We start from the raw sequence: 144,179 nt of genomic DNA, 5'->3' as shown, positions 1-144,179 counted from the left end.
GAATCTGTAACTAGTGACACAGGAATGGTTCAAAACATAGACAGTAGGAAGAGTCAGTCTTCTTGCACTTAAGTCGGCATTGTGCCTTTTCTATTTAAGTCCGATGCAATTGCTGTGTTTCATCGTCAATAAGAAGGTCCAAGGGATACATAAAACCTGGAGTGAAGCATCGGAATCTATAACTAGTGACACAGGAATGGTTCAAAACATAGGCAGTAGGAAGAGTCAGTCTTCTTGCACTTAAGTCGGCATTGTGCCTTTTGTATTTAATTCCGATGCAATTTCTATGTGTTTCATCGTCAATAAGAAGGTGCAAGGCATATAATAAACCTGGAGTGAAGCATCGGAATCTATAACTAGTTACACAGGAATGGTTCAAACATAGACAGTAAGAAGAGTCAGTCTCCTTGTACTTAAGGCTTTATTGTGCCTTTTGTATTTAATTCCGATGCAATTTCAGTGTTTCATCGGCAATAAGAAGTTCCAAGGGATACAGTAAACCTGAAGTGAAGCATCGGAATCTATAACTACTGTCACAGGAATCGTTCAAAACATAGACAGTAAGTAGAGTCAGTATTCTTGTACTTAAGTCGGCATTGTGCCTTTTGAATTTAATTCCGTTGCAATTTCTGTGTTTCATCTTCAATAAGAAGGTCGAAGGGAAACAGTAAACCTGAAGTGAAGCATCAGAGTCTATAGCTAGTGTCACAGGACTGGTTCAAAACATAGTCAGTAAGAAGAGTCAGTCTTCTTGTACATAAGTCGGCATTGTGCCTTTTGTATTTAATTCCGATGCAATTTCTGTGTTCATCGTCAATAAGAAGGTCCAAGGGATACAGCAAACCTGGAGTGAAGCATCGGAATCTATAACTAGTGTCACAGGAATGGTTCGAAGTATCGACAGTAAGAAGAGTCAGTCTTCTTGTACTTAATTCGGCATTGTGCCTTTAGTATTTAATTCCGATGCAATTTCAGTGTTTCATCGTCAATTAGAAGGTCAGAGGGATACAGTAAAGCTGAAGTGAAGCACCGGAATCTAAAACTAGTGTCACATGAATGGTTCAAATCATAGTCAGTAAGAAGAGTCAGACCTCTTGTACTTAAGTCGCCATTGTGCCATTTGTATTTATTTCCGATTCAATTTCTGTGTTTCATCGTCAATAAGAAGGTCCAAGGGATACAGTAAACCTGGAGTGAAGCATCGGAATCTATAACTAGTGTCGCAAGAATGGTTCAAAACATAGACAGTAAGAAGAGTCAGTCTTCTTGTACTTAATTCGGCATTGTGCCTTTTGTATTTAATTCCGATGCAATTTCTGTGTTTCATCGTCAATAAGAAGGTCGGAGGGATACAGTAAACCTGAAGTGAAGCATCGGAATCTATAACTAGTGTCACAGGAATGGCTCAAAACATAGTCAGTAAGAAGAGTCAGTCTTCTTGTACTTAAGTCGGCATTGTGCCTTTTGTATTTAATTCCGATGCAATTTCTATGTGTTTCATCGTCAATAAGAAGGTCCAAGGGATAAAGTAAACCTGGAGTGAAACATCGGAATCTATGACTAGTGACACAGGAGTGGTTCAAAGCATAGACAGTAGGAAGAGTCAGTCTTCTTGCACTTAAGTCGGCATTGTGCCTTTTCTATTTAATTCCGTGGCAATTGCTGTGTTTCATCGTCAATAAGAAGGTCCAAGGGATACAGTAAACCTGAAGTGAAGCATCGGAATCTATAACTAGTGTCACAGGAATAGTTCAAACATAGACAGTGGGAAGAGTCAGTCTTCTTGTACTTAATTCGGCATTGTGCCTTTTGTATTTAATTCCGATGCAATTTCTGTGTTTCATCGTCAATAAGAAGGTCAGAGGGATACAGTAAACCTGATGTGATGCATCGGAATCTATAACTAGTGTCACAGGAATGGCTCAAATCATAGTCAGTAAGAAGAGTCAGTCTTCTTGTACTTAAGTCGGTATTGTGCCTTAATGTATTTAATTCCGATGCAATTTCAGTGTTTCATCGTCAATAAGAAGCTCCAAGGGATACAGTAAACCTGAAGTGAAGCATCGGAATCTGTAACTAGTGTCACAGGGATGGTTCAAAACATAGACAGTAAGAAGAGTCAGTATGCTTGTACTTAAGTCGGCATTGTGCTTTTTGCATTTTATTTCGATGCAATTTCTGTGTTTAATCTTCAATATGAAGGTCCAAGGGATACAGTAAACCTGAAGTGAAGCATCAGAGTCTGTAGCTAGTGTCACAGGAATGGTTCAAAACATAGTCAGTAAGAAGAGTCAGTCTTCTTGTACATAAGTCGGCATTGTGCCCTTTGTATTTAATTCCGATGCAATTTCTGTGTTTCATGGTCAATAAGAAGGTACAACGGATACAGTAAACCTGAAGTGAAGCATCGGAAACTATAACTAGTGTAACAGGAATGGTTCAAAACATAGACAGTGTGAAAAGTCAGTCGTCTTGTACTTAAGTCGGCACTGTGACTTTTGTATTCAATTCGGATGTAATTTCTGTGATCCATCGTCAATAAGAAGGTCAGAGGGATACAGTAAACCTGAACTGAAGCACCGGAATCTATAACTAGTGTCACAGGAATGGTTCAAAACATAGACTGTAGGAAGAGTCAGTCTACTTGTACTGAAGTCGGCAATGAGCATTTTCTATTTCATTCCTATGCAATTTCTGTGTTTCATCGCCAATAAGAGGGTCCAAGGGATATAGTAAACCTGGAGTGAAGCAGCGGAATCTGTAACTTGTGTCACAGGAGTTGTTCAAAACATAGACAGTAAGTAGCGTCGGTGTTCTTGTACTTAAGTCGGCATTGTGCCTTTTTTATTTAATTCCGATGCAATTTCTGTGTTTCATCGTCATTAAGAAGGTCCAAGGGATACAGTAAACCTGGAGTGAGGCATCGGAATCTATAACTAGTGTCACAGGAATGGTTCAAAACATCGACAGTAAGAAGAGTCAGTCTTCTTGCACTTAATGCGGCATTGTGCCTTTAGTATTTAATTCCGATGCTATTTCTGTGTTTCATCGTCAATAAGAAGGTCAGAGGGATACAGTAAATCTGAAGTCAAGCATCGAAATCTGTAACTAGTGTCACAGGAATGGTTCAAAATATAGTCAGTAAGAAGAGTCAGTCTTCTTGTACTTAAATCAGCATTGTGCCTTTTGTATTTAATTCCGATGCAATTTCTGTGTTTCATCGTCATTAAAAAGGTCCAAGAGATGCTGTAAACCTGAAGTGAAACATCAGAATCTATAACTAGTGACACAGGAATGGTTCAAAACATAGTCAGTAAGAAGAGTCAGTCTTCTTGTACTTAAGTCTTCATTGTGCCTTTTGTATTTAATTCCGATGCAATTTCAGTGTTTCGTCGGCAATAAGAAGTTCCAAGAGATACAGTAAACCTGAAGTGAAGCATCGGAATCTATAACTACTGTCACAGGAATGGTTCAAAACATAGACAGTAAGTAGAGTCAGTCTTCTTGTACTTAAGTCTGCATTGTGCCTTTTGTATTTAATTCCGATGCAATTTCTGTGTTTCATCTTCAATAAGAAGGTCCAAGGGAAACAGTAAACCTGAAGTGAAGCATCAGAGTCTATAGCTAGTGTCACAGGAATGGTTCAAAACATAGACAGTAAGTAGAGTCAGTCTTCTTGTACTTAAGTCTGCATTGTGCCTTTTGTATTTAATTCCGATGCTATTTCTGTGTTTCATCGTCAATAAGAAGGTCCAAGGGATACAGTAAACCTGAAGTGAAGCATCGAAATCTATAACTAGTGTAACAGGAATGGTTCAAAACATAGACAGTGGGAAGAGTCAGTCTTCTTATACATAAGTCGGCATTGTGCCTTTTCTATTTCATTCCTATGCAATTATTGTGCTTCATCGTCAATAAGAAGGTCCAAGGCATATGGTAAACCTGGAGTGAAGCATCGGAATCTATAACTAGTGACACAGGAATGGTTCAAACATAGGCAGTAAGAAGAGTCAGTCTTCTTGTACTTAAGTCTTCATTGTGCCTTTTGTATTTAATTCCGATGCAATTTCAGTGTTTCGTCGGCAATAAGAAGTTCCAAGAGATACAGTAAACCTGAAGTGAAGCATCGGAATCTGTAACTACTGTCACAGGAATGGTTCAAAACATAGACAGTAAGTAGAGTCAGTCTCCTTGTACTTAAGTCTGCATTGTGCCTTTTGTATTTAATTCCGATGCAATTTCTGCGTTTCATCTTCAATAAGAAGGTCCAAGGGAAACAGTAAACCTGAAGTGAAGCATCAGAGTCTATAGCTAGTGTCACAGGAATGGTTCAAAACATAGTCAGTAAGAAGAGTCAGTCTTCTTGTACATAAGTCGGCATTGTGCCTTTTGTATTTAATTCCGATGCAATTTCTGTGTTCATCGTCAATAAGAAGTTCCAAGTGATACAGTAAACCTGGAGTAAAGCATCAGAATCTATAACTAGTGTCACAGGAATGGTTCGAAGAATCGACAGTAAGAAGAGTCAGTCTTCTTGCACTTAATGCGGCATTGTGCCTTTAGTATTAAATTCCGATGCTATTTCTGTGTTTCATCGTCAATAAGAAGGTCAGAGGGATACAGTAAATCTGAAGTCAAGCATCGAAATCTATAACTAGTGTCACAGGAATGGTTCAAAATATAATCAGTAAGAAGAGTCAGTCTTCTTATACTTAAATCAGCATTGTGCCTTTTGTATTTAATTCCGATGCAATTTCTGTGTTTCATCGTCAATAAGAAGGCCCAAGAGATGCTGTAAACCTGAAGTGAAACATCAGAATCTATAACTAGTGTCACAGGAATGGTTCAAAACATAGTCAGTAAGAAGAGTCAGTCTTCTTGTACTTAAGTCGTCATTGTGCCTTTTGTATTTATTTCCGATGCAATTTCTGTGATTCATCGTCAATAAGAAGGTCCAAGGGATACAGAAAACCTGAAGTGAGGCACCGGAATCTATAACTAGTGTCACATGAATGGTTCAAATCATAGTCAGTAGGAAGAGTCAGACTTCTTGTACTTAAGTCGTCATTGTGACTTTAGTATTTAATTCCGATGCAATTTCTGTGTTTCATCGTCAATACGAAGGACTAAGGGATACAGTAAACCTGGAGTGAAGCATCGGAATCAATAACTAGTGTCACATGAATGATTCAAAACATAGACAGTATGAGGAGTCAGTCTTCTTGTACATAATTCGGCATTGTGCCTTTTGTATTTAATTCCGATGCAATTTCTATGTTTCATCGTCAATAAGAAGGTCCAAGGGTTACAAAGAACCTGGAGTGAACCATCGGAATCTATAACTAGTGTCACAGGAATGAATCAAAACATGGTCAGTAAGAAGAGTCAGTCTTCTTGTACTTCAGTCGGACTGTGCCTTTTGTATTTAATTCCGATGCTATTTCTGTGTTTCATCGTCAATAAGAAGGTCCAAGGGATACAGTAAACCTGAAGTGAAGCATCGACATCTATAACTAGTGTAACAGGAATGGTTCAAAACATAGACAGTGGGAAGAGTCAGTCTTCTTGTACTTAGGTCTTCATTGTGCCTTTTGTGTTTAATTCCAATGCAATTTCAGTGTTTCGTCGGCAATAAGAAGTTCCAAGAGATACAGTAAACCTGAAGTGAAGCATCTGAATCTATAACTACTGTCACAGGAATGGTTCAAAACATAGACAGTAAGTAGAGTCAGTCTTCTTGTACTTAATTCGGCATTTTGCCTTTTGTATTTAATTCCGATGCAATTTCTGTGTTACATCTTCAATAAGAAGGTCCAAGGGAAACAGTAAACCTGAAGTGAAGCATCAGAGTCTATAACTAGTGACACAGGGATGGTTCAAATCATAGACAGTAAGAAGAGTCAGTATTCTTGTACTTAAGTCGGCATTGTGCCTTTTGTGTTTAACTCCGATGCAATTTCTGTGTTTCATAGTCAATAAGAAGGTCCAAGGGATACAGTAAACCTGACGTGAAGCACCGGAATCTATAACTAGTGTCACAGGAATGATTCAAAACATAGTCAGTAAGAAGAGTCAGTCTTCTTGTACTTAAGTCGGCATTGTGCCTTTTGTATTTAATTCCGATGCAATTTCTGTGTTTCATCGTCAATAAGGAGGTCCGTGGGATACAGTAAACCTGGAGTGAAGCATCGGAATCTATAACTAGTGTCACAGGAATGGTTCAAAAATAATCAGTAAGAAGTGTCAGTCTTCTTATACTTATGTCGGCATTGTGCCTTTTGTATTTAATTCCGATGCAATTTTTGTGTTTCATCGTTAATAAGAAGGTCCACGGGATACAGTAAACCGGGAGGGAACCATCGGAATCTGTAACTAGTGTCACAAAAATGGTTCAAACATAGTCAGTAAGAAGAGTCAGTCTTCTTGTCCTTAAGTCGGCACTGTGCCTTTTGAATTTAATTCCGATGCAATTTCTGTGTTTCATCGTCAATAACAAGGTCCAAGGGATAAAGTAAACCTGGAGTGAAGCATCGGAATCTGTAACTAGTGTCAGAGGAATGAATCAAAGCATAGTCTTTAAGAAGAGTCAGTCTTCTTGTACTAAAGTCGGTATTGTGCCTTAATGTATTTAATTCCGATGCAATTTTAGTGTTTCATGGTCAATACGAAGGTCCAACGGATACAGTAAACCTGAAGTGAAGCATCGGAATGTATAACTAGTGTAACAGGGATGGTTCAAAACATAGACAGTGTGAAAAGTCAGTCGTCTTGTACTTAAGTCGGCATTGTGACTTTTGTATTCAATTCCGATGTAATTTCTGTGTTTCATCGTCAATAAGAAGGTCAGAGGGACACAGTAAACCTGAACTGAAGCACCGGAATCTATAACTAGTGTCACAGGAATGGTTCAAAACATAGACAGTAGGAAGAGTCAGTCTTCTTGTACTTAAGTCGGCATTGTGCCTTTTCTATTTAATTCCTATGCAATTTCTGTGTTTCATTGTCAATAAGAAGGTCCAAGAGATGCTGTAAACCTGAGGTGAAACATCAGAATCTATAACTAGTGTCACAGGAATGGTTCAAAGCATAGTCAGTAAGAAGAGTCAGTCTTCTTGTACTTAAGTCGGCATTGTGCCTTTTGTATTTATTTCCGATGCAATTTCTGTCTTTCATCGTCAATAAGAAGGTCCAAGGGATACAGCAAACCTGAAGTGAGGCACCGGAATCTATAACTAGTGTCACATGAATGGTTCAAATCATAGTCAGTAGGAAGAGTCAGACTTCTTGTACTTAAGTCGCCATTGTGACTTTAGTATTTAATTCCGATGCAATTTCTGTATTTCATCGTCAGTACGAAGGACCAAGGGATACAGTAAACCTGGAGTGAAGCATCGGAATCAATAACTAGTGTCTCATGAATGGTTCAAAACATAGACAGTATGAAGAGTCAGTCTTCTTGTACTTAATTCGGCATTGTGCTTTTTTTGTATTTAATTCCGATGCAATTTCTGTGTTTCATCGTTAATAAGAAAGTCAGAGGAATACAGTAAACCTGAAGTGAAGCATCGGAATCCATAACTAGTGTCACAGGAATGGTTTCTAAACATAGTTAGTAAGAAGAGTCAGTCTTCTTGTACTTAAGTCGGCATTGTGCATTTTGTATTTAATTCTGATGCAATTTCTGTGTTTCATCGTCTATAAGAAGGTCCAAAGGATACATAAAACCTGGAATGATGCATCGGAATCTATAACTAGTGACACAGGAATGGTTCAATACATAGACAGTAGGAAGAGTCAGTCTTCTTGCACTTATGTCGGCATTGTGCCTTTTCTATTTAAGTCCGATGCAATTGCTGTGTTTCATCGTGAATAAGAAGGTCCAATGGATACATAAAACCTGGAGTGAAGCATCGGAATCTATAACTAGTGACACAGGAATGGTTCAAATCATAGACAGTAGGAAGAGTCAGTCTTCTTGCACTTAAGTCGGCATTGTGCCTTTTCTTTTTAAGTCCGATGCTATTTCTGTGTTTCATCGTCAATAAGAAGGTCCAAGGGATACAGTAAACCTGAAGTGAAGCATCGAAATTTATAACTAGTGTAACAGGAATCGTTCAAAACATAGACAGTGGGAAGAGTCATTCTTCTTGTACATAAGTCGGCATTATGCCTTTTCTATTTCATTCCTATGCAATTTCTGTGTTTCATCGTCAATAAGAAGGTCCAAGGCATATAATAAACCTGGAGTGAAGCATCGGAATCTATAACTAGTTACACAGGAATGGTTCAAACATAGACAGTAAGAAGAGTCAGTCTTCTTGTACTTAAGTCTTTATTGTGCCTTTTGTATTTAATTCCGATGCAATTTCAGTGTTTCATCGGCAATAAGAAGTTCCAAGGGATACAGTAAACCTGAAGTGAAGCATCGGAATCTATAACTACTGTCACAGGAATGGTTCAAAACATAGACAGTAAGTAGAGTCAGTATTCTTGTACTTAAGTCGGCATTGTGCCTTTTGTATTTAATTCCGTTACAATTTCTGTGTTTCATCTTCAATAAGAAGGTCCAAGGGAAACAGTAAACCTGAAGTGAAGCATCAGAGTCTATAGCTAGTGTCACAGGAATGGTTCAAAACATAGTCAGTAAGAAGAGTCAGTCTTCTTGTACATAAGTCGACATTGTGCCTTTTGTATTTAATTCCGATGCAATTTCTGTGTTCATCGTCAATAAGAAGGTCCAAGGGATACAGTAAACCTGGAGTGAAGCATCGGAATCTATAACTAGTGTCACAGGAATGGTTCGAAGCATCGACAGTAAGAAGAGTCAGTCTTCTTGTACTTAATTCGGCATTGTGCCTTTAGTATTTGATTCCGATGCTTTTTCAGTGTTTCATCGTCAATTAGAAGGTCAGAGGGATACAGTAAAGCTGAAGTGAAGCACCGGAATCTAAAACTAGTGTCACATGAATGGTTCAAATCATAGTCAGTAAGAAGAGTCAGACCTCTTGTACTTAAGTCGCCAATGTGCCATTTGTATTTATTTCCGATGCAATTTCTGTGTTTCATCGACAATAAGAAGGTCCAAGGGATACAGTAAACCTGGAGTGAAGCATCGGAATCTATAACTAGTGTCGCAAGAATGGTTCAAAACATAGACAGTAAGAAGAGTCAGTCTTCTTGTACCTTATTCGGCATTGTGCCTTTTGTATTTAATTCCGATGCAATTTCTGTGTTTCATCGTCAATAAGAAGGTCAGAGAGATACAGTAAACCTGAAGTGAAGCATCGGAATCTATAACTTGTGTCACAGGAATGGCTCAAAACATAGTCAGTAAGAAGAGTCAGTCTTCTTGTACTTAAGTCGGCATTGTGCCTTTTCTATTTAATTCCGTTGCAATTGCTGTGTTTCATCGTCAATAAGAAGGTCCAAGGGATACAGTAAACCTGAAGTGAAGCATCGGAATCTATAACTAGTGTCACAGGAATAGTTCAAACATAGACAGTGGGAGGAGTCAGTCTTCTTGTACTTAAGTCGGCATTGTGCCTTTTGTATTTAATTCCGATGCAATTTCTGTGTTTCATCGTCAATAAGAAGGTCAGAGGGATACAGTAAACCTGATGTGATGCATCAGAATCTATAACTAGTGTCACAGGAATGGCTCAAAACATATTCAGTAAGAACAGTCAGTCTTCTTGTTCTTAAGTCGGTATTGTGCCTTAATGTATTTAATTCCGATGCAATTTCAGTGTTTCATCGTCAATAAGAAGGTCCAAGGGATACAGTAAACCTGAAGTGAAGCATCGGAATCTGTAACTAGTGTCACAGGGATGGTTCAAAACATAGACAGTAAGAAGAGTCAGTATGCTTGTACTTAAGTCGGCATTCTGCTTTTTGTATTTTATTTCGATGCAATTTCTGTGTTTGATCTTTAATATGAAGGTCCAAGGGATACAGTAAACCTGAAGTGAAGCATCAGAGTCTGTAGCTAGTGTCACAGGAATGGTTCAAAACATAGTCAGTAAGAAGAGTCAGTCTTCTTGTACACAAGTCGGCATTGTGCCTTTTGTATTTAATTCCGATGCAATTTCTGTGTTTCATGGTCAATAAGAAGGTCCAACGGATACAGTAAACCTGAAGTGAAGCATCGGAATCTATAACTAGTGTAACAGGAATGGTTCAAAACATAGACAGTGTGAAAAGTCAGTCGTCTTGTACTTAAGTCGGCACTGTGACTTTTGTATTCAATTCCGATGTAATTTCTGTGTTTCATCGTCAATAAGAAGGTCAGAGGGATACAGTAAACCTGAACTGAAGCACCGGAATCTATAACTAGTGTCACAGGAATGGTTCAAAACATAGACAGTAGGAAGAGTCAGTCTTCTTGTACTGAAGTCGGCGTTGTGCATTTTCTATTTCATTCCTATGCAATTTCTGTGTTTCATCGTCAATAAGAAGGTCCAAGGGATATAGTAAACCTGGAGTGAAGCAGCGGAATCTATAACTAGTGTCACAGGAATTGTTCAAAACATAGACAGTAAGTAGCGTCGGTCTTCTTGTACTTAAGTCGGCATTGTGCCTTTTGTATTTAATTCCGGTGCAATTTCTGTGTTTCATCGTCAATAAGAAGGTCCAAGAGATACTGTAAACCTGAAGTGAAACTTCAGAATCTATAACTAGTGTCACAGGAATGGCTCAAAACATAGTCAGTAAGAAGAGTCAGTCTTCTTGTACTTAAGTCGGCATTGTGCCTTTTGTATTTATTTCCGATGCAATTTCTGTGTTTCATCGTCAATAAGAAGGTCCAAGGGATACAGAAAACCTGAAGTGAGGCACCGGAATCTATAACTAGTGTCACATGAATGGTTCAAATCATAGTCAGTAGGAAGAGTCAGACTTCTTGTACTTAAGTCGCCATTGTGACTTTAGTATTTAATTCCGATGCAATTTCTGTGTTTCATCGTCAATACGAAGGACCAAGGGATACAGTAAACCTGGAGTGAAGCATCGGAATCAATAACTAGTGTCACATGAATGGTTCAAAACATATACAGTATGAGGAGTCAGTCTTGTTGTACATAATTCGGCATTGTGCCTTTTGTATTTAATTCCGATGCAATTTCTATGTTTCATCGTCAATAAGAAGGTCCAAGGGATACAAAGAACCTGGAGTGAACCATCGGAATCTATAACTAGTGTCACAGGAATGAATCAAATCATAGTCAGTAAGAAGAGTCAGTCTTCTTGTACTACAGTCGGAATTGTGCCTTTTGTATTTAATTCCGATGCTATTTCTGTGTTTCATCGTCAATAAGAAGGTCCAAGGGATACAGTAAACCTGAAGTGAAGCATCGACATCTATAACTAGTGTAACAGGAATGGTTAAAAACATAGACAGTGGGAAGAGTCAGTCTTCTTATACATAAGTCGGCATTGTGCCTTTTCTACTTCATTCCTATGCAATTTCTGTGCTTCATCGTCAATAAGAAGGTCCAAGGCATATAGTAAACCTGGAGTGAAGCATCGGAATCTATAACTAGTGACACAGGAATGGTTCAAACATAGGTAGTAAGAAGAGTCAGTCTTCTTGTACTTAAGTCTTCATTGTGGCTTTTGTATTTAATTCAGATGCAATTTCAGTGTTTCCTCGGCAATAAGAAGTTCCAAGAGATACAGTAAACCTGAAGTGAAGCATCGGAATCTATAACTACTGTCACAGGAATGGTCCAAAACATAGACAGTAAGTAGAGTCAGTCTTCTTGTACTTAAGTCGGCATTGTGCCTTTTGTATTTAATTCCGATGCAATTTCTGTGTTTCATCTTCAATAAGATGGTCCAAGGGAAACAGTAAACCTGAAGTGAAGCATCAGAGTCTATAGCTAGTGTCACAGGAATGGTTCAAAACATAGTCAGTAAGAAGAGTCAGTCTTCTTGTTCATAAGTCGGCATTGTGCCTTTTGTATTTAATTCCGATGCAATTTGTGTGTTTCATCGTCAATAAGAAGGTCAGAGGGATACAGTAAACCTGAAGTGAAGCATCGGAATCTATAACTAGGACCACAGGAATGTTTCAAAACATAGTCAGTAAGAAGAGTCAGTCTTCTTGTACAGAAGTCGGCATTGTGCCATTTGTATTTAATTCCGATGCAATTTCTGTGCTTCATCGTCAATAAGAAGGTCCAAGGGATACAGGAAACCTGAAGTGAAGCATCGGAATCTATAACTAGTGTAACAGGAATGAAACAAATCATATTCAGTAAGAAGAGTCAGTCTTCTTGTACTTAAGTCGGCATTGTGCCTTTTTTATATAATTCCGATGCAATTTCTGCGTTTCATCGTCAATAAGAAGGTCCAAGGGATACAGTAAACCTGGAGAGAAGCATCGGAATCTATAACTAGTGTCACAGGAATGGTTCAAAACATAGTCAGTAAGAAGAGTCAGTCTTCTTGTACTTAAGTCGGCATTGTGCCTTTTGTATTTATTTCCGATGCAATTTCTGTGTTTCATCGTCAATAAGAAGGTCCAAGGGATACAGTAAAACTGAAGTGAAGCACCAGAATCTATAACAAGTGTCACATGAATGGTCTAAAACATATTCAGTAAGAAAAGTCAGTATTCTTGTACTTAAGTCGGCATTGTGCCTTTTGTATTTAATTCCGATGCAATTTCTGTGTTTCATCGTCAATAACAAGGTCCACGGGATACAGTAAACTTGGAGTGAAACATCGGAATCTATAACTAGTGTCACATAAATGGTTCAAAACATAGATAGTAAGATGAGTCAGTCTTCTTGTACTTAATCCGGCATTGTGCCTTTTGTATATAATTCCGATGCAATTTCTGTGTTTCATCGTCAATAAGAAGGTTAGAGGGATACAGTAAACCTGAAGTGAAGCATCGGAATCTATAACTAGTGTCACAGGAATGTTTCAACACTTAGTCAGTAAGAAGGGTCAGTCTTCTTGTACAAAAGTCGGCATTGTGCCATTTGTATTTATTTCCGATGCAATTTCTGTGTTTCATCGTCAATAAGAAGGTCCAAGGGATACAGTAAACCTGGAGTGAAGCATCGGAATCTATAACTAGTGTCACAGGAATGAATCAAATCATAGTCAGTAAGAAGAGTCAGTCTTCTTGTACTAAAGTCGGCATTGTGCATTTTGTATTTAATTCCGATGCAATTTCAGTGTTTCATCGTCAATAAGAAGGTCCAAGGGAAACAGTAAACCTGGAGGGAAGCATCGGAATCTATAACTAGTGTCACAGGGATGTTTCAAAACATAGACAGTAAGAAGAGTCAGTACTCTTGTACTTAAGTCGGCATTGTGCCTTTTGAATTTAATTCCGATGCAATTTCTGTGTTTCATCTTCAATAAGAAGGACCAAGGGATACAGTAAACCTGAAGTGAAGCATCAGAGTCTATAGCTAGTGTCACAGGAATGGTTCAAACATAGTCAGTAAGAAGAGTCAGTCTTCTTATACATAAGTCGGCGTTGTGCCTTTTGTATTTAATTCCGATGCAATTTCTGTGTTTCATCGTCAATAAGAAGGTATAAGTAATACAGTAAACCTGAAGTGAAGCATCGGAACCCATAACTAGTCTAACAGGAATGGTTCAAAACATAGACAGTGGGAAGAGTCAGTCTTCTTGTACTTAATTCGGCATTGTGCCTTTAGTATTAAATTCCGATGCAATTTCTGTGTTTCATCGTCAATAAGAAGGTCAGAGGGATACAGTAGATCTTAAGTCAAGCATCGGAATCCATAACTAGTTTCACAGGAATGGTTCAAACATAGTCAGTAAGAAGAGTCAGTCTTCTTGTACTTAAGACGGCATTGTGCCTTTTGTATTTAATTCCGATGCAACTTCTGTGTTTCATCGTCAATAAGAAGATCCAAGGGATACAGTATACCTTAAGTGAGGCATCAGAATCTATAACTAGTGTCACAGGAATGGTTCACAACAAAGTCAGTAAGAAGAGTCAGTCTTCTTGTACTTAATGCGGCATTGTGCCTTTAGTATTTAATTCCGATGCTATTTCTGTGTTTCATCGTCAATAAGAAGGTCCAAGGGATACAGAAAACCTGAAGTGAGGCACCGGAATCTATAACTAGTGTAACAGGAATGGTTCAAAACATAGACAGTGGGAAGAGTCAGTCTTCTTATACATAAGTCGGCATTGTGCCTTTTCTATTTCATTCCTATGCAATTTCTGTGCTTCATCGTCAATAAGAAGGTCCAAGGCATATAGTAAACCTGGAGTGAAGCATCGGAATCTATAACTAGTGACACAGGAATGGTTCAAACATAGGCAGTAAGAAGAGTCAGTCTTCTTGTACTTAAGTCTTCATTGTGCCTTTTGTATTTAATTCTGGTGCAATTTCAGTGTTTCGTCGGCAATAAGAAGTTCCAAGAGATACAGAAAACCTGAAGTGAAGCATCGGAATCTATAACTACTGTCACAGGAATGGTTCAAAACATAGACAGTAAGTAGAGTCAGTCTTCTTGTACTTAAGTCGGCATTGTGCCTTTTGTATTTAATTCCGATGCAATATCTGTGTTTCATCTTCAATAAGAAGGTCCAAGGGAAACAGTAAACCTGAAGTGAAGCATCAGAGTCTATAGCTAGTGTCACAGGAATGGTTCAAAACATAGTCAGTAAGAAGAGTCAGTCTGCTTGTACATAAGTCGGCATTGTGCCTTTTGTATTTAATTCCGATGCAATTTCTGTGTTCATCGTCAATAAGAAGTTCCAAGTGATACAGTAAACCTGGAGTAAAGCATCAGAATCTATAACTAGTGTCACAGGAATGGTTCGAAGAATCTACAGTAAGAAGAGCCAGTCTTCTTGCACTTAATGAGGAATTGTGCCTTTAGTATTTAATTCCGATGCTATTTCTGTGTTTCATCGTCAATAAGAAGGTCAGAGGGATACAGTAAATCTGAAGTCAAGCATCGAAATCTATAACTAGTGTCACAGGAATGGTTCAAAATATAGTCAGTAAGAAGAGTCAGTCTTCTTGTACTTAAATCAGCATTGTGCCTTTTGTATTTAATTCCGGTGCAATTTCTGTGTTTCATCGTCAATAAGAAGGTCCAAGAGATGCTGTAAACCTGAAGTGAAACATCAGAATCTATAACTAGTGTCACAGGAATGGTTCAAAGCATAGTCAGTAAGAAGAGTCAGTCTTCTTGTACTTAAGTCGGCATTGTGCCTTTTGTATTTATTTCCGATGCAATTTCTGTGTTTCATCGTCAATAAGAAGGTCCAAGGGATACAGAAAACCTGAAGTGAGGCACCGGAATCTATAACTAGTGTCACATGAATGGTTCAAATCATAGTCAGCAGGAAGAGTCAGACTTCTTGTACTTAAGTCGCCATTGTGACTTTAGTATTTAATTCCGATGCAATTTCTGTGTTTCATCGTCAATACGAAGGACCAAGGGATACAGTAAACCTGGAGTGAAGCATCGGAATCTATAACTAGTGTCACATGAATGGTTCAAAACATATACAGTATGAGGAGTCAGTCTTGTTGTACATAATTCGGCATTGTGCCTTTTGTATTTAATTCCGATGCAATTTCTATGTTTCATCGTCAATAAGAAGGTCCAAGGGATACAAAGAACCTGGAGTGAACCATCGGAATCTATAACTAGTGTCACAGGAATGAATCAAATCATAGTCAGTAAGAAGAGTCAGTCTTCTTGTACTACAGTCGGAATTGTGCCTTTTGTATTTAATTCCGATGCTATTTCTGTGTTTCATCGTCAATAAGAAGGTCCAAGGGATACAGTAAACCTGAAGTGAAGCATCGACATCTATAACTAGTGTAACAGGAATGGTTAAAAACATAGACAGTGGGAAGAGTCAGTCTTCTTATACATAAGTCGGCATTGTGCCTTTTCTATTTCATTCCTATGCAATTTCTGTGCTTCATCGTCAATAAGAAGGTCCAAGGCATATAGTAAACCTGGAGTGAAGCATCGGAATCTATAACTAGTGACACAGGAATGGTTCAAACATAGGTAGTAAGAAGAGTCAGTCTTCTTGTACTTAAGTCTTCATTGTGGCTTTTGTATTTAATTCAGATGCAATTTCAGTGTTTCCTCGGCAATAAGAAGTTCCAAGAGATACAGTAAACCTGAAGTGAAGCATCGGAATCTATAACTACTGTCACAGGAATGGTCCAAAACATAGACAGTAAGTAGAGTCAGTCTTCTTGTACTTAAGTCGGCATTGTGCCTTTTGTATTTAATTCCGATGCAATTTCTGTGTTTCATCTTCAATAAGATGGTCCAAGGGAAACAGTAAACCTGAAGTGAAGCATCAGAGTCTATAGCTAGTGTCACAGGAATGGTTCAAAACATAGTCAGTAAGAAGAGTCAGTCTTCTTGTTCATAAGTCGGCATTGTGCCTTTTGTATTTAATTCCGATGCAATTTGTGTGTTTCATCGTCAATAAGAAGGTCAGAGGGATACAGTAAACCTGAAGTGAAGCATCGGAATCTATAACTAGGACCACAGGAATGTTTCAAAACATAGTCAGTAAGAAGAGTCAGTCTTCTTGTACAGAAGTCGGCATTGTGCCATTTGTATTTAATTCCGATGCAATTTCTGTGCTTCATCGTCAATAAGAAGGTCCAAGGGATACAGGAAACCTGAAGTGAAGCATCGGAATCTATAACTAGTGTAACAGGAATGAAACAAATCATATTCAGTAAGAAGAGTCAGTCTTCTTGTACTTAAGTCGGCATTGTGCCTTTTTTATATAATTCCGATGCAATTTCTGCGTTTCATCGTCAATAAGAAGGTCCAAGGGATACAGTAAACCTGGAGAGAAGCATCGGAATCTATAACTAGTGTCACAGGAATGGTTCAAAACATAGTCAGTAAGAAGAGTCAGTCTTCTTGTACTTAAGTCGGCATTGTGCCTTTTGTATTTATTTCCGATGCAATTTCTGTGTTTCATCGTCAATAAGAAGGTCCAAGGGATACAGTAAAACTGAAGTGAAGCACCAGAATCTATAACAAGTGTCACATGAATGGTCTAAAACATATTCAGTAAGAAAAGTCAGTATTCTTGTACTTAAGTCGGCATTGTGCCTTTTGTATTTAATTCCGATGCAATTTCTGTGTTTCATCGTCAATAACAAGGTCCACGGGATACAGTAAACTTGGAGTGAAACATCGGAATCTATAACTAGTGTCACATAAATGGTTCAAAACATAGATAGTAAGATGAGTCAGTCTTCTTGTACTTAATCCGGCATTGTGCCTTTTGTATATAATTCCGATGCAATTTCTGTGTTTCATCGTCAATAAGAAGGTTAGAGGGATACAGTAAACCTGAAGTGAAGCATCGGAATCTATAACTAGTGTCACAGGAATGTTTCAACACTTAGTCAGTAAGAAGGGTCAGTCTTCTTGTACAAAAGTCGGCATTGTGCCATTTGTATTTATTTCCGATGCAATTTCTGTGTTTCATCGTCAATAAGAAGGTCCAAGGGATACAGTAAACCTGGAGTGAAGCATCGGAATCTATAACTAGTGTCACAGGAATGAATCAAATCATAGTCAGTAAGAAGAGTCAGTCTTCTTGTACTAAAGTCGGCATTGTGCATTTTGTATTTAATTCCGATGCAATTTCAGTGTTTCATCGTCAATAAGAAGGTCCAAGGGAAACAGTAAACCTGGAGGGAAGCATCGGAATCTATAACTAGTGTCACAGGGATGTTTCAAAACATAGACAGTAAGAAGAGTCAGTACTCTTGTACTTAAGTCGGCATTGTGCCTTTTGAATTTAATTCCGATGCAATTTCTGTGTTTCATCTTCAATAAGAAGGACCAAGGGATACAGTAAACCTGAAGTGAAGCATCAGAGTCTATAGCTAGTGTCACAGGAATGGTTCAAACATAGTCAGTAAGAAGAGTCAGTCTTCTTATACATAAGTCGGCGTTGTGCCTTTTGTATTTAATTCCGATGCAATTTCTGTGTTTCATCGTCAATAAGAAGGTATAAGTAATACAGTAAACCTGAAGTGAAGCATCGGAACCCATAACTAGTCTAACAGGAATGGTTCAAAACATAGACAGTGGGAAGAGTCAGTCTTCTTGTACTTAATTCGGCATTGTGCCTTTAGTATTAAATTCCGATGCAATTTCTGTGTTTCATCGTCAATAAGAAGGTCAGAGGGATACAGTAGATCTTAAGTCAAGCATCGGAATCCATAACTAGTTTCACAGGAATGGTTCAAACATAGTCAGTAAGAAGAGTCAGTCTTCTTGTACTTAAGACGGCATTGTGCCTTTTGTATTTAATTCCGATGCAACTTCTGTGTTTCATCGTCAATAAGAAGATCCAAGGGATACAGTATACCTTAAGTGAGGCATCAGAATCTATAACTAGTGTCACAGGAATGGTTCACAACAAAGTCAGTAAGAAGAGTCAGTCTTCTTGTACTTAATGCGGCATTGTGCCTTTAGTATTTAATTCCGATGCTATTTCTGTGTTTCATCGTCAATAAGAAGGTCCAAGGGATACAGAAAACCTGAAGTGAGGCACCGGAATCTATAACTAGTGTAACAGGAATGGTTCAAAACATAGACAGTGGGAAGAGTCAGTCTTCTTATACATAAGTCGGCATTGTGCCTTTTCTATTTCATTCCTATGCAATTTCTGTGCTTCATCGTCAATAAGAAGGTCCAAGGCATATAGTAAACCTGGAGTGAAGCATCGGAATCTATAACTAGTGACACAGGAATGGTTCAAACATAGGCAGTAAGAAGAGTCAGTCTTCTTGTACTTAAGTCTTCATTGTGCCTTTTGTATTTAATTCTGGTGCAATTTCAGTGTTTCGTCGGCAATAAGAAGTTCCAAGAGATACAGAAAACCTGAAGTGAAGCATCGGAATCTATAACTACTGTCACAGGAATGGTTCAAAACATAGACAGTAAGTAGAGTCAGTCTTCTTGTACTTAAGTCGGCATTGTGCCTTTTGTATTTAATTCCGATGCAATATCTGTGTTTCATCTTCAATAAGAAGGTCCAAGGGAAACAGTAAACCTGAAGTGAAGCATCAGAGTCTATAGCTAGTGTCACAGGAATGGTTCAAAACATAGTCAGTAAGAAGAGTCAGTCTGCTTGTACATAAGTCGGCATTGTGCCTTTTGTATTTAATTCCGATGCAATTTCTGTGTTCATCGTCAATAAGAAGTTCCAAGTGATACAGTAAACCTGGAGTAAAGCATCAGAATCTATAACTAGTGTCACAGGAATGGTTCGAAGAATCTACAGTAAGAAGAGCCAGTCTTCTTGCACTTAATGAGGAATTGTGCCTTTAGTATTTAATTCCGATGCTATTTCTGTGTTTCATCGTCAATAAGGTCAGAGGGATACAGTAAATCTGAAGTCAAGCATCGAAATCTATAACTAGTGTCACAGGAATGGTTCAAAATATAGTCAGTAAGAAGAGTCAGTCTTCTTGTACTTAAATCAGCATTGTGCCTTTTGTATTTAATTCCGGTGCAATTTCTGTGTTTCATCGTCAATAAGAAGGTCCAAGAGATGCTGTAAACCTGAAGTGAAACATCAGAATCTATAACTAGTGTCACAGGAATGGTTCAAAGCATAGTCAGTAAGAAGAGTCAGTCTTCTTGTACTTAAGTCGGCATTGTGCCTTTTGTATTTATTTCCGATGCAATTTCTGTGTTTCATCGTCAATAAGAAGGTCCAAGGGATACAGAAAACCTGAAGTGAGGCACCGGAATCTATAACTAGTGTCACATGAATGGTTCAAATCATAGTCAGCAGGAAGAGTCAGACTTCTTGTACTTAAGTCGCCATTGTGACTTTAGTATTTAATTCCGATGCAATTTCTGTGTTTCATCGTCAATACGAAGGACCAAGGGATACAGTAAACCTGGAGTGAAGCATCGGAATCAATAACTAGTGTCACATGAATGGTTCAAAACATAGACAGTATGAGGTGTCAGTCTTCTTGTACATAATTCGGCATTGTGCCTTTTGTATTTAATTCCGATGCAATTTCTATGTTTCATCGTCAATAAGAAGGTCCAAGGGATACAAAGAACCTGGAGTGAACCATCCGAATCTATAACTAGTGTCACCGGAATTGTTCAAAGCGTAGTCAGTAAGAAGAGTCAGTCTTCTTGTACTTAAGTCGGCATTGTGCCTTTTTTATATAATTCCGATGCAATTTCTGCGTTTCATCGTCAATAAGAAGGTCCAAGGGATACAGTAAACCTGGAGAGAAGCATCGGAATCTATAACTAGTGTCACAGGAATGGTTCAAAACATAGTCAGTAAGAAGAGTCAGTCTTCTTGTACTTAAGTCGGCATTGTGCCTTTTGTATTTATTTCCGATGCAATTTCTGTGTTTCATCGTCAATAAGAAGGTCCAAGGGATACAGTAAAACTGAAGTGAAGCACCAGAATCTATAACAAGTGTCACATGAATGGTCCAAAACATAGTCAGTAAGAAGAGTCAGTATTCTTGTACTTAAGTCGGCATTGTGCCTTTTGTATTTAATTACGATGCAATTTCTGTGTTTCATCGTCAATAAGAAGGTCCACGGGATACAGTAAACTTGGAGTGAAACATCGGAATCTATAACTAGTGTCACATAAATGGTTCAAAACATAGATAGTAAGAAGAGTCAGTCTTCTTGTACTTAATCCGGCATTGTGCCTTTTGTATATAATTCCGATGCAATTTCTGTGTTTCATCGTCAATAAGAAGGTTAGAGGGATACAGTAAACCTGAAGTGAAGCATCGGAATCTATAACTAGTGTCACAGGAATGTTTCAACACTTAGTCAGTAAGAAGGGTCAGTCTTCTTGTACAGAAGTCGGCATTGTGCCATTTGTATTTATTTCCGATGCAATTTCTGTGTTTCATCGTCAATACGAAGGTCCAAGGGATACAGTAAACCTGGAGTGAAGCATCGGAATCTATAACTAGTGTCACAGGAATGAATCAAATCATAGTCAGTAAGAAGAGTCAGTCTTCTTGTACTAAAGTCGGCATTGTGCCTTTTGTATTTAATTCCGATGCAATATCTGTGTTTCATCTTCAATAAGAAGGTCCAAGGGAAACAGTAAACCTGAAGTGAAGCATCAGAGTCTATAGCTAGTGTCACAGGAATGGTTCAAAACATAGTCAGTAAGAAGAGTCAGTCTGCTTGTACATAAGTCGGCATTGTGCCTTTTGTATTTAATTCCGATGCAATTTCTGTGTTCATCGTCAATAAGAAGTTCCAAGTGATACAGTAAACCTGGAGTAAAGCATCAGAATCTATAACTAGTGTCACAGGAATGGTTCGAAGAATCTACAGTAAGAAGAGCCAGTCTTCTTGCACTTAATGAGGCATTGTGCCTTTAGTATTTAATTCCGATGCTATTTCTGTGTTTCATCGTCAATAAGAAGGTCAGAGGGATACAGTAAATCTGAAGTCAAGCATCGAAATCTATAACTAGTGTCACAGGAATGGTTCAAAATATAGTCAGTAAGAAGAGTCAGTCTTCTTGTACTTAAATCAGCATTGTGCCTTTTGTATTTAATTCCGGTGCAATTTCTGTGTTTCATCGTCAATAAGAAGGTCCAAGAGATGCTGTAAACCTGAAGGGAAACATCAGAATCTATAACTAGTGTCACAGGAATGGTTCAAAGCATAGTCAGTAAGAAGAGTCAGTCTTCTTGTACTTAAGTCGGCATTGTGCCTTTTGTATTTATTTCCGATGCAATTTCTGTGTTTCATCGTCAATAAGAAGGTCCAAGGGATACAGAAAACCTGAAGTGAGGCACCGGAATCTATAACTAGTGTCACATGAATGGTTCAAATCATAGTCAGCAGGAAGAGTCAGACTTCTTGTACTTAAGTCGCCATTGTGACTTTAGTATTTAATTCCGATGCAATTTCTGTGTTTCATCGTCAATACGAAGGTCCAAGGGATACAGTAAACCTGGAGTGAAGCATCGGAATCAATAACTAGTGTCACATAAATGGTTCAAAACATAGATAGTAAGAAGAGTCAGTCTTCTTGTACTTAATCCGGCATTGTGCCTTTTGTATATAATTCCGATGCAATTTCTGTGTTTCATCGTCAATAAGAAGGTCCAAGGGAAACAGTAAACCTGGAGGGAAGCATCGGAATCTATAACTAGTGTCACAGGGATGTTTCAAAACATAGACAGTAAGAAGAGTCAGTACTCTTGTACTTAAGTCGGCATTGTGCCTTCTGTATTTAATTCCGATGCAATTTCTGTGTTTCATCTTCAATAAGAAGGACCAAGGGATACAGTAAACCTGAAGTGAAGCATCAGAGTCTATAGCTAGTGTCACAGGAATGGTTCAAACATAGTCAGTAAGAAGAGCCAGTCTTCTTGTACTTAAGACGGCATTGTGCCTTTTGTATTTAATTCCGATGCAATTTCTGTGTTTCATCGTCAATAAGAAGGTATAAGTAATACAGTAAACCTGAAGTGAAGCATCGGAATCCATAACTAGTCTAACAGGAATGGTTCAAAACATAGACAGTGGGAAGAGTCAGTCTTCTTGTACTTAATTCGGCATTGTGCCTTTAGTATTTAATTCCGATGCAATTTCTGTGTTTCATCGTCAATAAGAAGGTCAGAGGGATACAGTAAATCTGAAGTCAAGCATCGGAATCTATAACTAGTTTCACAGGAATGGTTTAAACATAGTCAGTAAGAAGAGTCAGTCTTCTTGTACTTAAGACGGCATTGTGCCTTTTGTATTTAATTCCGATGCAACTTCTGTGTTTCATCGTCAATAAGAAGATCCAAGGGATACAGTATACCTGAAGTGAGGCATCAGAATCTATAACTAGTGTCACAGGAATGGTTCAAAACAAAGTCAGTAAGAAGAGTCAGTCTTCTTGTACTTAAGTCGGCATTGTGCCTTTTGTATCTATTTACGATGCAATTTCTGTGTTTCATATTCAATAAGAAAGTCCAAGGGATACAGTAAACCTGGAGTGAAGCATCGGAATCTATAACTAGTGTCACAGGAATGGTTCGAAGCATCGACAGTAAGAAGACTCAGTCTTCTTGTACTTAATTCGGCATTGTGCCTTTAGTATTTAATTCCGATGCAATTTCAGTGTTTCATCGTCAATTAGAAGGTCACAGGGATACAGTAAACCTGAAGTGAAGCACCGGAATCTAAAACTAGTGTCACATGAATGGTTCAAATCATAATCAGTAGGAAGAGTCAGTCTTCTTGCACTTATGTCGGCATTGTGCCTTTTGTATTTAATTCCGATGCAATTTCTGTGTTTCATCGCCAATACGAAGGTCAGAGGGATGCAGTAAACATGATGTGATGCATCGGAATCTATAACTAGTGTCACAGGAATGGTTCAAAACATACACAATAGGAAGAGTCAGTCTTCTTGTACTTAAGTCGGCATTGTGGCTTTTCTATTTAACTCCGACGCACGTTCTGTGTTTCATCGTCAATAAGAAGGTCCAAGGGATATAGTAAACCTGGAGTGAAGCATCGGAATCTATAACTAGTGTCACTGGAATGGTTCAAAACATAGGCAGTAAGAAGAGTCAGTCTTCTTGTACAAAAGTCGGCATTGTGCCATTTGTATTTATTTCCGATGCAATTTCTGTGTTTCATCGTCAATAAGAAGGTCCAAGGGATACAGTAAACTTGGAGTGAAACATCGGAATCTATAACTAGTGTCACATAAATGGTTCAAAACATAGATAGTAAGATGAGTCAGTCTTCTTGTACTTAATTCGGCATTGTGCCTTTTGTATATAATTCCGATGCAATTTCTGTGTTTCATCGTCAATAAGAAGGTTAGAGGGATACAGTAAACCTGAAGTGAAGCATCGGAATCTATAACTAGTGTCACAGGAATGTTTCAACACTTAGTCAGTAAGAAGGGTCAGTCTTCTTGTACAAAAGTCGGCATTGTGCCATTTGTATTTATTTCCGATGCAATTTCTGTGTTTCATCGTCAATAAGAAGGTCCAAGGGATACAGTAAACCTGGAGTGAATTATCGGAATCTATAACTAGTGTCACAGGAATGAATCAAATCATAGTCAGTAAGAAGCGTCAGTCTTCTTGTACTTAATGCGGCATTGTGCCTTTTGTATTTAATTCCGATGCAACGTCTGTGTTTCATCTTCAATAAGAAGGACCAAGGGATACAGTAAACCTGAAGTGAAGCATCAGAGTCTATAGCTAGTGTCACAGGAATGGTTCAAACATAGTCAGTAAGAAGAGTCAGTCTTCTTATACATAAGTCGGCGTTGTGCCTTTTGTATTTAATTCCGATGCAATTTCTGTGTTTCATCGTCAATAAGAAGGTATAAGTAATACAGTAAACCTGAAGTGAAGCATCGGAACCCATAACTAGTCTAACAGGAATGGTTCAAAACATAGACAGTGGGAAGAGTCAGTCTTCTTGTACTTAATTCGGCATTGTGCCTTTAGTATTAAATTCCGATGCAATTTCTGTGTTTCATCGTCAATAAGAAGGTCAGAGGGATACAGTAAATCTGAAGTCAAGCATCGGAATCTATAACTAGTTTCACAGGAATGGTTCAAACATAGTCAGTAAGAAGAGTCAGTCTTCTTGTACTTAAGACGGCATTGTGCCTTTTGTATTTAATTCCGATGCAACTTCTGTGTTTCATCGTCAATAAGAAGATCCAAGGGATACAGTATACCTTAAGTGAGGCATCAGAATCTATAACTAGTGTCACAGGAATGGTTCACAACAAAGTCAGTAAGAAGAGTCAGTCTTCTTGTACTTAATGCGGCATTGTGCCTTTAGTATTTAATTCCGATGCTATTTCTGTGTTTCATCGTCAATAAGAAGGTCCAAGGGATACAGAAAACCTGAAGTGAGGCACCGGAATCTATAACTAGTGTAACAGGAATGGTTCAAAACATAGACAGTGGGAAGAGTCAGTCTTCTTATACATAAGTCGGCATTGTGCCTTTTCTATTTCATTCCTATGCAATTTCTGTGCTTCATCGTCAATAAGAAGGTCCAAGGCATATAGTAAACCTGGAGTGAAGCATCGGAATCTATAACTAGTGACACAGGAATGGTTCAAACATAGGCAGTAAGAAGAGTCAGTCTTCTTGTACTTAAGTCTTCATTGTGCCTTTTGTATTTAATTCTGGTGCAATTTCAGTGTTTCGTCGGCAATAAGAAGTTCCAAGAGATACAGAAAACCTGAAGTGAAGCATCGGAATCTATAACTACTGTCACAGGAATGGTTCAAAACATAGACAGTAAGTAGAGTCAGTCTTCTTGTACTTAAGTCGGCATTGTGCCTTTTGTATTTAATTCCGATGCAATATCTGTGTTTCATCTTCAATAAGAAGGTCCAAGGGAAACAGTAAACCTGAAGTGAAGCATCAGAGTCTATAGCTAGTGTCACAGGAATGGTTCAAAACATAGTCAGTAAGAAGAGTCAGTCTTCTTGTACATAAGTCGGCATTGTGCCTTTTGTATTTAATTCCGATGCAATTTCTGTGTTCATCGTCAATAAGAAGTTCCAAGTGATACAGTAAACCTGGAGTAAAGCATCAGAATCTATAACTAGTGTCACAGGAATGGTTCGAAGAATCGACAGTAAGAAGAGTCAGTCTTCTTGCACTTAATGAGGCATTGTGCCTTTAGTATTTAATTCCGATGCTATTTCTGTGTTTCATCGTCAATAAGAAGGTCCAAGAGATGCTGTAAACCTGGAGTGAAGCATCGGAATCAATAACTAGTGTCACATGAATGGTTCAAATCATAGTCAGCAGGAAGAGTCAGACTTCTTGTACTTAGGTCGCCATTGTGACTTTAGTATTTAATTCCGATGCAATTTCTGTGTTTCATCGTCAATACGAAGGACCAAGGGATACAGTAAACCTGGAGTGAAGCATCGGAATCAATAACTAGTGTCACATGAATGGTTCAAAACATAGACAGTATGAGGTGTCAGTCTTCTTGTACATAATTCGGCATTGTGCCTTTTGTATTTAATTCCGATGCAATATCTATGTTTCATCGTCAATAAGAAGGTCCAAGGGATACAAAGAACCTGGAGTGAACCATCGGAATCTATAACTAGTGTCACAGGAATGAATCAAAACATAGTCAGTAAGAAGAGTCAGTCTTCTTGTACTACAGTCGGAATTGTGCCTTTTGTATTTAATTCCCATGCTATTTCTGTGTTTCATCGTCAATAAGAAGGTCCAAGGGATACAGTAAACCTGAAGTGAAGCATCGACATCTATAACTAGTGTAACAGGAATGGTTCAAAACATAGACAGTGGGAAGAGTCAGTCTTCTTATACATAAGTCGGCATTGTGCCTTTTCTATTTCATTCCTATGCAATTTCTGTGCTTCATCGTCAATAAGAAGGTCCAAGGCATATAGTAAACCTGGAGTGAAGCATCGGAATCTATAACTAGTGACACAGGAATGGTTCAAACATAGGCAGTAAGAAGAGTCAGTCTTCTTGTACTTAAGTCTTCATTGTGCCTTTTGTATTTAATTCCGATGCAATTTCAGTGTTTCGTCGGCAATAAGAAGTTCCAAGAGATACAGTAAACCTGAAGTGAAGCATCGGAATCTATAACTACTGTCACAGGAATGGTTCAAAACATAGACAGTAAGTAGAGTCAGTCTTCTTGTACTTAAGTCGGCATTGTGCCTTTTGTATTTAATTCCGATGCAATTTCTGTGTTTCATCTTCAATAAGAAGGTCCAAGGGAAACAGTAAACCTGAAGCGAAGCATCAGAGTCTATAGCTAGTGTCACAGGAATGGTTCAAAACATAGTCAGTAAGAAGAGTCAGTCTTCTTGTACATAAGTCGGCATTGTGCCTTTTGTATTTAATTCCGATGCAATTTGTGTGTTTCATCGTCAATAAGAAGGTCAGAGGGATACAGTAAACCTGAAGTGAAGCATCGGAATCTATAACTAGGACCACAGGAATGTTTCAAAACATAGTCAGTAAGAAGAGTCAGTCTTCTTGTACAGAAGTCGGCATTGTGCCATTTGTATTTAATTCCGATGCAATTTCTGTGCTTCATCGTCAATAAGAAGGTCCAAGGGATACAGGAAACCTGAAGTGAAGCATCGGAATCTATAACTAGTGTCACAGGAATGAAACAAATCATAGTCAGTAAGAAGAGTCAGTCTTCTTGTACTAAAGTCGGCATTGAGCATTTTGGATTTAATTCCGATGCAATATCAGTGTCTCATCTTCAATAAGAAGGTCCAAAGGATACAGTAAACCTGGAGTGAAGCATCGGAATCTATAACTAGTGTCACCGGAATTGTTCAAAGCGTAGTCAGTAAGAAGAGTCAGTCTTCTTGTACTTAAGTCGGCATTGTGCCTTTTTTATATAATTCCGATGCAATTTCTGCGTTTCATCGTCAATAAGAAGGTCCAAGGGATACAGTAAACCTGGAGAGAAGCATCGGAATCTATAACTAGTGTCACAGGAATGGTTCAAAACATAGTCAGTAAGAAGAGTCAGTCTTCTTGTACTTAAGTCGGCATTGTGCCTTTTGTATTTATTTCCGATGCAATTTCTGTGTTTCATCGTCAATAAGAAGGTCCAAGGGATACAGTAAAACTGAAGTGAAGCACCGGAATCTATAACAAGTGTCACATGAATGGTCCAAAACATAGTCAGTAAGAAGAGTCAGTATTCTTGTACTTAAGTCGGCATTGTGCCTTTTGTATTTAATTCCGATGCAATTTCTGTGTTTCATCGTCAATAAGAAGGTCCACGGGATACAGTAAACTTGGAGTGAAACATCGGAATCTATAACTAGTGTCACTTAAATGGTTCAAAACATAGATAGTAAGAAGAGTCAGTCTTCTTGTACTTATTCCCGCATTGTGCCTTTTGTATATAATTCCGATGCAATTTCTGTGTTTCATCGTCAATAAGAAGGTTAGAGGGATACAGTAAACCTGAAGTGAAGCATCGGAATCTATAACTAGTGTCACAGGAATGTTTCAACACTTAGTCAGTAAGAAGGGTCAGTCTTCTTGTACAGAAGTCGGCATTGTGCCATTTGTATTTATTTCCGATGCAATTTCTGTGTTTCATCGTCAATAAGAAGGTCCAAGGGATACAGTAAACCTGGAGTGAAGCATCGGAATCTATAGCTAGTGTCACAGGAATGAATCAAATCATAGTCAGTAAGAAGAGTCAGTCTTCTTGTACTAAAGTCGGCATTGTGCATTTTGTATTTAATTCCGATGCAATTTCAGTGTTTCATCGTCAATAAGAAGGTCCAAGGGAAACAGTAAACCTGGAGGGAAGCATCGGAATCTATAACTAGTGTCACAGGGATGTTTCAAAACATAGACAGTAAGAAGAGTCAGTACTCTTGTACCTAAGTCGGCATTGTGCCTTCTGTATTTAATTCCGATGCAATTTCTGTGTTTCATCTTCAATAAGAAGGACCAAGGGATACAGTAAACCTGAAGTGAAGCATCAGAGTCTATAGCTAGTGTCACAGGAATGGTTCAAACATAGTCAGTAAGAAGAGCCAGTCTTCTTATACATAAGTCGGCGTTGTGCCTTTTGTATTTAATTCCGATGCAATTTCTGTGTTTCATCGTCAATAAGAAGGTATAAGTAATACAGTAAACCTGAAGTGAAGCATCGGAATCCATAACTAGTCTAACAGGAATGGTTCAAAACATAGACAGTGGGAAGAGTCAGTCTTCTTGTACTTAATTCGGCATTGTGCCTTTAGTATTTAATTCCGATGCAATTTCTGTGTTTCATCGTCAATAAGAAGGTCAGAGGGATACAGTAAATCTGAAGTCAAGCATCGGAATCTATAACTAGTTTCACAGGAATGGTTCAAACATAGTCAGTAAGAAGAGTCAGTCTTCTTGTACTTAAGACGGCATTGTGCCTTTTGTATTTAATTCCGATGCAACTTCTGTGTTTCATCGTCAATAAGAAGATCCAAGGGATACAGTATACCTGAAGTGAGGCATCAGAATCTATAACTAGTGTCACAGGAATGGTTCAAAACAAAGCCAGTAAGAAGAGTCAGTCTTCTTGTACTTAAGTCGGCATTGTGCCTTTTGTATTTATTTACGATGCAATTTCTGTGTTTCATCGTCAATAAGAAAGTCCAAGGGATACAGTAAACCTGGAGTGAAGCATCGGAATCTATAACTAGTGTCACAGGAATGGTTCGAAGCATCGACAGTAAGAAGACTCAGTCTTCTTGTACTTAATTCGGCATTGTGCCTTTAGTATTTAATTCCGATGCAATTTCAGTGTTTCATCGTCAATTAGAAGGTCACAGGGATACAGTAAACCTGAAGTGAAGCACCGGAATCTAAAACTAGTGTCACATGAATGGTTCAAATCATAATCAGTAGGAAGAGTCAGTCTTCTTGCACTTATGTCGGCATTGTGCCTTTTGTATTTAATTCCGATGCAATTTCTGTGTTTCATCGCCAATACGAAGGTCAGAGGGATGCAGTAAACATGATGTGATGCATCGGAATCTATAACTAGTGTCACAGGAATGGTTCAAAACATACACAATAGGAAGAGTCAGTCTTCTTGTACTTAAGTCGGCATTGTGGCTTTTCTATTTAACTCCGACGCACGTTCTGTGTTTCATCGTCAATAAGAAGGTCCAAGGGATATAGTAAACCTGGAGTGAAGCATCGGAATCTATAACTAGTGTCACAGGAATGGTTCAAAACATAGGCAGTAAGAAGTGTCAGTCTTCTTGTACTTACCTCGGCATTGTGCCTTTTGTATTTAATTCCGATGCAATTTCTGTGTTTCATCGTCAATAAGAAGGTCCAAGGGATACAGTAAACCTGGAGTGAAGCATCGGAATCTATAACTAGTGTCACATGAATGGTTCATAACATAGACGGTAAGAAGAGTCAGTCTTCTTGTACTTAATCCGGCATTGTGAGTTCTGTATTTAATTCCGATGCAATTTCTGTGTTTCATCGTCAATAAGAAGGTCAGAGGGATACAGTAAACCTGAAGTGGAGCATCGGAATCTATAACTAGGACCACAGGAATGTTTCAAAACATAGTCAGTAAGAAGAGTCAGTCTTCTTGTGCAGAAGTCGGCATTGTGCCGCTTGTATTTAATTTCATTGCAATTTCTGTGTTTCATCGTCAATTAGAAGGTCCAAGGGATAAAGTAAACCTGGAGTGAAGCATCGGAATCTATGACTAGTGACACAGGAATGGTCCAAAACATAGTCAGCAAGAAGAGTCAGTATTCTTGTACTTATGTGGGCATTGTGACTTTTGTATTTAATTCCGATGCAATTTCTGTGTTTCATCGTCAATAAGAAGGTCCAAGGGATACAGTAAACTTGGAGTGAAACATCGGAATCTATAACTAGTGTCACATAAATGGTTCAAAACATAGACAGTAAGAAGAGTCAGCCTTCTTGTACTTAATCTGGCATTGTGCCTTTTGTATTTAATTCCGATGCAATTTCTGTGTTTCATCGTCAATAAGAAGGTCAGAGGGATACAGTAAACCTGAAGTGAAGCATCGGAATCTATAACTAGTGTCATAGGAATGTTTCAAAACTTAGTCAGTAAGAAGAGTCAGTCTTCTTGTACTAAAGTCGGCATTGTGCATTTGTATTTAATTCCGATGCAATTTCAGTGTTTCATCGTCAATAAGAAGGTCCAAGGGATACAGTAAACCTGGAGTGAAACATCGGAATCTATAACTAGTGTCACAGGGATGGTTCAAAACATAGACAGTAAGAAGAGTCAGTACTCTTGTACTTAAGTCGGCATTGGGCCTTTTGTATTTAATTCAGATGCAATTTCTGTGTTTCATCTTCAATAAGAAGGACCAAGGGATACAGTAAACCTGTAACACAGTAAACCTGAAGTGAAGCATCGAAATCCATAACTAGTGTCACATGAATAGTCCAAAACTTAGTCAGTAAGAAGAGTCAGTCTTCTTGTACTTAAGTCGGCATTGTGCCTTTTTTATATAATTCCGATGCAATTTCTGCGTTTCATCGTCAATAAGAAGGTCCAAGGGATACAGTAAACCTGGAGAGAAGCATCGGAATCTATAACTAGTGTCACAGGAATGGTTCAAAACATAGGCAGTAAGAAGAGTCAGTCTTCTTGTACTTAACTCGACATTGTGCCTTTTGTATTTAATTCCGATGCAATTTCTGTGTTTCATCGTCAATAAGAAGGTCCAAGGGATACAGTAAACCTGGAGTGAAGCATCGGAATCTATAACTAGTGTCACATGAATGGTTCATAACATAGACGGTAAGAAGAGTCAGTCTTCTTGTACTTAATCCGGCATTGTGCCTTCTGTATTTAATTCCGATGCAATTTGTGTGTTTCATCGTCAATAAGAAGGTCAGAGGGATACAGTAAACCTGAAGTGAAGCATCGGAATCTATAACTAGGACCACAGGAATGTTTCAAAACATAGTCAGTAAGAAGAGTCAGACTTCTTGTACAGAAGTCGGCATTGTGCCGCTTGCATTTAATTTCATTGCAATTTCTGTGTTTTATCGTCAATAAGAAGGTCCAAGGGATAAAGTAAACCTGGAGTGAAGCATCGGAATCTATGACTAGTGACACAGGAATGGTCCAAAACATAATCAGTAAGAAGAGTCGGCATTGTGACTTTTGTATTTAATTCCGATGCAATTTCTGTGTTTCATCGTCAATAAGAAGGTCCAAGGGATACAGTAAACTTGGAGTGAAACATCGGAATCTATAACTAGTGTCACATAAATGGTTCAAAACATAGACAGTAAGAAGAGTCAGCCTTCTTGTACTTAATCCGGCAATTTGCCTTTTGTATTTAATTCCGATGCAATTTCTGTGTTTCATCGTCAATAAGAAGGTCAGAGGGATACAGTAAACCTGAAGTGAAGCATCGGAATCTATAACTAGTGTCACAGGAATGTTTCAAAACTTAGTCAGTAAGAAGAGTCAGTCTTCTTGTACTAAAGTCGGCATTGTGCATTTTGTATTTAATTCCGATGCAATTTCAGTGTTTCATCGTCAATAAGAAGGTCCAAGGGATACAGTAAACCTGGAGTGAAACATCGGAATCTATAACTAGTGTCACAGGGATGGTTCAAAACATAGACAGTAAGAAGAGTCAGTACTCTTGTACTTAAGTCGGCATTGGGCCTTTTGTATTTAATTCCGATGCAATTTCTGTGTTTCATCTTCAATAAGAAGGACCAAGGGATACAGTAAACCTGTAACACAGTAAACCTGAAGTGAAGCATCGAAATCCATAACTAGTGTCACATGAATGGTTCATAACATAGACAGTAAGAAGAGTCAGTCTTCTTGTACTTAATCCGGCATTGTGCCTTCTGTATTTAATTCCGATGCAATTTGTGTGTTTCATCGTCAATAAGAAGGTCAGAGGGATACAGTAAACCTCAAGTGAAGCATCGGAATCTATAACTAGGACCACAGGAATGTTTCAAAGCATAGTCAGTAAGAAGAGTCAGTCTCCTTGTACAGAAGTCGGCATTGTGCCATTTGTATTTAATTTCGATGCAATTTCTGTGCTTCATCGTCAATAAGAAGGTTCAAGGGATACAGGAAACCGGAAGTGAAGCATCGGAATCTATAACTAGTGTCACAGGAATGAATCAAATCATAGTCAGTAAGAAGAGTCAGTCGTCTTGTACTTAAGTCGGCATTGTGCCTTCTGTATTTAATTCCGATGCAATTTCTGTGTTTCATCTTCAATAAGAAGGACCAAGGGATACAGTAAACCTGAAGTGAAGCATCAGAGTCTATAGCTAGTGTCACAGGAATGGTTCAAACATAGTCAGTAAGAAGAGCCAGTCTTCTTATACATAAGTCGGCGTTGTGCCTTTTGTATTTAATTCCGATGCAATTTCTGTGTTTCACCGTCAATAAGAAGGTATAAGTAATACAGTAAACCTGAAGTGAAGCATCGGAATCCATAACTAGTCTAACAGGAATGGTTCAAAACATAGACAGTGGGAAGAGTCAGTCTTCTTGTACTTAATTCGGCATTGTGCCTTTAGTATTTAATTCCGATGCAATTTCTGTGTTTCATCGTCAATAAGAAGGTCAGAGGGATACAGTAAACCTGAAGTCAAGCATCGGAATCTATAACTAGTTTCACAGGAATGGTTCAAACATAGTCAGTAAGAAGAGTCAGTCTTCTTGTACTTAAGACGGCATTGTGCCTTTTGTATTTAATTCCGATGCAACTTCTGTGTTTCATCGTCAATAAGAAGATCCAAGGGATACAGTATACCTGAAGTGAGGCATCAGAATCTATAACTAGTGTCACAGGAATGGTTCAAAACAAAGTCAGTAAGAAGAGTCAGTCTTCTTGTACTTAAGTCGGCATTGTGCCTTTTGTATCTATTTACGATGCAATTTCTGTGTTTCATCGTCAATAAGAAAGTCCAAGGGATACAGTAAACCTGGAGTGAAGCATCGGAATCTATAACTAGTGTCACAGGAATGGTTCGAAGCATCGACAGTAAGAAGACTCAGTCTTCTTGTACTTAATTCGGCATTGTGCCTTTAGTATTTAATTCCGATGCAATTTCAGTGTTTCATCGTCAATTAGAAGGTCACAGGGATACAGTAAACCTGAAGTGAAGCACCGGAATCTAAAACTAGTGTCACATGAATGGTTCAAATCATAATCAGTAGGAAGAGTCAGTCTTCTTGCACTTATGTCGGCATTGTGCCTTTTGTATTTAATTCCGATGCAATTTCTGTGTTTCATCGCCAATACGAAGGTCAGAGGGATGCAGTAAACATGATGTGATGCATCGGAATCTATAACTAGTGTCACAGGAATGGTTCAAAACATACACAATAGGAAGAGTCAGTCTTCTTGTACTTAAGTCGGCATTGTGGCTTTTCTATTTAACTCCGACGCACGTTCTGTGTTTCATCGTCAATAAGAAGGTCCAAGGGATATAGTAAACCTGGAGTGAAGCATCGGAATCTATAACTAGTGTCACAGGAATGGTTCAAAACATAGGCAGTAAGAAGAGTCAGTCTTCTTGTACAAAAGTCGGCATTGTGCCATTTGTATTTATTTCCGATGCAATTTCTGTGTTTCATCGTCAATAAGAAGGTCCAAGGGATACAGTAAACTTGGAGTGAAACATCGGAATCTATAACTAGTGTCACATAAATGGTTCAAAACATAGATAGTAAGATGAGTCAGTCTTCTTGTACTTAATCCGGCATTGTGCCTTTTGTATATAATTCCGATGCAATTTCTGTGTTTCATCGTCAATAAGAAGGTTAGAGGGATACAGTAAACCTGAAGTGAAGCATCGGAATCTATAACTAGTGTCACAGGAATGTTTCAACACTTAGTCAGTAAGAAGGGTCAGTCTTCTTGTACAAAAGTCGGCATTGTGCCATTTGTATTTATTTCCGATGCAATTTCTGTGTTTCATCGTCAATAAGAAGGTCCAAGGGATACAGTAAACCTGGAGTGAAGCATCGGAATCTATAACTAGTGTCACAGGAATGAATCAAATCATAGTCAGTAAGAAGAGTCAGTCTTCTTGTACTAAAGTCGGCATTGTGCATTTTGTATTTAATTCCGATGCAATTTCAGTGTTTCATCGTCAATAAGAAGGTCCAAGGGAAACAGTAAACCTGGAGGGAAGCATCGGAATCTATAACTAGTGTCACAGGGATGTTTCAAAACATAGACAGTAAGAAGAGTCAGTACTCTTGTACTTAAGTCGGCATTGTGCCTTTTGTATTTAATTCCGATGCAATTTCTGTGTTTCATCTTCAATAAGAAGGACCAAGGGATACAGTAAACCTGAAGTGAAGCATCAGAGTCTATAGCTAGTGTCACAGGAATGGTTCAAACATAGTCAGTAAGAAGAGTCAGTCTTCTTATACATAAGTCGGCGTTGTGCCTTTTGTATTTAATTCCGATGCAATTTCTGTGTTTCATCGTCAATAAGAAGGTATAAGTAATACAGTAAACCTGAAGTGAAGCATCGGAACCCATAACTAGTCTAACAGGAATGGTTCAAAACATAGACAGTGGGAAGAGTCAGTCTTCTTGTACTTAATTCGGCATTGTGCCTTTAGTATTAAATTCCGATGCAATTTCTGTGTTTCATCGTCAATAAGAAGGTCAGAGGGATACAGTAAATCTGAAGTCAAGCATCGGAATCTATAACTAGTTTCACAGGAATGGTTCAAACATAGTCAGTAAGAAGAGTCAGTCTTCTTGTACTTAAGACGGCATTGTGCCTTTTGTATTTAATTCCGATGCAACTTCTGTGTTTCATCGTCAATAAGAAGATCCAAGGGATACAGTACACCTTAAGTGAGGCATCAGAATCTATAACTAGTGTCACAGGAATGGTTCACAACAAAGTCAGTAAGAAGAGTCAGTATTCTTGTACTTAATGCGGCATTGTGCCTTTAGTATTTAATTCCGATGCTATTTCTGTGTTTCATCGTCAATAAGAAGGTCCAAGGGATACAGAAAACCTGAAGTGAGGCACCGGAATCTATAACTAGTGTAACAGGAATGGTTCAAAACATAGACAGTGGGAAGAGTCAGTCTTCTTATACATAAGTCGGCATTGTGCCTTTTCTATTTCATTCCTATGCAATTTCTGTGCTTCATCGTCAATAAGAAGGTCCAAGGCATATAGTAAACCTGGAGTGAAGCATCGGAATCTATAACTAGTGACACAGGAATGGTTCAAACATAGGCAGTAAGAAGACTCATTCTTCTTGTACTTAAGTCTTCATTGTGCCTTTTGTATTTAATTCTGGTGCAATTTCAGTGTTTCGTCGGCAATAAGAAGTTCCAAGAGATACAGAAAACCTGAAGTGAAGCATCGGAATCTATAACTACTGTCACAGGAATGGTTCAAAACATAGACAGTAAGTAGAGTCAGTCTTCTTGTACTTAAGTCGGCATTGTGCCTTTTGTATTTAATTCCGATGCAATATCTGTGTTTCATCTTCAATAAGAAGGTCCAAGGGAAACAGTAAACCTGAAGTGAAGCATCAGAGTCTATAGCTAGTGTCACAGGAATGGTTCAAAACATAGTCAGTAAGAAGAGTCAGTCTTCTTGTACATAAGTCGGCATTGTGCCTTTTGTATTTAATTCCGATGCAATTTCTGTGCTCATCGTCAATAAGAAGTTCCAAGTGATACAGTAAACCTGGAGTAAAGCATCAGAATCTATAACTAGTGTCACAGGAATGGTTCGAAGAATCGACAGTAAGAAGAGTCAGTCTTCTTGCACTTAATGAGGCATTGTGCCTTTAGTATTTAATTCCGATGCTATTTCTGTGTTTCATCGTCAATAAGAAGGTCAGAGGGATACAGTAAATCTGAAGTCAAGCATCGAAATCTATAACTAGTGTCACAGGAATGGTTCAAAATATAGTCAGTAAGAAGAGTCAGTCTTCTTGTACTTAAATCAGCATTGTGCCTTTTGTATTTAATTCCGGTGCAATTTCTGTGTTTCATCGTCAATAAGAAGGTCCAAGAGATGCTGTAAACCTGAAGTGAAACATCAGAATCTATAACTAGTGTCACAGGAATGGTTCAAAGCATAGTCAGTAAGAAGAGTCAGTCTTCTTGTACTTAAGTCGGCATTGTGCCTTTTGTATTTATTTCCGATGCAATTTCTGTGTTTCATCGTCAATAAGAAGGTCCAAGGGATACAGAAAACCTGAAGTGAGGCACCGGAATCTATAACTAGTGTCACATGAATGGTTCAAATCATAGTCAGCAGGAAGAGTCAGACTTCTTGTACTTAAGTCGCCATTGTGACTTTAGTATTTAATTCCGATGCAATTTCTGTGTTTCATCGTCAATACGAAGGACCAAGGGATACAGTAAACCTGGAGTGAAGCATCGGAATCAATAACTAGTGTCACATGAATGGTTCAAAACATAGACAGTATGAGGTGTCAGTCTTCTTGTACATAATTCGGCATTGTGCCTTTTGTATTTAATTCCGATGCAATTTCTATGTTTCATCGTCAATAAGAAGGTCCAAGGGATACAAAGAACCTGGAGTGAACCATCGGAATCTATAACTAGTGTCACAGGAATGAATCAAAACATAGTCAGTAAGAAGAGTCAGTCTTCTTGTACTACAGTCGGAATTGTGCCTTTTGTATTTAATTCCCATGCTATTTCTGTGTTTCATCGTCAATAAGAAGGTCCAAGGGATACAGTAAACCTGAAGTGAAGCATCGACATCTATAACTAGTGTAACAGGAATGGTTCAAAGCATAGACAGTGGGAAGAGTCAGTCTTCTTATACATAAGTCGGCATTGTGCCTTTTCTATTTCATTCCTATGCAATTTCTGTGCTTCATCGTCAATAAGAAGGTCCAAGGCATATAGTAAACCTGGAGTGAAGCATCGGAATCTATAACTAGTGACACAGGAATGGTTCAAACATAGGCAGTAAGAAGAGTCAGTCTTCTTGTACTTAAGTCTTCATTGTGAATTTTGTATTTAATTCCGATGCAATTTCAGTGTTTCGTCGGCAATAAGAAGTTCCAAGAGATACAGTAAACCTGAAGTGAAGCATCGGAATCTATAACTACTGTCACAGGAATGGTTCAAAACATAGACAGTAAGTAGAGTCAGTCTTCTTGTACTTAAGTCGGCATTGTGCCTTTTGTATTTAATTCCGATGCAATTTCTGTGTTTCATCTTCAATAAGAAGGTCCAAGGGAAACAGTAAACCTGAAGCGAAGCATCAGAGTCTATAGCTAGTGTCACAGGAATGGTTCAAAACATAGTCAGTAAGAAGAGTCAGTCTTCTTGTACATAAGTCGGCATTGTGCCTTTTGTATTTAATTCCGATGCAATTTGTGTGTTTCATCGTCAATAAGAAGGTCAGAGGGATACAGTAAACCTGAAGTGAAGCATCGGAATCTATAACTAGGACCACAGGAATGTTTCAAAACATAGTCAGTAAGAAGAGTCAGTCTTCTTGTACAGAAGTCGGCATTGTGCCATTTGTATTTAATTCCGATGCAATTTCTGTGCTTCATCGTCAATAAGAAGGTCCAAGGGATACAGGAAACCTGAAGTGAAGCATCGGAATCTATAACTAGTGTCACAGGAATGAAACAAATCATAGTCAGTAAGAAGAGTCAGTCTTCTTGTACTAAAGTCGGCATTGAGCATTTTGGATTTAATTCCGATGCAATATCAGTGTCTCATCTTCAATAAGAAGGTCCATAGGATACAGTAAACCTGGAGTGAAGCATCGGAATCTATAACTAGTGTCACCGGAATTGTTCAAAGCGTAGTCAGTAAGAAGAGTCAGTCTTCTTGTACTTAAGTCGGCATTGTGCGTTTTTTATATAATTCCGATGCAATTTCTGCGTTTCATCGTCAATAAGAAGGTCCAAGGGATACAGTAAACCTGGAGAAAAGCATCGGAATCTATAACTAGTGTCACAGGAATGGTTCAAAACATAGTCAGTAAGAAGAGTCAGTCTTCTTGTACTTAAGTCGGCATTGTGCCTTCTGTATTTATTTCCGATGCAATTTCTGTGTTTCATCGTCAATAAGAAGGTCCAAGGGATACAGTAAAACTGTAGTGAAGCACCGGAATCTATAACAAGTGTCACATGAATGGTCCAAAACATAGTCAGTAAGAAGAGTCAGTATTCTTGTACTTAAGTCGGCATTGTGCCTTTTGTATTTAATTCCGATGCAATTTCTGTGTTTCATCGTCAATAAGAAGGTCCACGGGATACAGTAAACTTGGAGTGAAACATCGGAATCTATAACTAGTGTCACATAAATGGTTCAAAACATAGATAGTAAGAAGAGTCAGTCTTCTTGTACTTAATCCCGCATTGTGCCTTTTGTATATAATTCCGATGCAATTTCTGTGTTTCATCGTCAATAAGAAGGTTAGAGGGATACAGTAAACCTGAAGTGAAGCATCGGAATCTATAACTAGTGTCACAGGAATGTTTCAACACTTAGTCAGTAAGAAGGGTCAGTCTTCTTGTACAGAAGTCGGCATTGTGCCATTTGTATTTATTTCCGATGCAATTTCTGTGTTTCATCGTCAATAAGAAGGTCCAAGGGATACAGTAAACCTGGAGTGAAGCATCGGAATCTATAACTAGTGTCACAGGAATGAATCAAATCATAGTCAGTAAGAAGAGTCAGTCTTCTTGTACTAAAGTCGGCATTGTGCATTTTGTATTTAATTCCGATGCAATTTCAGTGTTTCATCGTCAATAAGAAGGTCCAAGGGAAACAGTAAACCTGGAGGGAAGCATCGGAATCTATAACTAGTGTCACAGGGATGTTTCAAAACATAGACAGTAAGAAGAGTCAGTACTCTTGTACCTAAGTCGGCATTGTGCCTTCTGTATTTAATTCCGATGCAATTTCTGTGTTTCATCTTCAATAAGAAGGACCAAGGGATACAGTAAACCTGAAGTGAAGCATCAGAGTCTATAGCTAGTGTCACAGGAATGGTTCAAACATAGTCAGTAAGAAGAGCCAGTCTTCTTATACATAAGTCGGCGTTGTGCCTTTTGTATTTAATTCCGATGCAATTTCTGTGTTTCATCGTCAATAAGAAGGTATAAGTAATACAGTAAACCTGAAGTGAAGCATCGGAATCCATAACTAGTCTAACAGGAATGGTTCAAAACATAGACAGTGGGAAGAGTCAGTCTTCTTGTACTTAATTCGGCATTGTGCCTTTAGTATTTAATTCCGATGCAATTTCTGTGTTTCATCGTCAATAAGAAGGTCAGAGGGATACAGTAAATCTGAAGTCAAGCATCGGAATCTATAACTAGTTTCACAGGAATGGTTCAAACATAGTCAGTAAGAAGAGTCAGTCTTCTTGTACTTAAGACGGCATTGTGCCTTTTGTATTTAATTCCGATGCAACTTCTGTGTTTCATCGTCAATAAGAAAGTCCAAGGGATACAGTAAACCTGGAGTGAAGCATCGGAATCTATAACTAGTGTCACAGGAATGGTTCGAAGCATCGACAGTAAGAAGACTCAGTCTTCTTGTACTTAATTCGGCATTGTGCCTTGAGTATTTAATTCCGATGAAATTTCAGTGTTTCATCGTCAATTAGAAGGTCACAGGGATACAGTAAACCTGAAGTGAAGCACCGGAATCTAAAACTAGTGTCACATGAATGGTTCAAATCATAATCAGTAGGAAGAGTCAGTCTTCTTGCACTTATGTCGGCATTGTGCCTTTTGTATTTAATTCCGATGCAATTTCTGTGTTTCATCGCCAATACGAAGGTCAGAGGGATGCAGTAAACATGATGTGATGCATCGGAATCTATAACTAGTGTCACAGGAATGGTTCAACACATACACAATAGGAAGAGTCAGTCTTCTTGTACTTAAGTCGGCATTGTGGCTTTTCTATTTAACTCCGACGCACGTTCTGTGTTTCATCGTCAATAAGAAGGTCCAAGGGATATAGTAAACCTGGAGTGAAGCATCGGAATCTATAACTAGTGTCACAGGAATGGTTCAAAACATAGGCAGTAAGAAGTGTCAGTCTTCTTGTACTTACCTCGGCATTGTGCCTTTTGTATTTAATTCCGATGCAATTTCTGTGTTTCATCGTCAATAAGAAGGTCCAAGGGATACAGTAAACCTGGAGTGAAGCATCGGAATCTATAACTAGTGTCACATGAATGGTTCATAACATAGACGGTAAGAAGAGTCAGTCTTCTTGTACTTAATCCGGCATTGTGAGTTCTGTATTTAATTCCGATGCAATTTCTGTGTTTCATCGTCAATAAGAAGGTCAGAGGGATACAGTAAACCTGAAGTGGAGCATCAGAATCTATAACTAGGACCACAGGAATGTTTCAAAACATAGTCAGTAAGAAGAGTCAGTCTTCTTGTGCAGAAGTCTTGTGCCGCTTGTATTTAATTTCATTGCAATTTCTGTGTTTTATCGTCAATAAGAAGGTCCAAGGGATAAAGTAAACCTGGAGTGAAGCATCGGAATCTATGACTAGTGACACAGGAATGGTCCAAAACATAGTCAGCAAGTAGAGTCAGTATTCTTGTACTTATGTGGGCATTGTGACTTTTGTATTTAATTCCGATGCAATTTCTGTGTTTCATCGTCAATAAGAAGGTCCAAGGGATACAGTAAACTTGGAGTGAAACATCGGAATCTATAACTAGTGTCACATAAATGGTTCAAAACATAGACAGTAAGAAGAGTCAGCCTTCTTGTACTTAATCCGGCATTGTGCCTTTTGTATTTAATCCCGATGCAATTTCTGTGTTTCATCGTCAATAAGAAGGTCAGAGGGATACAGTAAACCTGAAGTGAAGCATCGGAATCTATAACTAGTGTCATAGGAATGTTTCAAAACTTAGTCAGTAAGAAGAGTCAGTCTGCTTGTACTAAAGTCGGCATTGTGCATTTGTATTTAATTCCGATGCAATTTCAGTGTTTCATCGTCAATAAGAAGGTCCAAGGGATACAGTAAACCTGGAGTGAAACATCGGAATCTATAACTAGTGTCACAGGGATGGTTCAAAACATAGACAGTAAGAAGAGTCAGTACTCTTGTACTTAAGTCGGCATTGGGCCTTTTGTATTTAATTCAGATGCAATTTCTGTGTTTCATCTTCAATAAGAAGGACCAAGGGATACAGTAAACCTGTAACACAGTAAACCTGAAGTGAAGCATCGAAATCCATAACTAGTGTCACATGAATAGTCCAAAACTTAGTCAGTAAGAAGAGTCAGTCTTCTTGTACTTAAGTCGGCATTGTGCCTTTTTTATATAATTCCGATGCAATTTCTGCGTTTCATCGTCAATAAGAAGGTCCAAGGGATACAGTAAACCTGGAGAGAAGCATCGGAATCTATAACTAGTGTCACAGGAATGGTTCAAAACATAGGCAGTAAGAAGAGTCAGTCTTCTTGTACTTAACTCGACATTGTGCCTTTTGTATTTAATTCCGATGCAATTTCTGTGTTTCATCGTCAATAAGAAGGTACAAGGGATACAGTAAACCTGGAGTGAAGCATCGGAATCTATAACTAGTGTCACATGAATGGTTCATAACATAGACGGTAAGAAGAGTCAGTCTTCTTGTACTTAATCCGGCATTGTGCCTTCTGTATTTAATTCCGATGCAATTTGTGTGTTTCTTCGTCAATAAGAAGGTCAGAGGGATACAGTAAACCTGAAGTGAAGCATCGGAATCTATAACTAGGACCACAGGAATGTTTCAAAACATAGTCAGTAAGAAGAGTCAGTCTTCTTGTACAGAAATCGGCATTGTGCCGCTTGCATTTAATTTCATTGCAATTTCTGTGTTTTATCGTCAATAAGAAGGTCCAAGGGATAAAGTAAACCTGGAGTGAAGCATCGGAATCTATGACTAGTGACACAGGAATGGTCCAAAACATAGTCAGTAAGAAGAGTCAGTATTCTTGTACTTAAGTCGGCATTGTGACTTTTGTATTTAATTCCGATGCAATTTCTGTGTTTCATCGTCAATAAGAAGGTCCAAGGGATACAGTAAACTTGGAGTGAAACATCGGAAACTATAACTAGTGTCACATAAATGGTTCAAAACATAGACAGTAAGAAGAGTCAGCCTTCTTGTATTTAATCCGGCATTGTGCCTGTTGTATTTAATTCCGATGCAATTTCTGTGTTTCATCGTCAATAAGAAGGTCAGAGGGATACAGTAAACCTGAAGTGAAGCATCGGAATCTATAACTAGTGTCACAGGAATGTTTCAAAACTTAGTCAGTAAGAAGAGTCAGTCTTCTTGTACTAAAGTCGGCATTGTGCATTTTGTATTTAATTCCGATGCAATTTCAGTGTTTCATCGTCAATAAGAAGGTCCAAGGGATACAGTAAACCTGGAGTGAAACATCGGAATCTATAACTAGTGTCACAGGGATGGTTCAAAACATAGACAGTAAGAAGAGTCAGTACTCTTGTACTTAAGTCGGCATTGGGCCTTTTGTATTTAATTCCGATGCAATTTCTGTGTTTCATCTTCAATAAGAAGGACCAAGGGATACAGTAAACCTGTAACACAGTAAACCTGAAGTGAAGCATCGAAATCCATAACTAGTGTCACATGAATGGTTCATAAAATAGACAGTAAGAAGAGTCAGTCCTCTTGTACTTAATCCGGCATTGTGCCTTCTGTATTTAATTCCGATGCAATTTGTGTGTTTCATCGTCAATAAGAAGGTCAGAGGGATACAATAAACCTCAAGTGAAGCATCGGAATCTATAACTAGCACCACAGGAATGTTTCAAAGCATAGTCAGTAAGAAGAGTCAGTCTTCTTGTACAGAAGTCGGCATTGTGCCATTTGTATTTAATTTCGATGCAATTTCTGTGCTTCATCGTCAATAAGAAGGTTCAAGGGATACAGGAAACCGGAAGTGAAGCATCGGAATCTATAACTAGTGTCACAGGAATGAATCAAATCATAGTCAGTAAGAAGAGTCAGTCGTCTTGTACTTAAGTCGGCATTGTGCCTTTTGTATTTATTTCCGATGCAATTTCTGTGTTTCATCGTCAATAAGAAGGTCCAAGTGATACAGTAAAACTGAAGTGAAGCACCGGAATCTATAACAAGTGTCACATGAATGGTCCAAAACATAGTCAGTAAGAAGAGTCAGTCTTCTTGTACTTATGTCGGCATTGTGTCTTTTTTATATCATTCCGATGCAATTTCTGCGTTTCATCGTCAATAAGAAGGTCCAAGGGATACAGTAAACCTGGAGAGAAGCATCGGAATCTATAACTAGTGTCACAGGAATGGTTCAAAACATAGGCAGTAAGAAGAGTCAGTCTTCTTGTACTTAACTCGGCATTGTGCCTTTTTTATTTAATTGCGATGCAATTTCTGTGTTTCATCGTCAATAAGAAGGTCCAAGGGATACAGTAAACCTGGAGTGAAGCATCGGAATCTATAACTAGTGTCACATGAATGGTTCATAACATAGACGGTAAGAAGAGTCAGTCTTCTTGTACTTAATCCGGCATTGTGCCTTCTGTATTTAATTCCGATGCAATTTGTGTGCTTCATCGTCAATAAGAAGGTCAGAGGGATACACTAAACCTGAAGTGAAGCATCGGAATCTATAACTAGTGTCACAGGAATGAAACAAATCATAGTCAGTAAGAAGAGTCAGTCTTCTTGAACTAAAGTCGGCATTGTGCATTTTGTATTTAATTCCGATGCAATATCAGTGTTTCATCTTCAATAAGAAGGTTCAAAGGATACAGTAAACCTGGAGTGAAGCATCGGAATCTATAACTAGTGTCACAGGAATGAATCAAATCATAGTCAGTAAGAAGAGTCAGTCGTCTTGTACTAAAGTCGGCATTGTGCATTTTGTATTTAATTCCGATGCAATTTCAGTGTTTCATCGTCAATAAGAAGGTCCAAGGGATACAGTAAACCTGGAGTGAAGCATCGGAAACTATAACTAGTGTCACAGGGATGGTTCCGAACATAGACAGTAAGAACAGTCAGTACTCTTGTACTTAAGTCGGCATTGTGCCTTTTGTATTTAATTCCGATGCAATTTCTGTGTTTCATCTTCAATAAGAAGGACCAAGGGATACAGTAAACCTGAAGTGAAGCATCAGAGTCTATAGCTAGTGTCACAGGAATGGTTCAAACATAGTCAGTAAGAAGAGTCAGTCTTCTTATACATAAGTCGGCGTTGTGCCTTTTGTATTTAATTCCGATGCAATTTCTGTGTTTCATCGTCAATAAGAAGGTATAAGTAATATAGTAAACCTGAAGTGAAGCATCGGAAACCATAACTAGTCTAACAGGAATGGTTCAAAACATAGACAGTTGGAACAGTCAGTCTTCTTGTACTTAATTCGGCATTGTGCCTTCAGTATTTAATTCCGACGCAATTTCTGTGTTTCATCGTCAATAAGAAGGTCAGAGGGATACAGTAAATCTGAAGTCAAGCATCGGAATCTATAACTAGTTTCACAGGAATGGTTCAAACATAGTCAGTATGAAGAGTCAGTCTTCTTGTACTTAAGACGTCATTGTGCCTTTTGTATTTAATTCCGATGCAACTTCTGTGTTTCATCGTCAATAAGAAGATCCAAGGGATACAGTATACCTGAAGTGAAGCATCAGAATCTATAACTAGTGTCACAGGAATGGTTCAAAGCAAAGTCAGTAAGAAGAGTCAGTCTTCTTGTACTTAATCCGGCATTGTGCCTTTTGTATTTAATTCCGATGCAATTTCTGTGTTTCATCGTCAATAAGAAGGTCAGAGGGATACAGTAAACCTAGAGTGAAGCATCGAAATCTGTAACTAGTGTCACAGTAATGTTTCAAAACTTAGTCAGTAAGAAGAGTCAGTCTTCTCGTACAGAAGCCGGCATTGTGCTATTTGTATTTAATTCCGATGCAATTTCTGTGTTTCATCGTCAATAAGAAGGTTCAAAGGATACAGTAAACCTGGAGTGAAGCATCGGAATCTATAACTAGTGTCACATGAATGGTTCATAACATAGACGGTAAGAAGAGTCAGTCTTCTTGTACTTAAGTCGGCATTGTGCCTTTTGTATTTATTTCCAATGCAATTTCTGTGTTTCATCGTCAATAAAATGGTCCAAGGGATACAGTAAAACTGAAGTGAAGCACCGTAATCTATAACAAGTGTCACATGAATGGTCCAAAACATAGTCAGTAAGAAAAGTCAGTATACTTGTACTTAAGTCGGCATTGTGCCTTTTGTATTTAATTCCGATGCAATTTCTGTGTTTCATCGTCAATAAGAAGGTCCACGGGATACACTAAACTTGGAGTGAAACATCGGAATCTATAACTAGTGTCACATAAATGGTTCAAAACATAGATAGTAAGAAGAGTCAGTCTTCTTGTACTTAATCCGGCATTGTGCCTTTTGTATTTAATTCCGATGCAATTTCTGTGTTTCATCGTCAATAAGAAGGTTAGAGGGATACAGTAAACCTGAAGTGAAGCATCGGAATCTATAACTAGTGTCACAGGAATGTTTCAAACTTAGTCAGTAAGAAGGGTCAGTCTTCTTGTACAGAAGTCGGCATTGTGCCATTTGTATTTATTTCCGATGCAATTTCTGTGTTTCATCGTCAATAAGAAGGTCCAAGGGATACAGTAAACCTGGAGTGAAGCACCGGAATCTAAAACTAGTGTCACATGAATGGTTCAAATCATAGTCAGTAAGAAGAGTCAGTCTTCTTGTACTTAAGTCGGCATTGTGCCTTTTGTATTTAATTCCGATGCAATTTCTGTGTTTCATCGTCAATTAGAAGGTCACAGGGATACAGTAAACCTGAAGTGAAGCACCGGAATCTAAAACTCGTGTCACATGAATGGTTCAAATCATAGTCAGTAAGAAGAGTCAGTCTTCTTGTACTTAAGTCGGCATTGTGCCTTTTGTATTTAATTCCGATGCAATTTCTGTGTTTCATCGTCAATAAGGAGGTCCAAGGGTTAAAGTAAACCTGGAGTGAAGCATCGGAATCTATGACTAGTGACACAGGCATGGTTCAAAATATAGACAGTATGAAGAGTCAGTCTTCTTGCACTTAAGTCGGCATTGTGCCTTTTCTATTTCATTCCGATGCAATTGCTGTGTTTCATCGTCAATAAGAAGCTCCAAGGGATACAGTAAACCTGAAGTGAAGCATCGGAATCTATAACTAGTGTCACAGGAATAGTTCAAACATAGACAGTGGGAAAAGTCAGTCTTCTTGTACTTAAGTCGGCATTGTGCCTTTTGTATTTAGTTCCGATGCAATTTCTGTGATTCATCGTCAATAAGAAGCTCAGAGGGATGCAGTAAACATGATGTGATGCATCGGAATCTATAACTAGTGTCACAGGAATGGTTGAAAACATTGGCTGTAAGAAGAGTCAGTCTTCTTGTACTTACCTCGGCATTGTGCCTTTTGTATTTAATGCCGATGCAATTTCTGTGTTTCATCGTCAATAAGAGGGTCAGAGGGATACAGTAAACCTGAAGTGAAGCATCGGAATCTATAACTAGTGTCACAGGAATGTTTCAAAACTTAGTCAGTAAGAAGAGTCAGTCTTCTTGTACTAAAGTCGGCATTGTGCCATTTGTATTTAATTTCGATGCAATTTCTGTGCTTCATCGTCAATAAGAAGGTCCAAGGGATACAGGAAACCTGATGTGAAGCATCGGAATCTATAACTAGTGTCACAGGAATGAATCAAATCATAGTCAGTAAGAACAGTCAGTATTCTTGTACTTAAGTCGGCATTGTGCATTTTGTATTTAATTCCGATGCAATTTCTGTGTTTCATCGTCAATAAGAAGGTCCAAGGGATACAGTAAACTTGGAGTGAAACATCGGAATCTATAACTAGTGTCACATAAATGGTTCAAAACATAGCCAGTAAGAAGAGTCAGTCTTCTTGTACTTAATCCGGCATTGTGCCTTTTGTATTTAATTCCGATGCAATTTCTGTGTTTCATCGTCAATAAGAAGGTCAGAGGGATACAGTAAACCTAGAGTGAAGCATCGGAATCTGTAACTAGTGTCACAGTAATGTTTCAAATCTTAGTCAGTAAGAAGAGTCAGTCTTCTTGTACAGAAGCCGGCATTGTGCTATTTGTATTTAATTCCGATGCAATTTCTGTGTTTCATCGTCAATAAGAAGGTTCAAAAGATACAGTAAACCTGGAGTGAAGCATCGGAATCTATAACTAGTGTCACATGAATGGTTCATAACATAGACGGTAAGAAGAGTCAGTCTTCTTGTACTTAAGTCGGCATTGTGCCTTTTGTATTTATTTCCAATGCAATTTCTGTGTTTCATCGTCAATAAGATGGTCCAAGGGATACAGTAAAACTGAAGTGAAGCACCGGATTCTATAACAAGTGTCACATGAATGGTCCAAAACATAGTCAGTAAGAAAAGTCAGTATACTTGTACTTAAGTCGGCATTGTGCCTTTTGTATTTAATTCCGATGCAATTTCTGTGTTTCATCGTCAATAAGAAGGTCCACGGGATACACTAAACTTGGAGTGAAACATCGGAATCTATAACTAGTGTCACATAAATGGTTCAAAACATAGATAGTAAGAAGAGTCAGTCTTCTTGTACTTAATCCGGCATTGTGCCTTTTGTATTTAATTCCGATGCAATTTCTGTGTTTCATCGTCAATAAGAAGGTTAGAGGGATACAGTAAACCTGAAGTGAAGCATCGGAATCTATAACTAGTGTCACAGGAATGTTTCAAAACTTAGTCAGTAAGAAGGGTCAGTCTTCTTGTACAGAAGTCGGCATTGTGCCATTTGTATTTATTTCCGATGCAATTACTGTGTTTCATCGTCAATAAGAAGGTCCAAGGGATACAGTAAACCTGGAGTGAAGCATCGGAATCTATAACTAGTGTCACAGGAATGAATCAAATCATAGTCAGTAAGAAGAGTCAGTCTTCTTGTACTAAAGTCGGCATTGTGCATTTTGTATTTAATTCCGATGCAATTTCAGTGTTTCATCGTCAATAAGAAGGTCCAAGGGATACAGTAAACCTGGAGTGAAGCATCTGAAACTATAACTAGTGTCACAGGGATGGTTCCGAACATAGACAGTAAGAAGAGTCAGTACTCTTGTACTTAAGTCGGCATTGTGCCTTTTGTATTTAATTCCGATGCAATTTCTGTGTTTCATCTTCAATAAGAAGGACCAAGGGAAACAGTAAACCTGAAGTGAAGCATCAGAGTCTATAGCTAGTGTCACAGGAATGGTTCAAACATAGTCAGTAAGAAGAGTCAGTCTTCTTATACATAAGTCGGCGTTGTGCCTTTTGTATTTAATTCCGATGCAATTTCTGTGTTTCGTCGTCAATAAGAAGGTATAAGTAATATAGTAAACCTGAAGTGAAGCATCGGAATCCATAACTAGTCTAACAGGAATGGTTCAAATCATAGACAGTTGGAAGAGTCAGTCTTCTTGTACTTAATTCGGCATTGTGCCTTTAGTATTTAATTTCGATGCAATTTCTGTGTTTCATCGTCAATAAGAAGGTCAGAGGGATACAGTAAATCTGAAGTCAAGCATCGGAATCTATAACTAGTTTCACAGGAGTGGTTCAAACATAGTCAGTATGAAGAGTCAGTCTTCTTGTACTTAAGACGTCATTGTGCCTTTTGTATTTAATTCCGATGCAACTTCTGTGTTTCATCGTCAATAAGAAGATCCAAGGGATACAGTATACCTGAAGTGAAGCATCAGAATCTATAACTAGTGTCACAGGAATGGTTCAAAGCAAAGTCAGTAAGAAGAGTCAGTCTTCTTGTACTTAAGCCGGCATTGTGCCTTTTGTATTTATTTACGATGCAATTTCTGTGTTTCATCGTCAATAAGAAGGTCCAAGGGATACAGTAAACCTGGAGTGAAGCATCGGAATCTATAACTAGTGTCACAGGAATAGTTCGAAGCATCGACAGTAAGAAGAGTCAGTCTTCTTGTACTTAATTCGGCATTGTGCCTTTAGTATTTAATTCCGATGCAATTTCAGTGTTTCATCGTCAATTAGAAGGTCACAGGGATACAGTAAACCTGAAGTGAAGCACCGGAATCTAAAACTAGTGTCACATGAATGGTTCAAATCATAGTCAGTAAGAAGAGTCAGTCTTCTTGTACTTAAGTCGGCATTGTGCCTTTTGTATTTAATTCCGATGCAATTTCTGTGTTTCATCGTCAATAAGGAGGTCCAAGGGTTAAAGTAAACCTGGAGTGAAGCATCGGAATCTATGACTAGTGACACAGGCATGGTTCAAAATATAGACAGTATGAAGAGTCAGTCTTCTTGCACTTAAGTCGGCATTGTGCCTTTTCTATTTCATTCCGATGCAATTGCTGTGTTTCATCGTCAATAAGAAGGTCCAAGGGATACAGTAAACCTGAAGTGAAGCATCGGAATCTATAACTAGTGTCACAGGAATAGTTCAAACATAGACAGTGGGAAGAGTCAGTCTTCTTGTGCTTAAGTCGGCATTGTGCCTTTTGTATTTAGTTCCGATGCAATTTCTGTGATTCATCGTCAATAAGAAGCTCAGAGGGATGCAGTAAACATGATGTGATGCACCGGAATCTATAACTAGTGTCACAGGAATGGTTCAAAACATACACAATAGGAAGAGTCAGTCTTCTTGTACTTAAGTCGGCACTGTGGCTTTTCTATTTAACTCCGACGCAAGTTCTGTGTTTCATCGTCAATAAGAAGGTCCAAGGGATATAGTAAACCTGGAGGGAAAGCATCGGAATCTATAACTAGTGTCACAGGAATGGTTCAAACATTGGCAGTAAGAAGAGTCAGTCTTCTTGTACTTACCTCGGCATTGTGCCTTTTGTATTTAATTCCGATGCAATTTCTGTGTTTCATCGTCAATAAGAAGGTCCAAGGGATACAGTAAACTTGGAGTGAAACATCGGAATCTATAACTAGTGTCACATAAATGGTTGAAAACATAGACAGTAAGAAGAGTCAGCCTTCTTGTACTTAATCCGGCATTGTGCCCTTTGTATTTAGTTCCGATGCAATTTCTGTGTTTCATCGTCAATAAGAGGGTCAGAGGGATACAGTAAACCTGAAGTGAAGCATCGGAATCTATAACTAGTGTCACAGGAATGATTCAAAACTTAGTCAGTAAGAAGAGTCAGTCTTCTTGTACTAAAGTCGGCATTGTGCATTTTGTATTTAATTCCGATGCAATTTCAGTGTTTCATCGTCAATAAGAAGGTCCAAGGGATACTGTAAACCTGGAGTGAAGCATCGGAATCTATAACTAGTGTCACAGGGATGGTTCAAAACATAGACAGTAAGAAGAGTCAGTACTCTTGTACTTAAGTCGGCATTGGGCCTTTTGTATTTAATTCCGATCCAATTTTGGGGTTTCATCTTCAATAAGAATGACCAAGGGATACAGTAAACCTGTAACACAGTAAATATAAAGTGAAGCATCGAAATCCATAACTAGTGTCACATCAATGGTTCATAACGTAGACAGTAAGAAGAGTCAGTCTTCTTGTACTTAATCCCGCATTGTGCCTTCTGTATTTAATTCCGATGCAATTTGTGTGTTTCATCGTCAAAAAGAAGGTCAGAGGGATACAGTAAACCTGAAGTGAAGCATCGGAATCTATAACTAGGACCACAGGAATGTTTCGAAACATAGTCAGTAAGAAGAGTCAGTCTTCTTGTACAGAAGTCGGCATTGTGCCATTTGTATTTAATTTCGATGCAATTTCTGTGCTTCATCGTCAATAAGAAGGTCCAAGGGATACAGGAAACCTGATGTGAAGCATCGGAATCTATAACTAGTGTCACAGGAATGAATCAAATCATAGTCAGTAAGAACAGTCAGTATTCTTGTACTTAAGTCGGCATTGTGCATTTTGTATTTAATTCCGATGCAATTTCTGTGTTTCATCGTCAATAAGAAGGTCCAAGGGATACAGTAAACTTGGAGTGAAACATCGGAATCTATAACTAGTGTCACATAAATGGTTCAAAACATAGCCAGTAAGAAGAGTCAGTCTTCTTGTACTTAATCCGGCATTGTGCCTTTTGTATTTAATTCCGATGCAATTTCTGTGTTTCATCGTCAATAAGAAGGTCAGAGGGATACAGTAAACCTAGAGTGAAGCATCGGAATCTGTAACTAGTGTCACAGTAATGTTTCAAAACTTAGTCAGTAAGAAGAGTCAGTCTTCTTGTACAGATGCCGGCATTGTGCTATTTGTATTTAATTCCGATGCAATTTCTGTGTTTCATCGTCAATAAGAAGGTCCAAGGGATACAGTAAACCTGGAGTGAAGCATCGGAATCTATAACTAGTGTCACAGGGATGGTTCAAAACATAGACAGTAAGAAGAGTCAGGACTCTTGTACTTAAGTCGGCATTGTGCCTTTTGTATTTAATTCCGATGCAATTTCTGTGTTTCATCTTCAATAAGAAGGACCAAGGGATACAGTAAACCTGAAGTGAAGCATCAGAGTCTATAGCTAGTGTCACAGGAATGGTTCAGACATAGTCAGTAAGAACAGTCAGTCTTCGTATACATAAGTCGGCGTTGTGCCGTTTGTATTTAATTCCGATGCAATTTCTGTGTTTCATCGTCAATAAGAAGATCCAAGTAATACAGTAAACCTGGATTGAAGCATCGAAATCCATAACTAGTGTCACATGAATGGTTCATAACATAGACAGTAAGAAGAGTCAGTCTTCTTGTACTTAATCTGGCATTGTGCCTTCTGTATTTAATTCCGATGCAATTTGTGTGTTTCATCGTCAATAAGAAGGTCAGAGGGATACAGTAAACCTGAAGTGAAGCATCGGAATCTATAACTAGGACCACAGGAATGTTTCAAAACATAGTCAGTAAGAAGAGTCAGTCTTCTTGTACAGAAGTCGGCATTGTGCCATTTGTATTTAATTTCGATGCAATTTCTGTGCTTCATCGTCAATAAGAAGGTCCAAGGGATACAGGATACCTGAAGTGAAGCATCGGAATCTATAACTAGTGTCACAGGAATGACTCAAATCATAGTCAGTAAGAAGAGTCAGTCTTCTTGTACTAAAGTCGGCATTGTGCATTTGGTATTTAATTCCGATCCAATATCAGTGTTTCATCTTCAATAAGAAGGTCCAAGGGATACAGTAAACCAGGAGTGAAGCATCGGAATCTATAACTAGTGTCACCGGAATTGTTCAAAGCATAGTCAGTAAGAAGAGTCAGTCTTCTTGTACTTAATCCGGCATTGTGCCTTTTGTATTTATTTCCGATGCAATTTCTGTGTTTCATCGTCAATAAGAAGGTCCAAGGGATACAGTAAAACTGAAGTGAAGCACCGGAATCTGTAACAAGTGTCACATGAATGGTCCAAAACATAGTCAGTAAGAAGAGTCAGTAATCTTGTGCTTAATCCGGCGTTGTGCCTCTTGTATTTAATTCCGATGCAATTTCTGTGTTTCATCGTCAATAAGAAGGGCAGAGGGATGCAGTAAACCTGAAGTGATGTATCGGAATCTATAACTAGTGTCTCAGGATGTTTCAAAACTTAGTCCGTAAGAAGAGTCAGTCTTCTTGTACAGAAGTCGGCATTGTGCCATTTGTATTTAATTTCGATGCAATTTCTGTGTTTCATCGTTAATAAGAAGGTCCAAGGGATACAGTAAACCGGGAGTGAAGCATCGGAATCTATAACTAGTGTCACAGGAATGAATCAAATCATTGTCAGTAAGAACAGTCAGTATTCTTGTACTTAAGTCGGCATTGTGCATTTTGTATTTAATTCCGATGCAATTTCTGTGTTTCATCGTCAATAAGAAGGTCCAAGGGATACAGTAAACTTGGAGTGAAACATCGGAATCTATAACTAGTGTCACATAAATGGTTCAAAACATAGCCAGTAAGAAGAGTCAGTCTTCTTGTACTTAATCCGGCATTGTGCCTTTTGTATTTAATTCCGATGCAATTTCTGTGTTTCATCGTCAATAAGAAGGTCAGAAGGATACAGTAAACCTAGAGTGAAGCATCGGAATCTGTAACTAGTGTCACAGTAATGTTTCAAAACTTAGTCAGTAAGAAGAGTCAGTCTTCTTGTACAGAAGCCGGCCTTGTGCTATTTGTATTTAATTCCGATGCAATTTCTGTGTTTCATCGTCAATAAGAAGGTTCAAAGGATACAGTAAACCTGGAGTGAAGCATCGGAATCTATAACTAGTGTCACATGAATGGTTCATAACATAGACGGTAAGAAGAGTCAGTCTTCTTGTACTTAAGTCGGCATTGTGCCTTTTGTATTTATTTCCAATGCAATTTCTGTGTTTCATCGTCAATAAGATGGTCCAAGGGATACAGTAAAACTGAAGTGAAGCACCGGAATCTATAACAAGTGTCACATGAATGGTCCAAAACATAGTCAGTAAGAAAAGTCAGTATACTTGTACTTAAGTCGGCATTGTGCCTTTTGTATTTAATTCCGATGCAATTTCTGTGTTTCATCGTCAATAAGAAGGTCCACGGGATACACTAAACTTGGAGTGAAACATCGGAATCTATAACTAGTGTCACATAAATGGTTCAAAACATAGATAGTAAGAAGAGTCAGTCTTCTTGTACTTAATCCGGCATTGTGCCTTTTGTATTTAATTCCGATGCAATTTCTGTGTTTCATCGTCAATAAGAAGGTTAGAGGGATACAGTAAACCTGAAGTGAAGCATCGGAATCTATAACTAGTGTCACAGGAATGTTTCAAAACTTAGTCAGTAAGAAGGGTCAGTCTTCTTGTACAGAAGTCGGCATTGTGCCATTTGTATTTATTTCCGATGCAATTTCTGTGTTTCATCGTCAATAAGAAGGTCCAAGGGATACAGTAAACCTGGAGTGAAGCATCGGAATCTATAACTAGTGTCACAGGAATGAATCAAATCATAGTCACTAAGAAGAGTCAGTCTTCTTGTACTAAAGTCGGCATTGTGCATTTTGTATTTAATTCCGATGCAATTTCAGTGTTTCATCGTCAATAAGAAGGTCCAAGGGATACAGTAAACCTGGAGTGAAGCATCGGAAACTATAACTAGTATCACAGGGATGGTTCCGAGCATAGACAGTAAGAAGAGTCAGTACTCTTGTACTTAAGGCGGCATTGTGCCTTTTGTATTTAATTCCGATGCAATTTCTGTGTTTCATCTTCAATAAGAAGGACCAAGGGAAACAGTAAACCTGAAGTGAAGCATCAGAGTCTATAGCTAGTGTCACAGGAATGGTTCAAACATAGTCAGTAAGAAGAGTCAGTCTTCTTATACATAAGTCGGCGTTGTGCCTTTTGTATTTAATTCCGATGCAATTGCTGTGTTTCATCGTCAATAAGAAGGTATAAGTAATATAGTAAACCTGAAGTGAAGCATCGGAATCCATAACTAGTCTAACAGGAATGGTTCAAAACATAGACAGTAGGAAGAGTCAGTCTTCTTGTACTTAAGTCGGCATTGTGCCTTTAGTATTTAATTCCGATGCAATTTCTGTGTTTCATCGTCAATAAGAAGGTCAGAGGGATACAGTAAATCTGAAGTCAAGCATCGGAATCTATAACTAGTTTCACAGGAATGGTTCAAACATAGTCAGTATGAAGAGTCAGTCTTCTTGTACTTAAGACGTCATTGTGCCTTTTGTATTTAATTCCGATGCAACTTCTGTGTTTCATCGTCAATAAGAAGATACAAGGGATACAGTATACCTGAAGTGAAGCATCAGAATCTATAACTAGTGTCACAGGAATGGTTCAAAGCAAAGTCAGTAAGAAGAGTCAGTCTTCTTGTACTTAAGCCGGCATTGTGCCTTTTGTATTTATTTACGATGCAATTTCTGTGTTTCATCGTCAATAAGAAGGTCCAAGGGATACAGTAAACCTGGAGTGAAGCATCGGAATCTATAACTAGTGTCACAGGAATAGTTCGAAGCATCGACAGTAAGAAGAGTTAGTCTTCTTGTACTTAATTCGGCATTGTGCCTTTAGTATTTAATTCCGATGCAATTTCAGTGTTTCATCGTCAATTAGAAGGTCACAGGGATACAGTAAACCTGAAGTGAAGCACCGGAATCTAAAACTAGTGTCATATGAATGGTTCAAATCATAGTCAGTAAGAAGAGTCAGTCTTCTTGTACTTAAGTCGGCATTGTGCCTTTTGTATTTAATTCCGATGCAATTTCTGTGTTTCATCGTCAATAAGGAGGTCCAAGGGTTAAAGTAAACCTGGAGTGAAGCATCGGAATCTATGACTAGTGACACAGGCATGGTTCAAAATATAGACAGTATGAAGAGTCAGTCTTCTTGCACTTAAGTCGGCATTGTGCCTTTTCTATTTCATTCCGATGCAATTGCTGTGTTTCATCGTCAATAAGAAGGTCCAAGGGATACAGTAAACCTGAAGTGAAGCATCGGAATCTATAACTAGTGTCACAGGAATAGTTCAAACATAGACAGTATGAAGAGTCAGTCTTCTTGTACTTAAGTCGGCATTGTGCCTTTTGTATTTAGTTCCGATGCAATTCCTGTGATTCATCGTCAATAAGAAGCTCAGAGGGATGCAGTAAACATGATGTGATGCATCGGAATCTATAACTAGTGTCACAGGAATGGTTCAAAACATACACAATAGGAAGAGTCAGTCTTCTTGTACTTAAGTCGGCACTGTGGCTTTTCTATTTAACTCCGACGCAAGTTCTGTGTTTCATCGTCAATAAGAAGGTCCAAGGGATATAGTAAACCTGGAGGGAAAGCATCGGAATCTATAACTAGTGTCACAGGAATGGTTCAAAACATTGGCAGTAAGAAGAGTCAGTCTTCTTGTACTTACCTCGGCATTGTGCCTTTTGTATTTAATTCCGATGCAATTTCTGTGTTTCATCGTCTATAAGAAGGTCCAAGGGATACAGTAAACTTGGAGTGAAACATCGGAATCTATAACTAGTGTCACATAAATGGTTCAAAACATAGACAGTAAGAAGAGTCAGCCTTCTTGTACTTAATCCGGCATTGTGCCTTTTGTATTTAGTTCCGATGCAATTTCTGTGTTTCATCGTCAATAAGAGGGTCAGAGGGATACAGTAAACCTGAAGTGAAGCATCGGAATCTATAACTAGTGTCACAGGAATGTTTCAAAACTTAGTCAGTAAGAAGAGTCAGTCTTCTTGTACTAAAGTCGGCATTGTGCATTTTGTATTTAATTCCGATGCAATTTCAGTGTTTCATCGTCAATAAGAATGTCCAAGGGATACTGTAAACCTGGAGTGAAGCATCGGAATCTATAACTAGTGTCACAGGGATGGTTCAAAACATAGACAGTAAGAAGAGTCAGTACTCTTGTACTTAAGTCGGCATTGGGCCTTTTGTATTTAATTCGGATGCAATTTTTGTGTTTCATCTTCAATAAGAATGACCAAGGGATACAGTAAACCTGTAACACAATAAACATAAAGTGAAGCATCGAAATCCATAACTAGTGTCACATCAATGGTTCATAACATAGACAGTAAGAAGAGTCAGTCTTCTTGTACTTAATCCGGCATTGTGCCTTCTGTATTTAATTCCGATGCAATTTGTGTGTTTCATAGTCAATAAGAAGGTCAGAGGGATACAGTAAACCTGAAGTGAAGCATCGGAATCTATAACTAGGACCACAGGAATGTTTCGAAACATAGTCAGTAAGAAGAGTCAGTCTTCTTGTACAGAAGTCGGCATTGTGCCATTTGTATTTAATTTCGATGCAATTTCTGTGCTTCATCGTCAAAAAGAAGGTCCAAGGGATACAGGAAACCTGATGTGAAGCATCGGAATCTATAACTAGTGTCACAGGAATGAATCAAATCATAGTCAGTAAGAACAGTCAGTATTCTTGTACTTAAGTCGGCATTGTGCATTTTGTATTTAATTCCGATGCAATTTCTGTGTTTCATCGTCAATAAGAAGGTCCAAGGGATACAGTAAACTTGGAGTGAAACATCGGAATCTATAACTAGTGTCACATAAATGGTTCAAAACATAGCCAGTAAGAAGAGTCAGTCTTCTTGTACTTAATCCGGCATTGTGCCTTTTGTATTTAATTCCGATGCAATTTCTGTGTTTCATCGTCAATAAGAAGGTCAGAGGGATACAGTAAACCTACAGTGAAGCATCGGAATCTGTAACTAGTGTCACAGTAATGTTTCAAAACTTAGTCAGTAAGAAGAGTCAGTCTTCTTGTACAGAAGCCGGCATTGTGCTATTTGTATTTAATTCCGATGCAATTTCTGTGTTTCATCGTCAATAAGAAGGTCCAAGGGATACAGTAAACCTGGAGTGAAGCATCGGAATCTATAACTAGTGTCACAGGGATGGTTCAAATCATAGACAGTAAGAAGAGTCAGGACTCTTGTACTTAAGTCGGCATTGTGCCTTTTGTATTTAATTCCGATGCAATTTCTGTGTTTCATCTTCAATAAGAAGGACCAAGGGATACAGTAAACCTGAAGTGAAGCATCAGAGTCTATAGCTAGTGTCACAGGAATGGTTCAAACATAGTCAGTAAGAACAATCAGTCTTCGTATACATAAGTCGGCATTGGGCCTTTTGTATTTAATTCGGATGCAATTTTTGTGTTTCATCTTCAATAAGAATGACCAAGGGATACAGTAAACCTGTAACACAGTAAACATAAAGTGAAGCATCGAAATCCATAACTAGTGTCACATCAATGGTTCATAACATAGTCAGTAAGAAGAGTCAGTCTTCTTGTACAGAAGTCGGCATTGTGCCATTTGTATTTAATTTCGATGCAATTTCTGTGCTTCATCGTCAATAAGAAGGTCCAAGGGATACAGGAAACCTGAAGTGAAGCATCGGAATCTATAACTAGTGTCACAGGAATGACTCAAATCATAGTCAGTAAGAAGAGTCAGTCTTCTTGTACTAAAGTCGGCATTGTGCATTTTGTATTTAATTCCGATCCAATATCAGTGTTTCATCTTCAATAAGAAGGTCCAAGGGATACAGTAAACCAGGAGTGAAGCATCGGAATCTATAACTAGTGTCACCGGAATTGTTCAAAGCATAGTCAGTAAGAAGAGTCAGTCTTCTTGTACTTAAGTCGGCATTGTGCCTTTTGTATTTATTTCCGATGCAATTTCTGTGTTTCATCGTCAATAAGAAGGTCCAAGGGATACAGTAAAACTGAAGTGAAGCACCGGAAACTATAACAAGTGTCACATGAATGGTCCAAAACATAGTCAGTAAGAAGAGTCAGTAATCTTGTGCTTAATCCGGCGTTGTGCCTCTTGTATTTAATTCCGATGCAATTTCTGTGTTTCATCGTCAATAAGAAGGTCAGAGGGATACAGTAAACCTGAAGTGATGTATCGGAATCTATAACTAGTGTCTCAGGATGTTTCAAAACTTAGTCCGTAAGAAGAGTCAGTCTTCTTGTACAGAAGTCGGCATTGTGCCATTTGTATTTAATTCCGATGCAATTTCTGTGTTTCATCGTTAATAAGAAGGTCCAAGGGATACAGTAAACCGGGAGTGAAGCATCGGAATCTATAACTAGTGTCACAGGAATGAATCAAATCATAGTCAGTAAGAAGAGTCAGTCTTCTTGTACTGAAGTCGGCATTGTGCATTTTGTATTTAATTCCGATGCAATTTCAGTGTTTCATCGTCAATAAGAAGGTCCAAGGGATACAGTAAACCTGGAGTGAAGCATTGGAATCTATTACTAGTGTCACAGGGATGGTTCAAAACATAGACAGTAAGAAGAGTCAGTACTCTTGCACTTAAGTGTGCATTGTGCCTTTTGTATTTAATTCCGATGCAACTTCTGTGTTTCATCGTCAATAAGAAGGTCAGAGGGATACAGTAAACCATAAGTGAAGCATCGGAATCTGTAACTAGTGTCACAGGAATGTTTCAAAACTTAGTCAGTAAGACGAGTCAGTCTTCTTGTACAGAAGTCGGCATTGTGCTATTTGTATTTAATTCCGATGCAATTTCTTTGTTTCATCTTCAATAACAAGGTCCCAGGGATACAGTAAACCTGGAGTGAAGCATCGGAATCTATAACTAGTGTCACCGGAATTGTTCAAAGCATAGTCAGTAAGAAGAGTCAGTCTTCTTGTACTTAAGTCGGCATTGTGATTTTTGTATTTATTTCCGATGCAATTTCAGTGTTTCATCGTCAATAAGAAGGTTCAAGGGATACAGTAAAACTGAAGTGAAGCACCGGAATCTATAACAAGTGTCACATGAATGGTCCAAAACATAGTCAGTAAGAAGAGTCAGTATTCTTGTACTTAAGTCGGCATTGTGCCTTTTGTATTTAATTCCGATGCAATGTCTGTGTTTCATCGTCAATAAGAAGGTCCAAGTAATACAGTAAACCTGAAGTGAAGCATCGAAATCCATAACTAGTGTAACAGGAATGGTTCAAAACATAGACAGTGGGAAGAGTCAGTCTTCTTGTACTTAAGACGGCATTGTGCCTTTTGTATTTAATTCCGATGCAATATCTGTGTTACATCGTCAATGAGAAGGTCCAAGGGATACAGTAAACCTGGAGTGAGGCATCGGAACCTATAACTAGTGTCACATGAAAGGTTCAAAACATAGACAGTAAGAAGAGTCAGTCTTCTTGTACTTAATTCGGCATTGTGCCTTTTGTATTTAATTCCGATGCAATTTCTGTGTTTCATCGTCAATAAGGTCAGAGGGATACAGTAAACCTGAAGTGAAGCATCGGTATCTATAACTAGTGTCACAGGAATGGTTCAAAACGTAGTCAGTAAGAAGAGTCAGTCTTCTTGAACTTAAGTCGGCATTGTGCCTTTTGTATTTAATTCCGATGCAATTTCTGTGTTTCATCGTCAATAGGAAGGTCCCACTGATGCAGTACACCTGGAGTGAAGCATCGGAATCTGTAACAAGTGTCACAGGAATGGTTCAAATCATAGACAGTAAGATGAGTCAGTCCACTTGTACTTATGTCGGCATTGTGCCTTTTTTATTTAATTCCGATGCAATTTCTGTGTTTCATCGTCAATAAGAAGGTCCAAGGGATACAGTAAACCTGGAGTGAAGCATCGGAATCTATAACTAGTGTCACAGGGATGGTTCAAAACATAGACAGTAAGAAGAGTCAGTATTCTTGTACTTAAGTTGGCATTGTGATATTTGTATTTAATTCCGATGCAATTTCTGTGTTTCATCTTCAATAAGAAGGACCAAGGGATACAGTAAACCTGAAGTGAAGCATCAGACTCTATTGTTAGTGTCACAGGAATGGCTCAAACATAGTCAGTAAGAAGAGTCAGTCTTCTTATACATAAGTCGGCGTTGTGCCTTTTGTATTTAATTCCGATGCAGGTTCTGTATTTCATCGTCAACAAGCAGGTCCAGGTAATACAGTAAACCTGAAGTGAAGCATCGGAATCCATAACTAGTGTCACAGGAATAGTTCAAACATAGACAGTGGGAAGAGTCAGTCTTCTGATACATAAGTCGGCGTTGTGCCTTTTGTATTTAATTCCGATGCAATTTCTGTGTTTCATCGTCAATAAGAAGGTCCAAGTAATACAGTAAATCTGAAGTGAAGCATCGAAATCCATAACTAGTGTAACAGGAATGGTTCAAAACATAGACAGTGGGTAGAGTCAGTCTTCTTGTACTTAAGACGGCATTGTGCCTTTTGTATTTAATTCCGATGCAACTTCTGTGTTTCATCGTCAATAAGAAGGTCCAAGGGATACAGTAAACCTGAAGTGAAGCATCGGAATCTATAACTAGTGTCACAGGAATGGCTCAAAACATAGTCCGTAAGAAGAGTCAGTCTTCTTGTACTTAAGTCGGCATTGTGCCTTTAGTATTTAATTCCGATGCAATTTCTGTGTTTCATCGTCAATAAGAAGGTCCAAGGGATAAAAATGAAGCTGGAGTGAAGCATCGGAATCAATTACTACTGATACAGGAATGGTTCAAAATATAGACAGTAGGAAGAGTAAGTCTTCTTGCACTTAAGTCGGCATTGGGCCTTTTCTATTTAATTCCGATGCAATTGCTGTGTTTCATCGTCAATAAGAAGGTCCAAGGGATACAGTAAACCTGAAGTGAAGCATCGGAATCTATAACTAGTGTCACAAGAACAGTTCAAACATAGACAGTGGGAAGAGTCAGTCTTCTTGTACTTAAGTCGGCATTGTGCCTTTTCTATTTAATTCCGATGCAATTTCTGTGTTTCATCGTCAATAAGAAGGTCAGAGGGATGCAGTAAACATGATGTGATGCATCGGAATCTATAACTAGTGTCACAGGAATGGTTCAAAACATACACAATAGGAAGAGTCAGTTTTCTTGTACTTAAGTCGGCATTGTGGCTTTTCTATTTAACTCCGACGCAAGTTCTGTGTTTCATCGTCAATAAGAAGGTCCAAGGGATATAGTAAACTTGGAGTGAAACATCGGAATCTATAACTAGTGTCACAGGAATGAATCAAATCATAGTCAGTAAGAAGAGTCAGTCATCTTGTACTAAAGTCGGCATTGTGCATTTTGTATTTAATTCCGATCCAATATCAGTGTTTCATCTTCAATAAGAAGGTCCAAGGGATACAGTAAACCTGGAGTGAAGCATCGGAATCTATAACTAGTGTCACCGGAATTGTTCAAAGCATAGTCAGTAAGAAGAGTCAGTCTTCTTGTACTTAAGTCGGCATTGTGCCTTTTGTATTTATTTCCGATGCAATTTCTGTGTTTCATCGTCAATAAGAAGGTCCAAGAGATACAGTAAAACTGAAGTGAAGCACCGGAATCTATAACAAGTGTCACATGAGTGGTCCAAAACATAGTCAGTAAGAAGAGTCTGTATTCTTTTACTTAAGTCGGAATTGCGCCTTTTGTATTTAATTGCGATGCAATTTCTGTGTTTCATCGTCAATAAGAAGGTCCAAGGGATACAGTAAACTTGGAGTGAAACATCGGAATCTATAACTAGTGTCACATAAATGGTTCAAAACATAGACAGTAAGAAGAGTCAGCCTTCTTGTACTTAATCCGGCATTGTGCCTTTTGTATTTAATTCCGATGCAATTTCTGTGTTTCATCGTCAATAAGAAGGTCAGAGGGATACAGTAAACCTGAAGTGAAGCATCAGAGTCTATAGCTAGTGTCACAGGAATGGTTCAAACATAGTCAGTAAGAAGAGTCAGTCTTCTTATACATAAGTCGGCGTTGTGCCTTTTGTATTTAATTCCGATGCAATTTCTGAGTTTCATCGTCAATAAGAAGGTCCAAGTAATACAGTAAATCTGAAGTAAAGCATCGAAATCCATAACTAGTGTAACAGGAATGGTTCAAAACATAGACAGTGGGAAGAGTCAGTCTTCTTGTACTTAAGACGGCATTGTGCCTTTTGTATTTAATTCCGATGCAACTTCTGTGTTTCATCGTCAATAAGAAGGTCCACGGGATACAGTAAACCTGAAGTGAAGCACCGGCATCTATAACTAGTGTCACATGAATGGTTCAAATCATAGTCAGTAAGAAGAATCAGTCTTCTTGTACTTAAGTCGCCATTGTGCCTTTTGTATTTAATTCCGATGCAATTTCTGTGTTTCATCGTCAATGAGAAGGTCCAAGGGATACAGTAAACCTGGAGTGAGGCATCGGAACCTATAACTAGTGTCACATGAAAGGTTCAAAACATAGACAGTAAGAAGAGTCAGTCTTCTTGTACTTAATTCGGCATTGTGCCTTTTGTATTTAATTCCGATGCAATTTCTGTGTTTCATCGTCAATAAGGTCAGAGGGATACAGTAAACCTGAAGTGAAGCATCGGTATCTATAACTAGTGTCACAGGAATGGTTCAAAACGTAGTCAGTAAGAAGAGTCAGTCTTCTTGAACTTAAGTCGGCATTGTGCCTTTTGTATTTAATTCCGATGCAATTTCTGTGTTTCATCGTCAATAGGAAGGTCCCACGGATACAGTACACCTGGAGTGAAGCATCGGAATCTGTAACTAGTGTCACAGGAATGGTTCAAATCATAGACAGTAAGATGAGTCAGTCCACTTGTACTTATGTCGGCATTGTGCCTTTTTTATTTAATTCCGATGCAATTTCTGTGTTTCATCGTCAATAAGAAGGTCCAAGGGATACAGTAAACCTGGAGTGAAGCATCGGAATCTATAACTAGTGTCACAGGGATGGTTCAAAACATAGACAGTAAGAAAAGTCAGTATTCTTGTACTTAAGTTGGCATTGTGATATTTGTATTTAATTCCGATGCAATTTCTGTGTTTCATCTTCAATAAGAAGGACCAAGGGATACAGTAAACCTGAAGTGAAGCATCAGAGTCTATAGTTAGTGTCACAGGAATGGCTCAAACATTGTCAGTAAGAAGAGTCAGTCTTCTTATACATAAGTCGGCGTTGTGCCTTTTGTATTTAATTCCGATGCAATTTCTGTGTTTCATCGTCAACAAGCAAGTCCAAGTAATACAGTAAACCTGAAGTGAAGCATCGGAATCCATAACTAGTGTCACAGGAATGCTTCAAAACATAGACAATAGGAAGAGTCAGTCTTCTTGTACTTGAGTCGGCATTGTGGCTTTTCTATGTAACTTCGACGCACGTTCTGTGTTTCATCGTCAATAAGAAGGTCCAAGGGAAATAGTAAACCTGGAGTGAAGCATCGGAATCTATAACTAGTGTCACAGGAATGGTTCAAAACATAGGCAGTAGGAAGAGTCAGTCTTCTTGTACTTAACTCGGCATTGTGCCTTTTGTATTTAATTCCGATGCAATTTCTGTGTTTCATCGTCAATAAGAAGGTCCAAGGGATACAGTAAACTTGGAGTGAAACATCGGAATCTATAACTAGTGTCACATAAATGGTTCAAAACATAGACAGTAAGAAGAGTCAGTCTTCTTGTACTTAATCCGGCATTGTGCCTTTTGTATTTAATTCCGATGCAATATCTGTGTTTCATCGTCAATGAGAAGGTCCAAGGGATACAGTAAACCTCGAGTGAGGCATCGGAACCTATAACTAGTGTCACATGAAAGGTTCAAAACATAGACAGTAAGAAGAGTCAGTCTTCTTGTACTTAATTCGGCATTGTGCCTTTTGTATTTAATTCCGATGCAATTTCTGTGTTTCATCGTCAATAAGGTCAGAGGGATACAGTAAACCTGAAGTGAAGCATCGGTATCTATAACTAGTGTCACAGGAATGGTTCAAAACGTAGTCAGTAAGAAGAGTCAGTCTTCTTGAACTTAAGTCGGCATTGTGCCTTTTGTATTTAATTCCGATGCAATTTCTGTGTTTCATCGTCAATAGGAAGGTCCCACGGATGCAGTACACCTGGAGTGAAGCATCGGAATCTGTAACTAGAGTCACAGGAATGGTTCAAATCATAGACAGTAAGATGAGTCAGTCCACTTGTACTTATGTCGGCATTGTGCCTTTTTATTTAATTCCGATGCAATTTCTGTGTTTCATCGTCAATAAGAAGGTCCAAGGGATACAGTAAACCTGGAGTGAAGCATCGGAATCTATAACTAGTGTCACAGGGATGGTTCAAAACATAGACAGTAAGAAGAGTCAGTATTCTTGTACTTAAGTTGGCATTGTGATATTTGTATTTAATTCCGATGCAATTTCTGTGTTTCATCTTCAATAAGAAGGACCAAGGGATACAGTAAACCTGAAGTGAAGCATCAGAGTCTATTGTTAGTGTCAGAGGAATGGCTCAAACATAGTCAGTAAGAAGAGTCAGTCTTCTTATACATAAGTCGGCGTTGTGCCTTTTGTATTTAATTCCGATGCAGGTTCTGTATTTCATCGTCAACAAGCAGGTCCAGGTAATACAGTAAACCTGAAGTGAAGCATCGGAATCCATAACTAGTGTCACAGGAATAGTTCAAACATAGACAGTGGGAAGAGTCAGTCTTCTTATACATAAGTCGGCGTTGTGCCTTTTGTATTTAATTCCGATGCAATTTCTGTGTTTCATCGTCAATAAAAAGGTCCAAGTAATACAGTAAATCTGAAGTGAAGCATCGAAATCCATAACTAGTGTAACAGGAATAGTTCAAAACATAGACAGTGGGTAGAGTCAGTCTTCTTGTACTTAAGACGGCATTGTGCCTTTTGTATTTAATTCCGATGCAACTTCTGTGTTTCATCGTCAATAAGAAGGTCCAAGGGATACAGTAAACCTGAAGTGAAGCATCGGAATCTATAACTAGTGTCACAGGAATGGCTCAAAACATAGTCCGTAAGAAGAGTCAGTCTTCTTGTACTTAAGTCGGCATTGTGCCTTTAGTATTTAATTCCGATGCAATTTCTGTGTTTCATCGTCAATAAGAAGGTCCAAGGGATAAAAATGAAGCTGGAGTGAAGCATCGGAATCAGTGACTACTGATACAGGAATGGTTCAAAATATAGACAGTAGGAAGAGTCAGTCTTCTTGTACTTAAGTCGGCATTGGGCCTTTTCTATTTAATTCCGATGCAATTGCTGTGTTTCATCGTCAATAAGAAGGTCCAAGGGATACAGTAAACCTGAAGTGAAGCATCGGAATCTATAACTAGTGTCATCGGAATTGTTCAAAGCATAGTCAGTAAGAAGAGTCAGTCTTCTTGTACTTAAGTCGGCATTGTGCCTTTTGTATTTATTTCCGATGCAATTTCTGTGTTTCATCGTCAATAAGAAGGTCAGAGGGATGCAGTAAACATGATGTGATGCATCGGAATCTATAACTAGTGTCACAGGAATGGTTCAAAACATACACAATAGGAAGAGTCAGTTTTCTTGTACTTAAGTCGGCATTGTGGCTTTTCTATTTAACTCCGACGCAAGTTCTGTGTTTCATCGTCAATAAGAAGGACCAAGGGATATAGTAAACTTGGAGTGAAACATCGGAATCTATAACTAGTGTCACAGGAATGAATCAAATCATAGTCAGTAAGAAGAGTCAGTCTTCTTGTACTAAAGTCGGCATTGTGCATTTTGTATTTAATTCCGATCCAATATCAGTGTTTCATCTTCAATAAGAAGGTCCAAGGGATACAGTAAACCTGGAGTGAAGCATCGGAATCTATAACTAGTGTCACCGGAATTGTTCAAAGCATAGTCAGTAAGAAGAGTCAGTCTTCTTGTACTTAAGTCGGCATTGTGCCTTTTGTATTTATTTCCGATGCAATTTCTGTGTTTCATCGTCAATAAGAAGGTCCAAGGGATACAGTAAAACTGAAGTGAAGCACCGGAATCTATAACAAGTGTCACATGAATGGTCCAAAACATAGTCAATAAGAAGAGTCTGTATTCTTTTACTTAAGTCGGAATTGCGCATTTTGTATTTAATTGCGATGCAATTTCTGTGTTTCATCGTCAATAAGAAGGTCCAAGGGATACAGTAAACTTGGAGTGAAACATCGGAATCTATAACTAGTGTCACATAAATGGTTCAAAACATAGACAGTAAGAAGAGTCAGTCTTCTTGTACTTAATCCGGCATTGTGCCTTTTGTATTTAATTCCGATGCAATTTCTGTGTTTCATCCTCAATAAGAAGGTCAGAGGGATACAGTAAACCTGAAGTGAAGCATCAGAGTCTATAGCTAGTGTCACAGGAATGGTTCAAACATAGTCAGTAAGAAGAGTCAGTCTTCTTATACATAAGTCGGCGTTGTGCCTTTTGTATTTAATTCCGATGCAATTTCTGTGTTTCATCGTCAATAAGAAGGTCCAAGTAATACAGTAAATCTGAAGTAAAGCTTCGAAATCCATAACTAGTGTAACAGGAATGGTTCAAAACATAGACAGTGGGAAGAGTCAGTCTTCTTGTACTTAAGACGGCATTGTGCCTTTTGTATTTAATTCCGATGCAACTTCTGTGTTTCATCGTCAATAAGAAGGTCCACGGGATACAGTAAACCTGAAGTGAAGCACCGGCATCTATAACTAGTGTCACATGAATGGTTCAAATCATAGTCAGTAAGAAGAATCAGTCTTCTTGTACTTAAGTCGCCATTGTGCCTTTTGTATTTAATTCCGATGCAATTTCTGTGTTTCATCGTCAATGAGAAGGTCCAAGGGATACAGTAAACCTGGAGTGAGGCATCGGAACCTATAACTAGTGTCACATGAAAGGTTCAAAACATAGACAGTAAGAAGAGTCAGTCTTCTTGTACTTAATTCGGCATTGTGCCTTTTGTATTTAATTCCGATGCAATTTCTGTGTTTCATCGTCAATAAGGTCAGAGGGATACAGTAAACCTGAAGTGAAGCATCGGTATCTATAACTAGTGTCACAGGAATGGTTCAAAACGTAGTCAGTAAGAAGAGTCAGTCTTCTTGAACTTAAGTCGGCATTGTGCCTTTTGTATTTAATTCCGATGCAATTTCTGTGTTTCATCGTCAATAGGAAGTTCCCACGGATACAGTACACCTGGAGTGAAGCATCGGAATCTGTAACTAGTGTCACAGGAATGGTTCAAATCATAGACAGTAAGATGAGTCAGTCCACTTGTACTTATGTCGGCATTGTGCCTTTTTTATTTAATTCCGATGCAATTTCTGTGTTTCATCGTCAATAGGAAGGTCCAAGGGATACAGTAAACCTGGAGTGAAGCATCGGAATCTATAACTAGTGTCACAGGGATGGTTCAAAACATAGACAGTAAGAAAAGTCAGTATTCTTGTACTTAAGTTGGCATTGTGATATTTGTATTTAATTCCGATGCAATTTCTGTGTTTCATCTTCAATAAGAAGGACCAAGGGATACAGTAAACCTGAAGTGAAGCATCAGAGTCTATAGTTAGTGTCACAGGAATGGCTCAAACATTGTCAGTAAGAAGAGTCAGTCTTCTTATACATAAGTCGGCGTTGTGCCTTTTGTATTTAATTCCGATGCAATTTCTGTGTTTCATCGTCAACAAGCAGGTCCAAGTAATACAGTAAACCTCAAGTGAAGCATCGGAATCCATAACTAGTGTCACAGGAATGCTTCAAACATAGACAATAGGAAGAGTCAGTCTTCTTGTACTTGAGTCGGCATTGTGGCTTTTCTATGTACTTCGACGCAAGTTCTGTGTTTCATCGTCAATAAGAAGGTCCAAGGGAAATAGTAAACCTGGAGTGAAGCATCGGAATCTATAACTAGTGTCACAGGAATGGTTCAAAACATAGGCAGTAGGAAGAGTCAGTCTTCTTGTACTTAACTCGGCATTGTGCCTTTTGTATTTAATTCCGATGCAATTTCTGTGTTTCATCGACAATAAGAAGGTCCAAGGGATACAGTAAACCTGGAGTGAAGGATCGGAATCTATAACTAGTGTCACATGAATGGTTCATAACATAGACAGTAAGAAGAGTCAGTCTTCTTGTACTTAATCCGGCATTGTGCCTTCTGTATTTAATTCCGATGCAATTTGTGTGTTTCATCGTCAATAAGTAGGTCAGAGGGATACAGTAAACCTGAAGTGAAGCACCGGAATCTATAACTAGGACCACAGGAGTGTTTCAAAAACATAGTCAGTAAGAAGAGTTAGTCTTCTTGTACAGAAGTCGGCATTGTGCCATTTGTATTTAATTCCGATGCAATTTCTGTGCTTCATCGTCAATACGAAGGTCCAAGGGATACAGGAAACCTGAAGTGAAGCATCGGAATCTATAACTAGTGTCACAGGAATGAATCAAATCATAGTCAGTAAGAAGAGTCAGTCTTCTTGTACTAAAGTCGGCATTGTGCATTTTGTATTTAATTCCGATACAATATCAGTGTTTCATCTTCAATAAGAAGGTCCAAGGGATACAGTAAGCCTGGAGTGAATCATCGGAATCTATAACTAGTGTCACCGGAATGGTTCAAAGCATAGTCAGTAAGAAGAGTCAGTCTTCTTGTACTTAAGTCGGCATTGTGCCCTTTTTTATATAATTCCGATGCAATTTCTGCGTTTCATCGTCAATACGAAGGTCCAAGTGATACAGTAAACCTGGAGAGAAGCATCGGAATCTATAACTAGTGTCACAGGAATGGTTCAAAACATAGTCAGTAAGAAGAGTCAGTCTTCTTGTACTTAAGTCGGCATTGTGCCTCTTGTATTTATTTCCGATGCAATTTCTGTGTTTCATCGTCAATAAGAAGGACCAAGGGATACAGTAAAACTGAAGTGAAGCACCGGAATCTATAACAAGTGTCACATGAATGGCCTAAAACATAGTCATTAAGAAGAGTCAGTCTTCTTGTACTTAAGTCGGCATTGTGCCTTTTGTATTTAATTCCGATGCAATTTCTGTGTTTCATCGTCAATAAGAAGGTCAGAGGGATACAGTAAACCTGAAGTGAGGCATCGGAATCTATAACTAGTGTCACAGGAATGTTTCAAAACATAGTCAGTAAGAAGAGTCAGTCTTCTTGTACAGAAGTCGGCATTGTGCCATTTGTATTTAATTCCGATGCAATTTCTGTGTTTCATCGTCAATAAGAAGGTCCAAGGGATACAGTAAACCTGGAGTGAAGCATCGGAATCTATAACTAGTGTCACAGGAATGAATCAAATCATAGTCTGTAAGAAGAGTCAGTCTTCTTGTACTAAAGTCGGCATTGTGCATTTTGTATTTAATTCCGATGCAATTTCAGTGTTTCATCGTCAATAAGAAGGTCCAAGGGATACAGTAAACCTGGAGTGAAGCATCGGAATCTATAACTAGTATCACAGGGATGCTCAAAACATAGAGAGTAAGAAGAGTCAGTACTCTTGTACTTAAGTTGGCATTGTGCCTTTTGTATTTAATTCCGATGCAATTTCTTTGTTTCATCGTCAATAAGAAGGTCCAAGGGATACAGTAAAACTGAAGTGAAGCACCGGAATCTATAACAAGTGTCACATGAATGGTCCAAAACATAGTCAGTAAGAAGAGTCAGTATTCTTGTACTTAAGTCGGCATTGTGCCTTTTGTATTTAATTCCGATGCAATTTCTGTGTTTCATCGTCAATAAGAAGGTCCAAGGGATACAGTAAACTTGGAGTGAAACATCGGAATCTATAACTAGTGTCACATAAATGGTTCAAAACATAGACAGTAAGAAGAGTCAGTCATCTTGTACTTAATCCGGCATTGTGCCTTTTGTATTTAATTCCGATGCAATTTCTGTGTTTCATCGTCAATAAGAAGGTCCAAGAAATACAGTAAACCTGGAGTGAAGCATCGGAATCTATAACTAGTGTCACAGGAATGAATCAAATCATAGTCAGTAAGAAGAGTCAGTCTTCTTGTACTAAAGTCGGCATTGTGCATTTTTTATTTAATTCCGATGCAATTTCAGTGTTTCATCGTCAATAAGAAGGTCCAAGGGATACAGTAAACCTGGAGTGAAGCATCGGAATCTATAACTAGTGTCACAGGAATGGTTCAAAGACATCGACAGTAAGAAGACTCAGCCTTCTTGTACTTAATTCGGCATTGTGCCTTTAGTATTTAATTATGATGCAATTTCTGTGTTTCATCGTCAATAAGAAGGTCAGAGGGATACAGTAAATCTGAAGTCAAGCATCGGAATCTATAACTAGTGTCACAGGAATGGTACAAAGCATAGTCAGTAAGAAGAGTCAGTCTTCTTGTACTTAAGACGGCATTGTGCCTTTTGTATTTAATTCCGATGCAACTTCTGTGTTTCATCGTCAATAAGAAGATCCAAGGGATACAGTATACTTGAAGTGAAGCATCAGAATCTATAACTAGTGTCACAGGAATGGTTCAAAACAAAGTCAGTAAGAAGAGTCAGTCTTCTTGTATTTAAGCCGGCATTGTGCCTTTTGTATTTATTTACGATGCAATTTCTGTTTTTCATCGTCAATAAGAAGGTCCAAGGGATACAGTAAACTTGGAGTGAAACATCGGAATCTACAACTAGTGTCACATAAATGGTTCAAAACATAGACAGTAAGAAGAGTCAGTCTTCTTGTACTTAATTCGGCATTGTGCCTTTTGTATTCAATTCCGATGCAATTTCTGTGTTTCATCGTCAATAAGAAGGTCAGAGGGATAAAGTAAACCTGAAGTGAAGCATCGGAATCTATAACTAGTGTCACAGGAATGTTTCAAAACATAGTCAGTAAGAAGAGTCGGTCTTCTTGTACAGATGTCGGCATTGTGAAATTTGTATTTAATTCCGATGCGATTTCTGTGTTTCATCGTCAATAAGAAGGACCAAGGGATACATAAACCTGGAGTGAAGCATCGGAATCTATAACTAGTGTCACAGGAATGAATCAAATCATAGTCAGTAAGAAGAGTCAGTCTTCTTGTACTAAAGTCGGCATTGTGCATTTTGTATTTAATTCCGATGCAATTCCAGTGTTTCATCGTCAATAAGAAGGTCCAAGGGATACAGTAAACCTGGAGTGAAGCATCGGAATCTATAACTAGTGTCACAGGGATGCTCAAAACATAGACAGTAATAAGAGTCAGTACTCTTGTACTTAAGTCGGCATTGTGATTTTTGTATTTAATTCCGATGCAATTTCTGTGTTTCATCTTCAATTAGAAGGATCAAGGGATACAGCAAACATGGAGTGAAGCATCGGAATCTATAACTAGTGTCACAGGAATGAATCAAATCATAGTCAGTAAGAAGAGTCAGTCTTCTTGTACTAAAGTCGGCGTTGTGCCTTTTGTATTTAATTCCGATGCAATTTCTGTGTTTCATCGTCAATAAGAAGGGCCAAGTAATACAGTAAACCTGAAGTGAAGCATCGAAATCCATAACTAGTGTAACAGGAATTTTTCAAAACATAGACAGTGGGAAGAGTCAGTCTTCTTGTACTTAAGTCGGCATTGTGCCTTTTCTATTTAATTCCAATGCAATTTCTGTGTTTCATCGTCAATAAGAAGGTCCAAGGGATATAGTAGACCTGGAGTGAAGCATCGGAATCTATAACTAGTGTCTCAGGAATGGTTCAAAGTATAGACAGTAAGTAGCGACAGTCTTCTTGTACTTAAGTCGGCATTGTGCCTTTTTTATATAATTCCGATGCAATTTCTGTGTTTCATCGTCAATAAGAAGGTCCAAGGGATACAGTAAACCTGGAGTGAGGCATCGGAATCTATAACTAGTGTCACAGGAATGGTTCAAAAACATCGACAGTAAGAAGAGTCAGACTTCTTGTACTTAATTCGGCATTGTGCCTTTAGTATTTAATTCCGATGCAATTTCTGTGTTTCATCGTCAATAAGAAGGTCAGAGGGATACAGTAAATCTGAAGTCAAGCATCGGTATCTATAACTAGTGTCACAGGAATGGTTCAAAACAAAGTCAGCAAGAAGAGTCAGTCTTCTTGTACTTAAGCCGGCATTGTGCCTTTTGTATTTATTTACGATGCAATTTCTGTGTTTCATCGTCAATAAGAAGGTCAAAGGGATACAGTAAACCTGAAGTGAAGCACCGGCATCTATAACAAGTGTCACATGAATAGTTCAAATCATAGTCAGTAAGAAGAATCAGTCTTCTTGTACTTAAGTCGCCATTGTGCCTTTTGTATTTAATTCCGATGCAATTTCTGTGTCTCATCGTCTATAAGAAGGTCCAAGGGATACATTAAACCTGGAGTGAAGCATCGGAATTTTTAACTAGTGACACAGGAATGGTTCAAAACATAGACAGTAGGAAGAGTCAGTCTTCTTGAACTTAAGTCGGCATTGTGTCTTTTCTATTTATTTCCGATGCAATTGCTGTGTTTCATCGTCAATAAGAAGGTCCAAGGGATACAGTAAACCTGAGGTGAAGCATCGGAATCTATAACTAGTGCCGCATAAATGGTTCAAAGCATAGTCAGTAAGAAGAGTCAGTCTTCTTGTACTTAGTCGGCATTGTGCCGTTTGTATTTAATTCCGATACAATTTCTGTGTTTCATCGTCAATAAGAAGGTCCAACGGATACAGTACACCTGGAGTGAAGCATCGGAATCTGTAACTAGTGTCACAGGAATGGTTCAAATCATAGACAGTAAGATGAGTCAGTCCACTTGTACTTATGTCGGCATTGTGCTTTTTTATTTAATTCCGATGCAATTCCTGTGTCTCATCGTCAATAAGAAGGTCCAAGGGATACAGTAAACCTGGAGTGAAGCATCGCAATCTATAACTAGTGTCACAGGGATGGTTCAAACGTAGACAGTAAGAAGAGTCAGTATTCTTGTACTTAAGTCGGCATTGTGATATTTGTATTTAATTCCGATGCAATTTCTGTGTATCATCTTCAATAAGAAGGACCAAGGGATACAGTAAACCTGAAGTGAAGCATCAGAGTCTATAGCTAGTGTCATAGGAATAACTCAAATACATCGACAGTAAGAAGAGGCAGTCTTCTTCTACTTAATTCGGCATTGTGCCTTTAGTATGTAATTATGATGCAATTTCTGTGTTTCGTCGTCAATAAGATGGTCAGAGGGATACAGTAAATCTGAAGTCAAGCATCGGAATCTATAACTAGTGTCACAGGAATGGTTCAAAGCATAGTCAGTAAGAAGAGTCAGTCTTCTTGTACTTAAGACTGCATTGTGCCTTTTGTATTTATTTACGATGCAATTTCTGTGTATCATCGTCAATAAGAAGGTCCAAGGGATACAGTAAACCTGAAATGAAGCACCGGCATCTATAACTAGTGTCACATGAATGGTTCAAATCATAGTCAGTAAGAAGAATCAGTCTTCTAGTACTTAAGTCGCCATTGTGCCTTTTGTATTTAATTCCGATGCAATTTCAGTGTTTCATCGTCAATAAGAGGGTCCAAGGGATACAGTAAACCTGGAGTGAAGCATCGGATTCTATAACTAGTGTCACAGGGATGGTTCAAAACCCAGACAGTAAGAAGAGTTAGTATTCTTGTACTTAAGTCGGCATTGTACATTTTGTACTTAATTCCGATGCAATTTCTGTGTTTCATCTTCAATAAGAAGGACCAAGGGATACAGTAAACCTGAAGTGAAGCATCAGAGTCGATAGCTAGTGTCACAGGAATGGTTCAAACATAGTCGTTAAGAAGAGTCAGTCTTCTTATACATAAGTCGGCGTTGTGCCTTTTGTATTTAATTACGATGCAATTTCTGCGTTTCATCGTCAATAAGAAGGTCCAAGTAATACTGTAAACCAGAAGTGAAGCATCGGAATCAATAACTACTGTAACAGGAATGGTTCAAGTCATAGACAGTGGGAAGGGTCAGTCTTCTTCTACTTAAGTCGGCATTGTGTCTTTCGTATTTAATTCCGATGCAATTTCTGTGTTTCATCGTCAATAAGAAGGTCAGAGGGATACAGTATATCTGAAGTCAAGCATAGGAATCTATAACTAGTGTCACAGGAATGGTTCAAAACAAAGTCAGCAAGAAGAATCAGTCTTCTTGTACTTAAGCCGGCCTTGTGCCTTTTGTATTTAATTACGATGCAATTTCTGTGTTTCATCGTCAATAAGAAGGTCCAAGGGATACAGTAAACCTGAAGTGAAGCACCGGCATCTATAACAAGTGTCAGATGAATAGTTCAAATCATAGTCAGTAAGAAGAATCAGTCTTCTTGTACTTAAGTCGCCATTGTGCCTCTTGTATTTTTATTCCGATGCAATTTCTGTGTTTCATCGTCAATAAGAAGGTCAGAGGGTTACAGTAAACCTGAAGTGAAGCATCGGTATCTATAACTAGTGTCACAGGAATGGTTCAAAACATAGTCAGTAAGAAGAGTCAGTCTTCTTGAACTTAAGTCGGCATTGTGCCTTTTGTATTTAATTCCGATGCAATTTCTGTGTCTCATCGTCTATAAGAAGGTCCAAGGGATACATTAAACCTGGAGTGAAGCATCGGAATTTTTAACTAGTGACACAGGAATGGTTCAAAACATAGACAGTAGGAAGAGTCAGTCTTCTTGAACTTAAGTCGGCATTGTGTCATTTCTATTTATTTCCGATGCAATTACTGTGTTTCATCGTCAATAAGAAGGTCCAAGGGATACTGTAAACCTGAAGTGAAGCATCGGAATCTATAACTAGTGTCGCATAAATGGTTCAAAGCATAGTCAGTAAGAAGAGTCAGTCTTCTTGTACTTAAGTCGGCATTGTGCCGTTTGTATTTAATTCCGATACAATTTCTGTGTTTCATCGTCAATAAGAAGGTCCAACGGATACAGTACACCTGGAGTGAAGCATCGGAATCTGTAACTAGTGTCACAGGAATGGTTCAAATCATAGACAGTAAGATGAGTCAGTCCACTTGTACTTATGTCGGCATTGTGCTTTTTTATTTAATTCCGATGCAATTCCTGTGTTTAATCGTAAATAAGAAGGTCCAAGGGATACAGTAAACCTGGAGTGAAGCATCGGAATCTATAACTAGTGTCACAGGGATGGTTCAAACATAGACAGTAAGAAGAGTCAGTATTCTTGTACTTAAGTCGGCATTGTGATATTTGTATTTAATTCCGATGCAATTTCTGTGTATCATCTTCAATAAGAAGGACCAAGGGATACAGTAAACCTGAAGTGAAGCATCAGAGTCTATAGCTAGTGTCACAGGAATAGCTCAAATACATCGACAGTAAGAAGAGGCAGTCTTCTTCTACTTAATTCGGCATTGTGCCTTTAGTATGTAATTCTGATGCAATTTCTGTGTTTCATTGCCAATAAGATGGTCAGAGGGATACAGTAAATCTGAAGTCAAGCATCGGAATCTATAACTAGTGTCACAGGAATGGTTCAAAGCATAGTCAGTAAGAAGAGTCAGTCTTCTTGTACTTAAGACTGCATTGTGCCTTTTGTATTTATTTACGATGCAATTTCTGTGTATCATCGTCAATAAGAAGGTCCAAGGGATACAGTAAACCTGAAATAAAGCACCTTCATCTATAACTAGTGTCACATGAATGGTTCAAATCATAGTCAGTAAGAAGAATCAGTCTTCTAGTACTTAAGTCGCCATTGTGCATTTTGTATTTAATTCCGATGCAATTTCAGTGTTTCATCGTCAATAAGAAGGTCCAAGGGATACAGTAAACCTGGAGTAGGCCATCGGATTCTATAACTAGTGTCACAGGGAAGGTTCAAACATAGACAGTAAGAAGAGTCAGTATTCTTGTACTTAAGTCGGCATTGTGATATTTGTATTTAATTCCGATGCAATTTCTGTGTATCATCTTCAATAAGAAGGACCAAGGGATACAATAAACCTGAAGTGAAGCATCAGAGTCTATTGCTAGTGTCACAGGAATAGCTCAAATACATCGACAGTGAGAAGAGGCAGTCTTCTTCTACTTAATTCGGCATTGTGCCTTTAGTATGTAATTATGATGCAATTTCTGTGTTTCATCGTCAATAAGATGGTCTGAGGGATACAGTAAATCTGAAGTCAAGCATCGGAATCTGTAACTAGTGTCACAGGAATGGTTCAAAGCATAGTCAGTAAGAAGAGTTAGTATTCTCGTACTTAAGTCGGCATTGTGCCTTTTGTACTTAATTCCGATGCAATTTCTGTGTTTCATCTTCAATAAGAAGGACCAAGGGATACAGTAAACCTGAAGTGAAGCATCAGAGTCTATAACTAGTGTCACAGGGATGGTTCAAAACACAGACAGTAAGAAGAGTTAGTATTCTCGTACTTAAGTCGGCATTGTGCCTTTTGTACTTAATTCCGATGCAATTTCTGTGTTTCATCTTCAATAAGAAGGACCAAGGGATACAGTAAACCTGAAGTGAAGCATCAGAGTCTATAGCTAGTGTCACAGGAATGGTTCAAACATAGTCGGTAAGAAGAGGCAGTCTTCTTATACATAAGTCGGCGTTGTACCTTTTGTATTTAATTACGATGCAATTTCTGCGTTTCATCGTCAATATGAAGGTCCAAGTAATACTGTAAACCTGAAGTGATGCATCGGAATCCATAACTACTGTAGCAGGAATGGTTCAAGACATAGACAGTGGGAAGAGTCAGTCTTCTTCCACTTAAGTCGGCATTGTGACTTTCGTATTTAATTCCGATGCAATTTCTGTGTTTCATCGTCAATAAGAAGGTCCAAGGGATACAGTAAAACTGAAGTGAAGCACCGGAATCTGTAACAAGTGTCACATGAATGGTCCAAAACATAGTCAGTAAGAAGAGTCAGTATTCTTTTACTTAAGTCGGCATTGTGCCTTTTGTATTTAATTCCGATGCAATTTCTGTGTTTCATCGTCAATAAGAAGGTCCAAGGGATACAGTAAACTTGGAGTGAAACATCGGAATCTATAACTAGTGTCACATAAATGGTTCAAAACATAGACAGTAAGAAGAGTCAGTCTTCTTGTACTTAATCCGGCATTGTGCCTTTTGTATTTAATTCCGATGCAATTTCTGTGTTTCATCGTCAATAAGAAGGTCAGAGGGATACAGTAAACCTGGAGTGAGGCATCGGAACCTGTAACTAGTTTCGCATGAAAGGTTCAAAACATAGACAGTAAGAAGAGTCAGTCTTCTTGTACTTAATTCGGCATTGTGCCTTTTGTATTTAATTCCGATGCAATTTCTGTGTTTCATCGTCAATAAGGTCAGAGGGATACAGTAAACCTGAAGTGAAGCATCGGTATCTATAACTAGTGTCACAGGAATGGTTCAAAGCGTAGTCAGTAAGAAGAGTCAGTTTTCTTGTACTAAAGTCGGCATTGTGCTTTTTTATTTAATTCCAATGCAATTTCTGTGTTTCATCGTCAATAAGAAGGTCCAAGGGATACAGTAAACCTGGAGTGAAGCATCGGAATCTATAACTAGTGTCACAGGGATGGTTCAAAACATAGACAGTAAGAAAAGTCAGTATTCTTGTACTTAAGTTGGCATTGTGATATTTGTATTTAATTCCGATGCAATTTCTGTGTTTCATCTTCAATAAGAAGGACCAAGGGATACAGTAAACCTGAAGTGAAGCATCAGAGTCTATAGTTAGTGTCACAGGAATGGCTCAAACATAGTCAGTAAGAAGAGTCAGTCTTCTTATACATAAGTCGGCGTTGTGCCTTTTGTATTTAATTCCGATGCAATTTCTGTGTTTCATCGTCAACAAGCAGGTCCAAGTAATACAGTAAACTCGAAGTGAAGCATCGGAATCCATAACTAGTGTAACAGGAATGGTTCAAAACATAGACAGTGGGAAGAGTCAGTCTTCTTGTACTTAAGTCGGCATTGTGCCTTTTGTATTTTATTCCGATGCAATTTCTGTGTTTCATCGTCAATAAGAAGCTCAGAGGGATGCAGTAAACCTGATGTGATGTATCGGAATCTATAACTAGTGTCACAGGAATGGTTCAAAACATAGACAATAGGAAGAGTCAGTCTTCTTGTACTTGAGTCGGCATTGTGGCTTTTCTATGTAACTTCGACGCAAGTTCTGTGTTTCATCGTCAATAAGAAGGTCCAAGGGAAATAGTAAACCTGGAGTGTCACAGGAATGGTTCAAAACATAGGCAGTAAGAAGAGTCAGTCTTCTTGTACTTAACTCGGCATTGTGCCTTTTGTATTTAATTCCGATGCAATTTCTGTGTTTCATCGACAATAAGAAGGTCCAAGGGATACAGTAAACCTGGAGTGATGCATCGGAATCTATAACTAGTGTCACATGAATGGTTCATAACATAGACAGTAAGAAGAGTCAGTCTTCTTGTACTTAATCCGGCATTGTGCCTTCTGTATTTAATTCCGATGCAATTTGTGTGTTTCTTCGTCAATAAGTAGGTCAGAGGGATACAGTAAACCTGAAGTGAAGCACCGGAATCTATAACTAGGACCACAGGAATGTTTCAAAACATATTCGGTAAGAAGAGTTAGTCTTCTTGTACAGAAGTCGGCATTGTGCCATTTGTATTTAATTCCGATGCAATTTCTGTGCTTCATCGTCAATAAGAAGGTCCAAGGGATACAGGAAACCTGAAGTGAAGCATCGGAATCTATAACTAGTGTCACAGGAATGAATCAAATCATAGTCAGTAAGAAGAGTCAGTCTTCTTGTACTAAAGTCGGCATTGTGCATTTTGTATTTAATTCCGATGCAATATCAGTGTTTCATCTTCAATAAGAAGGTCCAAGGGATACAGTAAACCTGGAGTGAAGCATCGGAATCTATAACTAGTGTCACATGAATGGTTCATAACATAGACAGTAAGAAGAGTCAGTCTTCTTGTACTTAATCCGGCATTGTGCCTTCTGTATTTAATTCCGATGCAATTTGTGTGTTTCATCGTCAATAAGTAGGTCAGAGGGATACAGTAAACATGAAGTGAAGCACCGGAATCTATAACTAGGACCACAGGAATGTTTCAAAACATAGTCAGTAAGAAGAGTTAGTCTTCTTGTACAGAAGTCGGCATTGTGCCATTTGTATTTAATTCCGATGCAATTTCTGTGCTTCATCGTCAATAAGAAGGTCCAAGGGATACAGGAACCCTGAAGTGAAGCATCGGAATCTATAACTAGTGTCACAGGAATGAATCAAATCATAGTCAGTAAGAAGAGTCAGTCTTCTTGTACTAAAGTCGGCATTGTGCATTTTGTATTTAATTCCGATGCAATATCAGTGTTTCATCTTCAATAAGAAGGTCCAAGGGATACAGTAAACCTGGAGTGAATCATCGGAATCTATAACTAGTGTCACCGGAATGGTTCAAAGCATAGTCAGTAAGAAGAGTCAGTCTTCTTGTACTTAAGTCGCCATTGTGCCTTTTTTATATAATTCCGATGCAATTTCTGCGTTTCATCGTCAATAAGAAGGTCCAAGTGATACAGTAAACCTGGAGTGAAGCATCGGAATCTATAACTAGTGTCACAGGGATGGTTCAAACATAGACAGTAAGAAGAGTCAGTATTCTTGTACTTAAGTCGGCATTGTGATATTTGTATTTAATTCCGATGCAATATCTGTGTATCATCTTCAATAAGAAGGACCAAGGGATACAATAAACCTGAAGTGAAGCATCAGAGTCTATAGCTAGTGTCACAGGAATAGCTCAAATACATCGACAGTAAGAAGAGGCAGTCTTCTTCTACTTAGTTCGGCATTGTGCCTTTAGTATGTAATTATGATGCAATTTCTGTGTTTCATCGTCAATAAGATGGTCTGAGGGATACAGTAAATCTGAAGTCAAGCATCGGATTCTATAACTAGTGTCACAGGGATGGTTCAAAACACAGACAGTAAGAAGAGTTAGTATTCTCGTACTTAAGTCGGCATTGTGCCTTTTGTACTTAATTCCGATGCAATTTCTGTGTTTCATCTTCAATAAGAAGGACCAAGGGATACAGTAAACCTGAAGTGAAGCATCAGAGTCTATAGCTAGTGTCACAGGAATGGTTCAAACATAGTCGGTAAGAAGAGTCAGTCTTCTTATACATAAGTCGGCGTTGTGCCTTTTGTATTTAATTACGATGCAATTTCTGCGTTTCATCGTCAATAAGAAGGTCCAAGTAATACTGTAAACCTGAAGTGAAGCATCGGAATCCATAACTACTGTAACAGGAATGGTTCAAGACATAGACAGTGGGAAGAGTCAGTCTTCTTCCACTTAAGTCGGCATTGTGACTTTCGTATTTAATTCCGATGCAATTTCTGTGTTTCATCGTCAATAAGAAGGTCCAAGGGATACAGTAAAACTGAAGTGAAGCACCGGAATCTGTAACAAGTGTCACATGAATGGTCCAAAACATAGTCAGTAAGAAGAGTCAGTATTCTTTTACTTAAGTCGGCATTGTGCCTTTTGTATTTAATTCCGATGCAATTTCTGTGTTTCATCGTCAATAAGAAGGTCCAAGGGATACAGTAAACTTGGAGTGAAACATCGGAATCTATAACTAGTGTCACATAAATGGTTCAAAACATAGACAGTAAGAAGAGTCAGTCTTCTTGTACTTAATCCGGCATTGTGCCTTTTGTATTTAATTCCGATGCAATTTCTGTGTCTCATCGTCAATAAGATGGTCAGAGGGATACAGTAAACCTGGAGTGAGGCATCGGAACCTGTAACTAGTTTCACATGAAAGGTTCAAAACATAGACAGTAAGAAGAGTCAGTCTTCTTGTACTTAATTCGGCATTGTGCCTTTTGTATTTAATTCCGATGCAATTTCTGTGTTTCATCGTCAATAAGGTCAGAGGGATACAGTAAACCTGAAGTGAAGCATCGGTATCTATAACTAGTGTCACAGGAATGGTTCAAAGCGTAGTCAGTAAGAAGAGTCAGTCTTCTTGAGCTTAAGTCGGCATTGTGCCTTTTGTATTTAATTCCGATGCAATTTCTGTGTTTCATCGTCAATAGGAAGGTCCCACGGATACAGTACACCTGGAGTGAAGCATCGGAATCTGTAACTAGTGTCACAGGAATGGTTCAAATCATAGACAGTAAGATGAGTCAGGCCACTTGTACTTATGTCGGCATTGTGCCTTTTTTATTTAATTCCAATGCAATTTCTGTGTTTCATCGTCAATAAGAAGGTCCAAGGGATACAGTAAACCTGGAGTGAAGCATCGGAATCTATAACTAGTGTCACAGGGATGGTTCAAAACATAGACAGTAAGAAAAGTCAGTATTCTTGTACTTAAGTTGGCATTGTGATATTTGTATTTAATTCCGATGCAATTTCTGTGTTTCATCTTCAATAAGAAGGACCAAGGGATACAGTAAACCTGAAGTGAAGCATCAGAGTCTATAGTTAGTGTCACAGGAATGGCTCAAACATAGTCAGTAAGAAGAGTCAGTCTTCTTATACATAAGTCGGCGTTGTGCCTTTTGTATTTAATTCCGATGCAATTTCTGTGTTTCATCGTCAACAAGCAGGTCCAAGTAATACAGTAAACTCGAAGTGAAGCATCGGAATCCATAACTAGTGTAACAGGAATGGTTCAAAACATAGACAGTGGGAAGAGTCAGTCTTCTTGTACTTAAGTCGGCATTGTGCCTTTTGTATTTTATTCCGATGCAATTTCTGTGTTTCATCGTCAATAAGAAGCTCAGAGGGATGCAGTAACCCTGATGTGATGTATCGGAATCTATAACTAGTGTCACAGGAATGGTTCAAAACATAGACAATAGGAAGAGTCAGTCTTCTTGTACGTGAGTCGGCATTGTGGCTTTTCTATGTAACTTCGACGCAAGTTCTGTGTTTCATCGTCAATAAGAAGGTCCAAGGGAAATAGTAAACCTGGAGTGTCACAGGAATGGTTCAAAACATAGGCAGTAAGAAGAGTCAGTCTTCTTGTACTTAACTCGGCATTGTGCCTTCTGTATTTAATTCCGATGCAATTTCTGTGTTTCATCGACAATAAGAAGGTCCAAGGGATACAGTAAACCTGGAGTGATGCATCGGAATCTATAACTAGTGTCACATGAATGGTTCATAACATAGACAGTAAGAAGAGTCAGTCTTCTTGTACTTAATCCGGCATTGTGCCTTCTGTATTTAATTCCGATGCAATTTGTGTGTTTCATCGTCAATAAGTAGGTCAGAGGGATACAGTAAACCTGAAGTGAAGCACCGGAATCTATAACTAGGACCACAGGAATGTTTCAAAACATATTCGGTAAGAAGAGTTAGTCTTCTTGTACAGAAGTCGGCATTGTGCCATTTGTATTTAATTCCGATGCAATTTCTGTGCTTCATCGTCAATAAGAAGGTCCAAGGGATACAGGAAACCTGAAGTGAAGCATCGGAATCTATAACTAGTGTCACAGGAATGAATCAAATCATAGTCAGTAAGAAGAGTCAGTCTTCTTGTACTAAAGTCGGCATTGTGCATTTTGTATTTAATTCCGATGCAATATCAGTGTTTCATCTTCAATAAGAAGGTCCAAGGGATACAGTAAACCTGGAGTGAAGCATCGGAATCTATAACTAGTGTCACATGAATGGTTCATAACATAGACAGTAAGAAGAGTCAGTCTTCTTGTACTTAATCCGGCATTGTGCCTTCTGTATTTAATTCCGATGCAATTTGTGTGTTTCATCGTCAATAAGTAGGTCAGAGGGATACAGTAAACCTGAAGTGAAGCACCGGAATCTATAACTAGGACCACAGGAATGTTTCAAAACATAGTCAGTAAGAAGAGTTAGTCTTCTTGTACAGAAGTCGGCATTGTGCCATTTGTATTTAATTCCGATGCAATTTCTGTGCTTCATCGTCAATAAGAAGGTCCAAGGGATACAGGAACCCTGAAGTGAAGCATCGGAATCTATAACTAGTGTCACAGGAATGAATCAAATCATAGTCAGTAAGAAGAGTCAGTCTTCTTGTACTAAAGTCGGCATTGTGCATTTTGTATTTAATTCCGATGCAATATCAGTGTTTCATCTTCAATAAGAAGGTCCAAGGGATACAGTAAACCTGGAGTGAATCATCGGAATCTATAACTAGTGTCACCGGAATGGTTCAAAGCATAGTCAGTAAGAAGAGTCAGTCTTCTTGTACTTAAGTCGGCATTGTGCCTTTTTTATATAATTCCGATGCAATTTCTGCGTTTCATCGTCAATAAGAAGGTCCAAGTGATACAGTAAACCTGGAGTGAAGCATCGGAATCTATAACTAGTGTCACAGGGATGGTTCAAACATAGACAGTAAGAAGAGTCAGTATTCTTGTACTTCAGTAGGCATTGTGATATTTGTATTTAATTCCGATGCAATTTCTGTGTATCATCTTCAATAAGAAGGACCAAGGGATACAATAAACCTGAAGTGAAGCATCAGAGTCTATAGCTAGTGTCACAGGAATAGCTCAAATACATCGACAGTAAGAAGAGGCAGTCTTCTTCTACTTAGTTCGGCATTGTGCCTTTAGTATGTAATTATGATGCAATTTCTGTGTTTCATCGTCAATAAGATGGTCTGAGGGATACAGTAAATCTGAAGTCAAGCATCGGATTCTATAACTAGTGTCACAGGGATGGTTCAAAACACAGACAGTAAGAAGAGTTAGTATTCTCGTACTTAAGTCGGCATTGTGCCTTTTGTACTTAATTCCGATGCAATTTCTGTGTTTCATCTTCAATAAGAAGGACGAAGGGATACAGTAAACCTGAAGTGAAGCATCAGAGTCTATAGCTAGTGTCACAGGAATGGTTCAAACATAGTCGGTAAGAAGAGTCAGTCTTCTTATACATAAGTCGGCGTTGTGCCTTTTGTATTTCATTACGGTGCAATTTCTGCGTTTCATCGTCAATAAGAAGGTCCAAGTAATACTGTAAACCTGAAGTGAAGCATCGGAATCCATAACTACTGTAACAGGAATGGTTCAAGGCATAGACAGTGGGAAGAGTCAGTCTTCTTCCACTTAAGTCGGCATTGTGACTTTCGTATTTAATTCCGATGCAATTTCTGTGTTTCATCGTCAATAAGAAGGTCCAAGGGATACAGTAAAACTGAAGTGAAGCACCGGAATCTGTAACAAGTGTCACATGAATGGTCCAAAACATAGTCAGTAAGAAGAGTCAGTATTCTTTTACTTAAGTCGGCATTGTGCCTTTTGTATTTAATTCCGATGCAATTTCTGTGTTTCATCGTCAATAAGAAGGTCCAAGGGATACAGTAAACTTGGAGTGAAACATCGGAATCTATAACTAGTGTCACATAAATGGTTCAAAACATAGACAGTAAGAAGAGTCAGTCTTCTTGTACTTAATACGGCATTGTGCCTTTTGTATTTAATTCCGATGCAATTTCTGTGTTTCATCGTCAATAAGAATGTCAGAGGGATACAGTAAACCTGGAGTGAGGCATCGGAACCTATAACTAGTTTCACATGAAAGGTTCAAAACATAGACAGTAAGAAGAGTCAGTCTTCTTGTACTTAATTCGGCATTGTGCCTTTTGTATTTAATTCCGATGCAATTTCTGTGTTTCATCGTCAATAAGGTCAGAGGGATACAGTAAACCTGAAGTGAAGCATCGGTATCTATAACTAGTGTCACAGGAATGGTTCAAAGCGTAGTCAGTAAGAAGAGTCAGTCTTCTTGAACTTAAGTCGGCATCGTGCCTTTTGTATTTAATTCCGATGCAATTTCTGTGTTTCATCGTCAATAGGAAGGTCCCACGGATACAGTACACCTGGAGTGAAGCATCGGAATCTGTAACTAGTGTCACAGGAATGGTTCAAATCATAGACAGTAAGATGAGTCAGGCCACTTGTACTTATGTCGGCATTGTGCCTTTTTTATTTAATTCCAATGCAATTTCTGTGTTTCATCGTCAATAAGAAGGTCCAAGGGATACAGTAAACCTGGAGTGAAGCATCGGAATCTATAACTAGTGTCACAGGGATGGTTCAAAACATAGACAGTAAGAAAAGTCAGTATTCTTGTACTTAAGTTGGCATTGTGATATTTGTATTTAATTCCGATGCAATTTCTGTGTTTCATCTTCAATAAGAAGGACCAAGGGATACAGTAAACCTGAAGTGAAGCATCAGAGTCTATAGTTAGTGTCACAGGAATGGCTCAAGCATAGTCAGTAAGAAGAGTCAGTCTTCTTATACATAAGTCGGCGTTGTGCCTTTTGTATTTAATTCCGATGCAATTTCTGTGTTTCATCGTCAACAAGCAGGTCCAAGTAATACAGTAAACTCGAAGTGAAGCATCGGAATCCATAACTAGTGTAACAGGAATGGTTCAAAACATAGACAGTGGGAAGAGTCAGTCTTCTTGTACTTAAGTCGGCATTGTGCCTTTTGTATTTTATTCCGATGCAATTTCTGTGTTTCATCGTCAATAAGAAGCTCAGACGGATGCAGTAAACCTGATGTGATGCATCGGAATCTATAACTAGTGTCACAGGAATGGTTCAAAACATAGACAATAGGAAGAGTCAGTCTTCTTGTACTTGAGTCGGCATTGTGGCTTTTCTATGTAACTTCGACGCAAGTTCTGTGTTTCATCGTGAATAAGAAGGTCCAAGGGAAATAGTAAACCTGGAGTGTCACAGGAATGGTTCAAAACATAGGCAGTAAGAAGAGTCAGTCTTCTTGTACTTAACTCGGCATTGTGACTTTTGTATTTAATTCCGATGCAATTTCTGTGTTTCATCGACAATAAGAAGGTCCAAGGGATACAGTAAACCTGGAGTGAAGCATCGGAATCTATAACTAGTGTCACATGAATGGTTCATAACATAGACAGTAAGAAGAGTCAGTCTTCTTGTACTTAATCCGGCATTGTGCCTTCTGTATTTAATTCCGATGCAATTTGTGTGTTTCATCGTCAATAAGTAGGTCAGAGGGATACAGTAAACCTGAAGTGAAGCACCGGAATCTATAACTAGGACCACAGGAATGTTTCAAAACATAGTCAGTAAGAAGAGTTAGTCTTCTTGTACAGAAGTCGGCATTGTGCCATTTGTATTTAATTCCGATGCAATTTCTGTGCTTCATCGTCAATAAGAAGGTCCAAGGGATACAGGAAACCTGAAGTGAAGCATCGGAATCTATAACTAGTGTCACAGGAATGAATCAAATCATAGTCAGTAAGAAGAGTCAGTCTTCCTGTACTAAAGTCGGCATTGTGCATTTTGTATTTAATTCCGTTGCAATATCAGTGTTTCATCTTCAATAAGAAGGTCCAAGGGATACAGTAAACCTGGAGTGAAGCATCGGAATCTATAACTAGTGTCACATGAATGGTTCATAACATAGACAGTAAGAAGAGTCAGTCTTCTTGTACTTAATCCGGCATTGTGCCTTCTGTATTTAATTCCGATGCAATTTGTGTGTTTCATCGTCAATAAGTAGGTCAGAGGGATACAGTAAACCTGAAGTGAAGCACCGGAATCTATAACTAGGACCACAGGAATGTTTCAAAACATAGTCAGTAAGAAGAGTTAGTCTTCTTGTACAGAAGTCGGCATTGTGCCATTTGTATTTAATTCCGATGCAATTTCTGTGCTTCATCGTCAATAAGAAGCTCCAAGGGATACAGTTAACCTGGAGTGAATCATCGGAATCTATAACTAGTGTCACCGGAATGGTTCAAAGCATAGTCAGTAAGAAGAGTCAGTCCTCTTGAACTTAAGTCGGCATTGTGCCTTTTTTATATAATTCCGATGCAATTTCTGCGTTTCATCGTCAATAAGAAGGTCCACGTGATACAGTAAACCTGGAAAGAAGCATCGGAATCTATAACTAGTGTCACAGGAATGGTTCAAAACATAGTCAGTAAGAAGAGTCAGTCTTCTTGTACTTAAGTCGGCATTGTGCCTTTTGTATTTATTTCCGATGCAATTTCTGTGTTTCATCGTCAATAAGAAGGACCAAGGGATACAGTAAAACTGAAGTGAAGCACCGGAATCTATAACAAGTGTCACATGAATGGTCCAAAACATAGTCTTTAAGAAGAGTCAGTCTTCTTGTACTTAATCCGGCATTGTGCCTTTTGTATTTAATCCGATGCAATTTCTGTCTCTCATCGTCAATAAGAAGGTCAGAGGGATACAGTAAACCTGAAGTGAGGCATCGGAATCTATAACTAGTGTCACAGGAATGTTTCAAAACATAGTCAGTAAGAAGAGTCAGTCTTCTTGTACAGAAGTCGGCATTGTGCCATTTGTACTTAATTCCGATGCAATTTCTGTGTTCCATCGTCAATAAGAAGGTCCAAGGGATACAGTAAACCTGGAGTGAAGCATTGGAATCTATAACTAGTGTCACAGGAATGAATCAAATCATAGTCTGTAAGAAGAGTCAGTCTTCTTGTACTAAAGTCGGCATTGTGCATTTTGTATTTAATTCCGATGCAATTTCAGTGTTTCATCTTCAATAAGAAGGACGAAGGGATACAGTAAACCTGAAGTGAAGCATCAGAGTCTATAGCTAGTGTCACAGGAATGGTTCAAACATAGTCGGTAAGAAGAGTCAGTCTTCTTATACATAAGTCGGCGTTGTGCCTTTTGTATTTAATTCCGATGCAATTTCTGTGTTTCATCGTCAACAAGCAGGTCCAAGTAATACAGTAAACTCGAAGTGAAGCATCGGAATCCATAACTAGTGTAACAGGAATGGTTCAAAACATAGACAGTGGGAAGAGTCAGTCTTCTTGTACTTAAGTCGGCATTGTGCCTTTTGTATTTTATTCCGATGCAATTTCTGTGTTTCATCGTCAATAAGAAGCTCAGACGGATGCAGTAAACCTGATGTGATGCATCGGAATCTATAACTAGTGTCACAGGAATGGTTCAAAATATAGACAATAGGAAGAGTCAGTCTTCTTGTACTTGAGTCGGCATTGTGGCTTTTCTATGTAACTTCGACGCAAGTTCTGTGTTTCATCGTGAATAAGAAGGTCCAAGGGAAATAGTAAACCTGGAGTGTCACAGGAATGGTTCAAAACATAGGCAGTAAGAAGAGTCAGTCTTCTTGTACTTAACTCGGCATTGTGACTTTTGTATTTAATTCCGATGCAATTTCTGTGTTTCATCGACAATAAGAAGGTCCAAGGGATACAGTAAACCTGGAGTGAAGCATCGGAATCTATAACTAGTGTCACAGGGATGGTTCAAACATAGACAGTAAGAAGAGTCAGTATTCTTGTACTTCAGTAGGCATTGTGATATTTGTATTTAATTCCGATGCAATTTCTGTGTATCATCTTCAATAAGAAGGACCAAGGGATACAATAAACCTGAAGTGAAGCATCAGAGTCTATAGCTAGTGTCACAGGAATAGCTCAAATACATCGACAGTAAGAAGAGGCAGTCTTCTTCTACTTAGTTCGGCATTGTGCCTTTAGTATGTAATTATGATGCAATTTCTGTGTTTCATCGTCAATAAGATGGTCTGAGGGATACAGTAAATCTGAAGTCAAGCATCGGATTCTATAACTAGTGTCACAGGGATGGTTCAAAACACAGACAGTAAGAAGAGTTAGTATTCTCGTACTTAAGTCGGCATTGTGCCTTTTGTACTTAATTCCGATGCAATTTCTGTGTTTCATCTTCAATAAGAAGGACGAAGGGATACAGTAAACCTGAAGTGAAGCATCAGAGTCTATAGCTAGTGTCACAGGAATGGTTCAAACATAGTCGGTAAGAAGAGTCAGTCTTCTTATACATAAGTCGGCGTTGTGCCTTTTGTATTTAATTACGGTGCAATTTCTGCGTTTCATCGTCAATAAGAAGGTCCAAGTAATACTGTAAACCTGAAGTGAAGCATCGGAATCCATAACTACTGTAACAGGAATGGTTCAAGGCATAGACAGTGGGAAGAGTCAGTCTTCTTCCACTTAAGTCGGCATTGTGACTTTCGTATTTAATTCCGATGCAATTTCTGTGTTTCATCGTCAATAAGAAGGTCCAAGGGATACAGTAAAACTGAAGTGAAGCACCGGAATCTGTAACAAGTGTCACATGAATGGTCCAAAACATAGTCAGTAAGAAGAGTCAGTATTCTTTTACTTAAGTCGGCATTGTGCCTTTTGTATTTAATTCCGATGCAATTTCTGTGTTTCATCGTCAATAAGAAGGTCCAAGGGATACAGTAAACTTGGAGTGAAACATCGGAATCTATAACTAGTGTCACATAAATGGTTCAAAACATAGACAGTAAGAAGAGTCAGTCTTCTTGTACTTAATCCGGCATTGTGCCTTTTGTATTTAATTCCGATGCAATTTCTGTGTTTCATCGTCAATAAGAATGTCAGAGGGATACAGTAAACCTGGAGTGAGGCATCGGAACCTATAACTAGTTTCACATGAAAGGTTCAAAACATAGACAGTAAGAAGAGTCAGTCTTCTTGTACTTAATTCGGCATTGTGCCTTTTGTATTTAATTCCGATGCAATTTCTGTGTTTCATCGTCAATAAGGTCAGAGGGATACAGTAAACCTGAAGTGAAGCATCGGTATCTATAACTAGTGTCACAGGAATGGTTCAAAGCGTAGTCAGTAAGAAGAGTCAGTCTTCTTGAACTTAAGTCGGCATCGTGCCTTTTGTATTTAATTCCGATGCAATTTCTGTGTTTCATCGTCAATAGGAAGGTCCCACGGATACAGTACACCTGGAGTGAAGCATCGGAATCTGTAACTAGTGTCACAGGAATGGTTCAAATCATAGACAGTAAGATGAGTCAGGCCACTTGTACTTATGTCGGCATTGTGCCTTTTTTATTTAATTCCAATGCAATTTCTGTGTTTCATCGTCAATAAGAAGGTCCAAGGGATACAGTAAACCTGGAGTGAAGCATCGGAATCTATAACTAGTGTCACAGGGATGGTTCAAAACATAGACAGTAAGAAAAGTCAGTATTCTTGTACTTAAGTTGGCATTGTGATATTTGTATTTAATTCCGATGCAATTTCTGTGTTTCATCTTCAATAAGAAGGACCAAGGGATACAGTAAACCTGAAGTGAAGCATCAGAGTCTATAGTTAGTGTCACAGGAATGGCTCAAGCATAGTCAGTAAGAAGAGTCAGTCTTCTTATACATAAGTCGGCGTTGTGCCTTTTGTATTTAATTCCGATGCAATTTCTGTGTTTCATCGTCAACAAGCAGGTCCAAGTAATACAGTAAACTCGAAGTGAAGCATCGGAATCCATAACTAGTGTAACAGGAATGGTTCAAAACATAGACAGTGGGAAGAGTCAGTCTTCTTGTACTTAAGTCGGCATTGTGCCTTTTGTATTTTATTCCGATGCAATTTCTGTGTTTCATCGTCAATAAGAAGCTCAGACGGATGCAGTAAACCTGATGTGATGCATCGGAATCTATAACTAGTGTCACAGGAATGGTTCAAAACATAGACAATAGGAAGAGTCAGTCTTCTTGTACTTGAGTCGGCATTGTGGCTTTTCTATGTAACTTCGACGCAAGTTCTGTGTTTCATCGTGAATAAGAAGGTCCAAGGGAAATAGTAAACCTGGAGTGTCACAGGAATGGTTCAAAACATAGGCAGTAAGAAGAGTCAGTCTTCTTGTACTTAACTCGGCATTGTGACTTTTGTATTTAATTCCGATGCAATTTCTGTGTTTCATCGACAATAAGAAGGTCCAAGGGATACAGTAAACCTGGAGTGAAGCATCGGAATCTATAACTAGTGTCACATGAATGGTTCATAACATAGACAGTAAGAAGAGTCAGTCTTCTTGTACTTAATCCGGCATTGTGCCTTCTGTATTTAATTCCGATGCAATTTGTGTGTTTCATCGTCAATAAGTAGGTCAGAGGGATACAGTAAACCTGAAGTGAAGCACCGGAATCTATAACTAGGACCACAGGAATGTTTCAAAACATAGTCAGTAAGAAGAGTTAGTCTTCTTGTACAGAAGTCGGCATTGTGCCATTTGTATTTAATTCCGATGCAATTTCTGTGCTTCATCGTCAATAAGAAGGTCCAAGGGATACAGGAAACCTGAAGTGAAGCATCGGAATCTATAACTAGTGTCACAGGAATGAATCAAATCATAGTCAGTAAGAAGAGTCAGTCTTCCTGTACTAAAGTCGGCATTGTGCATTTTGTATTTAATTCCGTTGCAATATCAGTGTTTCATCTTCAATAAGAAGGTCCAAGGGATACAGTAAACCTGGAGTGAAGCATCGGAATCTATAACTAGTGTCACATGAATGGTTCATAACATAGACAGTAAGAAGAGTCAGTCTTCTTGTACTTAATCCGGCATTGTGCCTTCTGTATTTAATTCCGATGCAATTTGTGTGTTTCATCGTCAATAAGTAGGTCAGAGGGATACAGTAAACCTGAAGTGAAGCACCGGAATCTATAACTAGGACCACAGGAATGTTTCAAAACATAGTCAGTAAGAAGAGTTAGTCTTCTTGTACAGAAGTCGGCATTGTGCCATTTGTATTTAATTCCGATGCAATTTCTGTGCTTCATCGTCAATAAGAAGCTCCAAGGGATACAGTTAACCTGGAGTGAATCATCGGAATCTATAACTAGTGTCACCGGAATGGTTCAAAGCATAGTCAGTAAGAAGAGTCAGTCCTCTTGAACTTAAGTCGGCATTGTGCCTTTTTTATATAATTCCGATGCAATTTCTGCGTTTCATCGTCAATAAGAAGGTCCACGTGATACAGTAAACCTGGAAAGAAGCATCGGAATCTATAACTAGTGTCACAGGAATGGTTCAAAACATAGTCAGTAAGAAGAGTCAGTCTTCTTGTACTTAAGTCGGCATTGTGCCTTTTGTATTTATTTCCGATGCAATTTCTGTGTTTCATCGTCAATAAGAAGGACCAAGGGATACAGTAAAACTGAAGTGAAGCACCGGAATCTATAACAAGTGTCACATGAATGGTCCAAAACATAGTCTTTAAGAAGAGTCAGTCTTCTTGTACTTAATCCGGCATTGTGCCTTTTGTATTTAATCCGATGCAATTTCTGTCTCTCATCGTCAATAAGAAGGTCAGAGGGATACAGTAAACCTGAAGTGAGGCATCGGAATCTATAACTAGTGTCACAGGAATGTTTCAAAACATAGTCAGTAAGAAGAGTCAGTCTTCTTGTACAGAAGTCGGCATTGTGCCATTTGTACTTAATTCCGATGCAATTTCTGTGTTCCATCGTCAATAAGAAGGTCCAAGGGATACAGTAAACCTGGAGTGAAGCATTGGAATCTATAACTAGTGTCACAGGAATGAATCAAATCATAGTCTGTAAGAAGAGTCAGTCTTCTTGTACTAAAGTCGGCATTGTGCATTTTGTATTTAATTCCGATGCAATTTCAGTGTTTCATCTTCAATAAGAAGGACGAAGGGATACAGTAAACCTGAAGTGAAGCATCAGAGTCTATAGCTAGTGTCACAGGAATGGTTCAAACATAGTCGGTAAGAAGAGTCAGTCTTCTTATACATAAGTCGGCGTTGTGCCTTTTGTATTTAATTCCGATGCAATTTCTGTGTTTCATCGTCAACAAGCAGGTCCAAGTAATACAGTAAACTCGAAGTGAAGCATCGGAATCCATAACTAGTGTAACAGGAATGGTTCAAAACATAGACAGTGGGAAGAGTCAGTCTTCTTGTACTTAAGTCGGCATTGTGCCTTTTGTATTTTATTCCGATGCAATTTCTGTGTTTCATCGTCAATAAGAAGCTCAGACGGATGCAGTAAACCTGATGTGATGCATCGGAATCTATAACTAGTGTCACAGGAATGGTTCAAAATATAGACAATAGGAAGAGTCAGTCTTCTTGTACTTGAGTCGGCATTGTGGCTTTTCTATGTAACTTCGACGCAAGTTCTGTGTTTCATCGTGAATAAGAAGGTCCAAGGGAAATAGTAAACCTGGAGTGTCACAGGAATGGTTCAAAACATAGGCAGTAAGAAGAGTCAGTCTTCTTGTACTTAACTCGGCATTGTGACTTTTGTATTTAATTCCGATGCAATTTCTGTGTTTCATCGACAATAAGAAGGTCCAAGGGATACAGTAAACCTGGAGTGAAGCATCGGAATCTATAACTAGTGTCACAGGGATGGTTCAAACATAGACAGTAAGAAGAGTCAGTATTCTTGTACTTCAGTAGGCATTGTGATATTTGTATTTAATTCCGATGCAATTTCTGTGTATCATCTTCAATAAGAAGGACCAAGGGATACAATAAACCTGAAGTGAAGCATCAGAGTCTATAGCTAGTGTCACAGGAATAGCTCAAATACATCGACAGTAAGAAGAGGCAGTCTTCTTCTACTTAGTTCGGCATTGTGCCTTTAGTATGTAATTATGATGCAATTTCTGTGTTTCATCGTCAATAAGATGGTCTGAGGGATACAGTAAATCTGAAGTCAAGCATCGGATTCTATAACTAGTGTCACAGGGATGGTTCAAAACACAGACAGTAAGAAGAGTTAGTATTCTCGTACTTAAGTCGGCATTGTGCCTTTTGTACTTAATTCCGATGCAATTTCTGTGTTTCATCTTCAATAAGAAGGACGAAGGGATACAGTAAACCTGAAGTGAAGCATCAGAGTCTATAGCTAGTGTCACAGGAATGGTTCAAACATAGTCGGTAAGAAGAGTCAGTCTTCTTATACATAAGTCGGCGTTGTGCCTTTTGTATTTAATTACGGTGCAATTTCTGCGTTTCATCGTCAATAAGAAGGTCCAAGTAATACTGTAAACCTGAAGTGAAGCATCGGAATCCATAACTACTGTAACAGGAATGGTTCAAGGCATAGACAGTGGGAAGAGTCAGTCTTCTTCCACTTAAGTCGGCATTGTGACTTTCGTATTTAATTCCGATGCAATTTCTGTGTTTCATCGTCAATAAGAAGGTCCAAGGGATACAGTAAAACTGAAGTGAAGCACCGGAATCTGTAACAAGTGTCACATGAATGGTCCAAAACATAGTCAGTAAGAAGAGTCAGTATTCTTTTACTTAAGTCGGCATTGTGCCTTTTGTATTTAATTCCGATGCAATTTCTGTGTTTCATCGTCAATAAGAAGGTCCAAGGGATACAGTAAACTTGGAGTGAAACATCGGAATCTATAACTAGTGTCACATAAATGGTTCAAAACATAGACAGTAAGAAGAGTCAGTCTTCTTGTACTTAATCCGGCATTGTGCCTTTTGTATTTAATTCCGATGCAATTTCTGTGTTTCATCGTCAATAAGAATGTCAGAGGGATACAGTAAACCTGGAGTGAGGCATCGGAACCTATAACTAGTTTCACATGAAAGGTTCAAAACATAGACAGTAAGAAGAGTCAGTCTTCTTGTACTTAATTCGGCATTGTGCCTTTTGTATTTAATTCCGATGCAATTTCTGTGTTTCATCGTCAATAGGAAGGTCCCACGGATACAGTACACCTGGAGTGAAGCATCGGAATCTGTAACTAGTGTCACAGGAATGGTTCAAATCATAGACAGTAAGATGAGTCAGGCCACTTGTACTTATGTCGGCATTGTGCCTTTTTTATTTAATTCCAATGCAATTTCTGTGTTTCATCGTCAATAAGAAGGTCCAAGGGATACAGTAAACCTGGAGTGAAGCATCGGAATCTATAACTAGTGTCACAGGGATGGTTCAAAACATAGACAGTAAGAAAAGTCAGTATTCTTGTACTTAAGTTGGCATTGTGATATTTGTATTTAATTCCGATGCAATTTCTGTGTTTCATCTTCAATAAGAAGGACCAAGGGATACAGTAAACCTGAAGTGAAGCATCAGAGTCTATAGTTAGTGTCACAGGAATGGCTCAAGCATAGTCAGTAAGAAGAGTCAGTCTTCTTATACATAAGTCGGCGTTGTGCCTTTTGTATTTAATTCCGATGCAATTTCTGTGTTTCATCGTCAACAAGCAGGTCCAAGTAATACAGTAAACTCGAAGTGAAGCATCGGAATCCATAACTAGTGTAACAGGAATGGTTCAAAACATAGACAGTGGGAAGAGTCAGTCTTCTTGTACTTAAGTCGGCATTGTGCCTTTTGTATTTTATTCCGATGCAATTTCTGTGTTTCATCGTCAATAAGAAGCTCAGACGGATGCAGTAAACCTGATGTGATGCATCGGAATCTATAACTAGTGTCACAGGAATGGTTCAAAACATAGACAATAGGAAGAGTCAGTCTTCTTGTACTTGAGTCGGCATTGTGGCTTTTCTATGTAACTTCGACGCAAGTTCTGTGTTTCATCGTGAATAAGAAGGTCCAAGGGAAATAGTAAACCTGGAGTGTCACAGGAATGGTTCAAAACATAGGCAGTAAGAAGAGTCAGTCTTCTTGTACTTAACTCGGCATTGTGACTTTTGTATTTAATTCCGATGCAATTTCTGTGTTTCATCGACAATAAGAAGGTCCAAGGGATACAGTAAACCTGGAGTGAAGCATCGGAATCTATAACTAGTGTCACATGAATGGTTCATAACATAGACAGTAAGAAGAGTCAGTCTTCTTGTACTTAATCCGGCATTGTGCCTTCTGTATTTAATTCCGATGCAATTTGTGTGTTTCATCGTCAATAAGTAGGTCAGAGGGATACAGTAAACCTGAAGTGAAGCACCGGAATCTATAACTAGGACCACAGGAATGTTTCAAAACATAGTCAGTAAGAAGAGTTAGTCTTCTTGTACAGAAGTCGGCATTGTGCCATTTGTATTTAATTCCGATGCAATTTCTGTGCTTCATCGTCAATAAGAAGGTCCAAGGGATACAGGAAACCTGAAGTGAAGCATCGGAATCTATAACTAGTGTCACAGGAATGAATCAAATCATAGTCAGTAAGAAGAGTCAGTCTTCCTGTACTAAAGTCGGCATTGTGCATTTTGTATTTAATTCCGTTGCAATATCAGTGTTTCATCTTCAATAAGAAGGTCCAAGGGATACAGTAAACCTGGAGTGAAGCATCGGAATCTATAACTAGTGTCACATGAATGGTTCATAACATAGACAGTAAGAAGAGTCAGTCTTCTTGTACTTAATCCGGCATTGTGCCTTCTGTATTTAATTCCGATGCAATTTGTGTGTTTCATCGTCAATAAGTAGGTCAGAGGGATACAGTAAACCTGAAGTGAAGCACCGGAATCTATAACTAGGACCACAGGAATGTTTCAAAACATAGTCAGTAAGAAGAGTTAGTCTTCTTGTACAGAAGTCGGCATTGTGCCATTTGTATTTAATTCCGATGCAATTTCTGTGCTTCATCGTCAATAAGAAGCTCCAAGGGATACAGTTAACCTGGAGTGAATCATCGGAATCTATAACTAGTGTCACCGGAATGGTTCAAAGCATAGTCAGTAAGAAGAGTCAGTCCTCTTGTACTTAAGTCGGCATTGTGCCTTTTTTATATAATTCCGATGCAATTTCTGCGTTTCATCGTCAATAAGAAGGTCCACGTGATACAGTAAACCTGGAAAGAAGCATCGGAATCTATAACTAGTGTCACAGGAATGGTTCAAAACATAGTCAGTAAGAAGAGTCAGTCTTCTTGTACTTAAGTCGGCATTGTGCCTTTTGTATTTATTTCCGATGCAATTTCTGTGTTTCATCGTCAATAAGAAGGACCAAGGGATACAGTAAAACTGAAGTGAAGCACCGGAATCTATAACAAGTGTCACATGAATGGTCCAAAACATAGTCTTTAAGAAGAGTCAGTCTTCTTGTACTTAATCCGGCATTGTGCCTTTTGTATTTAATCCGATGCAATTTTTGTCTCTCATCGTCAATAAGAAGGTCAGAGGGATACAGTAAACCTGAAGTGAGGCATCGGAATCTATAACTAGTGTCACAGGAATGTTTCAAAACATAGTCAGTAAGAAGAGTCAGTCTTCTTGTACAGAAGTCGGCATTGTGCCATTTGTACTTAATTCCGATGCAATTTCTGTGTTCCATCGTCAATAAGAAGGTCCAAGGGATACAGTAAACCTGGAGTGAAGCATTGGAATCTATAACTAGTGTCACAGGAATGAATCAAATCATAGTCTGTAAGAAGAGTCAGTCTTCTTGTACTAAAGTCGGCATTGTGCATTTTGTATTTAATTCCGATGCAATTTCAGTGTTTCATCGTCAATAAGAACGTCCAAGGGATACAGTAAACCTGGAATGAAGCATCGGAATCTATAACTAGTGTCACAGGGATGCTCAAAACATAGAGAGTAAGAAGAGTCAGTACTCTTGTACTTAAGTTGGCATTGTGCCTTTTGTATTTAATTCCGATGCAATTTCTGTGTTTCATCGTCAATAAGAAGGTCCAAGGGATACAGTAAAACTGAAGTGAAGCACCGGAATCTATAACAAGTGTCACATGAATGGTCCAAAACATAGTCAGTAAGAAGAGTCAGTATTCTTGTACTTAAGTCGGCATTGTGCCTTTTGTATTTAATTCCGATGCAATTTCTGTGTTTCATCGTCAATAAGAAGGTCCAAGGGATACAGTAAACTTGGAGTGAAACATCGGAATCTATAACTAGTGTCACATAAACGGTTCAAAACATAGACAGTAAGAAGAGTAAGTCTTCTTGTACTTAATCCGGCATTGTGCCTTTTGTATTTAATTCCGATGCAATTTCTGTGTTTCATCGTCAATAAGAAGGTCCAAGAGATACAGTAAACCTGGAGTGAAGCATCGGAATCTATAACTAGTGTCACAGGAATGAATCAAATCATAGTCAGTAAGAAGAGTCAGTCTTCTTGTACTTAAGTCGGCATTGTGCATTTTGTATTTAATTCCGATGCAATTTCAGTGTTTCATCGTCAATAAGAAGGTCCAAGGGATTCAGTAAACCTTTAGTGAAGCATCGGAATCTATAACTAGTGTCACAGGAATGGTTCAAAGTATATACAGTAAGTAGCGACAGTCTTCTTGTACTTAAGTCGGCATTGTGCCTTTTTTATATAATTCCGATGCAATTTCTGTGTTTCAACGTCAATAAGAAGGTCCAAGGGATACAGTAAACCTGGAGTGAGGCATCGGAATCTATAACTAGTGTCACAGGAATGGTTCAAAAACATCGACAGTAAGAAGAGTCAGTCTTCTTGTACTTAATTCGGCATTGTGCCTTTAGTATTTAATTCCGATGCAATTTCTGTGTTTCATCGTCAATAAGAAGGTCAGAGGGATACAGTAAATCTGAAGTCAAGCATCGGAATCTATAACTAGTGTCACAGGAATGGTTCAAAACAAAGTCTGCAAGAAGAGTCAGTCTTCTTGTACTTAAGCCGGCATTGTGCCTTTTGTATTTATTTACGATGCAATTTCTGTGTTTCATCGTCAATAAGAAGGTCCAAGGGATACAGTAAACCTGAAGTGAAGCACCGGCATCTATAACAAGTGTCACATGAATAGTTCAAATCATAGTCAGTAAGAAGAATCAGTCTTCATGTACTTACGTCGCCATTGTGCCTTTTGTATTTTTATTCCGATGCAATTTCTGTGTTTCATCGTCAATAAGAAGGTCAGAGGGTTACAGTAAACCTGAAGTGAAGCATCGGTATCTATAACTAGTGTCACAGGAATGGTTCAAAACATAGTCAGTAAGAAGAGTCAGTCTTCTTGAACTTAAGTCGGCATTGTGCCTTTTGTATTTAATTCCGATGCAATTTCTGTGTCTCATCGTCTATAAGAAGGTCCAAGGGATACATTAAACCTGGAGTGAAGCATCGTAATTTTTAACTAGTGACACAGGAATGGTTCAAAACATAGACATTAGGAAGAGTCAGTCTTCTTGAACTTAAGTCGGCATTGTGTCTTTTCTATTTATTTCCGATGCAATTGCTGTGTTTCATCGTCAATAAGAAGGTCCAAGGGATACAGTAAACCTGAAGTGAAGCATCGGAATCTATAACTAGTGTCGCATAAATGGTTCAAAGCATAGTCAGTAAGAAGAGTCAGTCTTCTTGTACTTAAGTCGGCATTGTGCCGTTTGTATTTAATTCCGATACAATTTCTGTGTTTCATCGTCAATAAGAAGGTCCAACGGATACAGTACACCTGGAGTGAAGCATCGGAATCTGTAACTTGTGTCACAGGAATGGTTCAAATCATAGACAGTAAGATGAGTCAGTCCACTTGTACTTATGTCGGCATTGTGCTTTTTTATTTAATTCCGATGCAATTCCTGCGTTTCATCGTCAATAAGAAGGTCCAAGGGATACAGTAAACCTGGAGTGAAGCATCGGAATCTATAACTAGTGTCACAGGGGTGGTTCAAACATAGACAGTAAGAAGAGTCAGTATTCTTGTACTTAAGTCGGCATTGTGATATTTATATTTAATTCCGATGCAATTTCTGTGTATCATCTTCAATAAGAAGGACCAAGGGATACAGTAAACCTGAAGTGAAGCATCAGAGTCTATAGCTAGTGTCACAGGAATAGCTCAAATTCATCGACAGTAAGAAGAGGCAGTCTTCTTCTACTTAATTCGGCATTGTGCCTTTAGTATGTAATTATGATGCAATTTCTGTGTTTCATCGTCAATGAGATGGTCAGAGGGATACAGTAAATCTGAAGTCAAGCATCGGAATCTATAACTAGTGTCACAGAAATGGTTCAAAGCATAGTCAGTAAGAAGAGTCAGTCTTCTTGTACTTAAGACTGCATTGTGCCTTTTGTATTTATTTTCGATGCAATTCCTGTGTATCATCGTCAATAAGAAGGTCCAAGGGATACAGTAAACCTGAAATGAAGCACCGGCATCTATAACTAGTGTCACATGAATGGTTCAAATCATAGTAAGAAGAATCAGTCTTCTAGTACTTAAGTCGCCATTGTGCCTTTTGTATTTAATTCGGATGCAATTTCAGTGTTTCATCGTCAATAAGAAGGTCCAAGGGATACAGTAAACCTGGAGTGAAGCATCGGATTCTATAACTAGTGTCACAGGGATGGTTCAAAACACAGACAGTAAGAAGAGTTAGTATTCTTGTACTTAAGTCGGCATTGTGCCTTTTGTACTTAATTCCGATGCAATTTCTGTGTTTCATCTTCAATAAGAAGGACCAAGGGATACAGTAAACCTGAAGTGAAGCATCAGAGTCTATAGCTAGTGTCACAGGAATGGATCAAACATAGTCGGTAAGAAGAGTTAGTCTTCTTATACATATGTCGGCGTTGTGCCTTTTGTATTCAATTACGATGCAATTTCTGCGTTTCATCGTCAATAAGAAGGTCCAAGTAATACTGTAAATCTGAAGTGAAGCATCGGAATCCATAACTACTGTAACAGGAATGGTTCAAGACATAGACAGTGGGAAGAGTCAGTCTTCTTCTACTTAAGTCGGCATTGTGACTTTCGTATTTAATTCCGATGCAATTTATGTGTTTCATCGTCAATAAGAAAGTCAGAGGGGTACTGTAAACCTGAAGTGAAGCATCGGAATCTATAACTAGTGTCACATGAATGGTTCATAACATAGACAGTAAGAAGAGTCAGTTTTCTTGTACTTAATCCGGCATTGTGCATTTTGTATTTAATTCCGATGCAATTTCTGTGCTTCATCGTCAATAAGAAGGTCAGAGGGATACAGTAAACCTGAAGTGAAGCATCGGAATCTATAACTAGTGTCACAGGAATGTTTCAAAACATAGTCAGTAAGAAGAGTCAGTCTTCTTGTACAGAAGTCGGCATTGTGAAATTTGTATTTAATTCCGATGCGATTTCTGTGTTTCATCGTCAATAAAAAGGTCCAAGGGATACAGTAAACCTGAAATGAAGCACCGGCATCTATAACTAGTGTCACATGAATGGTTCAAATCATAGTAAGAAGAATCAGTCTTCTAGTACTTAAGTCGCCATTGTGCCTTTTGTATTTAATTCGGATGCAATTTCAGTGTTTCATCGTCAATAAGAAGGTCCAAGGGATACAGTAAACCTGGAGTGAAGCATCGGATTCTATAACTAGTGTCACAGGGATGGTTCAAAACACAGACAGTAAGAAGAGTTAGTATCCTTGGACTAAAGTCGGCATTGTGCATTTTGTATTTAATTCCGATGCAATTCCAGTGTTTCATCGTCAATAAGAAGGTCCAAGGGATACAGTAAACCTGGAGTGAAGCATCGGAATCTATAACTAGTGTCACAGGGATGCTCAAAACATAGACAGTAAGAAGAGTTAGTACTCTTGTACTTAAGTCGGCATTGTGATTTTTGTATTTAATTCCGATGCAATTTCTGTGTTTCATCTCAAATTAGAAGGATCAAGGGATACAGCAAACCTGGAGTGAAGCATCGGAATCTATAACTAGTGTCACAGGAATGAATCAAATCTTAGTCAGTAAGAAGAGTCAGTCTACTTGTACTAAAGTCGGCGTTGTGCCTTTTGTATTATATTCCGATGCAATTTCTGTGTTTCATCGTCAATAAGAAGGTCCAAGTAATACAGTAAACCTGAAGTGAAGCATCGGAATCCATAACTAGTGTAACAGGAATTTTTCAAAACATAGACTGTGGGAAGAGTCAGTCTTATTGTACTTGAGTCGGCATTGTGCCTTTTCTATTTAATTCCAATGCAATTTCTGTGTTTCATCGTCAATAAGAAGGTCCAAGGGATATAGTAGACCTGGAGTGAAGCATCAGAATCTATAACTAGTATCACAGGAATGGTTCAAAGTATAGACAGTAAGTAGCGACAGTCTTCTTGTACTTAAGTCGGCATTGTGCCTTTTTTATATAATTCCGATGCAATTTCTGTGTTTCATCGTCAATAAGAAGGTCCAAGGGATACAGTAAACCTGGAGTGAAGCATCGGAATCTATAACTAGTGTCACCGGAATGGTTCAAAGCATAGACAGTAAGAAGAGTCAGTCTTCTTGTACTTAAGTCTGCATTGTGCCTTTTTTATATAATTCCGATGCAATTTCTGCGTTTCATCGTCAATAAGAAGGTCCAAGTGATACAGTAAACCTGGAGAGAAGCATCAGAATCTATAACTAGTGTCACAGGAATGGTTCAAAACATAGTCAGTAAGAAGAGTCAGTCATCTTGTACTTAAGTCGGCATTGTGCCTTTTGTATTTATTTCCGATGCAATTTCTGTGTTTCATCGTCAATAAGAAGGACCAAGGGATACAGTAAAACTGAAGTGAAGCACCGGAATCTATAACAAGTGTCACATGAATGGTGCAAAACATAGTCTTTAAGAAGAGTCAGTATTCTTGTACTTAAGTCGGCATTGTGCCTTTTGTATTTAATTCCGATGCAATTTCTGTGTTTCATCGTCAATAAGAAGGTCCAAGGGATACAGTAAACTTGGAGTGAAACATCGGAATCTATAACTAGTGTCACATAAATGGTTCAAAACATAGACAGTAAGAAGAGTCAGTCTTCTTGTACTTAATCCGGCATTGTGCCTTTTGTATTTAATTCCGATGCAATTTCTGTCTTTCATCGTCAATAAGAAGGTCAGAGGGATACAGTAAACCTGAAGTGAGGCATCGGAATCTATAACTAGTGTCACAGGAATGTTTCAAAACATAGTCAGTAAGAAGAGTCAGTCTTCTTGTACAGAAGTCGGCATTGTGCCATTTGTATTTAATTCCGATGCAATTTCTGTGTTCCATCGTCAATAAGAAGGTCCAAGATATACAGTTAACCTGGAGTGAAGCATTGGAATCTATAACTAGTGTCACAGGAATGAATCAAATCATAGTCTGTAAGAAGAGTCAGTCTTCTTGTACTTAAGTCGGCATTGTGCCTTTTTTAAATAATTCCGATGCAATTTCTGTGTTTCATCGTCAATAAGAAGGTCCAAGGGATACAGTAAACCTGGAGTGAGGCATCGGAATCTATAACTAGTGTCACAGGAATGGTTCAAAAACATCGACAGTAAGAAGAGTCAGTCTTCTTGTACTTAATTCGGCATTGTGCCTTTAGTATTTAATTCCGATGCAATTTCTGTGTTTCATCGTCAATAAGAAGGTCAGAGGGATACAGTAAATCTGAAGTCAAGCATCGGAATCTATAACTAGTGTCACAGGAATGGTTCAAAACAAAGTCAGCAAGATGAGTCAGTCTTCTTGTACTTAAGCCGGCGTTGTGCCTTTTGTATTTATTTACGATGCAATATCTGTGTTTCATCGTCAATAAGAAGGTCCAAGGGATACAGTAAACCTGAAGTGAAGCACTGTCATCTACAACAAGTGTCACATGAATAGTTCAAATCATAGTCAGTAAGAAGAATCAGTCTTCTTGTACTTACGTCGTCATTGTGCCTTTTGTATTTTTATTCCGATGCAATTTCTGTGTTTCATCGTCAATAAGAAGGTCAGAGGGTTACAGTAAACCTGAAGTGAAGCATCGGTATCTATAACTATTGTCACAGGAATGGTTCAAAACATAGTCAGTAAGAAGAGTCAGTCTTCTTGAACTTAAGTCGGCATTTTGCCTTTTGTATTTAATTCCGATGCAATTTCTGTGTCTCATCGTCTATAAGACGGTCCAAGGGATACATTAAACCTGGAGTGAAGCATCGGAATTTTTAACTAGTGACACAGGAATGGTGCAAAACATAGACATTAGGAAGAGTCAGTCTTCTTGAACTTAAGTCGGCATTGTGTCTTTTCTATTTATTTCCGATGCAATTGCTGTGTTTCATCGTCAATAAGAAGGTCCAAGGGATACAGTAAACCTGAAGTGAAGCATCGGAATCTATAACTAGTGTCGCATAAATGGTTCAAAGCATAGTCAGTAAGAAGAGTCAGTCTTCTTGTACTTAAGTCGGCATTGTGCCGTTTGTATTTAATTCCGATACAATTTCTGTGTATCATCTTCAATAAGAAGGACCAAGGGATACAGTAAACCTGAAGTGAAGCATCAGAGTCTATAGCTAGTGTCACAGGAATAGCTCAAATTCATCGACAGTAAGAAGAGGCAGTCTTCTTCTACTTAATTCGGCATTGTGCCTTTAGTATGTAATTATGATGCAATTTCTGTGTTTCATCGTCAATAAGATGGTCAGAGGGATACAGTAAATCTGAAGTCAAGCATCGGAATCTATAACTAGTGTCACAGGAATGGTTCAAAGCATAGTCAGTAAGAAGAGTCACTCTTCTTGTACTTAAGACTGCATTGTGCCTTTTGTATTTATTTACGATGCAATTTCTGTGTATCATCGTCAATAAGAAGGTCCAAGGGATACAGTAAACCTGAAATGAAGCACCGGCATCTATAACTAGTGTCACATGAATGGTTCTAATCATAGTCAGTAAGAAGAATCAGTCTTCTAGTACTTAAGTCGCCATTGTGCCTTTTGTATTTAATTCCGATGCAATTTCAGTGTTTCATCGTCAATAAGAAGGTCCAAGGGATACAGTAAACCTGGAGTGAAGCATCGGATTCTATAACTAGTGTCACAGGGATGGTTCAAATCACAGACAGTAAGAAGAGTTAGTATTCTTGTACTTAAGTCGGCATTGTGCCTTTTGTACTTAATTCCGATGCAATTTCTGTGTTTCATCTTCAATAAGAAGGACCAAGGGATACAGTAAACCTGAAGTGAAGCATCAGAGTCTATAGCTAGTGTCACAGGAATGGATCAAACATAGTCGGTAAGAAGAGTTAGTCTGCTTATACATATGTCGGCGTTGTGCTTTTGTATTCAATTACGATGCAATTTCTGCGTTTCATCGCCAATAAGAAGGTCCAAGTAATACTGTAAACCTGAAGTGAAGCATCGGAATCCATAACTACTGTAACAGGAATGGTTTAAGACATAGACAGTGGGAAGAGTCAGTCTTCTTCTACTTAAGTCGGCATTGTGACTTTCGTATTTAATTCCGATGCAATTTCTGTGTTTCATCGTCAATACGAAGGTCAGAGGGGTACAGTAAACCTGAAGTGAAGCATCGGAATCTATAACTAGTGTCACATGAATGGTTCATAACATAGACAGTAAGAAGAGTCAGTTTTCTTGTACTTAATCCGGCATTGTGCATTTTGTATTTAATTCCGATGCAATTTCTGTGCTTCATCGTCAATAAGAAGGTCAGAGGGATACAGTAAACCTGAAGTGAAGCATCGGAATCTATAACTAGTGTCACAGGAATGTTTCAAAACATAGTCAGTAAGAAGAGTCAGTCTTCTTGTACAGAAGTCGGCATTGTGAAATTTGTATTTAATTCCGATGCGATTTCTGTGTTTCATCGTCAATAAGAAGCACCAAGGGATACATAAACCTGGAGTGAAGCATCGGAATCGATAACTAGTGTCACAGGAATGAATCAAATCATAGTCAGTAAGAAGAGTCAGTCTTCTTGGACTAAAGTCGGCATTGTGCATTTTGTATTTAATTCCGATGCAATTCCAGTGTTTCATCGTCAATAAGAAGGTCCAAGGGATACAGTAAACCTGGAGTGAAGCATCGGAATCTATAACTAGTGTCACAGGGATGCTCAAAACATAGACAGTAAGAAGAGTCAGTACTCTTGTACTTAAGTCGGCATTGTGATTTTTGTATTTAATTCCGATGCAATTTCTGTGTTTCATCTTCAATTAGAAGGATCAAGGGATACAGCAAACCTGGAGTGACTAGTGTCACAGGAATGAATCAAATCTTAGTCAGTAAGAAGAGTCAGTCTTCTTGTACTAAAGTCGGCGTTGTGCCTTTTGTATTAAATTCCGATGCAATTTCTGTGTTTCATCGTCAATAAGAAGGTCCAAGTAATACAGTAAACCTGAAGTGAAGCATCGGAATCCATAACTAGTGTAACAGGAATTTTTCAAAACATAGACTGTGGGAAGAGTCAGTCTTCTTGTACTTAAGTCGGCATTGTGCCGTTTGTATTTATTTACGATGCAATTTCTGTGTTTCATCGTCAATAAGAAGGTCCAAGGGATACAGTAAACCTGAAGTGAAGCACCGGCATCTATAACAAGTGTCACATGAATAGTTCAAATCATAGTCAGTAAGAAGAATCAGTCTTCTTGTACTTAAGTCGCCATTGTGCCTTTTGTATTTAATTCCGATGCAATTTCTGTGTTTCATCGTCAATAAGAAGGTCAGAGGGTTACAGTAAACCTGAAGTGAAGCATCGGTATCTATAACTAGTGTCACAGGAATGGTTCAAAACATAGTCAGTAAGAAGAGTCAGTCTTCTTGATCTTAAGTCGGCATTGTGCCTTTTGTATTTAATTCAGATGCAATTTCTGTGTCTCATCGTCTATAAGAAGGTCCAAGGGATACATTAAACTTGGAGTGAAGCATCGGAATTTTTAACTAGTGACACAGGAATGGTTCAAACATAGACAGTAGGAATCGTCAGTCATCTTGAACTTATGTCGGCATTGTGTCTTTTCTATTTATTTCCGATGCAATTCCTGTGTTTCATCGTCAATAAGAAGGTCCAAGGGACACAGTAAACCTGAAGTGAAGCATCGGAATCTATAACTAGTGTCGCATAAATGGTTCAAAGCATCGTCAGTAAGAAGAGTCAGTCTTCTTGTACTTAAGTCCGCATTGTGCCGTTTGTATTTAATTCCGATACAATTTCTGTGATTCATCGTCAATAAGAAGGTCCAACGGATACAGTATACCTGGAGTGAAGCATCGGAATCTGTAACTAGTGTCACAGGAATGGTTCAAATCATAGACAGTAAGATGAGTCAGTCCACTTGTACTTATGTCGGCATTGTGCTTTTTTATTTAATTACGATGCAATTCCTGTGTTTCATCGTCAATAAGAAGGTCCAAGGGATACAGTAAACCTGGAGTGAAGCATCGGAATCTATAACTAGTGTCACAGGGATGGTTCAAACATAGACAGTAAGAAGAGTCAGTATTCTTGTACTTAAGTCGGCATTGTGATATTTGTATTTAATTCCGATGCAATTTCTGTGTATCATCTTCAATAAGAAGGACCAAGGGATACAGTAAACCTGAAGTGAAGCATCAGAGTCTATAGCTAGTGTCACAGGAATGACGCAAATACATCGACAGTAAGAAGAGGCAGTCTTCTTGTACTTAATTCGGCATTGTGCCTTTAGTATGTAATTATGATGCAATTTCTGTGTTTCATCGTCAATAAGATGGTCAGAGGGATACAGTAAATCTGAAGTCAAGCATCGGAATCTATAACTAGTGTCACAGGAATGGTTCAAAGCATAGTCAGTAAGAAGAGTCAGTCTTCTTGTACTTAAGACTGCATTGTGCCTTTTGTATTTATTTACGATGCAATTTCTGTGTATCATCGTCAATAAGAAGGTCCAAGGGATACAGTAAACCTGAAGTGAAGCACCGGCATCTATAACAAGTGTCACATGAATAGTTCAAATCATAGTCAGTAAGAAGAATCAGTCTTCTTGTACTTAAGTCGCCATTGTGCCCTTTGTATTTAATTCCGATGCAATTTCTGTGTTTCTTCGTCAATAAGAAGGTCAGAGGGTTACAGTAAACCTGAAGTGAAGCATCGGTATCTATAACTAGTGTCACAGGAATGGTTCAAAACATAGTCAGTAAGAAGAGTCAGTCTTCTTGAACTTAAGTCGGCATTGTGCCTTTTGTATTTAATTCAGATGCAATTTCTGTGTCTCATCGTCTATAAGAAGGTCCAAGGGATACATTAAACTTGGAGTGAAGCATCGGAATTTTTAACTAGTGACACAGGAATGGTTCAAACATAGACAGTAGGAAGAGTCAGTCATCTTGAACTTATGTCGGCATTGTGTCTTTTCTATTTATTTCCGATGCAATTCCTGTGTTTCATCGTCAATAAGAAGGTCCAAGGGATACAGTAAACCTGAAGTGAAGCATCGGAATCTATAACTAGTGTCGCATAAATGGTTCAAAGCATAGTCAGTAAGAAGAGTCAGTCTTCTTGTACTTAAGTCCGCATTGTGCCGTTTGTATTTAATTCCGATACAATTTCTGTGTTTCATCGTCAATAAGAAGGTCCAAGGGATACAGTAAACCTGGAGTGAAGCATCGGTTCCTATAACTAGTGTCACAGGGATGGTTCAAAACACAGACAGTAAGAAGAGTTAGTATTCTTGTACTTAAGTCGGCATTGTGCCTTTTGTACTTAATTCCGATGCAATTTCTGTGTTTCATCTTCAATAAGAAGGACGAAGGGATACAGTAAACCTGAAGTGAAACATCAGGGTCTATAGCTAGTGTCACAGGAATGGTTCAAACATAGTCGGTAAGAAGAGTCAGTCTTCTTATACATAAGTCGGCGTTGTGCCTTTTGTATTTAATTACGATGCAATTTCTGCGTTTCATCGTCAATAAGAAGGTCCAAGTAATACTGTAAACCTGAAGTGAAGCATCGGAATCCATAACTACTGTAACAGGAATGGTTCAAGACATAGACAGTGGGAAGAGTCAGTCTTCTTCTACTTAAGTCGGCATTGTGACTTTCGTACTTAATTCCGATGCAATTTCTGTGTTTCATCGTCAATAAGAAGGTCAGAGGGGTACAGTAAACCTGAAGTGAAGCATCGGAATCTATAACTAGTGTCACATGAATGGTTCATAACATAGACAGTAAGAAGAGTCAGTTTTCTTGTACTTAATCCGGCATTGTGCATTTTGTATTTAATTCCGATGCAATTTCTGTGCTTCATCGTCAATAAGAAGGTCAGAGGGATACAGTAAACCTGAAGTGAAGCATCGGAATCTATAACTAGTGTCACAGGAATGTTTCAAAGCATAGTCAGTAAGAAGAGTCAGTCTTCTTGTACAGAAGTCGCCATTGTGCCTTTTGTATTTAATTCCGATTCAATTTCAGTGTTTCATCGTCAATAAGGAGGTCCAAGGGATACAGTAAACCTGGAGTGAAGCATCAGAATCTATAACTAGTGTCACAGGGATGGTTCAAATCATAGTCAGTAAGAAGAATCAGTCTTCTTGTACTTAAGTCGCCATTGTGCCTTTTGTATTTAATTCCGATGCAATTTCTGTGTTTCATCGTCAATAAGAAGGTCAGAGGGTTGCAGTAAACCTGAAGTGAAGCATCGGTATCTATAACTAGTGTCACAGGAATGGTTCAAAACATAGTCAGTAAGAAGAGTCAGTCTTCTTGAACTTAAGTCGGCATTGTGTCTTTTCTATTTATTTCCGATGCAATTGCTGTGTTCCATCGTCAATAAGAAGGTCCAAGGGATACAGTAAACCTGAAGTGAAGCATCGGAATCTATAACTAGTGTCGCATAAATGGTTCAAAGCATAGTCAGTAAGATGAGTCAGTCTTCTTGTGCTTATGTCGGCATTGTGCCGTTTGTATTTAATTCCGATACAATTTCTGTGTTTCATCGTCAATAAGAAGGTCCAACAGATACAGTACACCTGGAGTGAAGCATCGGAATCTGTAACTAGTGTCACAGGAATGGTTCAAATCATAGACAGTAAGATGAGTCAGTCCACTTGTACTTATGTCGGCATTGTGCTTTTTTATTTAATTCCGATGCAATTCCCGTGTTTCATCGTCAATAAGAAGGTCCAAGGGATACAGTAAACCTGGAGTGAAGCATCGGAATCTATAACTAGTGTCACAGGGATGGTTCAAAATATAGACAGTAAGAAGAGTCAGTATTCTTGTACTTAAGTCGGCATTGTGATATTTGTATTTAATTCCGATGCAATTTCTGTGTATCATCTTCAATAAGAAGGACCAAGGGATACAGTAAACCTGAAGTGAAGCATCAGAGTCTATAGCTAGTGTCACAGGAATGGCTCAAACATAGTCAGTAAGGAGAGTCAGTCTTCTTATACATAAGTCGGCGTTGTGCCTTTTGTATTTAATTCCGATGCAATTTCTGTGTTTCATCGTCAATAAGCAGGTCCAAGTAATACAGTAAACCTGCAGTGAAGCATCGGAATCCATAACTAGTGTAACAGTAATGGTTCAAAACATAGACAGTGGGAAGAGTTAGCCTTCTTGTACTTAAGTCGGCATTGCGCGTTTTCTATTTAATTCCTATGCAATTTCTGTGTTTCATCGTCATTAAGAAGGTCCAAGGGATATAGTAGACCTGGAGTGAAGCATCGTAATCTATAACTAGTGTCACAGGAATGGTTCAAACATAGACAGTAAATAGCGTCAGTCTTCTTGTACTTAAGTCGGCATTGTGCCTTTTTTATTAAATTCCGATGCAATTTCTGTATTTCATCGTCAATAAGAAGGTCCAAGGGATACAGTAAACTTGGAGTGAAGCATCGGAATCTATAACTAGTGTCACAGGAATGGTTCAAATACATCGACAGTAAGAAGAGACAGTCTTCTTGTACTTAATTCGGCATTGTGCCTTTAGTACGTAATTATGATGCAATTTCTGTGTTTCATCGTCAATAAGATGGTCAGAGGGATACAGTAAATCTGAAGTCAAGCATCGGAATCTATAACTAGTGTCACAGGAATGGTTCAAAGCATAGTCAGTAAGAAGAGTCAGTCTTCTTGTTCTTAAGACTGCATTGTGCCTTTTGTATTTATTTACGATGCAATTTCTGTGTATCATCGTCAATACGAAGGTCCAAGCGATACAGTAAACCTGAAATGAAGCACCGGCATCTATAACTAGTGTCACATGAATGGTTTAAATCATAGTCAGTAAGAAGAATCAGTCTTCTAGTACTTAAGTCGCCATTGTGACTTTCGTATTTAATTCCGATGCAATTTCTGTGTTTCATCGTCAATAAGAAGGTCAGAGGGATACAGTAAACCTGAAGTGAAGCATCGGAATCTATAACTAGTGTCACATGAATGGTTCATAACGTAGACAGTAAGAAGAGTCAGTTTTCTTGTACTTAATCCGGCATTGTGCATTTTGTATTTAATTCCGATGCAATTTCTGTGTTTCATCGTCAATAAGAAGGTCAGAGGGATACAGTAAACCTGAAGTGAAGCATCGGAATCTATAACTAGTGTCACAGGAATGTTTCAAAACATAGTCAGTAAGAAGAGTCAGTCTTCTAGTACAGAAGTCGTTATTGTGCCATTTTTATTTAATTCCGATGCAATTTCTGTGTTTCATCGTCAATAAGAAGGTAAAAGGGATACAGTAAACCTGGAGTGAAGCATCGGAATCTATAACTAGTGTCACAGGAATGAATCAAATTATAGTCAGTAAGAAGAGTCAGTTTTCTTGTACTAAAGTTGGCATTGTGCATTTTGTATTTAATTCCGATGCAATTTCAGTGTTTCATCGTCGATAAGAAGGTCCAAGGGATACAGTAAACCTGGAGTGACGCATCGGAACCTATAACTAGTGCCACAGGGATGGTTCAAAACATAGATAGTAAGAAGAGTCAGTATTCTTGTACTTAAGTCGGCATTGGGCCTTTTGTATTTAATTCCGATGCAATTTCACTGTTTCATCGTCAATAAGAAGGTCCAAGGGATACAGTAAACCTGGAGTGAAGCATCGGAATCTATAACTAGTGTCACAGGGATGGTTCAAAACATAGGCAGTAAGAAGAGTCAGTATTCTTGTACTTAAGTCGGCATTGTGCCTTTTGTATTTAAGTCCGATGCAATTTCTGTGTTTCATCTTCAATAAGAAGGACCAAGGGATACAGTAAACCTGAAGTGAAGCATCAGTGTCTATAGCTAGTGTCACGGGAATGGTTCAAACATAGTCAGTAAGAAGAGTCAGTCTTCTTATACATAAGTCGGCGTTGTGCCTTTTGTATTTAATTCCGATGCAATTTCTGTGTTTCATCGTCAATAAGAAGGTCCAAGGGATACAGTAAACCTGGAGTGAAGCATCGGAATCTATAACTAGTGTCACAGGGATGGTTCAAAACATAGGCAGTAAGAAGAGTCAGTATTCTTGTACTTAAGTCCGCATTGTGCTTTTTGTATTTAATTCCGATGCAATTTCTGTGTTTCATCTTCAATGAGAAGGACCAAGGGATACAGTAAACCTGAAGTGAAGCATCAGTGTCTATAGCTAGTGTTACAGGAATGGTTCAAACATAGTCAGTAAGTAGCGTCAGTCCTCTTGTACTTAAGTCGGCATTGTGCCTTTTCTATTTAATTCCGATGCAATTTCTGTGCTTCATCGTCAATAAGAAGGTCCAAGTAATACAGTAAACCTGAAGTGAAGCATCGGAATCCATAACTAGTGTGACAGGAATGGTTCAAACATAGTCAGTAAGTAGCGTCAGTCCTCTTGTACTTAAGTCGGCATTGTGCCTTTTCTATTTAATTCCGATGCAATTTCTGTGTTTCATCGTCAATACGAAGGTCCAAGGGATACAGTAAACATGGAGTGAGGCATCGGAATCTATAACTAGTGTCACAGGATTGGTTCAAAAACATCGACAGTAAGAAGAGTCAGTCTTCTTGTACTTAATTCGGCATTGTCCCTTTAGTATTTAATTCCGATGCAATTTCTGTGTTTCATCGTCAATAAGAAGATCAGAGGGATACAGTAAATCTGAAGTCAAGCATCGGAATCTATAACTAGTGTCACAGGAATGGTTCAAAACATAGTCAGTAAGACGAGTCAGTCTTCTTGTACTTAAGACGGCATTGTGCCTTTGGTATTTAATTCCGATGCAACTTGTGTGTTTCATCGTCAATAAGAAGGTGCAAGGGATACAGTATACCTGGAGTGAAGCATAAGAATCAATAATTAGTGTCACAGGAATGTTTCAAATTAAAGTCCGTAAGAAGAGTCAGTCTTCTTGTACTTAAGCCGGCATTGTGCCTTTTGTATTTATTTACGATGCAATTTCTGTGTTTCATCGTCAATTAGAAGGTCCAAGGGATACATTAAACCTAGAGTGAAGCATCGTAATCTATAACTAGTGTCCCATAAATGGTTCAAAGCATAGTCAGTAAGAAGAGTCAGTCTTCTTCTACTTATGTCGGCATTGTGACTTTCGTATTTAATTCCGATGCAATTTCTGTGTTTCATCGTCAATAAGAAGGTCAGAGGGGTACAGTAAACCTGAAGTGAAGCATCGGAATCTATAACTAGTGTCACATGAATGGTTCATAACATAGACAGTAAGAAGAGTCAGTTTTCTTGTACTTAATCCGGCATTGTGCATTTTGTATTTAATTCCGATGCAATTTCTGTGCTTCATCGTCAATATGAAGGTCAGAGGGATACAGTAAACCTGAAGTGAAGCATCGGAATCTATAACTAGTGTCACAGGAATGTTTCAAAACATAGTCAGTAAGAAGAGTCAGTCTACTTGTACAGAAGTCGGCATTGTGAAATTTGTATTTAATTCCGATGCGATTTCTGTGTTTCATCGTCAATAAGAAGCACCAAGGGATACATAAACCTGGAGTGAAGCATCGGAATCTATAACTAGTGTCACAGGAATGAATCAAATCATAGTCAGTAAGAAGAGTCAGTCTTCTTGGACTAAAGTCGGCATTGTGCATTTTGTATTTAATTCCGATGCAATTCCAGTGTTTCATCGTCAATAAGAAGGTCCAAGGGATACAGTAAACCTGGAGTGAAGCATCGGAATCTATAACTAGTGTCACAGGGATGCTCAAAACATAGACAGTAAGAAGAGTCAGTACTCTTGTACTTAAGTCGGCATTGTGATTTTTGTATTTAATTCCGATGCAATTTCTGTGTTTCATCTTCAATTAGAAGGATCAAGGGATACAGTAAACCTGGAGTGAAGAATCGGAATCTATAACTAGTGTCACAGGAATGGTTCAAAACAAAGTCAGCAAGAAGAGTCAGTCTTCTTGTACTTAAGCCGGCATTGTGCCGTTTGTATTTATTTACGATGCAATTTCTGTGTTTCATCGTCAATAAGAAGGTCCAAGGGATACAGTAAACCTGAAGTGAAGCACCGGCATCTATAACAAGTGTCACATGAATAGTTCAAATCATAGTCAGTAAGAAGAGTCAGTCTTCTTGAACTTAAGTCGGCATTGTGCCTTTTGTATTTAATTCCGATGCAATTTCTGTGTCTCATCGTCAATAAGAAGGTCCAAGGGATACAGTAAACCTGAAGTGAAGCATCGGAATCTATAACTAGTGTCGCATAAATGGTTCAAAGCATAGTCAGTAAGAAGAGTCAGTCTTCTTGTACTTAAGTCGGCATTGTGCCGTTTGTATTTAATTCCGATACAATTTCTGTGTTTCATCGTCAATAAGAAGGTCCAACGGATACAGTACACCTGGAGAGAAGCATCGGAATCTGTAACTAGTGTCACAGGAATGGTTCAAAACATAGACAGTAAGAAGAGTCAGTATTCTTGTACTTAAGTCGGCATTGTGATATTTGTTTTAATTCCGATGCAATTTCTGTGTATCATCTTCAATAAGAAGGACCAAGGGATACAGTAAACCTGAAGTGAAGCATCAGAGTCTATAGCTAGTGTCACAGGAATGACTCAAATACATCGACAGTAAGAAGAGGCAGTCTTTTTGTACTTAATTCGGCATTGTGCCTTTAGTATGTAATTATGATGCAATTTCTGTGTTTCATCGTCAATAAGATGGTCAGAGGGATACAGTAAATCTGAAGTCAAGCATCGGAATCTATAACTAGTGTCACAGGAATGGTTCAAAGCATAGTCAGTAAGAAGAGTCAGTCTTCTTGTACTTAAGACTGCATTGTGCCTTTTGTATTTATTTACGATGCAATTTCTGTGTATCATCGTCAATAAGAAGGTCCAAGGGATACATTAAACCTGAAATGAAGCACCGGCATCTATAACTAGTGTCACATGAATGGTTCAAATCATAGTCAGTAAGAAGAATCAGTCTTCTAGTACTTAAGTCGCCATTGTGCCTTTTGAATTTAATTCCGATGCAATTTCAGTGTTTCATCGTCAATAAGAAGGTCCAAGGGATACAGTAAACCTGGAGTGAAGCATCGGATTCTATAACTAGTGTCACAGGGATGGTTCAAAACACAGACAGTAAGAAGAGTTAGTATTCTTGTACTTAAGTCGGCATTGTGCCTTTTGTACTTAATTCCGATGCAATTTCTGTGTTTCATCTTCAATAAGAAGGACCAAGGGATACAGTAAACCTGAAGTGAAGCATCAGGGTCTATAGCTAGTGTCACAGGAATGGTTCAAACATAGTCGGTAAGAAGAGTCAGTCTTCTTATACATAAGTCGGCGTTGTGCCTTTTGTATTTAATTACGATGCAATTTCTGCGTTTCATCGTCAATAAGAAGGTCCAAGTAATACTGTAAACCTGAAGTGAAGCATCGGAATCCATAACTACTGTAACAGGAATGGTTCAAGACATAGACAGTGGGAAGAGTCAGTCTTCTTCTACTTAAGTCGGCATTGTGACTTTCGTATTTAATTCCGATGCAATTTCTGTGTTTCATCGTCAATAAGAAGGTCAGAGGGGTACAGTAAACCTGAAGTGAAGCATCGGAATCTATAACTAGTGTCACATGAATGGTTCATAACATAGACAGTAAGAAGAGTCAGTTTTCTTGTACTTAATCCGGCATTGTGCATTTTGTATTTAATTCCGATGCAATTTCTGTGCTTCATCGTCAATAAGAAGGTCAGAGGGATACAGTAAACCTGAAGTGAAGCATCGGAATCTATAACTAGTGTCACAGGAATGTTTCAAAACATAGTCAGTAAGAAGAGTCAGTCTTCTTGTACAGAAGTCGGCATTGTGCCATTTTCATTTAATTCCGATGCAATTTCTGTGTTTCATCTTCAATACGAAGGACCAAGCGATACAGTAAACCTGAAGTGAAGCATCAGAGTCTATAGCTAGAGTCACAGGAATGGCTCAACCATAGTCAGTAAGAAGAGTCAGTCTTCTTATACATAAGGCGGCGTTGTGAATTTGGTATTTAATTCCGATGCAATTTCTGTGTTTCATCGTCAATAAGAAGGTCCATGTAATACAGTAAACCTGAAGTGAAGCATCGGAATTCATAACTAGTGTAACAGAAATGGTTCAAACATAGACAGTGGGAAGAGTCAGTCTTCTTGTACTTAAGTCGGCATTGCGACTTTCGTATTTAATTCCGATGCAATTTCTGTGTTTCATCGTCAATAAGAAGGTCAGAGGGATACAGTAAACCTGAAGTGAAGCATCGGAATCTATAACTAGTGTCACATGAATGGTTCATAACATAGACAGTAAGAAGAGTCAGTTTTCTTGTACTTAATCCGGCATTGTGCATTTTGTATTTAATTCCGATGCAATTTCTGTGTTTCATCGTCAATAAGAAGGTCAGAGGGATACAGTAAACCTGAAGTGAAGCACCGGCATCTATAACTAGTGTCACATGAATGGTTTAAATCATAGTCAGTAAGAAGAATCAGTCTTCTAGTACTTAAGTCGCCATTGTGACTTTCGTATTTAATTCCGATGCAATTTCTGTGTTTCATCGTCAATAAGAAGGTCAGAGGGGTACAGTAAACCTGAAGTGAAGCATCGGAATCTATAACTAGTGTCACATGAATGGTTCATAACATAGACAGTAAGAAGAGTCAGTTTTCTTGTACTTAATCCGGCATTGTGCATTTTGTATTTAATTCCGATGCAATTTCTGTGCTTCATCGTCAATATGAAGGTCAGAGGGATACAGTAAACCTGAAGTGAAGCATCGGAATCTATAACTAGTGTCACAGGAATGTTTCAAAACATAGTCAGTAAGAAGAGTCAGTCTACTTGTACAGAAGTCGGCATTGTGAAATTTGTATTTAATTCCGATGCGATTTCTGTGTTTCATCGTCAATAAGAAGCACCAAGGGATACATAAACCTGGAGTGAAGCATCGGAATCTATAACTAGTGTCACAGGAATGAATCAAATCATAGTCAGTAAGAAGAGTCAGTCTTCTTGGACTAAAGTCGGCATTGTGCATTTTGTATTTAATTCCGATGCAATTCCAGTGTTTCATCGTCAATAAGAAGGTCCAAGGGATACAGTAAACCTGGAGTGAAGCATCGGAATCTATAACTAGTGTCACAGGGATGCTCAAAACATAGACAGTAAGAAGAGCAGTACTCTTGTACTTAAGTCGGCATTGTGATTTTTGTATTTAATTCCGATGCAATTTCTGTGTTTCATCTTCAATTAGAAGGATCAAGGGATACAGTAAACCTGGAGTGAAGAATCGGAATCTATAACTAGTGTCACAGGAATGGTTCAAAACAAAGTCAGCAAGAAGAGTCAGTCTTCTTGTACTTAAGCCGGCATTGTGCCGTTTGTATTTATTTACGATGCAATTTCTGTGTTTCATCGTCAATAAGAAGGTCCAAGGGATACAGTAAACCTGAAGTGAAGCACCGGCATCTATAACAAGTGTCACATGAATAGTTCAAATCATAGTCAGTAAGAAGAGTCAGTCTTCTTGAACTTAAGTCGGCATTGTGCCTTTTGTATTTAATTCCGATGCAATTTCTGTGTCTCATCGTCAATAAGAAGGTCCAAGGGATACAGTAAACCTGAAGTGAAGCATCGGAATCTATAACTAGTGTCGCATAAATGGTTCAAAGCATAGTCAGTAAGAAGAGTCAGTCTTCTTGTACTTAAGTCGGCATTGTGCCGTTTGTATTTAATTCCGATACAATTTCTGTGTTTCATCGTCAATAAGAAGGTCCAACGGATACAGTACACCTGGAGAGAAGCATCGGAATCTGTAACTAGTGTCACAGGAATGGTTCAAAACATAGACAGTAAGAAGAGTCAGTATTCTTGTACTTAAGTCGGCATTGTGATATTTGTTTTAATTCCGATGCAATTTCTGTGTATCATCTTCAATAAGAAGGACCAAGGGATACAGTAAACCTGAAGTGAAGCATCAGAGTCTATAGCTAGTGTCACAGGAATGACTCAAATACATCGACAGTAAGAAGAGGCAGTCTTTTTGTACTTAATTCGGCATTGTGCCTTTAGTATGTAATTATGATGCAATTTCTGTGTTTCATCGTCAATAAGATGGTCAGAGGGATACAGTAAATCTGAAGTCAAGCATCGGAATCTATAACTAGTGTCACAGGAATGGTTCAAAGCATAGTCAGTAAGAAGAGTCAGTCTTCTTGTACTTAAGACTGCATTGTGCCTTTTGTATTTATTTACGATGCAATTTCTGTGTATCATCGTCAATAAGAAGGTCCAAGGGATACATTAAACCTGAAATGAAGCACCGGCATCTATAACTAGTGTCACATGAATGGTTCAAATCATAGTCAGTAAGAAGAATCAGTCTTCTAGTACTTAAGTCGCCATTGTGCCTTTTGAATTTAATTCCGATGCAATTTCAGTGTTTCATCGTCAATAAGAAGGTCCAAGGGATACAGTAAACCTGGAGTGAAGCATCGGATTCTATAACTAGTGTCACAGGGATGGTTCAAAACACAGACAGTAAGAAGAGTTAGTATTCTTGTACTTAAGTCGGCATTGTGCCTTTTGTACTTAATTCCGATGCAATTTCTGTGTTTCATCTTCAATAAGAAGGACCAAGGGATACAGTAAACCTGAAGTGAAGCATCAGGGTCTATAGCTAGTGTCACAGGAATGGTTCAAACATAGTCGGTAAGAAGAGTTAGTCTTCTTATACATAAGTCGGCGTTGTGCCTTTTGTATTTAATTACGATGCAATTTCTGCGTTTCATCGTCAATAAGAAGGTCCAAGTAATACTGTAAACCTGAAGTGAAGCATCGGAATCCATAACTACTGTAACAGGAATGGTTCAAGACATAGACAGTGGGAAGAGTCAGTCTTCTTCTACTTAAGTCGGCATTGTGACTTTCGTATTTAATTCCGATGCAATTTCTGTGTTTCATCGTCAATAAGAAGGTCAGAGGGGTACAGTAAACCTGAAGTGAAGCATCGGAATCTATAACTAGTGTCACATGAATGGTTCATAACATAGACAGTAAGAAGAGTCAGTTTTCTTGTACTTAATCCGGCATTGTGCATTTTGTATTTAATTCCGATGCAATTTCTGTGCTTCATCGTCAATAAGAAGGTCAGAGGGATACAGTAAACCTGAAGTGAAGCATCGGAATCTATAACTAGTGTCACAGGAATGTTTCAAAACATAGTCAGTAAGAAGAGTCAGTCTTCTTGTACAGAAGTCGGCATTGTGCCATTTTCATTTAATTCCGATGCAATTTCTGTGTTTCATCTTCAATACGAAGGACCAAGCGATACAGTAAACCTGAAGTGAAGCATCAGAGTCTATAGCTAGAGTCACAGGAATGGCTCAACCATAGTCAGTAAGAAGAGTCAGTCTTCTTATACATAAGGCGGCGTTGTGAATTTGGTATTTAATTCCGATGCAATTTCTGTGTTTCATCGTCAATAAGAAGGTCCATGTAATACAGTAAACCTGAAGTGAAGCATCGGAATTCATAACTAGTGTAACAGAAATGGTTCAAACATAGACAGTGGGAAGAGTCAGTCTTCTTGTACTTAAGTCGGCATTGCGACTTTCGTATTTAATTCCGATGCAATTTCTGTGTTTCATCGTCAATAAGAAGGTCAGAGGGATACAGTAAACCTGAAGTGAAGCATCGGAATCTATAACTAGTGTCACATGAATGGTTCATAACATAGACAGTAAGAAGAGTCAGTTTTCTTGTACTTAATCCGGCATTGTGCATTTTGTATTTAATTCCGATGCAATTTCTGTGTTTCATCGTCAATAAGAAGGTCAGAGGGATACAGTAAACCTGAAGTGAAGCACCGGCATCTATAACTAGTGTCACATGAATGGTTTAAATCATAGTCAGTAAGAAGAATCAGTCTTCTAGTACTTAAGTCGCCATTGTGACTTTCGTATTTAATTCCGATGCAATTTCTGTGTTTCACCGTCAATAAGAATTTCCAAGGGATACAGTAAACCTGAAGTGAAGCACCGGCATCTATAACTAGTGTCACATGAGTGGTTCAAATCATAGTCAGTAAGAAGAATCAGTCTTCTTGTACTTAAGTCGCCATTGTGCCTCTTGTATTTAATTCCGATGCAATTTCAGTGTTTCATCGTCAATAAGGAGGTCCAAGGGATACAGTAAACCTGGAGTGAAGCATCAGAATCTATAACTAGTGTCACAGGGATGGTTCAAATCATAGTCAGTAAGAAGAATCAGTCTTCTTGTACTTAAGTCGCCATTGTGCCTTTTGTATTTAATTCGGATGCAATTTCTGTGTTTCATCGTCAATAAGAAGGTCAGAGGGTTGCAGTAAACCTGAAGAGAAGCATCGGTATCTATAACTAGTGTCACAGGAATGGTTCAAAACATAGTCAGTAAGAGGAGTCAGTCTTCTTGAACTTAAGTCGGCATTGTGTCTTTTCTATTTATTTCCGATGCAATTGCTGTGTTCCATCGTCAATAAGAAGGTCCAAGGGATACAGTAAACCTGAAGTGAAGCATCGGAATCTATAACTAGTGTCACAGGAATGGTTCAAAGCATAGTCAGTAAGAAGAGTCAGTCTTCTTGTACTTAAGACTGCATTGTGCCTTTTGTATTTATTTACGATGCAATTTCTGTGTATCATCGTCAATAAGAAGGTCCAAGCGATACAGTAAACCTGAAATGAAGCACCGGCATCTATAACTAGTGTCACATGAATGGTTTAAATCATAGTCAGTAAGAAGAATCAGTCTTCTAGTACTTAAGTCGCCATTGTGACTTTCGTATTTAATTCCGATGCAATTTCTGTGTTTCATCGTCAATAAGAAGGTCAGAGGGATACAGTAAACCTGAAGTGAAGCATCGGAATCTATAACTAGTGTCACATGAATGGTTCATAACATAGACAGTAAGAAGAGTCAGTTTTCTTGTACTTAATCCGGCATTGTGCATTTTGTATTTAATTCCGATGCAATTTCTGTGTTTCATCGTCAATAAGAAGGTCAGAGGGATACAGTAAACCTGAAGTGAAGCATCAGAATCTATAACTAGTGTCACAGGAATGTTTCAAAACATAGTCAGTAAGAAGAGTCAGTCTTCTTGTACAGAAGTCGTTATTGTGCCATTTTTATTTAATTCCGATGCAATTTCTGTGTTTCATCGTCAATAAGCAGGTCCAAGTAATACAGTAAACCTGCAGTGAAGCATCGGAATCCATAACTAGTGTAACAGTAATGGTTCAAAACATAGACAGTGGGAAGAGTTAGCCTTCTTGTACTTAAGTCGGCATTGCGCGTTTTCTATTTAATTCCTATGCAATTTCTGTGTTTCATCGTCATTAAGAAGGTCCAAGGGATATAGTAGACCTGGAGTGAAGCATCGTAATCTATAACTAGTGTCACAGGAATGGTTCAAACATAGACAGTAAATAGCGTCAGTCTTCTTGTACTTAAGTCGGCATTGTGCCTTTTTTATTAAATTCCGATGCAATTTCTGTATTTCATCGTCAATAAGAAGGTCCAAGGGATACAGTAAACTTGGAGTGAAGCATCGGAATCTATAACTAGTGTCACAGGAATGGTTCAAATACATCGACAGTAAGAAGAGAGAGTCTTCTTGTACTTAATTCGGCATTGTGCCTTTAGTATGTAATTATGATGCAATTTCTGTGTTTCATCGTCAATAAGATGGTCAGAGGGATACAGTAAATCTGAAGTCAAGCATTGGAATCTATAACTAGTGTCACAGGAATGGTTCAAAGCATAGTCAGTAAGAAGAGTCAGTCTTCTTGTACTTAAGACTGCATTGTGCCTTTTGTATTTATTTACGATGCAATTTCTGTGTATCATCGTCAATAAGAAGGTCCAAGCGATACAGTAAACCTGAAATGAAGCACCGGCATCTATAACTAGTGTCACATGAATGGTTTAAATCATAGTCAGTAAGAAGAATCAGTCTTCTAGTACTTAAGTCGCCATTGTGACTTTCGTATTTAATTCCGATGCAATTTCTGTGTTTCATCGTCAATAAGAAGGTCAGAGGGATACAGTAAACCTGAAGTGAAGCATCGGAATCTATAACTAGTGTCACATGAATGGTTCATAACATAGACAGTAAGAAGAGTCAGTTTTCTTGTACTTAATCCGGCATTGTGCATTTTGTATTTAATTCCGATGCAATTTCTGTGTTTCATCGTCAATAAGAAGGTCAGAGGGATACAGTAAACCTGAAGTGAAGCATCAGAATCTATAACTAGTGTCACAGGAATGTTTCAAAACATAGTCAGTAAGAAGAGTCAGTCTTCTTGTACAGAAGTCGTTATTGTGCCATTTTTATTTAATTCCGATGCAATTTCTGTGTTTCATCGTCAATAAGAAGGTCCAAGGGTTACAGTAAACCTGGAGTGAAGCATCGGAATCTATAACTAGTGTCACAGGAATGAATCAAATTATAGTCAGTAAGAAGAGTCAGTTTTCTTGTACTAAAGTTGGCATTGTGCATTTTGTATTTAATTCCGATGCAATTTCAGTGTTTCATCGTCAATAAGAAGGTCCAAGGGATACAGTAAACCTGGAGTGACGCATCGGAACCTATAACTAGTGCCACAGGGATGGTTCAAAACATTGATAGTAAGAAGAGTCAGTATTCTTGTACTTAAGTCGGCATTGTGCCTTTTGTATTTAATTCCGATGCAATTTCACTGTTTCATCGTCAATAAGAAGGTCCAAGGGATACAGTAAACCTGGAGTGAAGCATCGGAATCTATAACTAGTGTCACAGGGATGGTTCAAAACATAGGCAGTAAGAAGAGTCAGTATTCTTGTACGTAAGTCGGCATTGTGCCTTTTGTATTTAAGTCCGATGCAATTTCTGTGTTTCATCTTCAATAAGAAGGACCAAGGGATACAGTAAACCTGAAGTGAAGCATCAGTGTCTATAGCTAGTGTCACGGGAATGGTTCAAACATAGTCAGTAAGAAGAGTCAGTCTTCTTATACATAAGTCGGCGTTGTGCCTTTTGTATTTAATTCCGATGCAATTTCTGTGTTTCATCGTCAATAAGAAGGTCCAAGGGATACAGTAAACCTGGAGTGAAGCATCGGAATCTATAACTAGTGTCACAGGGATGGTTCAAAACATAGGCAGTAAGAAGAGTCAGTATTCTTGTACTTAAGTCCGCATTGTGCCTTTTGTATTTAATTCTGATGCAATTTCTGTGTTTCATCTTCAATGAGAAGGACCAAGGGATACAGTAAACCTGAAGTGAAGCATTAGTGTCTATAGCTAGTGTCACAGGAATGGTTCAAACATAGTCAGTAGGAAGCGTCAGTCTTCTTATACATAAGTCGGTGTTGTGCCTTTTGTACTTAATTCCGATGCAATTTCTGTGTTTCATCGTCAATAAGAAGGTCCAAGTAATACAGTAAACCTGAAGTGAAGCATCGGAATCCATAACTAGTGTGACAGGAATGGTTCAAACATAGTCAGTAAGTAGCGTCAGTCCTCTTGTACTTAAGTCGGTATTGTGCCTTTTCTATTTAATTCCGATGCAATTTCTGTGTTTCATCGTCAATACGAAGGTCCAAGGGATACAGTAAACATGGAGTGAGGCATCGGAATCTATAACTAGTGTCGCAGGAATGGTCCAAAAACATCGACAGTAGGAAGAGTCAGTCTTCTTGTACTAAATTCGGCATTGTCCCTTTAGTATTTAATTCCGATGCAATTTCTGTGTTTCATCGTCAATACGAAGATCAGAGGGATACAGTAAATCTGAAGTCAAGCATCGGAATCTATAACTAGTGTCACAGGAATGGTTCAAAACATAGTCAGTAAGACGAGTCAGTCTTCTTGTACTTAAGACGGCATTGTGCCTTTGGTATTTAATTCCGATGCAACTTGTGTGTTTCATCGTCAATAAGAAGGTGCAAGGGATACAGTATACCTGGAGTGAAGCATAAGAATCTATAATTAGTGTCACAGGAATGTTTCAAATTAAAGTGCGTAAGAAGAGTCAGTCTTCTTGTACTTAAACCGGCATTGTGCCTTTTGTATTTATTTACGATGCAATTTCTGTGTTTCATCGTCAATTAGAAGGTCCAAGGGATACATTAAACCTAGAGTGAAGCATCGGAATCTATAACTAGTGTCCCATAAATAGTTCAAAGCATAGTCAGTAAGAAGAGTCAGTCTTCTTGTACTTAAGTCGCCATTGTGCCGTTTGTATTTAATTCCGATACAATTTCTGTGTTTCATCGTCAATAAGAAGGTCCAAGGGATACAGTAAACCTAGAGTGAAGCATCGGAATCTACAAGTAGTGTCACAGGAATGGTTCTAAACATAGACAGTAAGAAGAGTCAGTCTTCTTGTACTTAATTCGGCATTGTGCCTTTTGTATTTAATTTCGACGAAATTTCTTTGTTTCGTCGTCAATAAGAACGTCAGAGGGATACAGTAAATCTGAAGTGAAGCATCGGAAACTGTTACTAGTGTCACAGGAATGGTTCAAAACACAGTCAGTAAGAAGAGTTAGTCTTCTTGTACTAAAGTCGACATTGTGCCTTTTGTATTTAATTCCGATGCAATTTTTATGTTTCATCGTAATAAGAAGGTCCAAGGGATACAGTAAACCTGGAGTGAAGCATCGGAATCTATAACTAGTGTCACAGGAATGAATCAAAGCATAGTCAGTAAGAAGAGTCAGTCTTCTTGTACTAAAGTCGGCATTGTGCCTTTTGTATTTAATTCCGATGCAATTTCTGTGTTTCATCGTCATTAAGAAGGTCCAAGGGATACAGTAAACCTGGAGTGAAGCATCAGAATCTATAACTACTGTCACAGGGATGTTTCAAAACATAGTCAGTAAGAAGAGTCAGTCTTCTTGTACTAAAGTCGGCATTGTACCTTTTGTATTTAGTTCCGATGCAATTTCTGTGTTTCATCTTCAATAAGAAGGCCCAAGGGGTACAGTAAACCTGTAGTGAAGCATCGGAATCTTTATCTAGTGACACAGGAATGGTTCAAAACATAGACAGTAGGAAGAGTCAGTCTTCTTGCACTTATGTCGGCATTGTGTCTTTTCTATTTAATTCCGATGCAATTGGTGTGTTTCATCGTCAATAAGAAGATGCAAGGGATACAGTAAACATGAAATGAGGCATCGGAATCTATAACTAGTGTCACAGGAATTTTTCAAAACATAGTCAATAAGAAGAGACAGTCTTCTTGAACCTAAGTCGGCATTGTGAATTTCGTATTTAATTACAATGCAATTTTTGTGTTTCATCGTCAATAAGAAGGTCCAAGGGAACAGTAAACCTGGAGTGAAGCATCGGAATCTATAACTAGTGTTACATAAATGGTTCAAAGCATAGTCAGTAAGAAGAGTCAGTCTTCATGTACTTAATTCGGCATTGTGCCTTTTGTATTTAATTCCGACGCAAATTCTGTGTTTCATCGTCAATAATAACGTCAGAGGGATACAGTAAACCTGAAGTGAAGCATAGGAATGTATAACTAGTGTCACAGGAATGGTTCAAAACATAGTCAGTAAGAAGAGTCAGTCTTCATGTACATAAGTCGGCATTGTACCTTTTGTATTTAATTCCGATGCAATTTCTGTGTTTCATCGCCAATAAGAAGGTGCAAGGGATACAGTAAACCTGAAGTGAAGCATCGGAATGTATAACTAGTGTCACAGGAATGGTTCAGAACACAGTCAGTAAGAAGAGTCAGTCTTCATGTACATAAGTCGGCATTGTACGTTTTGTTTTTAATTCCGATGCAATTTCTGTGTTTCATCGCCAATAAGAAGGTGCAAGGGATACAGTAAACCTGAAGTGAAGCATCGGAATCTATAACTAGTGTCACATGAAAGGTTCAAAACATAGACAGTAAGAAGAGTCAGTCTTCTTGTACTAAAGTCGGCATTGTGCCTTTTGTATTTAATTCCGGTGCAATTTCTGTGTTTCATCGTTAATAAGAAAGTCCAAGGGAACAGTAAACCTGGAGTGAAGCATCGTAATCTTTAACTAGTGACACAGGAATGGTTCAAAACATAGACAGTAGGAAGAGTCAGTCTTCCTGCACTTAAGTCGGCACTGTGTCTTTTCCATTTAATTCCGATGCAATTTCTGTGTTTCATCGTCAATAAGAAGGTCCAAGGGATACAGTAAACCTGAAGTGAAGCATCGGAATCTATAACTAGTGTCACATAAATGGTTCAAAGCATAGTTAGTAAGAAGAGTCAGTCTTCTTGTACTTAAGTCGGCATTGTGCCGTTTGTATTTAATTCCGATACAATATCTGTGTTTCATCGCAATAAGAAGGTCCAAGGGATACAGTAAACCTAGAGTGAAGCATCGGAATCCATAACTAGTGTCACAGGAATGGTTCAAAACATAGACAGTAAGAAGAGTCAGTCTTCTTGTACTTAATTCGGCATTGTGCCTTTTGTATTTAATTCCGACGCAATCTCTGTGTTTCATCGTCAATAATAACGTCAGAGGGATACAGTAAATTTGAAGTGAAGCATCTGAATCTATAACTAGTGTCACAGGAATGGTTCAAAGCATAGTCAGTAAGAAGAGTCAGTCTTCTTGTACTTAAGTCGGCATTGTGCCTTTTTTATATAATTCCGATGCAATTTCTGTGTTTCATCGTTAATACGAAGGTCCAAGGGATACATTAAACCTGGAGTGAAGCATCGGAATCTATAACTAGTGTCACAGGAATAGTTCAAAACATAGTCAGTAAGAAGAGTCAGTCTTCTTGTACTTAAGTCGGCATTGTGCCTTTTGTATTTATTTCCGATGCAATTTCTGTGTTTCATCGTCAATAAGAAGGTCCAAGGGATACAGTAAAACTGAAGTGAAACACCGGAATCTATAACAAGTGTCACATGAATGGTTCAAAACATAGTCAGTAAGAAGAGTCAGTATTCTTGTACTTAAGTCGTCATTGTGCCTTTTGTATTTAATTCCGATGCAATTTCGGTGTTTCATCGTCAATAAGAAGGTCCAAGGGATACAGTAAATTTGGAGTGAAGCATCGGAATCTATAACTAGTGTCACATGATTGGTTCAAAACATAGACAGTAAGAAGAGTCAGTCTTCTTGTACTTAAGTCGTCATTGTGCCTTTTGTATTTAATTCCGATGCAATTTCGGTGTTTCATCGTCAATAAGAAGGTCCAAGGGATACAGTAAATTTGGAGTGAAGCATCGGAATCTATAACTAGTGTCACATGATTGGTTCAAAACATAGACAGTAAGAAGAGTCAGTCTTCTTGTACTTAAGTCGGCGGTGTGCCTTTTGTATTTAATTCCGATGCAATTTCTGTGTTTCATCGTCAATACGAAGGTCCAAGTAATACAGTAAACCTGAAGTGAAGCATCGGAATCCATAACTAGTGTAACAGGAATGGTTCAAATCATAGACAGTGGGAAGAGTCTGTCTTCTTGTAGTTAAGTCGGCATTGTGACTTTCGTATTTAATTCCGATGCAATTTCTGTGTTTCATCGTCGATACGAAGGTCAGAGGGATACAGTAAATCTAGAGTGAAGCATCGGAATCTACAACTAGTGTCACAGGAATGGTTCAAAACATAGACAGTAAGAAGAGTCAGTCTTCTTGTACTTAATTCATCATTGTGCCTTTCGTATTTAATTCCGACGCAGTTTCTGTGTTTCATCTTCAATAAGAAGGTCCAAGGGATACAGTAAATCTGAAGTGAAGCATCAGAGTCTATAACTTGTGTCACAGGAATGGTTCAAAACATAGTCAGTAAGAAGAGTCAGTCTTCTTGTACTAAAGTTGGCATTGTGCCTTTTGTATTTAATTCCGACGCAATTTCTGTGTTTCATCGTCAATACGAACGTCAGAGGGATACAGTAAATCTGAAGTGAAGCATCGGAATCTATAACTAGTGTCACAGGAATGGTTCAAAACTCAGTCAGTAAGAGGAGTCAGTCTTCTTGTACTAAAGTCGGCACTGTGCCTTATGTATTTAATTCCGATGCAATTTCTATGTTTCATCGACAATAAGAAGGTCCAAGGGATACAGTAAACCTGGAGTGAAGCATCGGAATCTATAACTAGTGTCACAGGAATGAATCAAAACATAGTCAGTAAGAAGAGTCAGTGTTCTTGTACTAAGTCGGCATTGTGCCTTTTGTATTTAATTCCGATGCAATTTCTGTGTTTCATCGTCAATAAGAAGGTCCAAGGGATACAGTAAACCTGGAGTGAAGCATCGGAATCTATTACTAGTGTCACAGGGATCGTTCAAAACATAGACTGTAAGAATAGTCAGTATTCTTTTACTTATGTCGGCATTGTGCCTTTTGTATTTAGTTCCGATGCAGTTTCTGTGTTTCATCTTCAATAAGATCGTCCAAGGGATACAGTAAACCTGAAGTGAAGCATCAGAGTCTATAACTAGTGTCACAGGAATGGTTCAAAACATAGTCAGTAAGAAGAGTCAGTCTTCTTGTACATAAGTCGGCATGGTATCTTTTGTATTTAATTCCGATGCAATTTCTTTGATTCATCGCCAATAAGAAGGTGCAAGGGATACAGTAAAACTGAAGTGAAGCATCGGAATCTATAACTAGTGTCACAGGAAAGGTTCAAAACATAGACAGTAAGAAGAGACAGTCTTCTTGTACTTAATTCGGCATTGTGCCTTTAGTATTTAAATCCGATGCAATTTCTGTTTTTCATCGTCAATACGAAGGTCAGAGGGATACAGTAAACCTGAAGTGAAGCATCGGAATCTATAACTAGTGTCACAGGAATGGTTCATAACATAGTCAGTAAGAAGAGTCATTCTTCTTGAACTTAAGTCGGCATTGTGCCTTTAGTATTTAATTCCGATGCAATTTCTGTGTTTCATCGTCAATAAGAAGGTCCAAGGGAACAGTAAACCTGGAGTGAAGCATCGGAATCTTTAACTAGTGACACAGGAATGGTTCAAAACATAGACAGTAGGAAGAGTCAGTCCTCTTGCACTTAAGTCGGCATTGTGTCTTTTCTATTTAATTCCGATGCAATTGCTGTGTATCATCGTCAATAAGATGGTCCAAGGGATATAGTAAACCTGAAGTGAAGCATCGGAATCTATAGCTAGTGTCACATAAATGGTTCAAAGCATAGTCAGTAAGAAGAGTCAGTCTTCTTGTACTTAAGTCGGCATTGTGCCGTTTGTATTTAATTCCGATACAATTTCTGTGTTTCATCGTCAATAAGAAGGTCCAAGGGATACAGTAAACCTGGAGTGAAGCATCGGAATCTGTAACTAGTGTCACAGGAATGGTACAAATCATAGACAGTAAGATGAGTCAGTCTTCTTGTACTTATGTCGGCATTGTGCCTTTTTTATTTAATTCCGATGCAATTTCTGTGTTTAATCGTCAATAAGAAGGTCCAAGGTATACAGTAAACCGGGAGTGAAGCATCGGAATCTATAACTAGTGTCACAGGAATGAATCACAACATAGTCAGTAAGAAGAGTCAGTCTTCTTGTACTAAAGTCGGCATTGTGCCTTTTGTATTTAATTCCGATGCAATTTCTGTGTTTCATCGTCAATAAGAAGGTCCAAGGGATACAGTAAACCTGGAGTGAAGCATCGGAATCTATAACTAGTGTCACAGGGATGGTTCAAAACATAGACAGTAATAAGAGTCAGTATTCTTTTACTTACGTCGGCATTGTGCCTTTTGTATTTAGTTCCGATGCAATTTCAGTGTTTCATCTTCAATAAGAAGGTCCAAGGGATACAGTAAATCTGAAGTGAAGCATCAGAGTCTATAACTTGTGTCACAGGAATGGTTCAAAACATAGTCAGTAAGAAGAGTCAGTCTTCTTGTACTAAAGTTGGCATTGTGCCTTTTGTATTTAATTCCGACGCAATTTCTGTGTTTCATCGTCAATACGAACGTCAGAGGGATACAGTAAATCTGAAGTGAAGCATCGGAATCTATAACTAGTGTCACCGGAATGGTTCAAAACACAGTCAGTAAGAAGAGTCAGTCTTCTTGTACATAAGTCGGCATTGTGCCTTTTGTATTTAATTCCGATGCAATTTCTGTGTTTCATCGCCAGTAAGAAGGTGCAAGGGATACAGTAAACCTGACGTCAAGCATCGGAATCTATAACTAGTGTAACAGGAAAGGTTCAAAACATAGACAGTGGGAAGAGTCAGTGTTGTTGTACTTAGTCGGCATTGTGCCTTTTGTATTTAATTCCGATGCAATTTCTGTGTTTCATCGTCAATAAGAAGGTCAGACGGATACAGTAAACCTGAAGTGAAGCATCGGAATCTATAAGTAGTGTCACAGGAATGGTTCAAAGCATAGACAGGAGGAAGAGTCAGTCTTCTTGTACTTAAGCCGGTATTGTGCCTTTTCTATTTAATTCCTATGCAATTTCTGTGTTTCATCGTCAATAAGAAGGTCCAAGGGATACAGTAAACCTGTAGTGAAGCATCGGAATCCATAACTAGCGTCACAGGAATGGTTCAAAACATCGACAGTAAGAAGAGTCAGTCTTCTTGTACTTAATTCGGCATTGTGCCTTTAGTATTTAATTCCGATGCAATTTCTGTGTTTCATCGTCAATAAGAAGGTCAGAGGGATACAGCAAATCTGAAGTCAAGCATCGGAATCTATAACTAGGGTCACAGTAATGGTTAACACATAGACAGTAGGAAAAGTCAGTCTACATTTACTTAAGTCGGCATTGTGCCGTTTGTATTTAATTCCGATGCAATTTCTGTGTTTCATCGTCAATAAGAAGGTCAGAGTGATACAGTAAACCTGAAGTGATGCATCTGAATCTATAACTAGTGTCACAGGAATGGTTCAAAACATAGTCAGTAATAAGAGTCAGTCTTCTTGTACTAAAGTTGGCATTGTGCCTTTTGTATTTAATTCCGACGCAATTTCTGTGTTTCATCGTCAATACGAACGTCAGAGGGATACAGTAAATCTGAAGTGAAGCATCGGAATCTATAACTAGTGTCACCGGAATGGTTCAAAACACAGTCAGTAAGAAGAGTCAGTCTTCTTGTACTAAAGTCGGCATTGTGCCTTTCGTATTTAATTCCGATGCAATTTCTGTGTATCATCGTCAATAAGAAGGTCCAAGGGATACAGTGAACCTGAAGTGAAGCATCGGAATCTATAACTAGTGTCACATAAATGGTTCAAAGCATAGTCAGTAAGAAGAGTCAGTCTTCTTGTACTTAAGTTGGCATTGTGGCGTTTGTATTTAATTCCGATACAATATCTGTGTTTCATCGTCAATAAGAAGGTCCAAGGGATACAGTAAACCTGGAGTGAAGCATCGGAATCTGTAACTAGTGTCACAGGAATTGTACAAATCAGAGACCGTAAGTTGAGTCAGTCCTCTTGTACTTATGTCGGCATTGTGCCTTTTTTATTTAATTCCGATGCAATTTCTGTGTTTAATCGTCAATAAGAAGGTCCAAGTGATACAGTAAACCTAGAGGGTTAGCATCGGAATCTGTAACTAGTGTGGCAGGAATGGTTCAAAACATAGACAGTAAGAAGAGTCAGTCTTCTTGTACGTAATTCGGCATTGTGCCCTTTGTATTTCATTCCGACGCAATTTCTGTGTTTCATCGTCAATAAGAACGTCAGAGGGATACAGTAAATCTGAAGTGAAGCATCGGAATCTACAACAAGTGTCATAGGAATGGTTCAAAACACAGTCAGTAAGAAGAGTCAGTCTTCTTGTTCTAAAGTCGGCATTGTGATTTTTGTATTTAATTCCGATGCAATTTCTATGTTTCATCGTCAATAAGAAGGTCCAAGGGATTCAGTACACCTGGAGTGAAGCATCGGAATCTATAACTAGTGTCACAGGAATGAATCAAAACATAGTCAGTAAGAAGTGTCAGTCTTCTTGTACTAAAGTCGGCATTGTGCCTTTTGTATTTAATTCCGATGCAATTTCTGTGTTTCATCGTCAATAAGAAGGACCAAGGGATACAGTAAACCTGGAGTGAAGCATCGGAATCTATAACTGGTGTCACAGGGATGGTTCAAAACATAGACATTAAGAAGAGTCAGTATTCTTTTACTTAAGTCGGCATTGTGCCTTTTGTATTTAGTTCCGATGCAATTTCAGTGTTTCATCTTCAATAAGAAGGTCCAAGGGATACTAGTGTCACAGGAATGGTTCAAAACATAGTCAGTAAGAAGAGTCAGTCTTCTTGTACATAAGTCGGCATTGTGCCTTTTGTATTTAATTACGATGCAATTTCTGTGTTTCATCGCCAGTAAGAAGGTGCAAGGGATGCAGTAAACCTGAAGTGAAGCATCGGAATCTATAACTAGTGTCACAGGAATGGTTCATATATAGACAGGAGGAAGAGTCAGTCTTCTTGTACTTAAGTCGGCATTGTGCCTTTTCTATTTAATTCCTATGCAATTTCTGTGTTTCATCGTCAATAAGAAGGTCCAAGGTATACAGTAAACCTGTAGTGAAGCATCGGAATCTATAACTAGAGTCAGAGGAATGGTTCAAAACATAATCAGTAAGAACAGTCAGTCTTCTTGTACTTAAGCCGGCATTGTGCCTTTTCTATTTAATTCCGATGCAATTTATGTGTTTCATCGTCAATAAGAAGGTCCAAGGGATACAGTGAACCTGGAGTGAAGCATTGAAATCTATATCTAGTGTCACAGGAATGGTTTAAAACATAGTCAGTAAGAAGAATCCGTCATCTTGTACTTAAGTCGGCATTGTGCTTTTGTATTTAATTCCGATGCAATTTCTGTGTTTCATCGTCAATAAGAAGGTCCAAGGTATACTGTAAACCTGGAGTGAAGCATCGGAACCAATAACTAGTATCACAGGAATGGTTCAAATCATAGACAGTAGGAAGAGTCAGTCTTCTTGTACTTAAGTCGGCATTGTGCCTTTTGTATTTATTCCCAATGCAATTACTGTGTTTCATCGTCACTAAGAAGGTCAGTGGGATACAGTAATCCTGAAGTTAAGCATCGGAATCTATAACTAGTGTCACAGGAATGGTTCAAAACTGGACAGTAAGAGGAGTCAGTCTTCTTGTAGTTAAGTCGGTATTGTGCATTTTCTATTTAATTCCGATGCAATTTTTGTGTTTCATCGTCAATAGGAAGGTCAGAGGGGTACAGTAAAACTGAAGTGAAGCATCGGAATCTATAACTAGTGTCACAGGAATGGTTTAAAACATAGAGAGATGGAAGAGTCAGTCTTCTCGTACTTAAATCGGCATTGTGCCTTTTGTATTTCATTCCGATGCAATTTCTCTGTTTCATCGTCCATAAGAAGGTCCGAGGGATACAGTAAACCTCAAGTGAAGCATCGGAATAAAAAACTAGTGTCACAGGAATGGTTCAAATCATAGAGAGTAGGAAGAGTCAGTCTTCTTGTACTTAAGTCGGCATTGTGCTTTTTCTATTTAATTCCAATGCGATTTCTGTGTCTCATCGTCAATAGGAAGGTTCATGGGATACAGTAAACCTGAAGTGAAGCATCGGAATCTATAACTAGTGCCACAGGAAAGGTTCAAATCATAGACAGTAGGAAGAGTCAGTCTTCTTGTATATAGTCGGCATTATGTCTTTTCTATTTAATTCCGATGCAATTTCTGTGTTTCCTCGTCAATAAGAAGGTCCAAGCGATACAGTGAACCTGAAGTGAAGCAACGAAATCTATAACTAGTGTCACAGGAATGGTTCAAAGCATAGTCAGTAAGAAGAGCCAGTCTTCCTGTACTTAAGTCGGCATTGTGCCTTTTGTATTTAATTCCGATGCAATTTCTGGAGTGATGCATCGGAATGTGTAACTAGTGTCACAGGAATGGTTCAAATCATAGACAGTAAGAAGAGTCAGTCTTCTTGTACTTAATTCGGCATTGTGCCTTTTGTATTTAATTCCAAAGCAATATCTGTGTTACATCGTCAATAAGAACGTCAGAGGGATACAGTAAATCTGAAGTGAAGCTTCGGAATCTATAACTAGTGTCACAGGAATGGTTCAAAACATAGACAGTAAGAAGAGTCAGTCTTCTTCTACTTAAGACGGTATTGTGCCTTTTGTATTTAATTCCGATGTAATTTCTGTGTTTTATCGTCAATAAGTTGGTCAGAGGGATACAGTAAACCTGAAGTGAAGCATCAGAATCTATAACTTGTGTCACAGGGAACGTTCAAAACTTAGTCAGTAAGAAGAGTCAGTCTTCTTGCACTTAGGTCGGCCTTGTGCCTTTTGTACTTAGTTCCGATGCTATTTCTGTGTTTCATCGTCAATAAGAAGGTCCAAGGGATACAGTAAACCTGAAGTGAAGCATCGGAATCTGTAACTAGTGTCACAGGAATGGGTCAAACATAGACAGAAGAGGAGTCAGTCTTCTTGTACTTAAGTCGGCATTGCGCCTCTTGTATTTAATTCAGATGCAATTTCTGTGTTTCATCGTCAACAAGAAGGGCAGAGGGATACAGTAAACCTGAAGTGAAGCATCGGAATCTGTAACTAGTGTCACAGGAATGGTACAAATCATAGACAGTAAGATGAGTCAGTCTTCTTGTACTTATGTCGGCATAGTGCCTTTTTTATTTAATTCCGATGCAATTTCTGTGTTTAATCGTCAATAAGAAGGTCCAAGGTATACAGTAAACCGGGAGTGAAGCATCGGAATCTATAACTAGTGTCACAGAAATGAATCACAACATAGTCAGTAAGAAGAGTCAGTCTTCTTGTACTAAAGTCGGCATTGTGCCTTTTGTATTTAATTCCGATGCAATTTCTGTGTTTCATCGTCAATAAGAAGGTCCAAGGGATACAGTAAACCTGGAGTGAAGCATCGGAATCTATAACTAGTGTCACAGGGATGAATCAAAACATAGACAGTAAGAAGAGTCAGTATTCTTTTACTTACGTCGGCATTGTGCCTTTTGTATTTAGTCCCGATGCAATTTCAGTGTTTCATCTTCAATAAGAAGGTCCAAGGGATACAGTAAACCTGAAGTGAAGCATCAGAGTCTATAACTTGTGTCACAGGAATGGTTCAAAACATAGTCAGTAAGAAGAGTCAGTCTTCTTGTACTTAAGTTGGCATTGTGCCTTTTGTATTTAATTCCGACGCAATTTCTGTGTTTCATCGTCAATACGAACGTCAGAGGGATACAGAAAATCTGAAGTGAAGCATCGGAATCTATAACTAGTGTCACCGGAATGGTTCAAAACACAGTCAGTAAGAAGAGTCAGTCTTCTTGTACATAAGTCGGCATTGTGCCTTTTGTATTTAATTCCGATGCAATGTCTGTGTTTCAACGCCAGTAAGAAGGTGCAAGGGATACAGTAAACCAGAAGTCAAGCATCGGAATCTATAACTAGTGTAACAGGAAAGGTTCAAAACATAGACAGTGGGAAGAGTCAGTCTTGTTGTACTTAGTCGGCATTGTAACTTTGGTATTTAATTCCGATGCAATTTCTGTGTTTCATCGTCAATAAGATGGTCAGACGGATACAGTAAACCTGAAGTGAAGCATCGGAATCTATAAGTAGTGTCACAGGAATGGTTCAAAGCATAGACAGGAGGAAGAGTCAGTCTTCTTGTACTTAAGCCGGTATTGTGCCTTTTCTATTTAATTCCTATGCAATTTCTGTGTTTCATCGTCAATAAGAAGGTCCAAGGGATACAGTAAACCTGTAGTGAAGCATCGGAATCCATAACTAGCGTCACAGCAATGGTTCAAAACATCGACAGTAAGAAGAGTCTGTCTTCTTGTACTTAATTCGGCATTGTGCCTTTTGTATTTCATTCCGACGCAATTTCTGTGTTTCATCGTCAATAAGAACGTCAGAGGGATACAGTAAATCTGAAGTGAAGCATCGGAATCAATAACAAGTGTCATAGTAATGGTTCAAAACACAGTCAGTAAGAAGAGTCAGTCTTCTTGTTCTAAAGTCGGCATTGTGATTTTTGTATTTAATTCCGATGCAATTTCTATGTTTCATCGTCAATAAGAAGGTCCAAGGGATACAGTAAACCTGGAGTGAAGCATCGGAATCTATAACTGGTGTCACAGGGATGGTTCAAAACATAGACATTAAGAAGAGTCAGTATTCTTTTACTTAAGTCGGCATTGTGCCTTTTGTATTTAGTTCCGATGAAATTTCAGTGTTTCATCTTCAATAAGAAGGTCCAAGGGATACAGTAAACCTGAAGTGAAGCGTCAGAGTCTATAACTAGTGTCACAGGAATGGTTCAAAACATAGTCAGTAAGAAGAGTCAGTCTTCTTGTACATAAGTCGGCATTGTGCCTTTTGTATTTAATTACGATGCAATTTCTGTGTTTCATCGCCAGTAAGAAGGTGCAAGGGATACAGTAAACCTGAAGTGAAGCATCGGAATCTATAACTAGTGTAACAGGAATGGTTCAAAACATAGACAGTGGAAAGAGTCAGTCTTGTTGTACTTAAGTCGGCATTGTGCATTTTGTATTTAATTCCGATGCAATTTCTGTGTTTCATCGTCAATACGAACGTCAGAGGGATACAGTAAACCTGTAGTGAAGCATCGGAATCTATAACTAGTGTCACAGGAATGGTTCAAAACATAATCAGTAAGAACAGTCAGTCTTCTTGTACTTAAGTCGGCATTGTGCCTTTTCTATTTAATTCCGATGCAATTTATGTGTTTCATCGTCAATAAGAAGGTCCAAGGGATACAGTGAACCTGGAGTGAAGCATCGGAATCAATAACTAGTATCACAGGAATGGTTCAAATCATAGACAGTAGGAAGAGTCAGTCTTCTTGTACTAAAGTCGGCATTGTGCTTTTTGTATCTATTTCCAATGCAATTACTGTGTTTCATCGTCAGTAAGAAGGTCAGTGGGATACAGTAATCCTGAAGTTAAGCATCGGAATCTATAACTAGTGTCACAGGAATGGTTCAAAAATGGACAGTAAGAGGAGTCAGTCTTCTTGTAGTTAAGTCGGTATTGTGCCTTTTTCTATTTAATTCCGATGCAATTTTTGTGTTTCATCGTCAATAGGAAGGTCAGAGGGGTACAGTAAAACTGAAGTGAAGCATCGGAATCTATAACTAGTGTCACAGGAATGGTTTAAAACATAGAGAGATGGAAGAGTCAGTCTTCTTGTACTTAAGTCGGCATTGTGCCTTTTGTATTTCATTCCGATGCAATTTCTCTTTTTCATCGTCCTTAAGAAGGTCCGAGGGATACAGTAAACCTCAAGTGAAGCATCGGAATAAAAAACTAGTGTCACAGGAATGGTTCCAATCATAGAGAGTAGGAAGAGTCAGTCTTCTTGTACTTAAGTCGGCATTGTGCTTTTTCTGTTTAATTCCAATGCGATTTCTGTGTCTCATCGTCAATAAGAATGTCCAAGCGATACAGTGAACCTGAAGTGAAGCAACGGAATCTATAACTAGTGTCACAGGAATGGTTCAAAGCATAGTCAGTAAGAAGAGCCAGTCTTCCTGTACTTAAGTCGGCATTGTGCCTTTTGTATTTAATTCCGATGCAATTTCTGGAGTGATGCATCGGAATGTGTAACTAGTGTCACAGGAATGGTTCAAATCATAGACAGTAAGAAGAATCAGTCTTCTTGTACTTAATTCGGCATTGTGCCTTTTGCATTTAATTCCAAAGCAATATCTGTGTTACATTGTGAATAAGAACGTCAGAGGGATACAGTAAATCTGAAGTGAAGCATCGGAATCTATAACTAGTGTCACAGGAATGGTTCAAAGCATAGACAGTAAGAAGAGCCAGTCTTCTTCTACTTAAGACGGTATTGTGCCTTTTGTATTTAATTGCGATGTAATTTCTGTGTTTTATCGTCAATAAGTTGGTCAGAGGGATACAGTAAACCTGAAGTGAAGCATCAGAATCTATAACTTGTGTCACAGGGAACGGTCAAACTTTGTCAGCAAGAAGAGTCAGCCTTCTTGCACTTAGGTCGGCCTTGTGCCTTTTGTATTTAATCCCGATGAAATTTCTGTGTTTCATCGTCAATAGGAAGGTCCAAGGGATACGGTAAACCTGGAGTGATGCATCGGAATCTGTAACTAGTGTCACAGGAATGGTTCAAAACATAGACAGTAAGAAGAGTCAGTCTTCTTGTACTTAATTCGCCATTGTGCCTTTTGTATTTAATTCCAAAGCAATATCTGTGTTTCATCGTCAACAAGAACGTCAGAGGGATACAGTAAATCTGATGTGAAGCATCGGAATCAATAACTAGTGTCACAGGAATGGTTCAAAACATAGACAGTAAGAAGAGTCAGTCTTCTTGTACTTAAGTGGGCATTGTGCCTTTTGTATTTAATTCCGATGTAATTTCTGTGTTTTATCGTCAATAAGACAGTCAGAGGGATACAGTAAACCTGAAGCGAAGCATCGGAATCTATAACTAGTGTCACAGGAATGGTTCAAAACATAGTCAGTAAGAAGAGTCAGTCTTCTTGTACTTAAGTCGGCATTGTGACGTTTGTATTTAATTCCGATGCAATTTCTGTGTTTGATCGTCAATACGAAGGTCCAAGGGATACAGTAAACCTGGAGTGAAGCATCGGAATCTATAACTAGTGTCACAGGAATGGTTCAAAACATAGACAGTAAGATGAGTCAGTCTAGTTGTACTTAATTAGGCGCTGTGCCTTTTGGATTTAATTCCGATGCAATTTCCGTGTTTCATCGTCAATAAGAAGGTCAGTGGGATACAGTAAACCTGAAGTGAGGCATCGGAATCTATAACTAGTGTCACAGGAATGGTTCAAAACATAGTCAGTATGAAGAGTCAGTCTTCTTGTACCTAAGTCGGCATTGTGCCTTTTGTATTTAATTCCGTTGCTATGTCTGTGTTTCATCGTCAATAAAAAGGTCCAAGGGAGACAGTAAACCTGAAGTGAAGCATCAAAATCTATAACTAGTGTCACAGGAATGGTTCAAAGCATAGACAGAAGAAGAGTCAGTCTTCTTGTACTTAAGTCGGCATTGTGCCATTTGTATTTAATTCCGTTGCAATTTCTGTGTTTCATCGTCAAAAGAAGGGGAGAGGGATATAGTAAACCTGATGTGAAGCATCGGAATCTATAACTAGTGTCACAGGAATGGTTCAAAATATAGACAGTAGGAAGAGTCAGTATTCTTGTACTTAAGTCGGCATTGTGCCTTTTGTATTTAATTCCAAAGCAATATCTGTGTTTCATCGTCAATAAGAACGTCAGAGGGATACAGTAAATCTGAAGTGAAGCATCGGAATCTATAACTAGTGTCACAGGAATGGTTCAAAACATAGACAGTAAGAAGAGTCAGTCTCCTTGTACTTAAGTCGGCATTGTGCCTTTTGTATTTAATTCCGATGTAATTTCTGTGTTTTATCGTCAATAAGAAGGTCAGAGGGATACAGTAAAACTGAAGTGAAGCATCGGAATCTATAACTAGTGTCACTGGAATGGTTAAAAACATAGTCAGTAAGAAGAGTCAGTCTTCTTGTACTTAAGTCGGCATTGTGCCTTTTGTATTTAATTCCGACGCAATTTCTGTGTTTCATCGTCAATAAGAAGGTCCAAGGGATACAGTAAACCTGAAGTGAAGCATCGCAATCTATAACCAGTGTCACAGGAATGGTTCGAAACATAGACAGAAGAAGAGTCAGTCTTCTTGTACTTAAGTCGGCATTGTGCCTCTTGTATGTAATTCAGATGCAATTTCTGTGCTTCATCGTCAATAAGAAGGGCAGAGGGATACAGTAACCTGAAGTGATTCATCGGAATCTATAACTAGTGTCACAGGAATGGTTCAAAACATAGACAGAAGAAGAATCAGTCTTCTTGTACTTAAGTCGGCATTGTGCCATCTGTATTTAATTCCATTGCAATTTCTGTGTTTCATCGTCAATAGGAAGGTCCAAGGGATACGGTAAACCTGGAGTGATGCATCGGAATCTGTAACTAGTGTCACAGGAATGGTTCAAAACATAGACAGTAAAAAGAGTCAGTCTTCTTGTACTTAATTCGGCACTGTGCCTTTTGTATTTAATTCCGGTGCAATTTCTGTGTTTCATCGTCAATAAGAAGGTCAGTGGGATACAGTTAACCTGAAGTGAAGCATCGGAATCTATAACTAGTGTCTCAGGAACGGTTCAAAACACAGTCAGTATGAAGAGTCAGTCTTCTTGTTCTTAAGTCTGCATTGTGCCTTTTGTATTTAATTCCGATGCAATTTCTGTGTTTCATCGTCAATAAGAAGGTCCAAGGGATACAGTAAACCTGAAGTGAAGCATCGAAATCTATAACTAGTGTCACAGGAATGGTTCAAAACATAGACAGTAAGAAGAGTCAGTCTTTTTGTACCTAAGTCGGCATTGTGCCTTTTCTATTTAATTCCGATGCAATTGCTGTGTTTCATCGTCAATAAGAAGGTCCCAGGGATACAGTAAACCTGAAGTGAAGCATCGGAATCTATAACTAGTGTCACTGGAATGGTTCACAGCATAGTCAGTAAGAAGAGTCAGTATTCTTGTACTTAAGTCGGCATTGTGCCTTTTGTATTTTATTCCGATGCTATTTCTGTGTTTCATCGTCAATAAGTGGGTCCAAGGGATCCAGTAAACGTGAAGTGAAGCATCGGAATCTGTAACTAGTGTTACAGGAATGGTTCAAAACATTGTCAGTAAGAAGAGTCAGTCTTCTTGTTCTTAAGTCGGCATTGTGACTTTTGTATTTAATTCGGATGCAATTTCTGTGTTTCATCGTCAATAAGAAGGTCCAAGGGATACAGTAATCCTGAAGTGAAGCATCGAAATCTATAACTAGTGTCACAGGAATGGTTCTAAACATAGACAGTAGAAGAGTCAGTCTTCTTGTACTTAAGTCGGCATTGTGCCATTTGTATTTAGTTCCGTTGCAATTTCTGTGTTTCATCGTCAATAAGAAGGGCAGAGGGATACAGTAAACCTGAAGTGAAGCATCGGAATCTACAACTAGTGTCACAGGAATGGTTCAAAACATAGTCAGTAAGAAGAGTCAGTCTTCTTGTACTTAAGTCGGCATTGTGCTGTTTGTATTTAATTCCGATGCAATTTCTGTGTTTCATCGGCAATAAGAAGGGCCAAGGGATACTGTAAACTTGGAGTGAAGCATCGGAATCTGTAACTGGTGTCACAGGAATGGTTCTAATCATAGGCAGTAAGATGAGTCAGTCTTCTTGTACTTATGTCAGCATTGTGCCTTTTTTATTTAATTCCGATGCAATTTCTGTGTTTCATCGTCAATAAGAAGATCCAAGGGATACAGTAAACCTAGAGTGACGCATCGGAATCTATAACTAGTGTCACAGGAATGGTTCAAAACATAGACAGTAAGAAGAGTCAGCCTTCTTGTACTTAATTCGGCATTGTGCCTTTTGTATTTAATTCCGACGCAATTTCTGCGTTTCATCGTCAATAAAAACGTCAGAGTGATACAGTAAATCAGAAGTGAAGCATCGGAATCCATAACTAGGGTCACAGGAATGGTTCTAATCATAGGCAGTAAGATGAGTCAGTCTTCTTGTACTTATGTCAGCATTGTGCCTCTTTTATTTAATTAAGATGCAATTACTGTGTTTCATCGTCTATAAGAAGATCCAAGGGATGCAGTAAACCTGGAGTGAAGCATCGGATTTTATAACTAGTGTCACAGGGATGGTTCAAAACATAGACAGTAAGAAGAGTCAGTATTCTTGTACTTAAGTCGGCATTGTGCTTATTGTATTTAGTTCCGATGCAATTTCGGTGTTTCATCTTCAATAGGAAGGTCCAAGGGATACAGTAATCCTGATGTGAAGCATCAGAGTCTATTACTAGTGTCACAGGAATGGTTCAAAACATAGTCAGTAAGAAGAGTCAGTCTTCTTGTACTTAAGTCGGCATTGTGCCTTTTGTATTTAATTCCGATGCAATTTCTGTGTTTCATCGTCAGTAAGAAGGTCAGAGGGATGCAGTAAACCTGAAGTGAAGCATCGGAATCTATAACTAGTGTCACAGGTATGGTTTAAAATATAGACAGTAGGAATAGTCAGACTTCTTGTACTTAGGTCGGCATTGTGCCTTTCTATTTAATTCCGATGAAATTTCTGTGTTTCATCGTCAATAAGAAGGTCCAAGGGATATAGTAAACCTAGAGTGAAGCATCGGAATCTATAACTAGTGTCACAGGAATGGTTCAAAACATAGACAGTAAGAAGAGTCAGTCTTCTTGTACTTAAGTCGGCATTGTGCCTTTTTTATTTAATTCCGATGCAATTTCTGTATTTCATCGTCAATAAGAAGGTCCAAGGGATACAGTAAACCTGGAGTGAAGCATCGGAATCTATAACTAGTGTCACAGGAATGGTTCAAATCATAGACAGTAAGAAGAGTCAGTCTTCTTGTACTTAAGTCGGCATTGTGCCTTTTTTATTTAATTCCGATGCAATTTCTGTGTTTCATCGTCAATAAGAAGGCCCAAGGGATACAGTAAACCTGGAGTGAAACATCGGAATCTATAAGTAGTGTCACAGGAATCAATCAAAGCATTGTCAGTAAGAAGAGTCAGTCTTCTTGTACTAAAGTCGGCATTGTGCGTTTCGTATTTAGATCCGATGCAATTTCTGTGTTTCATTGTCATAAAGAAGGTCCAAGGGATACAGTAAACCTGGAGTGAAGCATCGGAATCCATGACTAGTGTCACAGGGATGGTTCAAAACATAGTCAGTAAGAAGAGTCAGTCTTCTTGTACATAAGTCGGCATTGTGCGTTTTGTATTTAATTCCGATGCAATTTCTGTGTTTCATCGTCAATAAAAAGGTCCAAGGGATACTGTAAGCCTTAAGTGAAGCAACGGAATCTATATCTAGTGTAACAGGAATGGTTCAAAGCATAGACAGTGGGAAGAGTCAGTCTTCTTGTACTTAAGTCGGCATTGTGCCTTTTGTATTTAATTCCGATGCAATTTCTGTGTTTCATCGTCAATAAGAAGGTCAGAGGGATACAGTAAACCTGAAGTGAAGCATCGGAAACTATAACTAGTGTCACAGGTATGGTTCAAAACATATACAGTAGGAAGAGACAGTCTTCTTGTACATAAGTCGGCATTGTGCCTTTTCTATTTAATTCCTATGCAATTTCTGTGTTTCATCGTCAACAAGAAGGTCCAAGGGATATAGTAAACCTGGAGTGAAGCATCGGAATCTTTAACTAGTGTCACAGGAATGGTTCAAAACATAGACAGTAAGTTGGGTCAGTCTTCTTGTACTTAA

This window comes from Schistocerca piceifrons, chromosome 9 (genome assembly GCF_021461385.2).
Source record: "Schistocerca piceifrons isolate TAMUIC-IGC-003096 chromosome 9, iqSchPice1.1, whole genome shotgun sequence".
Lineage (NCBI taxonomy): Eukaryota > Metazoa > Arthropoda > Insecta > Orthoptera > Acrididae > Schistocerca > Schistocerca piceifrons.
Note: the sequence above shows the minus strand (reverse complement) of the source record.